Below are 109,390 nucleotides of genomic sequence, written 5' to 3'. Positions count from 1 at the left end.
CAAGACCCCAGTCCTCCCCAAATTTTCCCCTTTGAAAAATACACGATTAAGCGGTAGGGATGGAGATAAACTGCCCCCAAACCGGGCGAAGGAGCAGCCGGGCCGTTCTCCGGCCACAAGGGTTAACTTGGCTTTTTCTTTCTTTCTTTCTTTTTTTCTTTTTCACTGTTTCACAATCGATCGATAGGCAGGCCGGCCGGCCGGCCGGCCGGCCGGCCGGGGTGGTTCCTGAATTCGAGATTGAAAATAGAGAAATTGAAGACCGAAGGGTCTCAAGTGGTTCTGAACTGAGCAATTTAATAGCTAACCTATTACACTTTATTCTGGATTACACACTACGGCTGGGTTCGCACATTACGTTTTACCCCTGGTTAACTCCCACCCAAATTTCGGGTTTCCTGCCGTGCTGTGTATCAGAAGCATAACCACACAGGTTGGATTTACACAACCTCTTAGGCTACAGTATAGGCGGTGCTCCAGAGCATCACTCACCGTATGTCAGGAATATATGTGCGGATTTGAAATGGTCAATAGAACGCTCTTCCTGAACTGCACATTATTCATCTTGGTTCGGTACTAGTAATTTCTGGCTCAGATTAATTGTGGTTAATTGCAGCAGTTTTGTTGTGGTTAAGGATACTATAATCACCAAAGAACAACTGCAATGCAGTTCACCCATCACGCTGACAATGTCATTTGTCTGGATTTGGCTTAGAGTGTGACTGGTAAACCATGGTTTAAAGTTTGGCATGTGCAGACCTGGCCAATGGTGAACCATTTAATAAACCAATGTTAAAGGAACATGATTAAGCACACTGTGTGAATGCTGAAAAAGTAGCTGTTTTTTTTCCCCACTGGATTGAGTAGTAAGCACCTTTCCAGCAATTAACATATTCTTCCATGGTCTAAAAAGCCAGTAAACCACTATCAAATTTTGTTCCCAAGTTCCTTAAATATTGTGCCACACAGATCACCTATTCCTAACCCTTTTACCTGTCCTACTAGGAATTCCAGAAGTGGTTATTTAAGGTTAGGGATTTGTTGGTCTGTTAAGGCTAAACTAGTTTTAGATTAACCTAAGCTAAGGCTTGTGTAGCTGACATGAAAAGGGCTTATGTGATGTGACTGACATTTGTGACCACCATCTTGACGTTTTTGACTTCCCCCTCCCCATGGATGCTTCTGTGAGTTACATTCACATCCACAGTCTAGTGTTGCATCTGACGAATGGCTGGTGATCTACATAACATACTTGATAAAAAAAATTGTTTAGCCTTTCATATATTACGTTTTCACTGTGATTTTTTCTCTCTGGGAAAGATCTGCCATATATATTCATGTTTAAGTATGTGCTTCAGCCATTGTCTTGGGAAGTTAGCACATTTTCCCCAAATTCAGACTACAAGATTTTGTACTGCAAATAAAACAGAGTCAGCCGCACTGTAGCACCTAATTTGTGCTGCGGTGCGCTATGTGAAACGCCATGCCATAGGCAGGAACCTGTTGTAAAATGCCTGAGACATTACAACAACCAGCACCAACTTTCCACTTTGCCTGATGAGATTTTCTCTGTGTTCTGGTTTCATTTATTTACTTTATTGAGGCTCAGCACTTCCCAGTGGTGCCACTTAAATCTGCAGAGTTTTGCTTGTAACCATTAAAAAAAAAAACACGCACACAGTAAAAGCCTTTCCTGTGTAAATAGCAGTGTTCTGATCTTTGTGAGAAAAAAAATCTGTTTAAAAATATAATTTGAAGGCTTGTTTGAACAGTTTGTTTAAAACGATGAAGGTGAATAAACTAATGTTCTCGTTATAACAAGTGTCTATTCTCTCCATCTTTGCAGCATACTGTATAAATCCAAACATGAATGATGGCTTAGTGTGTTGTATGGATACCACCAAATGTAGTTCACTGAACATACTGTGGTTCCATAAACCATGGCTTAGCTTTATAGGTACACCCAGTCTACAATAATATATCTTCCGATTATAACCATTGTTACTAGTTCCCTTTCTATAAATCACTAGGCAGCTTTACTGGTGGTGACCCAGATTCATAGATTCATCTTTGACAGAAAGGAAGATATCCCTGAATTTAAGTTGATTCCCCCTCAAAAGAAGAGTTGCCACCACCAGCAGCCAAATATAAACACAGAAAAAATCCTGTGCAATGCTAATTTTCTCTCCCTCACCCACCTTAGGTTGCCAACTTATCTTAAACTAATCCCTACTATCAAAGTAATAAATATGCATGTGCATCACACCTTGCATCTGTGAACATCTGTGTGCATAAGTGTGTGTTTATATACATACCCATACACACTCCAAAAATTGGAGGGAAGGTAGAAAAAATATGCAGCAATCACTAATTACTATTAATTATCCATAAAACCAGTTACCCTTGTTGTAAAATTAATTGCTCTCCTGCTGCCTATGTCAATCACCCTCTAAACCACAGAAACGCACAGGGAGACATAAACCTTCCCCTCCTTTTTTCAGCAAAAACGGGGGGAGAAAACAATTGAAATGGATTGAGGGGAAGAAGTGGTTAGACTGAAAAAGAAAAAAGGAACAAAATGAGAAAGAGAAGGGAGGAGGCTGATGGGCAGTGAAGAAAGAAAACAGAATGTCTCTTTCAGTGGTTTAGAAAGGGTTAAATTCACCAGGCAAACATCAAGAGCGGATTTTCAGGCTAATCTGAAAGGCAGCCAAGCTTTTTAACAAGGGGCGGAGGTCTGTAACCACTGACATCTCATGCTGATTTCTTCGGTTTCAACATCTTCTTTTCAGGGACTATAAGATGTACTCCTGCCCCAATCACAGATAATTGTTTGAGATTTGCGTCTAAGGTTATGTAAAATGTATGTTTTCTATTGGAGAATGTGAATACCTTAGGACAGACCCCAATACACTGCGTTTTCGTATAAACCCAAAATACACACTTTTCTGTTTAATCAGCTCATATATTCAGCAAGGGTGGGCTGTATCTCACTGGGGCAGCCTACACTTTGTGCTGAAAAGATTTCGGGTACATTCCCAGGCACCAGTATGGATTGCCAAGGCTACCTGAAATCTCAAAAATTGCAGCTACTTGTGATAGACAAAACCAGACTGGATGGTTAATGGTCTCTTCTTCCTCCTCCTTGACTGCATTTGTTACATTTAGTTGCAGGCCCACTGGTTTTGCACTGCATTCCTGGGATATCAAGATGGCAGCCACGAAGGTGTGGTCAAAGCTCTGCCCACTTTCTAGGTGTGTCCCAAGTTGTAAAGAGGTGGGCAGCCCATGATATGCAAATCCACTGGACAACGGGAAACAGCAACAACCAGTCGTTGAAAGCAGCTTGGTCTTTATCAGGCATCTAAGCAATTCCAATCTAACTGGAATAAACCCTAAGACTTTAAGATACAGGTCAAACCCTCCTTGTTCCCTGTATTACATGACTGCAGCTAAACTGATTGTATGATTGGCTACTCATACATACTTACATCCAGGGATTTCTGGGGTGGGGGGAATCAAAATCTGCAAGATGTTGGGCATGATGTCATGATGGAAGCCTACCTCTTTTGCACGTTGGCGAAAGAAGTAGGGCTTCCATCAAGGCATTATGCCCAAATCTTGCAGATTTTGATTCCCCCTCTCCCCCTACCCCCACAGAGACCTCCTATGATTCAATAAATGTAGAGAGAGATGCAAAATTCAGAAAAGTGTATGTCCAAGCTGGTCCTCCTCAAGCAAGACACATAATCATGCTTTCTATAATAACAGCCTCTGCCTCTCTGCATTTGGAGGCACTGAAGCACAGTTTGAAGCTTGCCTTTCGTGACAGACTGTCCTAGTCCAGCCTCTGGCTGGAAATTCCTGATTATGCCCAGGACTGCTTTGTTATTCCCAAAGAAGCTGGCTGTGGCTCTAACAACACCACAGAGACCTTTCAAGTGCAAGAAGAATGGACCATGTTATAACATAGCAAAAAGAATAACATAATCATAGACACACTTTGTGGACTTCTGATGTCAAGCTGAGCATGGCTCCAGGTGGCTTCATGGCCAAACACTAATGGACATGGTTAGTCATTCATATCCTCCAGTCTCTCATCTCCCACACAGCTATGCAACAGCAAAATTCATCTTTGTACTTTACCTGTAAATTAACTTAAAAGAGGAGGAGAAACAGTCAAGGGTTTGTCCAGTCAGGACATAGGTCAGATCTGAAGCTGAGCAAACAGTAGAAGTACATCGTAAACCTGAACTAAGCTACAAGGAAGATTTAGCTGATGAAAAATGTTAATTCCCAGGAACCGGCTGCATATATTTGAAATATTCACACCTTGGTAAGAAAGCTTGAAGTTTGCTGCTTCCAGATTCATTATTTTCAAGATGTTCCACATTTCCTTTAGTTTTGACTGCAATTTGCATAACTGATGTTAGTAATCCCAGTTTCTGTATGAGAAAGTTGGGCTGTTCTGATTTTACAAGCTTTTTTGTACTGTACAGGAATGGTATTACTGGATAGGAAGTTCAGACAGACCTATGTTGTTAGCTAACACTGCCCTCTGGTGGTTTGCAACAATCTTTTTTAAAGGTGAATTCTGTTGCTGGGCTATTAATCAGAAGTGGATGATAAAAATAATATTGTTGTGCCTGCTATTAAAAGTAATTTGGCTATTAATATAATGCCCGGTTAATAACACTGCAGTATTAAATTGTAACTGGTATGAATGAATAAGGGTCTTTTGTTTGGCTTTATTGATTACAAGCTGCTCTAAGAACCATTGAGATAGGATGGGTTATAATAGTTCACTAATTAAGTGATGCCTTCACCCACCAGTGCTAAGATAGAGTAATTACAGCCCAAAGTGTCTCTGTGCAATTCCTGCATCAATTCCTGGCTTTAAACAGCTTTGCCTTCTGCATGTTTGAAGCTTTGTCCCTAGTTTATCTGTATCGCATGTGCAACACCCATTTAAAAAAAGGGCAGGGTTTTGATTGCTTGGTTGTGGCTGCCATCTTGACTTTTTTGACCCTGTTTTGTAGATACCCCTGGCACACAGAACTCCAGATGCAGACATACCATACAAGTGTATCATATTGGGACTTCTATTTTCAGTATCTTTTCTAATCAAGAAATACGTCACAGACTTGCTACAGCAGCTATGAAGGCTTTGGAAAAGATACTCAGATGCTGTGAGGTGTCCATACCTACAGAGATCAGAATAGTGCAAGCCATGGTGTTCCTGTGATACTCCATGGAACTAAAAGTTGGACTTGAAGAGCAGGATAGGAAGAGTATTGATTCCTTTGAACTTTGAGTTGGAGAAGACTCCTGAGAATACTACAGACAGCCAAGAAAACAAACCAATGGATCATTGAACAAATCAACCCAGAGTTCTCACTCAAGGCACAAATGTCCAGGCTCTAATTATCCTACTTCAGACACATGATGCGAAGACCCAGCTCTCTGGAAAAGGTTCAAGTGGTGGGAAAGGTAGCAGGAAGGAGAAGACAAGGATGACCAGCAGCAAGGTGGATGGACTCAGTTGCAGTGGCAATGGGGGCACCATTGGAAGACCTGAAAAACCAGGTTAGAGACAGATAGTCATGGAAAAAAATCTATGTGGTCACTAAGAGTTGACAACAATGACATAATCAATTAATCAATCAATCAATCAAGGTCCCATCTTCTCCTCTACAAGGTGATAAGCGGATTTCTGAAGCCTGCTTAGCCTCAGCAGGTGGAAAGTAGATCTTTCCTATAGATGTTCTCCAACTCTAATTGAGGGGTTTTAGCTTCTGCCTTTTGGGATCAACCATCAACAGTAAAGGGACAAGCAGTCAAGAAATACTGTATGCTGCAGACTAGCACTTGGTAGAGCAATCATGAAGGCCTTGGAAAAGATATTAAAATGATGTGTCTATACTTACAAAGACCAGAATTGTGAAGCTATAGTGTTCCCTGTGACACTCTAAGAAGCAGGATAGGAAGATTATTGATGCATTTGAACTTTGGTGTTGGAGAAGACTCCTGAGAATACCAAGGACAGCCAAGAAAACAAACAAATGGATCATTGAACAAATCAACCCAGAGTTCTCACTCAAGACAAAGGACCAGGCTCAGATTTCCTACTTCAGACCGTTATGCGAAGACCCAGCTCTCTGGAGAAGGCTCTAATGCTGGGAAAGGTGGAAGGAAAGAGAAGAAGAGAATGACCAGCAGCAAGTTGGGTGGATTCAGTTACAGTGTCAGAAAGAGAATAGCTATCCCCTAACTGTTATTATTCCACCTCCCAGTGTTCTCTTCTTCTGCTTTGGCCAAGAATTTGCCATGTTTGGAGCCCAGGATCACCCCAAGGCCTTATGAAGTACCAGTAATCATTGGGAAATGTTCTGTTTCACATCTGGAATTTAGATCTCTAGTGTCTGTGCAATGGCTACAGCTAGCTATATGAAGCTAATGCAAACCTGCTGGGGAGAAGAGTGGTGGGAATACTGCAAGTGCATCTGAACAGCCCCCAAAGTCACTGCCACAGAGAGGGACAGAAGACAGCTTTGTACCTCCACTTAGCCTTGAATGGAAGGACTGTAGGCATTGCACTAATGGCAATTTGGTGCTAACATAAACTGTATTTGAAAGAACAACGGATGTTAAGAACCTTTGGGGTCCATTAACACTTGGACAAAAAGTGCCGGGCACACTCTTGCCTGCAGCGTATCAGTGACACAGTGGAGGCTGACTGTTCCTTCTGAGTCACTACAGTCACTGTGAACTGGGCCCCCGGGGCTTAATCTGGGTTGATTGGCAAATCCAGCTGAGCTATTGTAGAGAATGAAACAGCCCAGAAAAGCAAGAGGTTTTGCTTAAATACACAGCCTTTGACCTGCCCGCCAGGCTGCCTGTACATAACTGTGTTTTATTTATCATACATGCTGTGGAAATTGTGAATATAACTTACAGAAGAAAAATTACAGGGAAAAACAAAAGGTTTCCAGAACCTTGCCAAATGCTACAGCAGAATGTGATGGAAGCAGGGTTATTCATCAGCCCTGCTGATAAACTAGCTTGATTAGGCTGCCCTGAACTCTTTATAGCTCATCTCCCTAATAACTACTATTTATTTTTTAAAAATCATTTCTGTTGCTGCATTTTTTTCCTTTTTCCTCTCCATCTTTTCTTCTTTGGGTCATTTTTTTTAGACTATTAGCTGGCTGGCAAGACTGGCCCATCTTGTATTGCTTATAAGTAAGCCACTCTGGGGGCTCTTTGTCTTTCAGTAAAAAATAAATAAATTACCTCTTATACAGCTGTAAACATCTGGGAGACCAAGGAGATATACAAAACTGACCCCTTGCTGCCATCTAATGGTCAAACAGAGTTTTGCAGGCCCAGATCTCCCAGATTAGGTTGGCTACAAATTGTCTCTCTAGACAGATCAAGGATAAGATTTATATACCCAAATTTCTAGCCTATGAGGAGGAAAAGAAGGATAATGCAGATATAATTGAGTTATAAATCAATGGATATCCTTAATGCCATGTTTTCTTTCCCACTTCTCTCTTGTCTGGAGTTATTTTCCCTTCTCCTCTATTTCCCTATATTAGAACTGTTCTGCTATCCATCTTTCTTTGCATTGTGCTTAATTTTATATACTTCTACATGTTCTTTCTATTGTTCCGAGTCCTAAATGGCCAAATCCTTTCTCATGGTGTCATTGCTCACTGCTTCACTCCTTCAATCACCTTGGGTGCTTTTCTCTGTACCTCTTCAGCTTCACAAAATTACAAGTTCTGCTCAGTACAGGTAGTCCTCACTTAACAACCATTTGTTTAGTGATGGTTCAAATTTATGACAGTGCTGAAAAAACTGACTTACAACTGGTCCTCACACTTACGTCCATCACAGCGTCCCCGTGGTCACGTGATCATGTTTTTGGTGCTTGGCAACCAGTTTGCATTTATGACCATCACAGTGTCCTGTGGTCACATGATTGCCATTTTCAACCTTCCCAGCCGGCTTCTGGCAAGCAAAATCAATGGGGAAACATGTGATTTGCTTAACAACCATGTGGTTCACTTAACAATTGCCACAAAAAAGGGCATAAAATCAGGCTGGATTCGCTTCATGACTGCTTTGCTTAGCAACCAAAATTCCAGTCCCAATTGTGGTCATTAAGCGAGGACTACCCATACTTGCATCTCACAGATCTGCCTAAGTGCACTGTGGTGTCCAGCCTTGTTCTTAGTTGCTCCTATCCCCAGCATGCAAATTGAGGCCTGCTAGACCCAGAGAAGACCTCACATGAACTACAGGCTGCTTTTGAGGACTTGCACCTTGGGCAACCTAGCAGTGCCATACTGCTAACAGCCAAAATGTGTTTCACTGCTGCCCAAAATGAGGTTCTTTCTCTCTTGACTGCCTCTGCATTGAGAAGAATGCATGTACAAGCTCACATCCCTTATCCTTTTCTTTTGGCTTGAGGGTCTGACTCCCTTAGGACCCTCAAGCCAAAAGAAAACATCAGTGTGGAGAATTGTGGTGGCTTGCAACGGCTTGCAAATTCAACAGGTTGTGCTATGGTAAGGCTCATTGGCAGCTTTCAGAAGGGGTAGCTGTGTCAGTTGTTGGCAACTAATGCAACAAGGAGTCTCATAAGATCATAAAGATGGCCAAGTGTTTATTATCACATCAGCTGATATATTCCATTTGCAAGCTGGGTGGAGTGTAGCCCATAAATAAATAAAGCTATCAGCCCAAATCATTTCACCACAGGATGAAAACCTCTTCATTGAAGGTTATGGACCCACTCAGTCACAGTGGTCCAATGCAGGTTGGTAGGAGGACATTTTTCCTCCAGGTCTGAAAGAGAATGACTGACTGGGCAAGAAATTTAGGTACCGGGAGTGACAAGCAAAGTGTTAGCTCTTGAATCTGTCACTTTGTAGCTTTACTGCTAGGGATGGACAATGGTACTGCAAGATTTTCTGCAGCCATATAAATAGCTGGCTTTGGGACTTCATTGGATGTTCTGCCTCAGGCAAGTTCCAGGAGCTTTCTGCTATCATTAGTAGGATGTTTTTCAAAAAGTCAAACTCAGCTCCAGGTGGCTTCATGGATGCATCCATATTGGCTTTTGGGTAACAATGCAGAGATGGTTGGCCACAGCCTTCTTAGCTCACAAAAATGGGTGGAGCTTCAATCCCACTGTTACGGTTGCCATCTTGACTATTTCTTCCATATCCCACTGTTTAGCAAGACGCAGAACTACATAGCAACACAAGGAGAGGTCAAGCACCCACACAAGGAAATAGCACTCCTTCAAACAGGTATTTCAGTGTTATAGATTTACAGCTGCCACTGGTACGTGGTGATATTTCTAGATCTAATGCTCATCCTGCAAAGAGGGCGTAATAAAAGTGGGTTTGGAGACAAAGCATGGTGCACCACCCATTTTACAGTCTAATTGCAGCTAAACCCAATATGGTTTTTCTGCTTCCAATTGGACAGACCATCACGGACATTACTCAGTTGAAAGCAATAATAAATCACAGGTGTGATATGAAACTAAGGGGCATTATCAAGACAAGGATACACCAGGAAAGCAATCCATTTGCTTGTGAACTAATCACTCTGCTTGTTGAAGCACAACTGTAGCTTCTTTGTATTGTGATTAATAACCCTCCCATACAGAATTTAAAATTCTAATTTCTGTTATCTCCCCATTTTCTTCCCCTCTGTGCTTGGCAAGCAGTTGACGGTGGTTTTTTCCCCCTCTTCTACCTGAGCTGAAATTAACTTGGCTTGGGCTTTTATTATCTCACATGAGCCATAATGTTGTTCAACAGCACAGAGGAAAGAAGGCATTTTAATTAAGCATCATAAACCTTTCAGTCCATGGAAGGACTATGGGATTATCAAGTTAGGAGAGCAAAATTGGCAAGCTTTGTAGGGATAGGGGGGAAAAGAAAACACTGCAAAGGGTGAGCCTGTATATTAACCCATTGTTTTGCATTTTCTTTATGTCTGTAAAGAAGTGGATTGTTCAGCAAACAATTCGGGCATGGATATCTTTGGGGAAAATCTTTGTGGGTAAGTGTTACAAGATTCAGCATGGCTGCCTAAGTCTTTGGTCCCTTAGTTGCTAAGCACAGTACAAAATATTGAAATGTTTCTGTGAATTGCATAAACCAACTTACTAGGGCTGGGCAGCATTTTGGATCGGAAGGGAGAAGGTGGTTTGGAATGCTTATAGACACTTTTCAGCAACTGCTCAAACCCAATAATTTTTTTCCCAGGGTTGTGCTGCTGCTGTGAAGGCAGCCATATGAGCTTGGGAAAATATGAAGCTGCTAATTGGTGCAATGTGCGCCGGTGTCCTATTTTTCCTTTGAATCTCGATTGTTGCACAGCCCTACAACTTTTAGCTGAAATGTTGCCCTGTTCTTTAGGGCACATCCAGTTGTCCTTTGCCTCAGGGTGCAAAACATCTTCAGCCAAGCTTGAGGGTCTTGGATGGGGAGAGGCGAGGCCCTGAATTGGCACTCAAGCAGAATCACAGTGAGGATGGCAACCATCAGTGTTCAAGACCTCATTGGAACCCATTTCATGGCACCATGTGAGTTTCGGCTGACAGCAGAACTAGGAAATGAATCCAGTAACTTGTGAAGAAGGAGAACAGCTCTCTTCTAGACTACAGAAACAGGCTGATAATTAGCTTGACAAAGACTTTGGCTACTGCCAGCTTCAATGTGTTTTTTTTAATTAATCACAGCTTCAGCCTCCAAAGCTTTAGTACTTGACTTTTAAAGACTCCAGCTGAAACACAAGATGACAATTTTAAAATGCTTGCCTCTACTTTCTAACCTGAATCACCCATGCTGCTTGGTTCCTGACCTTAAAGCCACCTTCTACTTTACTGAAGACAAAGTATGCTTTGTGAAATGTTAAGGAAAGCTCCAGGGTGAAGATGTTGAATCAGAATCAGCAAACTTGGAAGGAGTGAATTTTGATTCAAGTCACAATTTGAATGTAATTCCAAGTGTAGAGCATCATGTCTGCTTCTTAGAAATAAGAAAAACAGTGAATAGGGTTATCTTGAATTCTGCTAAAAATACATACCAGAATTCTTTCTACTCTTGGCATCGGTAAAGGTAAAGGTTTCCCTTGACATTAAGTCCAGTCGTGTCTGACTCTAGGGGGCGGTGCTCATCTCCATTTCAAAGCCGAAGAGCCGGTGTTTGTCCGAAGACACTTCCGTGGTCATGTGGCCGGCATGACTACACGGAACGCGGTTACCTGCCCGCCGAAGCGGTACCTATTAATCTACTCACATTGGCATGTGTTCGAACTGCTAGGTTGGCAGGAGCTGGGACTAGCAATGGGAGCTCACCCCATCATGCGGATTCGAACCGCCGACCTTCCGATCAGCAAGCTCAGCAGCTCAGCAGTTTAACTCACAGCCCCACCAGAAGCTCAATATTTAAAATTTTCAGTTTCTACAAGGTGAGTAAATACACTCACCTGCCAATGGATGGCATGGATTTGTGTTTTTGAGAGAGAAGCTGAATTCCAGTCTAGAGGTGAAATTGTATGCATTGCAATTGGTGAAGTTCTTAAGATGTCACAAGATTCATCCTTAGTTTTGCTACAATTTAGGCATCCATAAGTAAGCCTGAGGATGTACTATCTCTCCTAGTGCTTTGCCCCATCCAGAATTTTTTAATTATTATTAATTAGGAAGCTACCTGGGTGACTTTAGGCTAGTGACTTTCACTCAGCCCAACCCACCCCTTAGGGTTCTTGTGATGGGGGAACAAAGGAGCTGAAACACTACATGCATTACTTTGAACTTCTATTCAAAAGACGGGGTGTATATAATTCTTTATTTGTTACAGTTGTTCCTGTTTAAAGGACAGGTGAGGGAGGACATTTTGAAGCCTAGCCTAAAAATACGGCAGCTGGCTAGAGGTTTGCCTGGTGAGATTTGGAACCTGGTGGTAAGTAGGTATCTAAATATGCATTCAGCCTCACAGCATCTCTGAGGAACTCAGCACACCATCCTGGAATTCTTATGCTCCTTTATGCCACTTCAGTGTTCTTTGTTTGATAGCAAGCTTCCCAGAAAACAAGAGAAGGTTTTTCAGTTGAAGGCTCTATAATGGTACAATCATATTTATGTCTCTGTATTAACTGATTGATTGAATATGTACCATCACATTGTCAACTCTTAGTGACTACATAGCTAGTTTTTTTTCCATGACGATCTGTCTCTAACTTGGTGTTTCAGCTCCTCCAACAGTCCCCCCCATCACCACTGTGAGTCCATCCACCTTCCTGCTGGTTGTCCTCTTCTCTTTCCTTCCACCTTTCCCAGCATTAGAGCCTTCTCCAGAGAGCTAGGTCTTTGCATAATGTGTCCGAAGTAGGACAATTTGAGCCTGCTCATTTGTGCCTTGAGTGAGAACTCTGGGTTGATTTTTTTTGATGATCCATAGGTTTGTTCTATATTAATTAGCTCCAATGAATTCAGTGGGACTCATACCCAAGTAACTGTGCATACTATACCATGAATAAGATTGTAGAATATACAGGATATATGTCTCTCAAATTACAGTCCATTTTTATTTTCACTGTTATGATTGAACCACCATGTGTTCAGAGAAAAACAAGTTGTAAACTATACTAAGCCAGCAAATCAAAAGAATTTATTTTCCTCCATTGAAGTTTACTGTCTTTTACAATGGTTACCTTTTCACAAGAGAAAAGCTTCCTCAGAGAGAGCTCTAAGGAAGATGAGTTATCAATGGAACAACAGCTGCATAAGCAAACTATGCCTGGCCATAATTATATGGTGGCTTAGTCAGAACATGAGCCTTTCTGTCTTACATAATTCAGCCACATTATTCTAGTGTCGGAGAGCGCTGTAAATAAATATATGCATTACCATGTTTCCTTCATACACAAGGGACCATCAGGGTTCATTGAGGAGGTATCAGCCACAATAACATTTTAGCAAAATGAAATATCCAAAGGGAATGTTCTTTTTGCACTGCTGAATGTCCTTTCTGCTTATCAGTACATGACTGACACATGTTTTATGCCCCTGTTACCAAATGCTTAACTCTTAACCATTGACTGGATTCACTTAATAAACTCATAAGCCAAGGTTTGAAATCTGCAATGGCTGGGTTTGTACAACCTATTAAACTAAAGGCAGACAAGTTACATTATGGCTTTTTAGTTATATTCTCTATAAACCTTTTAGCTTGCTTTTTATTCGAAGTAATCCCAAAGCCAAGTCCAATAAAATAATCTGATAAAACATAGCATTTGAAAGTTAAAGTCATGCAAACTTGCAGAAGTTAAAACCATAAAACAGCCATGCCAATGATGACAGTGTGAGGTGTGAACACAGCCAACTGTCGCTTCAACAAACTGTTTAACAATAATCATGGTTTAGTATGATTTGTGAACTTAGCAGCTTTTCAAACTGAAGCAAAAAAACCCAAAGCAAGGTTTACTTCAGCTACTAAGCTGGGTTCATGCATCACATTAAGCCATAACATAGTTGGCTTAATTTTGACTTAGTGTGAACCCAGTCATTATGTGTTAACTGGTTTATAACAGCATAACATGTGAACTAGATCCCAGTGGCTTGCTCAGCAAACCACATTGAAATAAACCATGGTTTAGCCCAGGAAGGAGGAACCTTCATGTGGGTCCTGAGTCTCCTTTTCACCACTCAGGGCATTTTCTGACAATTATTGCTGAAAAACGTCAGCAGTTGCCTACCAGTTGGAGCCAGAAAACAATTAACAATGGTAGCATCAGCAATAAAACAGGCACATCACAGTCCCAAAATCTTTTCCTTAAACTTTAGTCCCCTCCAAAAATGTGATGTGGACTACCTACTTTGTACCTCTCAGCCACCTCCCAAAATGTTAAAGGTGGCCTTGATTCATCCATATCTGCAAAAAAAGATTCCCCTCATAATATGGAAACTTCACTCTGTGACAGCTTCTTTACTGTAGTGCTATCAAAATTATGGAACCTCAAAAGCTAAAACTGGTAACAGATGCAGGACTTACGGGGTTTGTACATGCTGAGGTGGCAAGGTGGGGGTGAACTGTAAGCTAGGAGCTCGGAAGGAACGGAAATGAAGAAAGTACAACCGATGATTAATTACCAATTAACACTTCTCTTCCAAGTAGGCTGGATCCTTGTTGGATGCAGGCCATGGTGTTTTGATGCTTATTGACTTAATAATTAATACTGCCTCCATAAATTGGTTTCATTTGTGGTGAGTTTGGCACCTAGAGTTGAGTTGAGTTTAGGAAGAAAGGGGGGTTCAAAAGTGCTTCATAATACAATCTCTATGAATTAAACTAAAAATAATGATGGAAGTTTGACAAGGTTGAAGGAAGTCAAAGAAAAGGAAGACAATAGAAAGAGGGATAGATGGGCATTTGGGGTGGAGGGTGCACCCCATGGATAATGCTGTCCTGTATCATAAGGTCTCTGTGCAAATCTTCTCAATTAGTAATTTGCATCTTCCCTTCCATGTTGAACTCAGGACACAGCACATAATTTAATTGTGTCTTCTACTAGATGGATGGCTAAGATCAAAAGAATGGGACTGTCCTTGGAAAAGCTCTCTATTATTATTAAAGTCAGATCAAAATGATATTTGTCCAAAATATCACCAGGAACTGAGCTCAACTCAATATTATCTAATAATCTAATCCTTGTGTATCATTAATACACTCAAATCTGTGCAAGATGGAAGCCTGGGCTGAGAGGAACAAGGCTTGGTGTGGTCATTGGTTTCAAGCCGAACATGAGCCAGCAACGTGAGAGAGTTTTTACGAGGGCCAAAAGAGTTCCGGACTGCATTAAAAGATGCACTGTATCAACAATGCATGAAGTCCTTGTTCCCCAGGACTCTGTGCTGTATCTTGAGTACTGTGTATGATCCTGGGCACCACATTTCCAAAAGGATTACTGACAGGTTAGAACCAGTTCAGAGGAAGGTGGCAAAGATGATGCAGGGACATGAGGACATGCATTATAAGGACAGACAGCCTGAAGGAATTTGGGATGCTCAGCCAGGAGAAAAGAGTGAGGGAAGACATAATAACCATGTTCAGGTACATACAAGAGTTCCATAAGGAAGGAACTATTTTCCACAGCCACAATCATTAGGCCAGAAATAACCAGCATAAATTGCAGTTACCTCAATTTCATTTAAGTACCAGGAAAAAAAACGTCATGGTGGTAAGATGCATACAGCAGTGGAATGTAATGTTGATTTGAGACTTTCCGTCTCTGGAGGTTTTTGGGAAAAGGCTGGACAGCCACTTCTCAAGGATGGTTTAAATGGTTTCCAGCACATTGCAAAGGGTTGGACTACATGATCCCTGTGGACATTTCCAATTCTACAATACTAGGAAAATACTGCAGTGTTTCTTTTACAGCAAGAAAGAGACCAAGACAGTTATTGCATCAAATTAATGAACCCAATAAAATTACATAAGTGCATAAAGTTAACAGAATGGTTGAAATTTATCTCCCTTCCAAAAACTTTAAAAAATGGGAGAAGAATTTTATCTTACAAGCAAAATAAATCCAAAAAATATAAGTTGTTTTTTTTTTTAAAAAAGCCCTCAAGAAATGAGGGGACCAAGAAATTTTTCAGCCTTCCGTTTTCAAATGAGATTTATTTAAAAATCCATGTAAATTAAGGGTTTGGTCCATGCAATGCATAAATTGCCTTTCAGTCATGATTAGGAAGGTAATAGATATAGGCAATGTTTCCCCAACCGGGTGCATTGAGATGACAATCCCCAGCCATCTGGAACTCACCAATTTGGGATAGGCAATATTTATCAAGCATAAATCAAGCACATCCAAAGAACTGAATCAGCTGAATAACCAGGATCAAGAACTGACAGGGTAAAGAATGAATTCGAGATGGACTGGGGTGTTAATTTTTCACTTGTGTGCTGGAAATTTCAATCAGAATGGACTCTGTCGATTCTTAGCAGAGCTTATGAAAGCTGTGCAAAGCAACACACTGTGATTCCTTTTGTTGTCGCGCTTCAGAGTGGCTGTGGGAGGAAACTTAACAGCCTTTTGTGTTCTGAGCTTTGCAAACAACAGCAGTAAAAAAACCCACACTTTCCTGTTTAGAAGTCTCTGTATCATAATCAACTTTGCTGCTATACAGGCCCCCACCAATTGTCTTTAATCCCCCAAAGATGCTGCCATTGCAAATACATGTTCAGGCCATAGCTGTGCTGATTTTTCATCATGTTTGTATCTCCATAATCCTTATTGGCCCACCATGCATGTTAAAAAAGGGGCAGGATTTGGCCATGTGGTTGTGGCTGATATCTTGACTTTTTTTTTACTCCCTTCCCCCATGCAGGGACACCCTTGATCTAGTCACTGACAAGTTTCTTCAGCAGATTTATTCCCATATGTCTCCGGGGTTTCTGGCCAAAACACACTGATGCAGTTTTCTGCCATTTTGTAATGGGAAGCATGCAAAACCTTGTGGGCTTTAAAAAACCCAAAGGCAATTCTCAAACCAAAGAAAAAGTGGGATGTCCTGATTCTGTCCACATATGTGATCCAGATCCCATATCCTTGGTCTCTGACTCTCCAAAACGTTGTGTGGCCTCAAATAAGTTTGTCCAGTGCATGTTCTCCATCAGAATCCTGGAGGTAACAGCCATAAATCAGCTCTCTACCTTTAACCATAATAGTCAGGTCTTGTTCCCTACCTGTGTTGGGATGGTGTGTGTGGTTCATCTCTACGAATCTAAATGAATGGAGCTTCATCTCAGTGCCATATTCATTATCATCAGTTAATCATGCATCAAGGAAGCAAGCAGCAGTATATTAGTACTGATGTATGTTATATATTTTGCTTCAGCCCTCCAGGTTCTCCTTCATATTCTTTTCAACCAAGTGAGATGCCGGGAAAAAAATGATAGAAAGGGGGTTGGGACTTGGTCCATCTCTCTACTTGTCTATCAGCACAATAATTCTCCAGAAACTTAACAGAACAGGACCAGATCTGATGTGGGGCAGGGAGAAAAGCTGGCAATGGAAAGACTGAAATAAAAAATGGGCCAGATTCAGCTGGGGGCTGCAGAAAAAGTATCACAAAGAACATCTCCAATGTACCCCAGGGGACAGGGGTGACTTGGAATGTTGGTGACCCCAGAATGGTAACTCCCAGGCACATAATCCAGAGCAGAGTGTATGCAGAATATCCCATACTTCCTAGTGCGTCTTTACATACAAAGACAGGCAGACACAATGCAAGGGAAAGCAGAAATGCAGTACTTCATCTTATTATACAGCAGTGTTTCTCAACCTTGGGAATTTTAAGATAGGTGGACTTCCACTCCCAGAATTCCACAGCCAGCTGGCTGGGGAATTCTGGGAGTGGAAGTCCACCCATCTTAAAGTTGCCAAGGTTGAGGAACACTGTTATACAGAATCTGTGTGAGTGAGTGAGTGAGTGTGTGTGTATCCTGTGGCCACTGACTGACAAAAGGGCTGAAAAGTATTCCAGAAGCCATGTTCTGCAGGCTTTTCCTAACTTCGTAAATCATAATATGAAGCATTTTTCCAGGATTGTTTTCTCTTGATCTTTTTTTGTTAAGTTGTTAAGAGAATGAAGGAAGTACATAACATGGGCTGTTCTGCATATTCAGGCCTCAATTAATGGTTTGTTCCATTTAGTTTTTGTTCTAAATGTTATACACAGATTATCAATATTCACCAACATATTGAATATCCTGGGATCTCAGCTCAGAGATTAAGGATAGCAATGGAGGTTCTGTAATCTTTCCTTAAAAAGAAAACTGAACTTCCAGTGCAATCATAGTAATTTGTACAGTGTGTATCTTTTGACAGAACTCATACATATAAAACACAGGAAATAAACATTTGACATTAAGTCTAAATGAGCCACTAGCGTCAGTGAACTGAAATGGACTGGAATGGGCCACTTCACATCAAATGACCACCAGATCTACTACTGTGGACAAGAGGACCACAGAAGAAATGGAGTAGCCTTCATAATTAATAGTGAAGTGGCTAAAGCAGTGCTTGGATACAATCCAAAAAAGGATAGAATGATCTCAATTCGAATTCAGGGCAAGCCATCTAACATCACAGTGATCCAAATATACGCCCCAACCACAGATGCTGAAAAAGCTGAAGTAGAGCATTTCTATGAGGATCTGCAGCACCTACTGGACAACACGCCTAAAAGAGATGTTATTTTCATCACAGGATACTGGAATGCTAAGGTGGGCAGTCAAATGACACCTGGAATTACAGGTAAGCATGGCCTGGGAGAACAAAACGAAGCAGGACATAGGCTGATAGAATTTTGCCAAGACAACTCACTCTGTATAACAAACACTCTCTTCCAACAACCTAAGAGACGGCTTTATACATGGACTTCACCAGATGGACAACACCGAAATCAGATTGACTACATCCTTTGCAGCCAAAGGTGGCGGACATCTATACAGTCAGTAAAAACAAGACCTGGAGCTGACTGTAGTTCCGATCATGAACTTCTTATTGCACAATTTAGGATCAGACTAAAGAGATTAGGGAAGACCCACAGATCAGCTAGATATGAGCTCACTAATATTCCTAAGGAATATGCAGTGGAGGTGAAGAATCGATTTAAGGGACTGGACTTAGTAGACAGGGTCCCGGAAGAACTCTGGACAGAAGTTTGCAACATTGTCCAGGAGGCGGCAACAAAATACATCCCAAAGAAAGAGAAAACCAAGAAGGCAAAGTGGCTGTCTGCTGAGACACTAGAAGTAGCCCAAGAAAGAAGGAAAGCAAAAGGCAACAGTGATAGGGGGAGATATGCCCAATTAAATGCAAAATTTCAGAGGTTAGCCAGAAGAGATAAGGAATTATTTTTAAACAAGCAATGCGTGGAAGTGGAAGAAGACAATAGAATAGGAAGGACAAGAGACCTCTTCCAGAAAATTAGAAACATTGGAGGTAAATTCCAGGCCAAAATGGGTATGATCGAAAACAAAGATGGCAGGACCTAACAGAAGAAGAAGAGATCAAGAAAAGGTGGCAAGAATACACGGAAGACCTGTACAGGAAGGATAACAATATCGGGGATAGCTTTGACGGTGTGGTCAGTGAGCTAGAGCCAGACATCCTGAAGAGTGAGGTTGAATGGGCCTTAAGAAGCATTGCTAACAACAAGAGAGCAGGAGACGATGGTATCCCAGCTGAATTGTTCAAAATCTTGCAAGATGATGCTGTCAAGGTAATGCATGCTATATGCCAGCAACTTTGGAAAACACAAGAATGGCCATCAGATTGGAAAAAATCAACTTATATCCCCATACCAAAAAAGGGAAACACTAAAGAATGCTCAAACTATCGAACAGTGGCACTCATTTCACATCCCAGTAAGGTAATGCTCAAGATCCTGCAAGGTAGACTTCAGCAATTCATGGAGCAAGAATTGCCAGATGCACAAACTGGGTTTAGAAAAGGCAGAGGAACTAGGGACCAAATTGCCAATATCCGCTGGATAATGGAAAAAGCCAGGGAGTTTCAGAAAAACATCTATTTCTGTTTTATTGACTATTCTAAAGCCTTTGCCTGTGTGGACCATAACAAATTGTGGCAAGTTCTTAGCGGTATGGGGATACCAAGTCATCTTGTCTGCCTCCTGAGGAATCTGTATAACGACCAAGTAGCAACAGTAAGAACAGACCATGGAACAATGGACTGGTTTAAGATTGGGAAAGGAGTACGGCAGGGCTGTATACTCTCACCCTACCTATTCAACTTGTACTCAGAACACATCATGCGACAAGCTGGGCTTGAGGAATCCAAGGCTGGGGTTAAAATCGCTGGAGGAAACATTAACCATCTCAGATATGCAGATTATACCACTTTGATGGCTGAAAGCAAAGAGGAACTGAGGAGCCTTATGATGAAGGTGGAAGAAGAAAGTGCAAAAGCTGGCTTGCAGCTAAACCTCAAAAAAACCAAGATTATGGCAACCAGCTTGATTGATAACTGGCAAATAGAGGGAGAAAATGTAGAGGCAGTGAAAGACTTTGTATTTCTTGGTTCAAAGATTACTCCAGATGCTGACTGCAGTCAGGAAATCAGAAGACGTTTAATCCTTGGAAGAAGAGCAATGACAAATCTCGATAAAATAGTTAAGAGCAGAGACATCACGCTGATAACAAAGGTCCGCATAGTTAAAGCAATGGTATTCTCAGTAGTAACATATGGCTGCGAGAGCTGGACCATAAGGAAGGCTGAGAGAAGGAAGATCGATGCTTTTGAACTGTGGTGTTGGAGGAAAATTCTGAGAGTGCCTTGGATTGCCAGAAGATCTAACCAGTCCACCCTCCAGGAAATAAAGCCAGACTGCTCACTTGAGGGAATGGTATTAAAGGCAAAACTGAAATACTTTGGCCACATAATGAGAGGACAGGACACCCTGGAGAAGATGCTGATGCTAGGGAGAGTGGAGGGCAAAAGGAAGAGGGGCCGACCAAGGGCAAGGTGGATGGATGACATTGTAGAGGTGACGGACGCGTCCCTGGGGGAGCTGGGGGTGTTGACGATTGACAGGAAGCTCTGGCGTGGGCTGGTCCATGAAGTCACGAAGAGTCAGAAGCGACTGAACGAATAAACAACAAAAGATCAAGGAAGTAAAGATTTTAAGATTTCAGTAGGATATTTTTAATACTAAGTCTGGGGTAAATATCAGGGACGCGGTGGCACTGTGGGTTAAACTGCTGAGCTTGCCAATTGGAAGGTCGGCGGTTCGAATCCGCGTGACAGGGTGAGCTCCCGTTGTTAGTCCTAGCTCCTGCCAACCTAGCAATTCGAAAACATGCCAATGTGAGTCGATTAATAGGTTCCACTTCGGTGGGCAGGTAATGGTGTTCCGTGTAGTCATGCCGGCCACATGACCACGGAAGTGTCTACGGACAAACACCGGCTCTTCGGCTTTGAAACGGAGATGAGCACCGCCCCCTAGAGTTGGACACAACTGGACTTAACGTCAAGGGAAACCTTTACCTTTACCTCCCTGGGGTAAATACAGAATCATGGAAACTAGAATTGCAGTTTTCCTGCTTCTTTTATAGCAGGTTAATTAAAGTGGAGTCTCTTCGAATATTTTGAAATCCTTCTTCCCAGATTTCTCTCCACCTGGACCGAGTTGCCGTGTATGAGATGAGCAGTCAACCAATCTGCTCTGTCTGTTGACTGTTTAGTCCTGTGTCCTCTTCCTTTCCTTTGCCAGCCTCCCCAGAATCTCTCACAGGAGGTTTCCGTTTGAATGAAAAAGTAAATAGATACCATCTATTGAATTTGTCAAAAGAGTATTAGCTTCCTGGCCAATTATGGTTTGTCCCAAAGTTTCTCTAGGAGAAAGAAAACAAAAGCTGCTTTCACAGGTTCAGGAGTGTTGCAGATGCCCCTCTTTAACATGTTGGCCTTGTCTCAACAGTCATTGATAGTGATCCTAATTTCTCTTTTGGACTAAATTCAAGCTATATTGCAAATGCTCTTCTGATCTCAGCACCAGTATCTGGAGGCCAGAGAAGCATTAAGAATGCAGAAACAATCAGTTCTGCGTTAGCTACGGAGCGTAAACTGCCCTGGGGGTAAATGGGTTTGGGGGACAGCATCAATATTTTTAAATAGCTACTTATGTAGCTAGAGAACAGATAACAGTCATGCTGCCCTTAAAGATATCACACATAGTTGCGATGATAATTGGTCACACAAGCTGCATTTAAGGAAGTTGCATCCTTCATTGGATCATGCATTAGGTGGGCTATCTTACTGACTGTGTTATTTCCAATAAATAGTATATGCTGCATTTTATGGTAGGTTTTAGATGAATGTAACTTCTATGGGTTGAACTACAGCTGCCATCTTCTCCAGCAAACAAAACAGCAAGTCACTAATTGTGCAAGTGTGTCTTAACCAGTTAGAAATACATGAACAATCCATGGAAAGGTCCAAAACTTACTGAAAGCCCCAATTATAGTCCCAGGCTACCTGAGGGACCGTCTCATCCCCATAACATCGACCCGCCCCACCCGGTCAGGCAGAGAGGGCATGCTATGGACCCCATCAACAAAGGAATTTCATCTAGCGGGGTCCAGGAGGCGGGCCTTCTCTCAACTTTAAGTTGAGCTTTGAAATACCTAAGCCAGAAATAAATGCAATATTCATCAGCTATGTATGACACAAATAAAGGATAATACAATGCAACTCATATTTTAACCCGGATTCTACCAATCACTTAGATGGTGTTCAGAAGATACCAAAATGATTCACAAGTTCGCAATACAAGAGACTCTGTTCTCAAACATTTCATTCTCTATTGACTGATTCTATTCATCCCCTTCTTTTTATTCTAGCAAGTACTTGACTCTTTTATTCTCTAATTCTTTCCACTGAACAATTCATATAACTGGCCTTGCTTTTCCAATCAAAGAACAGCAGAAATATCACTGAATGAGGGGAGGGGAGAGACGTAGATCACAGCCATGTGATTAATTTACAAAAATAACACAAAAATGGATTGAGTTGATCTTCTGTCTAAGTCAGTTCTTCCATGTGGTCAATACTGACCTCCAGGGCTGATGGGACTATCCATTGTTGATGTTGTTGTTCCTGGTACTATTAGTTAAAGTGACAGCCAGTCTGGTGTAGTGGTTAAGGCATCAGGCTAGAAACCAGGAGACCGTGAATTCTAATTCCTCCTTAGGCACAAAGCCAACTGGGTGACCTTGGGCCAGTCACCTTCTCTCAGCTGTAGGAAGGAGGCAATGGCAAACCACTTCTGAAAAACCTTGCCAAGAAAACTGCAGGGACTTGTCCAGGTAGTCTCTGAGAATCGGACACTATTGAACGGGGGGAAAAAAGTTAAAGTATTTATTAAATTATTTTCATATAATAAATGTTTGGGAGTCAATGAATAATCTGAAACTTCATGAAGAGGTCAATAAGCTGAAGAGTTTGGGGACCTCTGGTCTAAGTAATAGTGGATTGCTCAACCGAGGAGGAAAACCATGACAATAATCTTTGCTAATATTTCCCCATCAATCTCTTGGAACTTTTTGATATAGTGAAAAGCTGCATGTAACTGTTTAAATAAATAAATAAAAATCCCTGATGGCTTTAGCAGAACGCTTCCAAAACAGGCTGAAATTACTCTAAAGCTGGAAAACTGAGGCGTTTTCAAAATCAGTCTTCATACATTCATCCATCCCTACACAGCAGCACGTTCAGGTTGCATCCAGGGCCGTAAGAGTGAGTGAGTGAGTTTGTTACGATAAATAGCCCACTGATTTCAGAATGTCTGACTCTAACCCTATGGAATAACTGAAATCCTGATTTGAAAGGCTATTGTGACAAGAAATCCACGTGCTTTGGAGTAGTTCCCAGAATGTCTGACCACTGGTTCTGCTGATGGGGGTAAATGGAGATTGTAGTTCAACATATCTGGAAGGGTCTTAGGCTGCTGTTCCTGTCCTAAACCGAGAGACAGTGAAATTGAGGGTTCCGTCAGCCCTAACATCTACAACAGAGTTTCTCAATCTTGGCCACTTTAAGCTGTGTGGACTTCAATTCCAGAATTCCCCAGCCAGTCATGCAACCTGGCTATAAGATAGCTGCCCATCTTACGCAACATAACCCTGGGTGGCTCACAAACAATTAACTCGGAAACAGATAGCTAGATGCAGTATGGTAGTCGTTAACTTATTCCCAAGCTACAATTTGCCTTCTTAAAAATTTCCACAAGCATAATGTAATTATATCTCTCATCGTTCACTGTAGGCACCTTAGGAATACATCTCTTGTATACAGAGCAATACAGATGATAATGAAAAAAGTGTTTCACAGTTAATAATAAAGTAGACATCCCTGGGAGAAGAACTGGACTGACCATACAGACATTTGCCAGAGGCGATAATTAAGATTGGTTTGGATTTATGCTTCCTAGTATTCCTAATAACCGATTTTGCAAAAATTAAATGCAAAGTATAGAAAGAATCTGTTGATTGTAGTCATTCAGAAACATGTATTAAAGAGAGTCAGTATCAACCTAAATAAATTGCTGCAGGGGGAAATGTGCTTGGAATATTCATGTCTGTAGTAGAGGTATGTATGTAGCATGCGAGCTTTGGTTGCACTGCCATGGCTGCCATCTTGATTTGTTTGACCGCTCCCCATGGACACCTCTGGTGTGTAGTCAGTCTTTCCCTGCCTTTTAAAGTTGCCAAGGGCAGCTATGTTATCCGAGGAAAAGCCCCAACTGCTTTAAAAAAAGGTGCAGATAGATTCTGCCCTGGTATTCCCAGGTGTTCCAAAGCACTTTTTCCAAATTGTTCCAACTTCTTTCTCCTTTTCCTCCTAGATGAGGCCTTTTCTCTCTTGGAACAGTCTTTGGTGTTGAGGCATTCTGGCATATCTGAAGCAAACTGACTCAGGAAATAAGGTTGCTCATGTATATATTATCTTAGCTGGGAATAATGGTAATAATATCTTAGTTGTTTGCTTATTATCTAGGGCACGGATCTCTTTTTGGGCCTGGGGACACAGGTAGACTCCAGAGTGGCCACAGACACAATTCTCATAAGCTTGTGGGGTTGGCTATTCACAAAATAGTCCCCGTGTAAAAAAAAGATAACATTCTCCTTAATATCACATATATGTTCACACACCCAAGCTTTTTGTTGTGGTTTTTTTCTTTGTTCCCTATGCATGTGTTTCAATTTTAAAAAGGAAAAGTAATAATAAAGAAAGGATGGACATTTGAACTGAGCAGGAGCACCACCATCTCATCTGGATTAAGCATTTCTTCAGTCAGTGTTTAATATCAAACATTATTTTAGGGCCTGAACAGTTTCCTTGGAGTTCAGCTTTGGAAGGTTATAACCACAAGTAGAAAGGTACTGTGCAGAGCCCAGGTTTACTATTTGGCAAAGAACAGGTAGACCTAATTTACCAGTTTCTCCAGGTTAGGCTTATCTATCTTGGTAGACATACTCTCCAGATAGTATGTCACCAGACCGATTAGAAAAAGTAGCCTTGTCCTCTGACACTCTCAGGGCTTTTTGACACAAAATATGCAGTCCTAGGAACAAATATGCAGCTCTAAGAGAATTTGTGTGATATACAATTTAACTGACGCAAAACTGAAATAATCTGGATTCCAAACTTTGGCAAAGTATATCAATTTCTTCCCATTCTCACTGCATAGAACATTGGCCAGACTTCACTGCGATACTCTACTGAGTATTTCCCCATATTTCTTGAGCAGTGTCTCTCAACCTCAACCACTTTAAGATGTGTGGACTTCAACTCCCAGAAGTCCCCAGCCAGCATGTGGGAATTCTGAGAGTTGAAGTCCACACATCTTAAAGTGGTTGAGGTTGAGAAACACTATTCTAGAGGAAGGGAAGGGCTTAAACTCAATAGGAGCAGCTGTTTCTTGAATACAGGAAGTCACAGATTTAATCCTTGGGCTCTCAATGGAGGTCTGGGGAAAAGAAAATATGATCTGAAATTACAGAGAGTTGCTAATGAACCAGATGGACCAGTTAACTTCTCATGTCCTTATTCTACAACATGGAACCCACCCAGTGACAACTAATGGATTTAGGAAAACAGGTGCTGCCAAAAATAGCTAATGAGATGGCTGCACTGTGCTGGTTTCAGAGAATATGATATTAAGTAATTAAGCATGCAAGAACAATGGATGGGCATGTTATAACTCTACAGCTTCCCCTCCTCCCAAATTCCCATATGTGCTTATGAAAAACAGAAAGCAAAGCAGGCTGGAGTCCTGTCTCACCCCATCTTCCCTTGAAGGCCATGGAGTTCCGTGGCCATATTCAACATTTCAAGATGTTCTCCTTTGGAAGCTGCCACATTTCTCACCCACATGCCTTCCAGCATCAAATGATCATCAGATAATCCTGTTTGGTATCATGGGTTGTGTTCCTCTTAGGGCTTTCTGCTACAGGGAAAGAACTGCATGGTGTTGTGTACAGTGGTGGGGATCATCTTATCCCCCATAGATCACAGAGGCAAAACAAATGGTTGCTATGAGACCCTAATTGTTATTTGTGTCTCCAAGACTCTTTTAGGTACTTGATACTTAAGATTTGCTGTAGGGACTGAAGAAATATGAACCCCAGGACTTTTCACCGTGCCCTTACTTTACAGCACCCAGGAAGGCAATGATACATAAATTGGGTGCTTGAAAAGGGGCAAATGCTCAAATAACAGAAGATGGATAGACACTCTTCACCAAAACACAGGATGGTTCCACGTGCACCTTTTTTCATTTATGACTGCCCCTTCCAAGTCATGTCTTCCATGAGGCTGAGGAAGGGGAGAACATTCACTTTCTCCCTCCCATAAATGTCCCACATAGAAATGACAAGTTATGGAATCTAAGAACTGTGCTGGATCACCAAAATCCCAGAAGCATATTAACACTTTTCCATTCATGTCTTTCAGTAAATGAGAAGAGGGTATGTATTGCTTGCAATACTGCAGATAAAGCACAGCCATTGTGACTAATGGCTACTTACACTCCTAACCTCCATGTCATTCAAAGCATGACCTTCTTCCATACGTTGCAACCCCTGCCATAAGTTACTTATTGACTTTATCTGTCTTAAAAATGCCAATTTTTGTTCTGAGAAAAGGAGAAACATTTATCCCAATTTTTCTTTTGGCCAAAGGTACCTAAAAATTTCCGTATCACTATACAATAGTTACCAATCACCCTGAGACCATGCAAGATTTCCTGGGCATTTTGGTCAGGCCACAAATGGTATCCAACCATTACTAAATTATATCGGAGGCCTAGCATTGGGCCCATTTTGTGCACAATCTTGTTCCTTTGGTCACTTCTTTGCCTGATTCTATGTCCTTTCTGAAGTACAGAATAATAATATTATCACCCCACTACAGATACGAAAAAAGAGACAAAATGCCGTACACATTTAGTGGAGAAAGCAGAGTCCCAACAGCATAAAGGGTGATTTGCTATTTCCCAAGCAATTATTGGCTAGTTAGGTGAAAACATCTTTATTCCATTAAATATCGTGCACTCTTAGCATTGCCTTTCTTCAGTGACAAAAGGCAGCTCTTTCTCAGAACTGGCACAATTAAAATGCTATCTTTTGGTGGCCTTATTTCTGTTTTCCATTTTATCTTGCTCTTCATGGTTCCTCATCATCATGCTGATTTCTTTTCTGGTTAAAAAAAAAACAAGAAATGGAGTGTATTATTTATTCATAATAAGTGTACTAATTTATTATTCCAGCTTTCCTCTAAGGGCTATAGAAGGCCTACACAAAATTCCCTCCACCCATTTTCTCCATAACCACCACCACCACCCACCATGTGATGGGGGTGGACTAACAGAACGTAACTGTCCCACAATTGCCCAGGGACCCAGGGGCAGATTTGAACTTTCCTACTCTTAAGCCTATCTCCTGAACCATGACATCATATTAGCAGACTTGCAAGAAATTTAACAGATTTGTGGAGACATAATGAAAAAAATAATATACAAGCAAACAGTAAATTAAGAAATAATAACCACAGTAACCAGAATAATCATCAATTGGAAATAAAGTGATACTTTTGACCAAGCCATGTTTATGGGCCAATAAACTTACTGAGTCCCATGAGACCACAGGATGGCCTATCAGTTTTCATAAAGGGACATTTTCTATACTAGAAAGAATTTGTAATTTTCCTGACACGGTCCTTTTACCCCTCACTAGGAAGCCTCAGTGGGCAAGCTTACAGCTTTGTTGGATAACACCCCAGGCTACTTCTGCATATTTTAAACTGAAAGACCTATAGGCTAAATAGGTCCACCCTTTGTTCCACACTCAAGAGGCTGTTTGCAAAGCTTCTAAGTATTTGCCGTTCTTTGATCAGAAGAATGAAAGGGGTTGTATAAGTACATAAGTCACACTATGTGACCACAAGTAAATGGATGTTCTTTCGGAGTAACACTTCAGATTGGATTTGTGAAAGGTTTTATTACAGTCATCATCAACCAAACAACATAAAAGTATTCAATACAATATTTTCAGTGAGATTTCAATTTCTGCAGTTCCAAGCATCACTTAGCTGTTCCCTTGTGTTCTAGGAGCAAAATACCTTAGGAAGTCAGCCAGCCAATAGACTGAGGGAAAACTCTGCAGCTTTCTACTATACTTGATTTTCTGTGAACAAGTTTCTAGCCTCTTATCAGAGGGGACAGACATATAGGTATTTTGGGGAACTGAAAGGGATTTGAGAAAAGGTGTACACATCCACCCTTACTTTCTCTCTAGGTTGCCCATAAAAGGATAATTTTTGCAACTGTTTGAAAGATAGACTGTTCCCCTAGAGGAAGTAGTCAACTGACCATAAAGATAATCCAGAGATCTTCCTATGCTTTTCTAAAATTCCATTATGTAAATTACAAACTTTTAGAGTGGGACAGAAATCTTGCAAGAAAACTGACATGTACCTATTTCCATCATAATCTACAAATCTTATAAATTATATCAGTGTTTTTCACTTAAACATTAGGTCCACTATCCATTTGCAGCAAAGGAACAAGGCAGGTAGGGGATTGAGAAGTTTTAAAATGGTGGTGGTGGTGGGATAACAGCCAGTGTCTTCCATAGAAAGAAGCTGTTTCAAACTGGACACAAATGTCATTTTCAGTATCTTGGCCATATAAACTACTACTTAATCAGGTTTTAATCTAAGAATCTCAATAGGATATAGACAAGGGGAGGGAGTGGGGCTATTTTCCGTTCAAGAAATGACTAAATGAGGTTTCTAGTCTGGAAGAATATTACAGGCTACAGTTGTGTTATGAAAGGTGGGTTCCAATCACAAGCTATTATATACCAATGAATATATAAATTACCTCCCTCATTGTAAAGCTTTTTAAGACAACCTCTTTATATATTTTACTCAAATGTCTAGAACTTGGTAAGGAAAAATCTAGCGGTAGGTGACTCTGCATTTATGAATATCACTCTGAAAACAAGAGTACCAGTGTTTCAAGCTACAATAATTTCTGGCGCGATAATCCTACCCATTTCAAAATGTGCTTACCAGTTTGAGCAAGTCAATTAATTTGTGAACATCTTCTCCTGTGGAAAGGTCTACAAAATCTTTGGGCAACCTGTAGCTCAGATATGGACTTGGCTGGACAGTGAGGTTGCTGTTTGTGCAACGGAAAGATGGATAGTCCTGATTTGGAGGAGGGGAGCAAAATCAGGAAAGATTTAGTTAATATTTCCTTGTAATTTTTTGTATTAATTAATTGATTAAGTTTGTATTCATTGATTAATTAGCTAATCAAAGCAGTCTAAATACTCATTATTTATTACAACTTCTCTTAAACATACACTCTCAGTAAACAGGTTCAAAATATCTAATAGCACTTCAATGACCTGGGGGACAGTATAATGGGGATTCTATAAAACTTGGGTCAATATCAGGATTTTCTAGGAGACCATCTGGACATGAGAATCACTCAAGGGGCTGACAGGTTCCATCAGCACAAGCGTAACTTCCTCCACGCCCACTAACTGCTTGTTTGGCAAGTTGGGGAAAGGGGACTCCCAGAAGTGAATACCTTCTACCCCAGTGAGAAACTGCATTCCATATCTGCACTCATAAATGTTGATGTGAAATAGGACTGCAGAATACAGACATTTTAGATCAGTGTTTCTCAACCTTGGCAACTTTAAGGCGTGTGGACTTCAACTCCCAGAATTCCCCAGCCAGCTGTGCTGGCTGGGGAATTCTGGGAGTTGAAGTCCACACGCCTTAAAGTTGCCAAGGTTGAGAAACACTGCTTTAGATACATAATGGAAGACAACCCAATGGAATGAAAAAAGCAAATGCTAAAAAGAAACAAAACATAAATATACATAGAGAACATTTATGACCTAAGTCAGGGATTAAATTGTTCTGCAAGATATTAAGTTACATCAGTGTGAGAAAACAGAAATCTTTTTCAAACCTATCTTCCCTTTCATTTCCTACTCTCCCAGAATCTGTGACAGGGCAGGAGAGTCTCCACAAATCCTATTGCTCAAAAGCAGGAAAGAAAATCAAGGCCCGGTTTTTACTGGGCTTGCTGAATTTTAATCTTCAGCCTTTTCTGACGTTCTGGTCAGCTTCTCTTGCAACGACGTTTTAAAAGGTTTTTTAAAAGACAGACTGAGATTCTTCACTCTGATATGATGTCTTTTGTCGTGTACAATTTGTGAGGCCTTGCTCGTGCATGGACACGATGAAATGACACTTTTATTACTGAAGAAGCTCAGAACACCTTGTAAGGAGGTAAGAAAGCCCTGGCTAAAATCTGGATGACCCTGGTCACCCCTAGCTTGATGAATAAAATTGGAGCCATTGATAGGACAAGAAGTTAGGTTTCCGTGGAAACATGGGAGAACTCATGGCTCTTGTCATGAGTAAGGATGGCGAGCAGGGGGCTCTCACCCAGACTGTCAAGCGCATGCGTAGCACTGAGGAACTGTTCAGCCATTCAAAGAGACACAGATCGGGACCGCCTTAACCTTTGGGGTTTATATGGCTGGGTTTTCCCACGCTTTCTCAGTTTGTTAGGATTCTTGTTAAGTACTACTAATAAATATTAGAGACCAAGTCCTCGCCTCAGTGTGTTTCCTGGTAATCAGGACAGCTCTCAATCCAAAATTCTTACTGGCCATGATGTTTCCATCATCTTTGTGGTTGATGTTCACTTCCAACAAGACAAAATTACAGCAATGGGTATTTTAACAAAGCAAAACTTCAAAGCGCATATTTGCCTAGCAAACTCAAGAAAGTTGGCTTAATTATATGTATGCCTATATAGAGATTTATATTCTCCCTTTTTCTTTTAATCAATCTGTTCTGCTCTCTTACCTCTTCCATGGCTGCGCCTTCACTCTGGTCTTCTTTCAAACTATTTCCAGACCTTATTTCTTCCCATGTAAACAGCAAAGAATCAGTTACTTCACCAAATGGATTAAAATCAATTAACCACACTCTGCCCTGGAGAAGAATGGTAAGAGACAAAGTATAACTCTGTTCATATGGGACAACGTAAAAGAAAAGAAAAAGAAAAGAAAAAAGAACATAAAAGAAAATGTTTAAATGCAATATGGATGCAAATCTTTATTTCTAAAATCTAAGTTGTCCTTGATGTGTGTTCTCAATCTACTTTTTCACTTTATTCATTAGAAGTACCCAAGTTCAACAATCCTTCTTCTCGATGGACTTTTTTAAAGGCTTTGGAATGATGTTTCAAAATGCCAGAATTTTGTCATGATGAGCTGCTAAGTTTCCATCTACAGAGGTGTGTGGAGGTCAAGATTATGGCGAGATTAATGGCATTTAAAAACTTACTTATAACCAAGTGGCCTATGTCTTCTTAGACAATCTTCTTCGTCAAATTTAGAGGTGTGCAAAGTGGAGCTGTTTCAATGTGGAACAATTCTGGAATGTCAAACCAGCATCAGAATGCTTTTGGTAGAAGTACAGACTGATTTCTTCCACTCTAAACAGTTGAAATGCTTGACAGAGAAAGCTTTTTTGAAGTCCCATCTGCTGTGATTTTCCCTATTCCTACATCAACTCTAAAATGAGACAATGCCTTGAGTCATTGCCAAGAATTCCATGAAACCAAGATTAGCTCATCAATGTTTAGCAATATGAGCCAGAAATATACGTTACTCAGTAAGAGCAGAATGAAAAGTTAAAGCTGTTTAACAGCAGGTTGTCACTGCTACCATTCTCTAAACACCCATTAATGTATACAGAAAGTAGAACAAAATGTTAGGGTTCTAATACATTTAAGCAATTAAAGTACACGTTCTGCCTGCTTTTAAGAAAACGATGTTGCTAATAGCCAGACCATTCTGGAATAGCATATAGTATACATTATAGAATGTGTACAACTAATCACCAGGCGTATCATCAAATCAGTACCAACTTCGTATTTCAACCTGTAGTTGGCTGTTTCCTCTGAAAGCTCCATCAATATACTCTTAGACCTGTTTTCATAAGAGAGTTTAACTTCATTTTCAAAAGCCATTGGCATAAATCATAGCCACCACACCTCTGGATTAATGATTTGACTGTCCAACTGAAGATTAGCTTCTTCTAACCTTCCGTGAGAATCTGCCTTCCTGTAACCTCAAGCCATTATTCTGTGTCCTGCATGAGAGAACGTCTCCATCCTTCAATCTCTCATCATGAGATTTTTGAACCACCTATGTATTCTTTCAGTGTTCGTGCCATTCAGCTCATTTAACTAGTCTGCTAATCAGCATCTCATGTATCAAGGCATATGATGCCCACAGTATTCCCACAATCTCTTAATGAAGTTGTTTGATCTATAAATGAAATAAGGTCAAGATCAAAACCCATGCCAACTTCTGGTATTTACTACATTATTTTCAAAGTGTTTAAAAATTTACAGTCTGCTCCAGAATCTTCCCAGGTATTGTCAAACTGATTGGTCTGCAGTTTACCAGATGTCCTCCCTCCCCCCAAAGACAGCACCAATGTTTGCTCATCTCCAATCATCTGGCACATCATCACTTCTCCAAGATTTTTCAAAGATAATATACAAAGGTACAATCTTATCTCATGCCAGAAGTCCATCTTCTATAGAACTCTGATCATGGTCTTATAAGCCAAATCCTTCCCATCTATACCATCTGACATGGCTTGCAGTATTCCTCTTTCTTTTTCTAGTCCACTTCTGTGGACAGGAAGGATGGATGAGAATACCATCTGAGCCTTCACCATCATCACTTCTCAAGTTATTTTATTGGCCTGGGCACAAGCCCTGCTTATCGGACCACTGCCTTAATAGCAACACTTTCTCCTGCCTTCAAGGCCATTCCTTATTCCCTCTACAATATGGGCTTGCCATTGCCTTCTTCAGGGATGCGTTTTGATTACCTGATGTTTCTCCCCTCCACTCAGTGACCAAATAGTGACCTATGTAGTGTTTTGAAGATCAGCAGAGATTGGCTAGATGCTGCCAATATCATGGAGAAAACCATGGTCCTAATTATATTCCTTTCCAACTGTCAGCATGGGTATAGAACAGAAAGCTCACTTACCATACTGTCCCTGTAGACATCAAATACAACTAAAAAGGGGGGAAAAAAGCAGAAAGTGGGAGAGGTGAGTATCTTGATGATGGTTAGCCAAGTGAATGCAAAAACAGAACACCTCTTTATTTTTGGTTTATTAACCGGCCTTTCAAAATATTCCAATATTCCTTTTATTCTTTAATCATACTTGAGCAAATAATCAACAAACCATCTCTCTCTTGAAACAGGAAGTTTCCGAAGAGTTATTGATATTTTGCTGAGCTACAGGATAACATAGGGCCCAAAACATAGCATATTCTTGACCAAAGTTGATGGGTAGAGAAAAAGCTGGGTGATGAAATAATAACAGTGAATGCCCATTTTCTTTCTGACACTCTTTTTTTTGTCTCTCTCATTCTCTTTCTTCTTGTTGTGCCCTCTTTCTCTTCCTCTTAAACTGCAGGGAAGGGACAGTTACAGTATTTACTCTCAGAGGCCAAGGGATGGATGGCTGGGTAGATAAGTAACATTCTAAGAAAAAATATGCCAACTGAATATGAGTAAGAACAAAAAGAAAAAGATAAAAGGATCAAGTGAATTTAAGGTATTTAAAATAATTTAATTAAATTTATTTTAAAATTTAATTATCTTTAATTACAACTTAATTAAATCTTTAAGTAAAAATTAATTATTAATTTAAATTGTAATGATTTGAAATTAAAATTACTGTATCATAAAATATTGATTGATTTATCTGCTATCCTATCTTAATGGTGTAACTTATTCTGGTTCATTTTAACGATAAGAAATTCTGGGTGTAAAATTACCTTTCACTTACTAAAAATGGGCAGGTTTTTTTCCCCCCTGAATTAGGTGCAAGACCCATATAATGCTATGGCCACAGACCACCACACTTGGTATAGGACACATCTGCATGACCTCCTGAGTCTGCCGCTACACACAGATAGGTTTCTTACCTGGGGATTTGGTGTCCATCAAACATACCAAGAGCTGATCTGGCTACACTGGAGTTTATCCCCTCAAAAATCTGTGATGGTGCAATCAGGGTTGGATCCACTGTGGACAAAGCTTCAACTACTCCCACATCCCCCCTGGGGCCAAGAAGTGAATAGGAGAAAAGGAGCAGAGATGCTGCTGCTTTTGTTGTGATGATTTTAGCTTCCATCTTCAGCTATGTAAGTAGCTGCAGGTAAGCTTCAAAGATACTTCCAACTAAATGATCTAAATATGTGGTTCTCCTGCAGAAAACATGCAACAAAATCAGCAAGGGCGAGTGGATAGAATCACCAAGTATATGTCTTGAAAGAGAACCTTGTAATTATTAGAACATACCCATATCTTATTAAAATTAATACTTACAATCTTCATCCAAAAATTTATACTGTACGTGTTTCTTGAAAAACTCCTGTATGCATCTACAGATCTCTTCTTTCTGTTTAGAGATATGTTCGTAGTACTGAGTGTAGTCTCGCTGGGATATACCTGGTTGAAAAATTATAGCGATCATTCATAGCTATGCAAGATTTCCTTGGATTTAAAGTCTACCAGTAGAATAAGAGTCCAAATGATACTTGTTGCCTGGTTTTGAGGATAAACGAAAGACAGAACTTGCTTAGGTCTTATTCATTCCCATTATTTACATTCAGAAAGGCCCTGAACATCTCACTTACAAAATTGTAACAAATGGACTACTGCTAAGGCAAACTAAGTTTATGCATTATGCTAAACATAAAGTCAAAAGCAAAACAGCCAAATTATGGATTAGCATGACAGGCACAACTAGGTAGAATATATTTTGAGATCACCTATTTGAAACCTTGCATAACTAACAATATTTTAGCAGAGAAACTTCTGTAAGTCAGCAGTTCCAGTGTGCAAGCTCTACGGAGCTTTCTTAGCCAGATCCAGGAAAGTCAGGGAAGTTAAATGTATGTCTACTCAATCGATCGCAGACTACATGATGCTTTAAAACGATATTCTTTTTTATCAGAATTGCAAGGAAGGTTTTTTTGTACAGTATCCCACACTTACTCTAAAGCATTCAGCGTGGCATTTGATCTGAAAAGAAACCTCATACTGGTGAAGGGAAAAGGAATGGGAAATGTCTGCCCAAACAGCATCTTATCCAAATGCCCTCCAGTAAGGTAGTCTTAGACTACCACCTAGGCCAGTGTTCCTCAACCATGGCAACTTTAAGATGGGTGGACCAACTCCCAGAATTCCCCAGCCAGCATCTTAAACTTGCCAAGGTTGAGAAACACTGGCCTAGGCCATCTACCTCCCCACCACCAATTATGTCCACAGTTCATCTCTATCTCTTTTGAGGACATAGAGAGGTTCTGGGGTGGCCCCACTCTTCAGAGCATCAAGAACTGACATAGACATGGTGAAGAGACATAGCAACCACATTCCTCACCCTTGAAACAAACCTCTTGATAAGTGGGCTGCTGTGGCCCACTCACAGGCCACAGCAGCCACACAAGGTGCCTGAAAACTACAACAAATAATGCCACAAGCAACCTTGCAAGCTGCAGACTTCACAGCTGCATTACTGACAGCCATGAGCCAAGAGAGGAGGCAAGCTGTAGCTTAAGAAAAAGAAAAGACGGAGGAAGGGACATACATGAGGTCCTCAGATAATGCATCAATATTAAGGATGGTATTTCATGTTACTAGTTTTGTGAGCTATTTGGACCATTCTGGGAAAAACTGTACCGAAATATGACTAATTAACGGGAATGCTGACAAAAAGAATCATAGCCAGAACTTCGTATGGAAGTCTTACATGTGAAGTGCATGAGTGTTACAATGAAAATATCTAGAAAACCTTTAGATACAGCAGAGGATAAATGAGCTTTTATTAATAAACTCACCAATAAGTCTGTTTTCCTTCACAAAGCACCTGAACTCTGCCCCAGGAATCAATTCACACCATTTTCGGAGGACTAGCTAATGGAAGAAAAAAAAAAATCTAATTAACTGGAAGAAAAAAAAATCACTTTCAACGTAAGTGGCAATTAAGAAATTGCAAAATGCTGTTGAAAACAAGAAGAGCCTCTGTTAAGAACCTAAGACTGACCTTGTGGTCTTCAGCTTCTGAAGGAAGCTGTGATGAGACCACAGATGTAATCCAGTCACCATGCAAATGATATGAATTATGGAATGTATTTATTTTCAATTTATTTATTTTACTAGGCTTATATCCTAGTCTAATCGAGTAGTGACTCTGAGAGATTTACAATCCTATTATACATAAACAAGATTAAAACAATGAGGATAACAAAACCAGTAATAATAACATCAACATCAACAAGCCATAATGATAACCTAATCAAGCCACGGAACAATAGTTCAAGTAGTCCTCACTTAGCGACCACAATTGGGATCGACAATTCGGTTGTTAAGCAAAGCAGTCACCACAACTGTGCTTACAATCAGCTTTCCTTTGCTTTACAGCTTTTGTGCTGTGTTCAACATGCCGCCTAGGAAAAGTAGCTTTCACTTACTTCATAACTCAAACAAGGGTCAGGGGAATCATCCTTGCAATGGGTAAACCTAGAGGAAGAAACACATGTGATAGATTTGCATATTTGTCTTTAACAGCAAGAACTATGAGTAACCCATCATTACATGTTCTTCAGTGACTTTATTAACTTTATTCAGTGACTTAATCCTCAAAACCAGGCAAAAACTGACTTGAAGGCCCTAAAACAAAAGTAAATTTTTTAAAAATGCCCTGTGTGGTTACATCAAGGTGAAGAGACAGTAGTCCTTTTCTGACTCTTGATTTGGTGGCTTGCTAGTGTTAAGCAAGCCACCAAATCATGAGTCAGAAAGGGACTACTGTCTCTTCACCTTGATGTAACCACACAGGGCATTTTTTTAAAATTTACTTTTATTTTAGGGCCTTCGAGTCAGTTTTTGACTCCTGGTGATTGCCTGGACAAGTTCCTGCAGTTTTCTTGGCAAGGTTTTTCAGAGGTGGTTTGCCATTGCCTCCTTCCTAGGGCTGATAGAGAGTGACTGGCCCAAGATCACCCAGCTGGCTTTGTGCCTAAGGCAGGACTAGAACTCACAGTCTCCCGGTTTCTAGCCTGGTGCCTTAACCACTACACCAAACTGGCTCTCATACAGGGCATAGCTTGGACCTTCCTTTTTATAAGCAAGGGGTTCATTTCCAGACAAAACACCAGACTGCAGCCATCCTCTGATTTTTATTTGCAAAGGATGCCTACAGAACCTATGTGGCATTCTTATAAATAAAGATTATGCTAGAGGCCTCCACTTTGCTTAATCAGCTTCCTGTTTAATTCAGTTGAACCAAAAACGATCCTGAAAAAGGGACGCATTTGATGGGTGTTGGAGGACACGCAGATGGGCTCGCTACTACCTACCTCCCAGCCTGCCTTAAGAGATTCTCCAAAGAAGACGGTTCTTTTTTAAAAGCTCTGATAAAAATCCTGCATTGCAATAAGCTGCTCAGAATCTACCGCCCCTGAGAGAGATTTTCTGTGCCAGCTCAACACTACCATCTTCTGGAGGTTTGAGGGAAGTGCGTTCCAATTGCACTTGGTTTCAACAAGGTGTAGAAATACCAAAGAGCCTTCTTGCTTACATGCAGGTTCCTTAAGGTTTTCATTTTAAGAATAGTTCAGGTTTTGTATCTCCTTTTTCCAAATTCTAGATGGTGAGTTAAAAAAGGAGGAGGAAAATCACAGGAGAGCTAGGGGTGATCCTTGTTGCAGATCCTAATCTCCAAATGCTCTTGTAAAGTAGCAGGTCTTTGTAGCTCTACTGGAGGGGGTGTGTGTGTGGGTCATATGGATTTCTTGGGGCAGAATATTCCAAAGGCGTGGGGCACAAAGGCCTGTTTTTCTTGGTTCAGTTCCCCTCGATCTGCTGAGGAGGCAGGAAGGCAGAGGCAAAGTCCAACCCTTTGTGGACCAAGTAAATACTGAATATATTTTGAATAAATATCCTTGAAACAGTGAAAGAATAAGGATCTGTATTTCTCAGGTTCCAATCTTGTGCTTCTTAACTAGACAATGTTAAATAGAAAACTTAACCATTTTACACTGTACTGTAGGAGTATAACCCCCCTCAGTTTTCCATTTCCATCATATTTTATTGGAGCTGTTAAATTACTGATTTTTTACCACGCAGCTGAACCGAGCCTGTGGGGTTGTCCTTCCCTCTTTTTAATCTATAAACCTATTTGAGTAACTGAATAAATAATGAAGCCAATTTTCACCTGTTCAGCACTTTCCTTCCGTACGCCAATTACATTTGTAATTTTCTCTTCCTGGGGGTTATTAGCACTTAATCAATACTGAAATTAATTGATGGCTTAGTGGACCAGACTTTTACTAGATTCATTCATGTGAATCTGGATAGTCTTTAAGGAAAGAGAAAAAAGTAGTACTATTTTGCACAGAAATTAAAATGTAATTTGGATGCATAAAAACAATCTCTACAGAGGTCCCTTACTGGTACATCATTGAGATGTAGAAATCAATGAAAAATCATGTACAGTTTTTCTAAAGGATCCTAAAGCTGTGCTGATTGTCCTCATCTAAAGATCTGGAGAATTCACAGCAAGCACTTTTCTGCAAAGCTCAGAAGAACATATTAGTTGTTCTTTACACAGGTCAATTAATCTCCCATTGCCTAACTTTCCATTCATAGATAGTTTAACTTTCTGTAATCTCCCATTGTCTAACTTTCCATTCATAGATAGCTTAACTTTCTGTAATCCTGAGTTTTGCCATCAGAAATGATGCCATGATTTCCAATTTTTCAAAAACAGCATGTCTTCATAGTTTTCTTCAGGGAGCTTTATTTCATTCATGTTCCTATTTTGGAGTAGACCTTTACAAATAAATTCTCCTTTCAAGCAACCATGGTGTCATAGAGTACCTACATAATTATTTTCAGGTTTCTGGTTCATATACAATTTTGTTAATCAATCTGATAATCCCATGTACAATAATTTGTAGCCACCCAGTTGAACTCCAAAAATGTCATACTCAACACTAGAATGGCTGTGATAGATCAGGCCAAAAGACAACCTAGTTAGATCTAGTAATTGAATGATATCTTTCAAAGCAGGATGTCAGACTTATGTAAGAAGGGAGGATTCACGCCTTTTTGTTATCTTACTCCAACAGGTATCTGGTTCAACCTATTGTAAACATGTAGGGTTTAATCAACCTTATTTCTTGAAATTAGGGTTCAACTCAGGACTTCCGGTGGGAATGGCGTTTTGAACAGCGTCTCTTGCGAATTAGCTTCACAAGTAGACCTGGCAGCATGGCATTTTAGGGCTTGAGCAGGATCTCCTGGGTCCAAAAGTGTCCCCTGGATAAAGGAGAACCCTAGGAATTACCCCCTATGTCCTCTGAACAGCCGATCATAGCCATAAACAGAGTTTACAGATCGAGGAGTTTATAGATCGAGCAGTGAGTGATCAGCTGGGAGGTGGAGTATGATCCCTTCCCACGCCGCACTGCAGCCATTTAAATTGACTCTAAAACTGACCACCCCATTTCTTAATGCACCAATTTATTTGCCTTTTCTTTGCTTAAAATAGGCTTTTTCCAACACAGAGATGAGATTTCTCTTGGTAACTTTTACATTATTTTTGAAACTTAACTGTTGAGCCTTTGAACTTGGTTTGGTATTTTGGGCAAATAGAACTGAAAGCTGAACTGTAGATTTATTTTATAGAAGCAAAGGACTATATTTTTTTATTAATTGGCAGTATTTTTATTGTTTCCTTTTGGGATTATCGTGAGAAAGTGAGCATTGTTGCTCTTTTCTTAACAAGTTAATTGGACACTTCCTGTAAACACCTCTAGTGGCAAGACTTTTGCTTTTGAACGATCTCAGTCTCTAGTACTTTTCCACCGACTTTAAGATTTGGTTGTATTGGCTAATTTTAACCACCAGAGGGAAATAATCATGGCCTCTAGGACACCACCTCGTTGTGGTTCTGATGATGGGGAGATGATGAGAAATATGATCGATGAAATTTCTAATAAACAATCTTTTGATGCTTTTGAGAAGAAAATGGAAAATAGATAATCTGACTTTGAGAAAAAGATGGAAATTAAAAATGGAGACTTTGAGAAAATGATGGAAAATAAATATCCTGACTTTGAGAAAAAGATTGAACATCACATGGAAAATAATGCTGGAGAGGTGAAGCAAGTAATAGATCGAGTGGAGGTGTAAGAAACTAAGATGGATAATACTGAACAAGGGAGAGAGTAAAAGAGCTTGATAAGATGGCTCTGTTAGAACTTAGGGACATGGATTTTTGTCTGAGACTGAGGTGTTCCTGAGGTGAAAGGGGAGAATATTGTTGAAAAAATCCTACAGGCTTTGGCAAAATTATTGGATTGGGAGGAAGATAGAATGGAGGATGAATGAGATAAAGTTTTTCGAATCAGCTCAAGATATGCAGCTGTAAATAATAAACCAAGAGATGTTTTGGTTCATTTTGCAAGAAGGAAAACAAGAGGCCAGGTTTTGCAAACTCACTTTGAATCAAGATTAAATATTGACAATGTGGATATAATGCGTTTTGAAAGAGATTCCTGTAAGGATATTGAGGAAGAGAAAAGACTATGCTTTTTTAACAGAGATTTTGAGAAAGAATAAAATTGTTCTTCGATGGGCAAGATTGGAAGGTGTAAGTTTTATGTTCCAACAGCAAAGATTCAGATTGACCTCCATCCATAAGGCCAAGGACCTTCTTGCTAGATATGGATCTAGTTTGGATCGGGGTATAGATGAGAAACCTGCACCTGGAACTAAGCCCCAAGAACCTGCTGTACAAGGTGTACACATGGGTGCTACATCTATGGACTTCGATCAGATGTCTGCTTAATCATGGCTTGCAGTTACCTTACTTGGAATGTGAATGGGGCAAATGCCCCACACAAAAGAAATTTTGTTTTCATCATTTGAAGACATTAAGCCATGACATGCTTTCCTCATATAAGGAAAAAAGATATTAAATATTTGATGAATAAAAAATTTGGGAGAGGAATTTATTCCAGCAGGTTTGGACTTGTGATATATGTTAAACCACAGTTGAAACCGCATTTATTGCTTTCTGACAAACATGGCAGATATAGAGCAGCGGAAGTTGAGCTTAATGGACTTAAATCTATTGTTGTGGGGATATATGTACCAAATGAGGATAAAAGTAAAAATTTTTAGACATCTTCTGAATGGTCATCTTTTTCATATCAAAGCTGGTGTCTACTAGGAGATTGGAATGGTGTAACTTTCCCACGATTGAACAGGACATCTGAAAAGGAAATTAAGCTTAAACAAGGAAGACTCCCACAGTCTTTTTTTTTATATGATAGACAATTTGGCATTAGTAGATTCCCAGCGACACAAAATGGATTGGCAAGGGAATATACTTTTTACTCAGAAAGACATAAATCTTTTTCAAGAATTGACATAATATGGATTTCAAATAATTTAGCTAATAAAATTTGCAAGGTTGATATTTTACCGAAGACTTTCTCTGATCACAATCCAGTTAGTTTGAAAATAAAGAGATCTTCTATGGCTTTTCAATGGAGATTGAATGAAGCTATTTTACAAAGAGAAAATGTTTTGGTTGATTGCAAGAGGAGTTTAAAAGATTTTTTTGACATCAATTTGGACAAAGGGACTGACCTAAAAACTGTTTGGGACATCAGCAAGGCAGTTATGAGAGGTCACTTTATCTGCCATAACTGTAATGTAAAACAGAAGTGTCAACAAAAAGTGCAAACTATCTTGGATCAAATTAAAGTAAAAGAAATTGAGTTACAGAAAAACCCATTAGATACTGGTATTTACACCAACTTAAATTATTATACCAACAATTATCTATGTTTACTGTGAGGGAAATTGAGACAAAATTGAATTACGTTAAACAGAGACGTTCTTACATATGGTAACAGCAGCAAGACTCTTATATGCTCAAAGATGGAAGGATGCACAAATTCCCTCAGTGGAGGACTGGATGATTAAGTTAATGGAACTGGCACAAATGGCTAAACTGACAGCATTGATAAGAGAAAATACTGCAACTGGATTTGTTTCTATTTGGAAGCCGCTTTTGGACTATTTGCTTGTAACAGAAAAAAATGAAGTTCTGATTTTGGGTTTTGATGATTAAATGGTTTTATTTTAGAGAAATAATGTTACTAAATGTTTAATTAATAGCAAGAGATTAACTTTTATATCTTTTATATCTGTGTTGGGGAAAGTCAGAAGTCATCTGTCTTTATGTTTTTCTGTCTTCTTGCACTGTTTTAGTTTCTCTTGTTTCTTTTTTAGACTTGTATTCTATCTGTTCTATATTCTGTATTTTGTGTTTTAATTTTATCTTGAAAATTAATAAAGCTTTACCAAAAAAAGAAAGAAATTAGGGTTCAACTCTACACAAGGTTGAACTCCCTCACCTGAGCAAATTCAGCAGACAAGGGAGAAGAGAACAGAGGCCCTGATAAACCAGTCACTGAATACAGACCAGGAAACAGAGTGAAGGACAATTTTCAGATTGTGAAAAGGGGTAAGTGTTTCTTAATTTGTTCATAAATCATCTGTAGTTAGGGTTGAACAGAGAGATAGACATGTTTGCTGATAATACCATACAGCTCAGGGTAGCAGTGAGGCTTCGATCACACAGCAGCAGATAACCCCCTTCCCACAAGTTGCAATGGGATAAACAGGCAAATAATCTAATGGGCAAAAATTGATAACAACACGTTGAATTGGAATCGATTCTAATACACAACCCAATTTTTCAGAGCTGGCAACAATTATAAGGGAGTAAAAGCAAGCAACTCTTCAAGGGGCAGACCCAATACAATGATACTTACGGTTGAGTGAAATCGCGAGTAATGAAGTCCGAACTCTTGAAAAGTAGGAAAATATCACTGAGGCTGTTGCATTTCAGTGAACTATTCAGAGCTATCCAGTAGGCATCCTGAAGAAGACAGTTTTATTTCAGACATGCTTTAACTGCATATTCCACACTAGCATCATTTCCACAGGAAAAAACACTGTGAAATTGGGGCTACGCAGGGCTTTGATCCAAAGCTCCAAAAATACTTTAGAGGGCACAAGAGTACAAACATAGGCCGTGGGTGCAACAGATAAAGGAACTGTTACTTTTTTTCTTCATGGGGTTGTGTGATTACTCTCCAATTCTGGGGGGAAAATCAACTGCTTTAAGGGGTTGCAGACAGCATCTTTCACAGACTGAATCTAAGTGCTGCGCAGCTGTATGAGAAACTAGCCCAGACAAAGTATTCATATCAGACTGGGAATGCTGGAGTTCATATCTACGTTTGACCGCAATATAACATTAAGAAGCAGCTCAGGCAGATTTACTGAATTGTAAGAAAGGGAGGAGGCATAGTACAGTCAGACTTGCAAGACTGGGTTACTACAGCCAATCTCAGTAAAAGTAGTTAGCCATCCTGTGGAATTGATTTCCTGGTCTGGTCTACCTAGTGGGGCTGACAGCAAGCAAAAATACAAACCAGAAGAACAGATGTAACTTAGTATAATAAAACAATAACCCAAACTTGAAACACGGTAATTTACTTTAATCCAATCCCACTGAAGACACCACAATCCAGCAAATTCTTGCTAAAAAAACTTGCATATGTTATACTGGAGGCTCTATCATCCCCACAAGAATTAGTATAACATTCATCTGGACAGCATAGTAGATTTTTTAAATAAAGGGCTGAATAAATCTCAACTGAGAATCTGAACAGAACTTGCAATGCAAAATTTAATTCAGTCTTCCCCAATTCTCCAAGACACAAGGGATTGGATTCTTATTGTATCTAAAAATGCTGTGGGAAGGGAACTAAACCAGGCTCTAAAAATGCCCAGTAATGTTTAGAGTCATGAAGTGACCTCATAATTTGCAGGAAAGCGCTCTGAGAATCTTTATATAAATTTGCACTTTGAGGATTTAATTCAAATTACCCTTGGAGCACTCCAGTTAAGCTTCGGGAAAACACTGCCTCCGAGGGAATGAATTGCCTCTTCAACTTTAAGGGCAAATTCAGGAAATTCTGGTGCCTGGATGGTAAACAAGAGAGAAACTCTTTCTAGAAACAAAAGCTAACACAGATGGTACACCTGGAGAAACAACCTTATATAACATATATATATGTTGCATGCAAGCCAGTATTTACAATAACATCTCCAGGACAGGCTCAGCACAGATACATGTTAAACAGATTAGGATCTCAAGAAATATCCCCATAATACTTTATTTGCAATATTTGGATTTGAAAATTCTGAATTTCTGAAGTCCTGGCTAGCAGAATTAACATGGAACTGGTCTGACTGCCAGATACAGGTAGTCCTCACTTAACAATCATGTGTTTAGTGACAGTTCAGACTTACGACAGGGCTGAAAAAACTGACTTGCAACTGGTCTTCACACTTACGACTGTTGCAGCGTCCTCACAGTCACATGATCATGATTTGGGCGCTTGGCAACTAGTTCGCATTTATGACTGTTGCAGCGTCCCGTGGTCACATGATCACCATTTTCAACCTTCCCACTCAGCTTCTGGCAAGCAAAATCAATGTGGAACTGCATGATTCCCTTAAAAACCACATGGTTTGCTTAACATCCATGGTGATTCACTTAATGACCACCAAAAAAAGTCATAAAATCAGGTCGGATTCACTTAATGACCACTTCGCTTAGCGACCAAAATTCTGGTCCCAATTGTGGTTGTTAAGCAACGACTATCTGTAGTGCTTTTGGACAATGGATTCTGCACAAAGAGTGTAAATGAATGAATTGCTCACTATGTTCTAAACAGAGTATTATTCAATTTGATCAGTATGTGTGACATTTGTTTCAAATTTTGTCCTAAATACACTTGTCTGCTCTAGGAACAAGTTGGAGCTCAACTTTAATTTCTAACTTAGGAAAAAGGTCATTGTCAGATAAAACCCAAAGAAAATTAACTATTTGGCCTGTGCTTTCCTATAACTCAGACTTCGTAGGTTATTTATTTATTTATTTATTTATTATTCAAGTTTTGTAGATCTCTTGCAATGAAAAATTAAATGAATACAGAGGGCCTTACTGTAAGCGTTGCAGTATTTTCATCATCAGACCACTGAAAAAGAAGACCAGAAAAAAGCTTTTTTGATTGGGATGTGAATATTGACAGAGTTGCTTCATCATGGTTAATTGATTTAATCATAATTGATTAGGTTCAAATCATAGAACCCATAATTAATGGTTTACAAATCACAAGGGTTGAGTTCATGCTGATCCACCCCTTCTCAACAATCTTATTTTACACTGAGGAAGTTCTACCAAACTGGGAGCCCCTTCGTTCCATCCATCCCAAGACAACTGGAATCAAATTCGGCCTTTAGGTGGAAAGTCCTGATACAGAGAAAAAAGCCAACCTCCCTAGATTCCCCTAGTGAGGGAGTCTCTTCTCCTTTCTTGTGGATGCACTGGGTCTCCTTCGGCTTTGCTGACAAAGTTTGAAAGAGACGGCCAAAGGCCAGAATCGGCATATGTCAAAAACGTGAGCAACGGAAAAAGCAAGCTGAAGTCTTGCCTACTGTCACTGGTGAATGGTGTTGTTACGTTTCAACCAAGAAACTCATCCTGTGGTAGAAAGCAGGATTCCACATATCCTGCACAAGAGCTCAGTCAAATTGTCTTGGAGTCAAGCTTGATTCCTGGTAACCTACTGGGACTCATCCACGTAGTCTCATGGCACAATATCAGAGTGGCTTACCACTGTGTTCTTCTGGGACTTGTTATACTTCCTAGTCTAGACTACAGCCTTGAGATGTGCTGGTGATCTCCTCTCTAAGAACTACCCAGGGCTAACCTTGCTTAGCTCTCTAGATCCTCCAAGCCTGATCAGGTGCTGCCACTCAGGCAAGGGCAGATAGGGTGCCCACTTGAAAAAGAGCCTACCTTTTTTTCTAATTCAGGCTGTAACTTTAATAGGGAAAAGGTATGGAATTCTAGAATGGGGGTCGATACATCTGACAATCCAAGAGCCAGAGAATAGTTATCACAGTTTGTACAAACCACAGTTTCTTCTGTCTCATCATCATCTCCATCATCTTCTTGGGATATTGTTTGGGGATCTTCTCTAAATAAGAAACCAGAAGGTGAAACCTTTTGATAATCAAATCTAAAGGTTTTAACCTTTATTATGTTAGGCTTTATAACATTTAATGCCTGAAATATGTAAAACAAACAACTCATGGAAACTCTAAGACAAAAGTGATCTATCCTGGCCAATAAATAGCATTTCTCCAACAAAATCTATGATTCAACCTTATGCTAAACAGGTACTGTAGGAATAACCTGGAAGATACTTAGAAAGATCATCTAAGACACTGTTTTGTCAGTTTACAGTTTTTTTTTCCTTTTAAGCTACCCCCCATTAAATCTATCCAGTAGGGGCGTAGGAGCTACTAAATAATTTTAATCAATGTTGTGTCTTCAACAGTTGGGTATTTAAGTCTTCCAATATATGCAGAATGAATTGTAATCATGGAGACTAGGGATTCTGATCCCTTCCATTCTTAATCCATAATGCATTTTGCCTTTTGATTTGCAATAAGAAAAAGTGAATTGGATTGGAGGCTGTCTCATTCTATCCCAGGAACTGAACACTTCCTATCCATGCAGATATATAAATACACAAAATGACTAAGCAATAATCACATCAGGTATTACAGTAATATCTATCTATCTATCTATCTATCTATCTATCTATCTATCTAGGTGTCAGGAACCACAGCTAAAGGCTTGTTTGAAAAGCACTACTTTAGATCAGGTTTCATGCTAAATACATTTGTAACCTAAAATTGGTCAAACTGCATTTCACTATATCTCTAAGTGAACATCTACATGGTACACAGTTAAACATGACATCTTTCTGCAAATCTGAATGCAGAAATAACAGCTTCCAAACATTTCCCAGAGCCAGCAAAGAATCATTTTATTCTTGCTTTTGGAAATTTTTTTCTCACTCTTCCTTGCAGAATTCTTCTAGCTCAGAAATATTCTTAGGTTTTCTTGCATGCCTGGGGACTGCAAAGTCCATTCCAAAACCTTTAATTTGTAACTAATGCAAATGACTGCATAATTCATGGTTGACTTGGATGTATGTTTGAAATTGTTGCTTTGCTGAAACACCTGTTTAGAAGCTGTTCTTTTTTACCAACTGAGGTGTTTTAAAGTGCTGACTGAAATGGTTACAAACCTTTGCACTTGGCATATTCAAATCTGCATTCTAGGTTTGAGAAAGATGTAGTGTTTATCTTTGCACCATGTAGGGGTTATGTCAGCTTCCATTTACTTAGGGATTTATTGAGACATAGAATTTGACCAGCGATGCCTCTAAACAATTGTATACAGTATTATGAATATTTTACTCTGACATAAAAGCCACAATGATCAGCTGCTGCTCTTTTTAGAAAGATCACAAAAACCCATAGACAACTATTTTTAAAATACATCTAAATCCTTAACTGAATACTCTTACCTGCCGGAAACTACCAGAGTTCCATCATCTAGTAAGTAATCTTTTACATTCTGTGGTATTGGGAGAATGATACTAAAATGGAAAAGAAAAATCACTTTAGAGGGCCTATAAATCTGAAGAAACAGCAAGGAAGCCACTATTCTACACTTTATGCAAATGTCTGTTGCTAGTGTAGTTATATTAACAGCATTGATATGGTTAATAAATTCTTCTTCCAATCCAAGAAAAAAAAAGGCCAGGAATGTGAGAGGGAAAAATTGATAAAGACGTTCAAAAAGTAAAATGCTATTCTGTCATTAAGCACAGTTTCTCATTCTTTTTTTTAATACAAGCATTTCTTTTCTTAAACATACAAAGACCCAGACAACATATTACTGTAGAGGTTTGGAATGCATGCACTCAGTGGATGGACAACTCTTTTAAAAATCCATGTAATGGCTTCCTAGTCATCACCAGATCTAAAATCAATTAATATGTTCCTTGTTTGGGTGAATAACATTCACCTTTTCTATACATGCAGGAACAAAGAGACTGACTGCACATAACAGCAGCAACAATTTCTATCAACCCAGTGGCTGCTGTAAAACTCCCAGGTTTTTATTTTTACCCATATTAATGACTGGTCAAATCTCCATGATGTTTATTCATGCAGATAGCACCCACAGAAATCCAGAACTGCTCACAAGGACAAGAAATGCGTTCTAGGAACCTCCCTCCCTTAATTTTTGGAAACCACACAACACTGGAAGGCAAGAAGAAATTAGGCACAGTATGAAATGCACAACACTGAGCATGAATAGCAGTGTGGAGCTGCTTAATTTCAACCAGATCTTGGAACCTCCAGATGTTGGATTCCAACTTCTTGCAGCTCCAGTTAAAAAGATCGGGAGGAGCTCTTTGGTTCTTGTGTTCAGCTTAATTCTGGAAAGGCTTCATTTCTTCATGTTGTTTTAAACAAACAAATGAACAAACAAACAAAGCTGCTAATCTACCCTTAAAAAACTGGCTGATGCCACCTTGCATAAAGAAACCATACATATTAACTATTCGAAGTCTACAATAGGGAAGAAATTTGTATAAGGTATGTTTCAACAGTGAATGCTGTAGAAATAAGCCCCTATTTAACTCAAGGCAAAACTTGTCTGGGGTACCTGCGGATGGTCTGGCTCTTGAAATGAGGATACCAGGAAGAGAACTGGCAGTTGAGCACTTGTTCCTTCTTCATCTTTATATGCAAAACAGGACTGCCAGCTCTGTAGGAAAGAAAACAAGGCAACATAACATTTGAAGGAGGATGAGGACAAGCATTAACCCATTTGTTAAAGGCTGAGTATTCGCACTTTCTGTTTATTTAGCATTTTTAAAATATTACCTATCTGTATTGCACCTATCTATGGGATTATAGTCTGCTGGTGCGAGATGTGTGTTTTAAGAAGACCAGAGAGATAGAGTGAAGTAAATTACTCTTGGTTATTGAGATTCAATTCTCCGAACCAGGTGCCACCTCCCAGGCTTTCAGTTTTGAATGTGTGTATCTGAAACAGTGTATATTTCACTTTTGAGTGTCATGAATTCCAGCAATGTAGACTTAGGCTTATGACTTAGGCTGAGATTTCATTTAGCCTCTCTTTTATCTGTTAACAGCTTTCATATTCCTTCAGTGTCTCTGCCTCCTTCTACAGCCACAGATAGACCCTCCCCAAGTTGATCTGTCCCCAGTCTGGCCCTTCAGGTCTTCCAGTCCCTGCCACTGCAATCAAAGCCATCCTCTTCTTCACCTTCCTTCCATTCGTCCCAGCATTATGGACTTCTCAAAGGAGCTATGTCTTCACACAATGGGTTCAAAACACAATAATTTGAGCCCAGTCATTTCTGCCTCGAGTGAGAACTCTGGATTAATTTGTTCTATGGTACATTTGTTTGTTTTCTTGGCTATCCATGGTTTTCTCAGGAGTCTTCTCCAACATCAGGGTTCAAAAGTGTCAACGTTCCTCCTGTTCTCCTTCTTCAAAGTCCAACTTTTGCTTCCTTAGAGCGTCTCAGGGAAAAACCATTCTGATCAGAATTGTGCAGACAATGTATTACCCTCCCTGTTATCCAACCTCTTTTGGTACTAGCTGGGGTGATCTTAGGTATAATGCTGGACTCTTCTCTCCCCCTCCTCCCCACTACCACTTTACAATTGAGACCATCCTGTTGGGCCTTAAGATGCAGGTGATGTTGGTATAAGCTCCACACATTGAGCAGAAGACTGCCTACTTCTGCTGTCATAAATAGATCATTAATTGGTGCTGCCTGGTCTTAGTATGACTAGTTGCTTCTGACTTAGAAAGCTCATCAACCTTCATGGCCCACTGATGGCTCTTAGGGATTTTCTGATACCTTAACAGATGATTCTTCAGAGCCTCAGTTCATCTTTGGAATGGCTTACACTATTACTTTTCCAACCTGGAGAAACACCTGACAGGAACAGGGAGGACTTCCAGTGGGAACATGGCGGACTGAGTAGCTGTGTCTGCGGGTTCTGCGGGCAGAACTGACAACGCAGCAGTTTTTTGGGGACTCGGGCAGGTTTCTCTGCACATCACCAAAAGTACACCATACCCACAGTGAAGCCTGGTGGTGGCAGCGTTATGTTTTGGGGCTGCTTTTCTTCAGCTGGAACTGGGGCTTTGATCAAGGGAGGGAATTATGCACAGTTCCAAATATCAGGCAGTTTTGGCACAAAACCTTCAGGCCTCTGCTAAAATGCTGAAGATGAAGAGGAATGTCACCTTTCAACATGACAACAACCCAAAGCATACCTCCAAATCAACCAAAGAATGGCTTCACCAGAAGAAGATCAAAGTTTTGGAATGGCCCACCCAGAGCCCGGACCTGAATCCAATTGAAAATCTGTGGGGTGACCTGAAGAGGGCTGTGCCCAGGAGATGCCCTTGCAATCTGACAGGTTTGGAGCACTTCTGGGCAAAAATTCCCAAGGCAAGATGTGCCATGCTGAGAGACTCCTACCCCAAAAGACTGAATGCTGTCATAAAATCAAAAGATGCTTCAACAACGTATTAGTGTAAGGGTGTGCACACTTATGCAACCACGTTATTCTAGTTTATTTTTATTTTTCGCCCTAAAAGATTTCAGTTTGTTTTTCAATTGAATTGTACAGCTTGTATGTTATATTAAAGGTGGAAAAAATTCTGAAGTGATTTATCTTGGTCTGATTTTCTTACATCTCAAAAACCTGGTATTTTAACAGGGGCATGTAGACTTTTTATATCCACTGTACAGCTTGCCTCCTCTCTTGGCTCATGGCGGTCAGTAATGCAGCTGTGAAGTCTGCAGCTTGCAAGGTTGCTTGTGGCATTATTTGTTGTAGTTTTCAGGCACCTTGTGTGTGTGGCCTGTGAGTGGCAGCTGGGCCTCTTCTTATCAAGAGGTTTGTTTCAAGGGTGGAGGAATGTGTCTGCTATGTCTCTTCACCATGTCTATGTCAGTTCTTGATGCTCTGAAGAGTGGGGCCACCCCAGAACCTCTCTATGTCCTCAAAAGAGATAGAGATGAACTGTGGACATAATTGGTGGTGGGGAGGTAGATGGCCTAGGCCAGTGTTTCTCAACCTTGGCAAGTTTAAGATGGGTGAACTTCAACTCCCAGAATTCCCCAGCCAGAATGTTGAAGTCCACCCATCTTAAAGGTTGAGAAACAGTGCTCTAAGGTGATCTGCTGCTTAGGTCAATTTTAAACATATAGGTGTCACTTAGTTCTTTCTGATTGATAACTGATGCAAAGCCCCCAAATTCCACAGGACAGCAAAGGAAAAAACAAGATAAAGAGAACAGAAGTTAATAAACACCTTTTCCTTTGCCATTTTAATAAGACTCTCCCACATCACTCTTAAACTATTTTGAGAACTGCCAATAGAAATTGGCATGTTGATTTTTGACCCTAGAAATCAATGCAACATTTTCCTTCTTCTGCATGAATATTATTCCCCTGTTTATAAACAGAGATCATAACACTAACTTAAAAAGTATCAAAAGTAAAATGGTCCCATCCTTCATATTAAGTAAAAGAGTTGGAGGGCAATCCAATTTAGTTTAAATCCTAATGATGTGTATAGGGTTTCTTCCCAGATTTTTTTTTAATCCATTCAATCGTGTCCAATTCTCGGAGAGTGCCTGGACAAGTCCCTGCAGTTTTCTTGGCAAGTTTTTTTGGAAGTGGTTTGCCATTGCCTGCTTCCTAGGGCTGAAAGGGAGTGACTGGCCCAAGGTCACCCAGCCCAAGACAGGACTAGAACTCAGAGTCTCCCAGTTTTTAGCCCAGTGCCTTAACCACTACACCAAACTGGCTCTCTCTTCCCAGTTAAGCAGGGTCAAAACTGTGGCCTGAAAATAGTATTTGCTTCTTGTTTCTGAATCCACTACTTCACTAATAATTTGTTTACAAACAAATGAAATATGAGCACTATGTGTCAAGTCAAGTCTCCTTGAGTGGAGCTCAACTGTTGATGACTTCAACTACCTCCATGTAGTTTTCTTCACAGGATTATGGAAATAGTTTGCTACTGTCTTCTGAGACTTTTTTTAAATTTCTCAGCTTAGGCTATCTTACAATCCTGGAACTTCCTGGTTGTCTCAGATCCAAATCCCAGGTTTGATTCTGATTAGTTCTGAGCCCAAAGTCAGGCAGATAACTTAAAACCTACCAGCCAAAAACATCTCTTTTGTTGAACCAGCATGTGACTTGATTGAACTGAAAGGTATGACAACCTGTAAGAGGTGGACAATCTGGCCTGCAAGCTATAGATAACCTCTCCATCCATACTAGGGTGTCAAAAGATTCCCCAGATTGTATTCTGAAAAATAGACAGGAAAACCACCCATTTCTGTCTGATTTTCTCACCCATTTGGATTTAAGAACTAAAAATAAAGACGCTGTTGACTATCTGATGACTGCAATCATCCAGGTTTCATGGCTACAGTATGGAAGTGTTTGCTATTGCTTTCAAAGAGGGTTCTTTGACTATTTATTTATTTACTCAACTGATATCCCATCTTGCATTCAGGGGCTCCAGGTGGCATGCACACTACTTTCCCTTCCCACCTTCCCCGCAACAACAGCCCTGTGAAGTAGGCTGAGCTCAGAGGGAATGACTCACTCAAACAATCCCAGGGAAATTCTGTGGCTGAGGATGGGCTTCAACCTGAGTCTTCCCACACTGTTGCTTCTGCACCCCACTGGCTTCCTCCTCCTGGCCTATTCTAAAGAGCTGGGCTTTCCTAGTGGTCTCCCATCCAAGCAGTAACCAGCCCTGACCCCGCTTAACTTCCTGAGATTATCCAAGGCTGGCCAGGTGCTGCAAGGAGGAAAACAAAGGATAAGGCCCAGCAATGCTTCATCCTCTTTCTCATTTTATGGCTTAAAAGGTAGGCTGCAGAAGTCTCCCCTCCAAGGTCTTGTCAGATCTCCAAAGAGAAGATATGAAATGTTAAAATATTTAGCTAGAGAAAACCAAAGAGGATTCCATGTGTTATTTACATTTCTTTCCCTGTAAGTGTTCATATTGCACTTTTTTTCTTCCTGCATAAATGTTTATATTGCGCAACATATATAATATAACGCACCAAGGACTCCATAAATATAAATATAAATATAAAACTTTTAAGTCACCATCAGCTGCTTATTCACTATATGATTGGCAAACCTAGCACGCATCCAGCACCCAGCACCCAACAAGGAGCTCTGTAAGCCACACACTGTACGTGGGAATACACGCGTGTGTGTATTCGCACACTCCCAGCGACTTCCCCAACCCCGCACCCGGGTTTGCTCTTCCAGCTCCCTTATTCTACCTGCTACACCATCTTCCCAGCTGCTCCTGGAGGAACCGACCAATCAAAGAGCGCGGTGGGCGGGACATCAAACCTTCTTCTTCTTATTGGGCAAGGGGTTGTCCGTCGTCTAATGAAAGGCCCGCGGGGTCACCACTACCCGCAAGGGAAAGCCGGAAGGCTAGCTCTGTTTGGAGCTGGTATGTGACAGGCATCTCTGAATGCCAATCAGTGATAGAAAATGGTCTCTGTAGGCGGATCTCTCGCCTTCTGTTAAGAACGTAGAGATAAGCCTTGCAGAACCTACAGGAGGAACTTTCAGGTTGTTCTAAGACTGCTTTCTTCCTGCTCTCAAACGGAACAGAAAGCTCAGTTTCAAGTTTTTCTGCAAATGGATCGGGACACATTCGAGTTACGATAATAGAGAGAACGATGACTTTACTGAATAATCTCATAGAGATTTGAGGGTAACTCCACATTTCCTACCTCTAGGCGTCCCGCACTTCCAAACGAAAGAAGGAACAATAGGCGCCCGAAGTAGCCCGCAGTGCGCATGCGTGATAGCGTTTGCCACCTATGGGACACTACCATTGGATTTCCCTGAGAGGGTCAACGGCCTCCCCCATCGCTGGCTAGTGGAGCGCGCGAAGGTTCGGCGAGCTTCGTGCTCCTTTCAACCAATCAGCGGAACGGAACGGAGGGGCTCTTCGTCTCCTGCCTGGAAAAACGGTGAGCAGAAAATCTTAGAGGAGTCCGCCTGCTGCGAACTCGCGAGTATCGCAGGAGGACGTGGCGGCTATCGGGTTACCCAGCTGGGCTGATGGGAGAGCAGAGATGTGGGGCATGTGCAGAGCGCTTTTGCGTAATCTGCAGACTTCCACTCACTGCAAGTTGTCAGGCTGCAGAGTCTAAACCAGTGTTTCTCAACCTCAGCAACTTTAAGATAGGTGGACTTCAGCTCCCAGAATTCCTCAGCCAGCATGCATTCTGGGGAATTCTGGGAGCTGAAGTCCACCTATTTTAAAGTTGCTGAGGTTGAGAAACACTGGTTTAACCAGTAACCCGAATTTAGAGAAACAGCCATGAAAAGCATAGAAAGACCATTTTGCCTTAAAAAACTTCTTTAAAGTTCTGGAAAAGTAATACCTGAACAGCCGAAGGGACAAAATAATCTTGCTTTTCAGAAAAATAGGGGTCAGGCTTTCCTCTCTCTAGGACAGACCTGCCCCCAGTCTTCCCAAAGCAACGCAACATCGCTGTCCTGGCATCCGCTCTGCTGCGGCCAGTAAGGTCACCTAGGGCGAGCAGACCAGGTGATCCATCAGAAAACAGGTTTGAGTTCCCACAAAGCCAGGTTTGACCCTGACTGCTGTGGTTTTTTTTATCTAGCAGGCTGGAAGCAATTGTTCTGCTTATCAAGCCCCCCCAAAAAGGTGAGTTTGTAACTGGGGTAGGCTGCTGTTTTATTCAAACTTTGGTAAACTGTTGCGGGTGCAAACACAAAATGTGTTCATGCATTGAAGTGCTGCCTCAGGGGGGACAGCCAGTGACAAAACAGCCTTTTCTGTATGGAAAGAAACATGTCCAAGGTATTCTACAATGAGGATGCTGGAGGCTGACGCTGGCTTGTTAATATGCCAGTTTCCTATTCAATTCTTTTTTAAATTATTTTAAGCGGTTTTTTTACAAAGCAAAAAAAATGCCAATTTAAAGGAAAAAAGAAAAGTGAAAGATAAGTTAATAGAAAAGGAATGAAAGAAAAAGAAAAAAAGATACAAATCGGCAGCTTCCAATCTTTAGAGCAGTTATAAATGCATTTATATTTTACCCTCTCTCTCTGAGGTTACATCGTGGCTCCCTTCTTTCCATATTCTACCCTTTCTAATCATCAAACCCATAGATCACAAATTCATTTTTTCCCTTTTTCAGCAAAAAAATCATAAAGGGTTTCCAGTCACTGACAAATTGTCTTTTTTTTTGGTGATCTCTGCCAATTCTGTCTCCTTTACCAACCCTTCCTCCATTGTGAATATTTCAGTCTTTCTATCCTTGTGCTTATAATAACCTTGGCTGCAGTTACCAGTACAAAAACAACTGTCCATAGATTTTTCTAGTTGTCTGTCCAGCAGAAAAGTTCTGCTTTCAGTTGAATATTAATCTTTAAATTTCTTTGTATTACTGTGTGTATTGTAACTTCCTATCCTTTTTACAAGTCCATCAAGCATGATAAAATGACCCTTTCCCTGCATTTGGAAATTATTTTTTATCGGTTAATTAAGTTATATCCTAATAGTTAGGGTGAGGATTTCTATGACATGTCATGTTTCTTCTGGAACCTTTATTTGAATTTATAACTAGGTTAAAACATGTTTTAGAGTAATCTGGTGAGAGTTAGATGCTTTTTATTTTGCCTGAAAAGTCATATTTTGACTTTTTAAAGGTGTAATGTCATATTTCTGCTTAATTTTGTAACAGACATCATATTTTGGTCATATTTTGGTCATTGGCAACCCTCCTGATAAGCCAGCAAGTTCGAGCCAGCAAAGAAAGTGAGAATTTGCCTGATTTTTTTAAATTTTTCTTTTTCTTATTTGCTCCCCAACTCAGGGAGGGATGTGTGTGTGTGTGTGTGAGAGAGGTGGGAACAAAGGCTTCTCCCCTGACCAGGCCTGAAAAAAAAGAGTGAGAATTTGCCTTTTTTTTTCTTTTTCTCATTTGCTCCCCAACTCAGGTGTGTGTGTGTTCCAGGTGGTGAAGTCACATGAGAGCTGCAATCTGATTTCAGCATGCCTAAAAGTAGATATTCAGTGAGTGTGAAATTACAGTGTCTTGTTCAAGAATTTGGGGAGTGGATTTTTCAGTAGCGATGGTGATAATTCATTTTGTAAATTATGTGAAGTTACAGTATCAGCCCAAAAGCGTTTTAATATTCAACAACATTGTGACACCGTGAAACACAAGATTTGTTTAGCAAGATTTACCTTCACTGAGAACAGGCAACATCTCCTTTTTGAGAGAGCTTCTCTTCAACTGCCCAGTCCCCCAATGGGAGGATATGGGCGGGGATAAATCAGATAAATAAATAAAATAAATAAATAAACTGCAGGTTCATCAAATACCCAGTCAGAATTTTGTAAGGATCTCTGTACAATGATGGTTATTTCAAATATTCCCTTAAGGAAATTAGGTAGTGGTAGTCTCAGGCATTTTTTGGAGAAGTACACCAGTCACCTGATTTCAAATGAATCAACTGTAAGGAAAAATTACATCTCTGCCTGCTATGAAGATGTGTTAGAAAAGATAAGATCTGCTGTTGACAACAATAAAATATGGGTTTCAATAGATGAAACAAGTGATGTAAATGGAAGATATGTAGCCAGTGTTATTATTGGCACTCTGAAATGTGACAAGCCTGGTGAAGTATTTCTTCTAATATGTGAAACTCTACAAAAAGTAAACAATTCCACTATTGCTATGTTCTTTGACGATTCTATGAAACTACTCTGCCTGGATGGTGTAAAAAGGAAATATCCTTCTGTTTGTAACAGATGCCTCTCCATACATGACTAAAGCAGCCAAGGGACTTAAACTTCTTTATCCAAAAATGATCCATATCACATGCCTTGCACATGGTTTACACAGAGTGGCTGAAGAGATTCGAAGCAACTATCCTGATAAGATAATTTCAAATGAGAAAAAAATGTTCATTAAAGCTCCACTTTGAGTACAAAAGTTCAAAGAAATTGCTCCTACTTTTGCTTTCCTTCCCCAACCTGTCGTGACACGTTGGGGGACTTGGCTGGATGTGGCTATGTATTATTTCACAAATTATTCTTCCTTGCAGCAGATAGTTAAAGAATTTGACTGTTGTGAATCTTCCTCCATCAAGATTGTGCAAGATTCCTTCTCTGAAACCTTGGCTGGAAGCTTAGCAGATACAGGATCTAACTTCAGTGGATTATCAAGAGCAATCACCCGCCTTGAAACTGTAGGAATGGAACTTAGTGATGCACTGAACGTTGTAAACCAAACTGAGAGTGACTTAAAGCAAGGAAAGGGGAAAGTGGCTAAAAAAAATAGTGATAAACTGCGAAGAGTGCTGCAGTCTAATCTGGGTTATTCCACACTTTGCAAAATAAATAACGTTCTAAATGGGCTCGAAGCAAAATTTGAAGACTTCGAGCCAGAATTTTCTCCAGATGAGTTTGCTTTTTTCAAATTTGTTCCTATAACTTCTTGTGATGTCGAATGGAGTTTCTCCAGATACAAGAACATACTGGTGGACAACAGAAGGAGTTTTGAGTTTGATAACCTCAAGATGCACGTGGTCATCCAATGCAATTCTGCTGTTAATGAAAACTAATCTGGGGATGACCATTTTACTCTCAAAATGTTCATTTGATTACTTCAGTACTAGCACTTCTGCACTGGAAGTGAAAAAACTTTTTACTTTGTGTGTGTGTGTGTGTGTGTGTGTGTAAGCACAGATTTTTAAAAATTGGGTGCTAATTTCAGAAAACTTGTAAAGTCATATTTTTGCTTTAAAAGTCATATTTTTGGTTTAATTGGTCATATTTAAATGGTTTTAAGGTCATAAATGCTTGCATATTTCTAACATTTTTAGGTCATAGAAATCCTCACCCTACTAATTATATATAGTCACTTATACCCTAAGAAATGTAGGTTATCAGTTCTTCTTTCATAACATATCCCATTGATTTCAGTTGAAGTAAAGCATGGCTAACTTGGTCTAGTTCAAAGCTCCTAAAATTAATGGGGGTTGCAGTTCCTACTTGTAGAAAGTATCATTGCACTGTTAGTAGCATACCTGAAATGATAAACTATCTGGATGCTTGATTTAATCTGGTGATTTATTTCTAAATGGCTGCCCGTTCCAAAGCTTGCCTCTATCTATCTATCTATCTATCTATCTATCTATCTATCTATCTATCTATCAAATTTTTCACTGCCCATCTCCTCCGAACCGAGGGACTCTGGGTGGTTTACAGCATAAAACAATAATTATACAATAAAATTCCGGTATAAAATATAGACTAAAACAGTTTTAAAAACTACCAAATATAATAAAATCCCGGTGGCTATGGTCTCATTCAATCCTTGTGTAGGAGGGGCACTTCAAGGCACTAGCCAACCCCAAGTATGATTATTCTCCTCCCTGCCCCAAGCCCGATGGCAGAGCCAGGTCTTCAACTTCCTCCAGAAGACTAGGAGCGATGGGGCTAATCTCACCTCCAGGGGCAAGATGTTCCAAAGGGCGGGCGCCACTGCAGAGAAGGGCTGCCTCCTGGACCCCGCCAGATGGAATTCTCTTGCAGACGGGGTCCGCAGCATGCCCTCTCTGCATGACCGGGTGGGACAGGCTGATGAAGCAGGGAAAAGGCTGTCCCTTAGGTAACCCGGTCCCATGCCATGTAGGGCTTTAAAGGTGATAACCAACACCTTGAATTGGACCCGGAAGCACACTGGTATCCAGTGCAGCTTGCGAAGCAAAGGTATTATATGCGCCCTTCTAGGGGCACCAAAAATAGCCCACTGGGCTGCATTCTGGACCAGCTGAAGCTTCAGGATACTCTTCAAGGGTAGCCCCATGTAGAGCGCATTGCAGTAATCTATATGGGAGATAACAAGGGCATGAGTGACTGTCTGAAGGGCCTCCCGATCCAGGAAAGGGCGTAACTGGTGCACAACACGCAGCTGTGCAAAGGCCCTTCTGGCCACGGCTGCCACCTGCTCTTCGAGCAGGAGCCGTGAGTCCATGAGGACCCCCAAGTTAGGCATTGGGTCTGTCTGGGGCAGTGCAACCCCATCCAAAACCAAAGATGACAAAGTCCCGGAAACGGCAGAGCCCTTAACTCACAGCCACTCAGTCTTACCAGGGTTCAGCCAAAGCCTGTTGTTCCCCATCCAGATTGTAGGCTATATCTACAGTGACCATTCATCCTTTATTATAAAGGATAGTCCTTTATTTCAGAAAGCTGTCCTTTAGATGTATTTATTTTTCAAAAACCCACTTTTGTCCTTTATTTTGGTCATTTAACTTTTACCGTACAAGTGGTACCACTTAATTCACAGTCTGATTGCAGAAATCCTTTTTAATACTTGCTTCTTATAACTTCATAGTTTCTTATGCTTTTTAGATATTTTTATCAGAATATGCATTTTTGTAAAGTTTTTCTTGGTTTTGCTCTTGAATTTTCCTTTGTAAAATAAAGTGATAAACAATTAACAATTTTAATCCTTACAACCCTCTTTCTGATTTGCCCCTTTATTTTTTCCAAGAAAATATGGTCACTGTAGGTGTATGTGGACATGACCAGACTGTTTGACAGAAAAGATTACTTTGTAGCATTAATATGTGCTAAATGCGTATCATCATATACTAAACAATGGATGTGCAGATAACAGAGCCGAGGTTGTGGAGACCCTTGCTAAAATCAGAATGTTCTAACAAAATTGCAAGGTTTACATTGACCATAGGATATCTTTCACTAAGTGGATTTAGAGTTTTCAGAGGTCATAATCGGCTGGAAAAATTCTTCAGACGGACTTTGTCCTGATTGTATGTCATTACATTGTCAGTGATTGTCCAAGAGAGCAGGCTGTCCTCTGCAGACCTCAGTAGCTACCTTTAGCCTGCCTAGAGTTGCAATCCATTTTGTGTAGAGCCAAAATTTCTGATTAACCCTCTTTGGACAATCTCACGGGGAGGCATTTTACCAATATCCAAGACCTCTTTTAGTTCTAGGATCTCCCTGATTGCTAAAATCCGTCCTCCAGTGATGTCATTACAACACCACATGGCTCCTTGTGGATCTTGCTGAAATTAATTTAAGAACTGCTGCCCAAGCCATAAAAAGCTCCTCATCCCTAGTTAAGCATCAAGTAGAAATTTGAATTTTAGATAAATCAAGATTTTGCAACAGGCACCTTCTTGAAAGGACCATTTCCCCCTCATAACCAATGACAGAAGCCCTCTTCTAAGATTATATCTTGCACCTATTAACTTCTGCATATTTTTTCAAAAAATCTAATGGGAAACATCTCTTTTCAATCAATCAAAAGGTGTTTAAGTTCATTAACTCATCAAACTGACTGATTGCAGTCCTAACTTTCTCATGTGACTTCGATGTTACTTTGCTCTGATTTCTGTCTTTAGCAACATATTTGCTTGTATTGATCAACTTCTATTGAGATAATGACAGGAGTTCGCCAAATTGGGTGAAGATCTTCTCCTATTCAGCCAACCAGCATATTCCTCACTTGATTTGAGGGCTACAGTTTGTTAATATTTGCTGAAGAGATGATTTGTCAATTGAGCATGAAAAGGATGAATGGTCAGACTTGTTACTGACGACAAATATTGACTCTGGTTTGTAGAAAAGTGAACTTTGTCCTGAGAAGGAGAAATCAACATTCCTGAAAATGGAAAAAGAAGCATCTGTTGAAGCTCCAAAAACTGCCCAAGAGACCATCATTAAAGAAGAGGTATGTGGGGTTTAATTTGGGACATTTTACTCCAATGCAATATTAGGCTCAATAAGAGCAGAGCTGTTTGTTTGTTTGTTTGTTTGTTGCAAATGTAGTATTTCCCACTGTGAAAATGTGAAAGTGGCCCTTTCGGATGATTTAGCAAAAACACGTTCAGTTGCCATAAATCCTACTTTTTGTTAGAATATGAGTTTGGATATCAGAAGATACTTTGCAATGTATGAAGGGCCTGAAGGTTATGAGATGGGTGGGCTATGTTCCAGAAGTCCTAATGAAAGAAGGCCTGTGGCCTCAGTGGAGCAACACTGAACATTGATTAAGGCAGCATCCTAACCATGTTAGGGAGTAACTCTCATTGAATGTGCCACCTACTTCTGTGTAATCCAGTTTAGGAATCTTTTTAAAATCAATGGCCTGGATTACACTGAAGACATTGTAGTTACATTAGGTGAGATTTAGATGTTAGTAATCAAGTGTCTATTGACTTATAAGGGATATTGGAAAGTGCTGATAAAGGAGATTTCGTTTTGCTCTTTCTCCCCAATGCTCATAAGTCAGATTTGTTTTACATTTTATGGTGGACAAGAATTGCTGTGTCAGTCTGCAGCTGTCCAACGTTCCTCAGGGAAACTTGATCAGTGCAATAAAACACTGTGTGGTTCTTTCTCAGTAATAGGTCTTCCTTGAATTGTGATTTCTGGGGCTTTTTAAAAAAAATCTCACAGTAAGTAATTGAAAACACATGGATGCCAGGATAAACCTGCTCTGACTAGGAAGGCACTATTTACCGTTCATGTCACAACCAGTTTCTGATCCTTGATATCTTTGGTGAAACCTTTTAAATCTTTGTTCAAATTTCACACAACATTATAAATCCCAACCAAATTAACCATATTATGTTGAAGGTAACCGTATGTAGGTTTACCTTCAAGCACAAGGGTACAGTACAAGCCATGAGGACATCATGGGTATCGTGACCTCATCACACAAACAATGCTATTAATTCATTTGTGCTATGTTACTGGTGATAATTATGTAATTTGCATCCTTGGTGCAGTGACCTCATGTCATGTATGATGTCACTTGCTTCCCCAGATAATAGTTACCTGCAAGTCCTGTTGTGATCATAAGGCTTACTCTCATGTAAGTGAGCCTAAAGCTGCAGTTCTTTCTTTTTGACTCTTTTTCTGGTTTCTCCTTCTCTTTCTCTTGAGCTGGAGAAAGATCTCACCACTCATCTCGTGATCCTCAGTTCTTGCTCCTGGTTCTTCTCAATCAATGGTTTCACCTCTGTCTTCTTCTCCCTGTGTCCTTTCTCTCTCTCTCTCTCCTGGCTTACAAGAACGTAAAGATTTCCCTCAGGCATCCATTCAAAGTTCACAAGAAGGAAAAATATGAAGATGATAGCTATCCTTCTTTATTCTGGTATGTAAGACACCACAGCTATCATACTCATCATAATCATAATCTTGCAGGGATAGGAATAATTCTAGAACATGCTACTTTTGAAGCATCTGCTGCCATTTAAGATAGGATTAAAATAATCAGTCTGTTTCTCCTAAATATGCATTGCCTGTAAATGTTTGGAAAAAACAAACAAACATCAAAATGTTCAAGCCGTGTTGGTTTCCTCTTTTCAGCTGCTAACTGCAGAGCAAAATTTAGAGATCTATAAAAGAAAACTGCTTCCTGACGGGGAATGTAAAGCAGGCTGATTTTATTTTTTTAGCAGCATGAATCAAATCATTCCTCCCCCTTCTTTTGCGGTCACATATTTAAGTCTCGTCCCCAAGTAAATTAAGAAGATTCTTCTGCTGATGCCAATTTTCCTTCATTGTCATTATTTGGAAACAAAATGATTCTGTTGTGTTTTTGCATCCAAGTTCATTTGGCGGGAATCTGCGAGAACTCTTATCATTTTTTCATGCCTGATAATAAAATTCGTACGTTGTCCATAATCAAACAGGTAAAAGAAACTTTCTAATGGTGCTCAGTTCCTGGATACTGCACTCATGCAGTTTTCCTGGCTTGGTTACAGGCGTGGTTTGCCACAGCCTTCTCCAGCATGTTTTTTTTTTCAATTTCCTAGTTTGGTTAGCAGCTGTGGGATTCCCTGGCAGTTCTCTCCCATCCCAGAACTGACCAGGCCCAACCCTGCTCAACTTTTGAGATGGTGCCACCTGCCGAGACAACACAGCCTTCAAAAGCCCTTACAGTGACTGTCAAAAGATGTATTCTAAATACTGTAGATTAAAGGCATTTATTTGTTTGTTTGTTTGTTCATTGTTCACATTTATATGGCCACCAATCATCTGGAAAAGGAAGGCTCAAATAAATGTCGGGATAGTTCATTTTTTTGCGCTGAGTAGATCACGTGGCCTTTAATGAACATAAATGAACATAAATTATATGAACATAAATTATTAATGAGGTTTTGTTGTGTTTTGTTTTATTTGTTATGCCAGTTTGGTGTAAGTAGTTTTTCATTCACTTCATGGTTTGTGTGGCAGTGTCCTTTGGATGTGAGTGACACAATTGTCCTTGTTCTTCAGTGGCAGGGATGCATAATTTTTGAAAGACAAAGACTGTGTTAGAGCTTTGTGCTATCATGGCAGAGGCCATTATCTGAAAGGAAGTGGGGTAGAGTGAGGGCAAATTTGGTTTGATTCATATTTGATTGATAAATATTAAACAATAATAAATTTGATTCATATTTGGTTAATATTATTGCTCCCCAGTAATATAGTATTTAATATTTTGTCTGTTTATTACAGCATATTAAAAATTATGATGGGTTACACTTTTGGATATCTCTGGAGTCTGTTGCCTTCAATTTATAATGATGCTGCTGATATGCTTAGTTTTCCTCAGAATTGTTAGTCATATATTAACCATTTTTCATGGTCTAATTGATGGTTCTTTCTTTTCAGACCATTACTCAAAGAAAATGGGTGAAGCTTGACCAGACCACTTACGTTGATCCAACTGGTCAAACAAGGTTGCCCATCATTTCTTTTATTCAGTCTGTGAGCTAAGACCTACCGGCAAAATCAGTAATTATCAGACCATTTTGTAGAGTTACTCAGTGCCTGAGTTCCCGCACTGTGCTAAACCATGGTTTGTTTTAAACATAACTTATACTGTAAGCCATGGGGGTATAGTTCACATATAATGCTAGGTGAAATAATCTGCAGGATCCACATACACTACTTAGCTTGCAGCCCCAGACCACACCAAGGTCACCCATCAAAACTGAGTGGCAAAATGTGATTTTTGGCAGCACAATATTAGGTTTTTCTCCCCCAAAACCTAAAGGTTTAATCTTCTTGACTCCTTCACAAATAGAGTCTTAAAGTTTCATCCTGGTATTTCCCATGACTAGAAAAACTGAAGGAAACTTTACAAAGAAAGAAAAAAAGCATAATCAATTTGGCCAAAATGGCACACTTTTCTATATTTACTGCAACAACATTTCCAGTGAGCTTGTTGCATTTTTAATTTTGTCTTTTTAGTGCTGTTGTATACTTAGCCTTGCTTTTATAGTTAAGAGAATTTGCAATGAAGTAGAAAATATTTGAAAGAAACCCATACAAAAGGCATTCCAAGTGCCTTGGTGTTAAAAAGAAAGACTTAATTTCTATTTTATTTATAATATTTATTCTGCCCAACTTTCAGGGACTCTGGGCATTAGCAAACAGAGTTAAAACCAAAATAATAAAAAATGGACATAATTAAGAGTAACAAATAATTATATACACGAATATAACTCTGATTGCAATCCATAGTCAACCAGAAGCGATAGCTTAGTGTTGATTTTACTTGCTTTTTAAACCCAGATGGGCAGGAGCCATACACATCGGGGGAGGGGGGGAGTGTATTTCAGAGGGTGGGGCTACCACTGAAAAGGCCTGTCACTTAGTCTATGCCTCATGCACCCCTCAAATGTGGGAGGGTCTCAACATACTCAAGAGCAGTGTTTCTCAACCTCAGGAACTTTAAGATGTGTGGACTTCAATTCCCAGAATTCCCCAGCCAGCATGAAGTCCACACATCTTAAAGTTCCTGAGGTTGAGAAACACTACTCTAGAGGTCCTCAACCAGATTCCATGAGAGCAAGGCATTGCCAGATATAATTTTGAAAGTAATAATCTGGCTCTGATGTTTATCTTCTTTTCCACCCTTGTAATTTTAATAGAATATGGGAATCTGTAAAACGTACCACCAGAAAAGAAGGGGTTTCTGCTGATGGTAAGCCAGTTTTCTTATTATGCACGTCAAAAAATCTTAGTCGCCAATAACTGCTGAATGAGCAAATTCAACAAGGTATAGTACACATGTAAGAAAGAACAGATCCATGCAACTGTTGAAGATGATTGCGATGTTTACCTTCAGAAAATGTTGGCTGTAGACTATATCTCTTGAAATAATTCTAAATATAAAGATTTTTTCCATATTCCAACCATTGCCATGAAAGTTTGTAACAATGAATAACTGTGTGCTTCAACAAGCGTCTCCTTCCATGAAGCTGCACAGAAGTGAGAAAGGAAGTTAGGCTGTCCCACCTACATTTTTGACCTGAAATTTTTGTTCCTTTCGTTGCACTGCTGTAATTCCAGCTCTTTGGAAAATTATTGCTTTAGAAATCCAGCATCTGAGTTTGCTTCCCCCACTTTCCTTCTGGTTTTCCTTTTATGTCTTTTTTTTTTAGATCAAAACTTAATTTTATTATTAGGGTTCGGCGACCAGGGGTCCTCAGAGTTTTGAACTACAGTACAGCTCTTTCAGGTCTTTGCTATTTGCCATGATTAGGTTTAGGACAATTCACGATGGGAATTGGAGTTAAAAAAAAGACTATAGTTCAAAAATATAGATTGCCTATCCCTGCTTATTATTCCTTTTTGTAAGTTGCCCTGGGAGCATTTTTAGCTGAAAATTCATTCTTACATATATTTCAGTGCAAAAAACAAACTTAAATCCTTTTTTGCTACTACTGAAGGGATCTTCATCATTATAACAGAATATGCATCTGTGGGGGAAGTCAACAACGTCAAAGTGGTGGGCACAACTGGGTGCTTGAAGCCCTGCGCCTTTTAAACATAGGTCACAGGCATTGCATGCAAGTAAAAATGCTGGGGCTTCAATCATCCAGTTGCGTCCACCATTTTGACATTGTTGACAGTCTCTGTGGACACCCCTGTTTATTGCATAATGGTTAAATGTTAGGTTTGTTATAGACTCTATTCTTGGTTCATCTGGGAAGATTCTGTAAAAGTCTTCTCCGGCATTCCAGAACATGGAAATGGCTTCTTGAGGGTAGAAGCTTTAAAAACTGGTGCTCCAAACAAAAGAACCAATATGGGGTACTAATGGAGTGCTATACTAAGACTGTGGAGATTCTGGTTCAAATCTGCACTCCTTTTAGAAGTTTCTTGGGTGACCTTGGGCTAGCCACACACACTCTAAGCCGCACCTACCTCACATGACTGTGGGAAGGTTGGTAGTTGGAAAGAGGGAGAAGATTATAGATTGTCTTGAGTTCCTTCAAGGATGGGATAAAAGCCATTTTAAAAAATATGGATTTGTCTTCTATGGAGACAAACACATATTTATTATTCCATTGATTTCTCCCCTTTTCACTGGGAGCTCAAGAAAGCTAATTTTAGCTGTGAATTGGGTTAGATCAAAAGAGAACACAGCAGGTGACCTTTCCCAACCAAGGCCAATATTTTTTTTTATTGTATGGCATAGCAGTTCGGTGTTCATGCTGCTTTTTCTTGCTGAGAAATCCTTGTGAGGTCCAGCAGCCAGTTGTGTAGACTATTTAGCCGTGACAAGTCACGTTGCCCAGGGTGCACCATGAGGAGGCTAGTCTACATTGCACCGAGTTGGGCCGAGAGGGAGGGACTGGCCCAAGGTCACCCAGCCGGCTTTCATGCCTAAGTTGGGACTAGAACTCACAGACTCCTGGTTTCTAGCCCAGCACCTTAACCACTAGACCAAACTGGCTCTCTAAGACCAATAATGTAACTGCTATACTAAATAAGGTGTCTAGATCATCTCTGCCTTCTCTGGTGTGGATGAGTGATGAATCTTCAACTGTTTTTATGCTTGCAATCATGTTTTTGCCTGCTTCTCCTTTCGGTTGGTAGGCGTTGCGGTTATTCCCGTGCTACAACGAACTCTCCACTATGACTGTGTTGTCCTAGTGAAACAATTTAGGCCTCCCATAGGAGCCTGTTGCTTGGAATTCCCTGCAGGTAGGTGATTAGACTGATGCCTTTTGGGTTATTAATTTTAGTGGGGAGCCCTTAGCTGTTTTTATTCTGAGGAATGGATGTCCCTGATCCTTCTCAAAGGCAGGGCTCTACCTTGCTGCTTTTAATTTGAACAAAAATCATGTTCTGTAATTGGGAAGGGATTAGTGTGAGGCTGAGTATTTTCACTACTTGTACTGTGTATTCTGCAGTCCCAAGCCTCCATCTGAAAACTCTTCAGCAGGTATTTGGAGGAGAGGAGGGGTGGTAACTGCTATTATCAGTGTCTCTGCGGGCTCAGTGAAGTGCACACTGTTTTAGCTTTGAAAAACACGAGGAGAGGAAAACAACAGGGTTCTGAAAATAACAGTGATTTATTAAGATATTTATTATTACTAAGATTAGTTAGCAAATAGGACAGGCAATGCTGAATTTGCTTCTCAAATGAGGGTGTCTGCAGGGGAGGGTCAAGGCTTTCAAACATGACTGAGTAGATTTGTAACAGATTTTATGTGGTGCCTTCAACTGACTGAAGAGGAAAGACCATCTTGATTTTTGCAAGAAAGCCACTGAAGTATTGGGGATTGTGGAAAGGAGAATTGCCCTGTCCCATCTGATAATTTAGCTAGACTGATTTGGATGATAATTCAAACATCACAAATCATGGTTTATGAAACCAGCAATAAGGAACAGGGCCGAGCATTCCGTTTGCCCATCTTTCTAAGGCCCCTAACTTCTGAGAATAAATCAGGGCCAGAAAAATTTCCCATCAGACTTCCACCAGTGGATTGTCGCTTAAAATCAGTAGGACGACCAGGATAATAATCAGGAATCCCACTGCTTCCAGATAGGCAAGGGATGGCTACAAACTGGGTTTCCTGCTTGAAGGTTTTAAAATGTTTTGTTTTGAATCTAAGGTTCATAGATTCAAAAGAAGAAAAAATCGTTTAAAGTAGAGATTAGAAGCAGAGTGTCTGTAGGTGGAATAGCATCCGTGACACCATTTCATGATGCCATTTCTTGATTAAAAAAAAATAAATTAAATTAAGACATTTTTTGAGTAGCCAACCTTTTTTCAGGGTCTCTAGGTTCTAACATGTTAGCTTGCAAGATGTCTACCATATTTATTATTTTAAGTTTGCTAAGGCTACCCTGTCTCCTGACATTGTACAAAATTATTATTCTTCCTAGCATTTTCCCGTTTTCACAGGGTCTGCTTTTCAGTTCCTGAAACGCCACTTTGCCCGATTGTCCACATCCTCAGGGTGCAGACCCTCAGTTTGCATGTCCTTATTGACGGTGTCTCGCCATGTCTGTTTTGGTTGCCCACGTGGCCGCCAGCCATCAATTTTAAGATGGTAAACTGTTTTGGCGACAGTGGAAGGTTCTGCTCTAAGGACATGTCCATATCAACAAAGCCGGCTTGCTCTCATCTTCTCTGTAATTAATGACATGCCTAGTTGTTGTCAGATGGCATCATTTGTGACCTGATTGAGCAGGGAGATGCCTGATATCCAATGGAGCCTATGCATTTCCATAACATGGAGGTGCTCTCTATACCCTTTGTTGCTGCCCAACACTCGGTGCCATAGAATGCCACAGGGTGAACGATGGTCTTATAGATCTTAGATTTGAGAAGGGTTGGTATTTGTTTGTCACAAAGCACACCGGAGAGTTCTTGCCAGCGCAACCAGGCCACATTCACCCTCGCTCACACATCACCATTGATGCATTGTACAACATTGCACAGTAGAAATCATGCTGGGGCCAAAAAAACTTGCTGAGGACATCTGATTGGGGTATGAGTCTCCAGGTTTCCAAGAATGGTGTGTGCCTTCCCTTGAAAAATCTTGGGCTTTATTGTCTTTTGATGCCTAAAAGGCAATAAAGCTAGGCTTTAGCTTAGCTCCAGAAGCTAAGAAACCATCAGTTTTCTTTTAGCTCTGAGGATCCTATCATACCCCTAAGTCTTCTGAATAGAGCTGGCCGTAACTCAACTTCTGTATTTTCACCACAGGTCTAATTGATAGCAACGAAACCCCCGAGACTGCTGCTTTACGTGAACTGGAAGAAGAAACAGGTTATAAAGGGGACATCCTTGAATGTTCTCCAGGTAGTTTATTTATTTATCTAATTTATCCCTGCCCATCTCCTCCCGTCAGAGGCCTCTGGGCGGTTTACAACAAGTGATTAAAACCATCAGAATAATACAAAAAATAAAATACAGTAAAAATACTATAAATAGAAATAAAAAATAAAGAATAAAAAATCCAAGCGATGAAACATCTAAAACAAGTCCAAGTGTGGGAGGAGTGGTCTATAACAACCATCCCCATGTAACTCTATTCCCCTCTCCACCCCAAGCGAGGCGGCAGAACCAGGTCTTCAGACTCCGCCGAAAGGCCAGGAGCGGTGGGGCCAATCTCACCTCCGGGGGCAGCATGTTCCACAGGGTGGGAGCTACTGCGGAGAAGGCCCGCTTCCTGGACCTCACCAGATGAAATTCTTTTACAGACGGGGTCCGTAGCATGCCCTCTCTGCACGATCGGGTGGGACAGGTTGATGTAATGGGGAAGAGGCGATCCCTCAGGTAACCTGGCCCCATGCCATGTAGGGCTTTAAAGGTGATAACCAACACCTTGAATTGGACCCAGAAGCAAACTGGTACCCAATGCAGCTCGCACAGCAGTGGTGTTACATGTGCCCTTCTGGGGGCACCAAAAACAGCTCGCGCAGCCGCATTCTGGACCAGCTGAAGCTTCCAGATACTTTTCAAGGGTAGCCCCATGTAGAGCGCATTGCAATAGTCTATCTGAGAGATAACAAGGGTATGAGTGACTGTTTGAAGGGTCTCCTGGTCCAGGAAGGGGCGTAACTGGTGCACAGCACGTAGCTGCACAAAGGCTCTCCTGGCCATGGCTGCCACCTGCTCTTCGAGCAGGAGCCGTGAGTCCAGGAGGACCCCCAAGTTACGCACCGGGTCTGTCTGGGGCAGTGCAACCCCATCCAGAACCAGAGATGTTAATGTCCCGGATACAGAAGAACCATTAACCCACAGCCACTCGGTCTTACCAGGGTTCAGTTGAAGCCTGTTGTTCCCCATCCAGGCCCCCACAGCCCCCAGACACTTGGAGAGGGTGGTCACGGCATCACTTACTTCACCCGGGACGGATATATACAACTGAGTATCATCAGCATACTGATGATACCTCATCCCATGGTGACGGATGATCTCACCCAGCGGTTCCATGTAGATGTTAAAAAGGAGAGGGGAGAGTACTGATCCCTGTGGCACCCACAAAGAAGGGGCCGCGGGGCCGATCTCTCCTCCCCTATCAACACCGACTGGGATCGGCCCTGGAGGAAGGAGGTGAACGAGCGTAAGACTACGCCGCCCACCCCCAACTCCCTGAGCTGCCCCAAAAGGATACCATGGTCAATGGTATTGAAAGCCGCTGAGAGATCAAGGAGAGCGAGGATGGATGCACTGCCTCCATCCCGCTCCCGCCAGGAATCATCCATAAGTGCGACCAATGCCGTTTCCATCCCATAACCGGGCCTGAAACCTGACTGAAAGGGTCTAGATAATCCGTTTCCTCCAGGACCCTCTTGAGCTGCAAAGCTACCACTTTCTCAACCACCTTCCCCAGAAAGGGGAGGTGGGAGACTGGACGAAAATTGTCCAGAACAGTAGTGTCCAGCGATGGCTTCTTGAGGAGGGGGTGTACCAACGCCTCTTTAAAGGCCGCCGGAAACACCCCCTCTCCCAAGGATGTATTAACCATCGCATGGACCTAACCACATGTGACCTCCCGGCCTGCTTTTACTAGCCAGGAGGGACACGGGTCTAGATGGCATGTGGTGGCATTTACTGTCCGTAGGATCCTGTCCACTTCCTCAGGTCCAACAGGGTCAAACTGCTCCCAGATAACTGGGTAAGCCTGTTCCCCTTGTTAGCAGATGCTGGGAAAGCCTTTAGCCCAGGAGAGGTCAAAAAAATCACACACCAAGCATTTCTATAAAAATAATTTATTTACAGAAAGCAAAACAAAAGCAAAACATATTTAAAGGACTTAGCTCCCCTTTGGAGCAAGCCTTGCTTGGCTACATTGCCGGCAGAGAAAAAAGAGGAAGTAAGAAATAAGTCCAGCAGGTTTCCTCCCCCCAGGCAATTTGCATGAAGCACGTGCGAGGAGACAATCAAATACAACGTCTTCACCGGGCCAAAATGATTAGGTACAATAGCAGTCTTAATCGTTAGTAGGAAAAACTCAACACTCCCCTTTTTACACTATAGATTAAGATGCAAACCAATCTTCTCTGACAACTTTATATGTCTTTCCATTCACATTACTTTACCATTATCTCCCCTTTGGTTTAACAGAAAGCTACCATTCTTCTTCCTGTGTTTTTCCAAACCTAGGTTGTTATAATTCCAAGGCTTTTTAATGTGAAATGGCTTTTCATGCAGGCTTCAAAATCAAGCCTTTGTTTTTCTGTTGATGTGAACAGCAGCAAATCATCAACATAAATGCACAGATACATACAGCCTTGTTTGTCCTTCTTCATATATACACAGGGATCTGCTTTTCCTTTTTCAAAAACAAAATTCTGCAGTTTTTCATCTACTTTTTTTTTTTGGTTCCAGGATCTAGCACCCATAGATTGACTTCTGCAGTTCACAGACTAGATTCTCCCCTTTTTCATAGCCGGGGTTGCTGCATGTATAATCTGTGGTCTAAATCACCATAGAGAAATGCAGTTTGAATGTCATAGTGGTTAACTGACTTTCCTTTCAGTGCAGCAACTTTTAACAGTAATCTAATTGATTCACCTTTAGTAACTGGTGCAAAAGTCTTGTCAAAGTCTAAATCTTTCCTTTGAGTGAACCCTTTTGCAACCAACCTTGCTTTATATTTTTGGATTTTGCCATCAGCATCCCTTTTCAGTTTGAAAACCCACCTACAACCCAGACAGCGTTCATTGGGAGGTAGATTTACCAGTTTCCATGTTTTATTTTCTTTCAAGGATGCTAATTCCTGTTGCATGGCAGAATGCCAATTTTGTGCAATCTCAGGTGGTAAAGCATTCACTTGTTCTAAAGACTCAGGTTCTGTGAATATGTGAAAAGCCTTTACTGTTTCAGCCTGAAAACGTGATGGAGGAACTTTATTACTCCTCTGAGATCTGTGAGGTAATACAGGGCTTAAATTTTGACTCCTATCACTTTCCTGAGAAGCATCTGTCTCATCAGACAGATCTTCAGTTTGCTTTTCTGGTTTAATATCCTCATCAGGCAAAAGATCACCATCAGCAAGTCCTTGCTGTTCTCTTGTGGTGGTCAGTTCAACTGGAGAGCTAGAATTTAATCTCCCCCAGTTTTGTTCAGCAAAAGAAGCGCTTTTGCTAATTATTAATTTCTCTCCCATTATGAACCTGTAGCTCCTCTGGCTTTGTTCATAGCCAACAAAGATGGCTTTCTTTGTTGTGGGGCCTCCTTTCCTTCTCTGCTGTTTTGGAATGTGAACCCATGCAGTGCTACCAAACACTCTAAGATGGTTTACCTTTGGTTTCACACCATAAAACAAATGGAATGGAGTGTCCTGAATCACAGAGTTATACAACCTGTTCTGTACATAAGTGGCAGTAGATATGGCCTCTCCCCAGTACTTAAAACATAATCGTGAATCTTTTAACATGCATTCCATCGCATTTTGCAAGGTTCTGCCCTTTCTTTCAGCAACACCATTTTGCTGAGGGGTGTAAGGGTTAGAAAGAATTTGTTCTATCCCCTTTTCCACTAGGAACCTTCTGAATTTGTGAGAAAGGTATTCTCCTCCTCTATCACATTGGAGTGCAGATACAGGCCTAGGGAATTTTCCATTTGCCCATGTCACAAAACTTTTAAATTTCTCAAATGCCTCATCTTTATGTTTTAAGATGTAGATAAATGTGTATCTTGAGAAATCATCAATGATGGTCATTGCATACCTTGCTTGTCCAAGACTTGGAGCAAAAGGACCAATAATGTCAGAGTGTACAATTTCCAAAGGTCTAGTTGTAACTCTGTCACTGTGCTTACTCACAGGAGCTTTTAGTGTTTTGCATTCTTTGCAAACTACACAGTCTAAGTATTTATCACAGGGTTTTATCTTTAGGTCAGCACACAGCTGTGGCATTTGTGCTATATATTTGAAATTAGCATGACCAAATTTCCTGTGCATCAGGTGTACACATTGGTCATGATATGGAGTGTTGCCAACTGCAGCCTTGCAGCTTGGCTTCCTTGCATTTTGCACAATGTACAAGGAGTCTTTTAACATACCAGTAGCACACAATTTCCCATTTTTTCGTATCTCACAACCATTTTTCTTAAATGTTATGACATACCCTGTTGCAGCCAATTGTGCCACAGATAAAAGGTTTGATTGTAAATTTGGCACATACAACACACCTTTTACAGTTTCTCCTAAGCAGGATAAATACAAGTCACCTTGTCCCATAATTTTGGTCACAGACCCATCAGCCAAAGATACACTTTGTCTTTCAGTTTTAGACAGTGACACAAAAGAGCTTTTACAATTACATAAATGACAATTGGCCCCAGAATCTAACACCCATACATCAGAATTACCCTTCTCAGCAACCTGTGCAATTTGGGTTGTCTGAAGAGCCTTCTTCTGTGTTGCCCTTGTGTTCTTCTTCTCTGTCTTTCTACTCTTGGGTCTCATGGCACAGTCTCTTTGCAAATGTCCAGCTGAACCACAAGTGAAGCATCGCTGGCTTAGTGCTGTGGCCTCAGCTTCCTTTCCCTTCTTTTCCCTCATTTTCTGGTATTGCAGCTTTCCAGAAGAGATGGGGGGGGATCTTTCCTCTCTCTTCTCCCATTCAGCAAGTAAGCGCTGTGTAACATACGATGGGGTGAGGTCTGCTTCAGGCATAGCCTCCAGGGTACAAATCAGCGTGTCCCACGTTTCATTTAGTGAGGACAGGACGATATATGATTTTGTGAGAGGTGTAAATTCCATTCCTCTCTCCTGTAACTCAACAATATAATGCAGGTGCTCAGGAAGGCTATCTCCTTCTGCAAGGTAGGCTCTGTACAGCTTTTTTGTCAGAGTAACTTTACTCCCTGCTGTTGCCTTTACATATAAGTCTCTCAAAGCGTCCCAAAGTTGCTTTGCAGACTGCATGCCTCGCACGTGGACTAACTGATTGTCCTCAACTCCCAAGATAATGGTGGCTCTAGCCCGCTCATCCTGTCTCAGCCATTCAGCACTGGGATTTGGGGGGTTTTGCTAACCAATTGGCAGCCAAAGATTCTCTCTGCGAAGATACATCTCCATCTTCAGGGCCCAATTCAAATAGTTGGTCTCTGATAGGCGCTCCAGAGGCATCGCTGAGGGCTGGGAGGTAGCCATGGCTTCTTCCTTCTTTTGCAAGTCACCTCAGCTGGCTTCTTTGTCCTGTAGACCGGCAGTTGCTGGAAAATCTCCAGGTGGCTCCAAAGAAAATCTTCAGAGGTCTTTGCTACCTGCCTTTAAATTGTGCATGAGGTGTGGAGCTGATCTCTCTTTTCTCTCTGGGTTTTACTGGGCTGTTTACTGGGCACATAACCTGTTAGCAGATGCTGGGAAAGCCTTTAGCCCAGGAGAGGTCAAAAAAATCACACACCAAGCATTTCTATAAAAATAATTTATTTACAGAAAGCAAAACATATTTAAAGGACTTAGCTCCCCTTTCTTCAGCAAAGGATCGTTACCTTGTCGTGGTGCTGGAGCTTGAGCACCTCAATGATGCCATGAGCTAAACCGTGAAGGGCCACCCAAGACGGGAAGGTCATGACAGAGAGGTCAGACTAAATGCGATCCCTGGGGAAGGTAATGGCAACCCACCTCAGTATTCTTGCCGTGAAAACTAAATGGATCAGAACAACCAGAGATATGTCGGTATACCATCGGAAGATGAGACCCCCAGGTCGGAAGATGGTCAAAATGCTACTGGGGAGGAACAGAGGATGAGCTCAACTAGCCCCAGACGTGATGACGCAGCTAGCTCAAAGCCGAAAGGACGGCTAGCGGCCGACGGTGCTGGTGGTGAACGGCGAATCCGATGTTCTAAGGATCAACACACCATCGGAACCTGGAATGTAAGATCTATGAGCCAGGGCAAATTGGATGTGGTTATTGGTGAGATGTCAAGATTAAAGATAGACATTCTGGGTGTCAGTGAACTGAAATGGACTGGAATGGGCCACTTCACATCAAATGACCACCAGATCTACTACTGCGGACAAGAGGACCACAGAAGAAATGGAGTAGCCTTCATAATTAATAGTAAAGTGGCTAAAGCAGTGCTTGGATACAACCCCAAAAATGATAGAATGATCTCAATTCGAATTCAGGGCAAGCCATCTAACATCACAGTGATCCAAATATACGCCCCAACCACAAATGCTGAAGAAGCTGAAGTAGAGCAGTTCTATGAGGATCTGCAGCACCTACTGGACAACACGCCTAAAAGAGATGTTATTTTCATCACAGGAGACTGGAATGCTAAGGTGGGCAGTCAAATGACACCTCGAATTACAGGTAAGTATGGCCTGGGAGAACAAAACGAAGCAGGACACAGGCTGATAGAATTTTGCCAAGACAATTCACTCTGCATAACAAACACTCTCTTCCAACAACCTAAGAGATGGCTTTATACATGGACTTCACCAGATGGACAACACCGAAATCAGATTGATTACATCCTTTGCAGCCAAAGGTGGCGGACATCTGTACAGTCGGTAAAAACAAGGCCTGGAGCTGACTGTAGTTCAGATCACGAACTTCTTCTTGCACAATTTAGGATCAGACTCAAGACATTAGGGAAGACCCACAGATCAGCTAGATATGAGCTCACTAATATTCCTAAGGAATATGCAGTGGAGGTGAGGAATCGATTTAAGGGACTGGACTTAGTAGATAGGGTCCCGGAAGAACTCTGGACAGAAGTTGGCAGCATTGTTCAGGAGGCGGCAACAAAATACATCCCAAAGAAAGAGAAAACCAAGAAGGCAAAATGGCTGTCTGCTGAGACACTAGAAGTAGCCCAAGAAAGAAGGAAAGCAAAAGGCAACAGTGATAGGGGGAGATATGCCCAATTAAATGCAAAATTCCAGAGGTTAGCCAGAAGAGATAAGGAATTATTTTTAAACAAGCAATGCGCAGAAGTGGAAGAAGACAATAGAATAGGAAGGACAAGAGACCTCTTCCAGAAAATTAGAAACATCGGAGGTAAATTCCAGGCAAAAATGGGTATGATCAAAAACAAAGATGGCAAGGACCTAACAGAAGAAGAAGAGATCAAGAAAAGGTGGCAAGAATATACAGAAAACCTGTATAGGAAGGATAACAATATCGGGGATAGCTTTGACAGTGTGGTCGGTGAGCTAGAGCCAGACATCCTGAAGAGTGAGGTTGAGTGGGCCTTAAGAAGCATTGCTAATAACAAGGCAACAGGAGACGACGGCATCCCAGCTGAACTGTTCAAAATCTTGCAAGATGATGCTGTCAAGGTAATGCATGCTATATGCCAGCAAATTTGGAAAACACAAGAATGGCCATCAGACTGGAAAAAATCAACTTATATCCCCATACCAAAAAAGGGAAACACTAAAGAATGTTCAAACTATCGAACAGTGGCACTCATTTCACATGCCAGTAAGGTAATGCTCAAGATCCTGCAAGGTAGACTTCAGCAGTTCATGGAGCGAGAATTGCCAGACGTACAAGCTGGGTTTAGAAAAGGCAGAGGAACTAGAGACCAAATTGCCAATATCCGCTGGATAATGGAAAAAGCCAGGGAGTTTCAGAAAAACATCTATTTCTGTTTTATTGACTATTCTAAAGCCTTTGACTGTGTGGACCATAACAAATTGTGGCAAGTTCTTAGTGGTATGGGGATACCAAGTCATCTTGTATGCCTCCTGAAGAATCTGTATAACGACCAAGTAGCAACAGTAAGAACAGACCACGGAACAACAGACTGGTTTAAGATTGGGAAAGGAGTACGGCAGGGCTGTATACTCTCAGCCTACCTATTCAACTTGTATGCAGAACACATCATGCGACAAGCTGGCCTTGAGGAATCCAAGGCTGGAGTTAAAATCTCTGGAAGAAACATTAACAATCTCAGATATGCAGATGATACCACTTTGATGGCTGAAAGTGAAGAGGAACTGAGGAGCCTTATGATGAAGGTGAAAGAAGAAAGTGCAAAAGCTGGCTTGCAGCTAAACCTCAAAAAAACCAAGATTATGGCAACCAGCTTGATTGATAACTGGCAAATAGAGGGAGAAAATGTAGAAGCAGTGAAAGACTTTATATTCCTAGGTGCGAAGATTACTGCAGATGCTGACTGCAGTCAGGAAATCAGAAGACGCTTAATCCTTGGAAGAAGAGCAATGACAAATCTCGATAAAATAGTTAAGAGCAGAGACATCACACTGACAACAAAGGCCCGCATAGTTAAAGCAATGGTGTTCCCTGTAGTAACATATGGCTGCGAGAGCTGGACCATAAGGAAGGCTGAGCGAAGGAAGATCGATGCTTTTGAATTGTGGTGTTGGAGGAAAATTCTGAGAGTGCCTTGGACTGCAAGAAGATCCAACCAGTCCATCCTCCAGGAAATAAAGCCAGACTGCTCACTTGAGGGAATGATATTAAAGGCAAAACTGAAATACTTTGGCCACATCATGAGAAGACAGGACACCCTGGAGAAGATGCTGATGCTAGGGAGAGTGGAAGGCAAAAGGAAGAGGGGCCGACCAAGGGCAAGATGGATGGATGATATTCTAGAGGTGACGGACTCGTCCCTGGGGGAGCTGGGGGTGTTGACGACCGACAGGAAGCTCTGGCGTGGGCTGGTCCATGAAGTCACGAAGAGTCGGAAGCGACTAAACGAATAAACAACAACAACAAGCTCCCCTTTGGAGCAAGCCTTGCTTGGCTACATTGCCGGCAGAGAAAAAAGAGGAAGTAAGAAACAAGTCCGGCAGGTTTCCTCCCCCCAGGCAATTTGCATGAAGCACGTGCGAGGAGACAATCAAATACAACCTCTTCACCGGGCCAAAATGATTAGGTACAATAGCAGTCTTAATCGTTAGTAGGAAAACCTCAACACCCCTGGTATCTCTCCAGACCACGCCTCATGCCTGGAGTCCAACTTGGAGCAGATCTGAGCGATTTTGTCCTGCAGATGCTCAGCAAATTCCTCTGCACGGCCCTGTAGGTGGGTCGCTGAACCCACCTTCCCCAAAAGGGATCGAGTGATCTTAAACAGGGCCGTCGGGCGGCATTCTGCAGACGCAATAAGAGTGGAGAAATATTGACATTTCTGGTTTGGACCTTGGCTGTTGAAAAAGAAGGGGAAAGAATGACTTGTAGCCTTTTGCACAGCTTTTTTGAATATTCAGGGAGCTGTAACGATTGCCTAAACCCAAATACTCAGTCTCACAAGCTCGGGCTTAAAGATAACTGATTTATTAAAGGAATAGTATGCAAATACAGAGAAAGCTGAGAATGAGCAAAAGCGCGCCAAATACAAACTTAAAAGCCTTGCTTGTAAGCAGATCCCGCCCCATCGCCCGTCAGGACGCTCCCCCTCCCAGGTGCTAGAAGCCGTTAGACGCGCCTGGGAAAGTAACCTTGAACAGGAGCGCAAACCCAAACATGCATTCCAAGCCCTCCAAACAACGGAGGGCGAAGGAATGGAAAAACCCCGGGTGAAGGAACACGGAACAGAAAAAGACATGTGAAACGTTACAATGTTAACCAGACATTGGAATGAGAACATGACATATTGCCCCCCCAGAAGAAACTAAGGAGCCGGCTTGTCAGGATAGGCAGAGTGGAATTGGGTGACGAGATGAGGGGAATGTACGTCTGGAGCGGCAACCCATTCAGGATGAGGGAAATGTTTCCAGCGGACGAGGTACTGTAAACGGGAGCGCAGGCGGCGGGAGTCGAGGATGGATGCCACCTCGAAGTGTTGCTGGTTGTCAATCATGAGGGGAGGTGGAGGAACGGGTTGTGGATGCCAACGGTCCGACGACAGGCAGGGTTTGAGTAAACTACAATGGAAAACAGGGTGTAAACGTTTAAGGTTGTGGGGCAAATCAAGTTTAAACGTAACAGGGTTGAGCTGAGCAACAATTGGAAAAGGTCCGACAAATTTAGGGCCAAGTTTCTTAGACGGTTGTGGGGACTTGATAAATTTAGTTGATAAGTAGACTTTATCCCCGACCAGAAAGGATGGTTCCGGGGAACGCTTTGCATCGGCATGGCGTTTATAGGTAGCCTGGGCATGGTGAAGAGCCAGTAGAATATTAGACCATGAGTCTTTAAGAGAGTCTGCCCAGTCAGCAAGGGTGGCAGGTAGCGGTTGAGGATGAGGAAGTTCAGGAATGGGAACAAAGTCACGTCCAAAAACTGTTTTAAAGGGAACTTGGCCAGTGGTTTGATGAACGGAATTGTTGTAAGCGACCTCAGCAAATGGGAGTAAATCGACCCAGTTGTCTTGTTGGTAGTTAACAAAAGCTCTGAGATATTGTTCCAATGTAGAATTAACCGCCTCTGTAGATCCGTCCGTTTCCGGATGCCAGGCGGTAGAAAGCGACTGTTTTGTACCTAAAAGTTTTAAAAATGCCCGCCAAAATTGTGACGTAAATTGTGTACCTCTGTCACTCACCAAACGGGCGGGGATACCGTGGAGGCGGTACACGTGGATGAGGAAGAGGCGTGCCAGCTGTTGGGCGGTGGGGATAGACGCGCAGGGGATAAAGTGGGCTTGTTTGGAAAAAAAGTCTTTGACGACCCAAATGACAGTTTTGCGTTGACTAGGGGGTAGATCAACGATAAAGTCCATGGAGATGTCCTGCCAAGGGACAGATGGAGTGGCAACAGGTTGAAGGAGACCTTGGGGTTTGCCTGGTTTGCGCTTTATCGCCGCACATACAGGGCATGCAGTGACATACTCCTTTAAATCCTTGAGTAAAGTTGGCCACCAGAATTGCCGGCGAACAAGGTGCAAAGTTTTTACGTAGCCAAAGTGTCCAGCTAGCTTGTCATCGTGGCAGCGCTGGAGTATGGTTTTCCGCATTGCCTCGGGGACATAGAGACGATCGTTGCGCCAGGCAAAATTATCGGTGAAAGTTAAAAGGTGTCTATTGGTTTGCAACCAAGTATCTGTCTTAAGGTGGGAAAGCAACTGTTGTTGCAAATCGGAAGGAATTGACAAGTGCGGCGAGCGGCTGGAAGGCAAAGCGGCCGGAGGCTGATTTGATTGCGCTCGGGTCTGGCTGCGAGTTACTGCTGCCAAACTTAATTGTTTGTCGGTCCAGACGGTACCTTGGACCGTTGGCCCTGGGCCAGCATCTTGGGGTCTGCGCGAGAGTGCATCAGCTAAAAAGTTTTTCTTGCCTGGTATAAATTTAAGGGTGAAGTCGAAGCGGCTGAAAAACTCAGCCCAGCGGAGCTGTTTGGGACTGAGTTTTCGACTGGTGCTTAGAGCTTCCAGGTTTTTATGGTCAGTCCAGACTTCAAAAGGGATTGAAGTGCCTTCCAATAGGTGTCGCCATGTTTCCAAAGCCGTTTTTACAGCAAAAGCCTCTTTTTCCCAAACGTGCCATCTTCTCTCTGTTTCAGTGAATTTGCGAGAGAGGTAGGCACAGGGTTTTAAAGCGCCAGATTGGTCAGCTTGTAGCAGAATTGCTCCTATGGAAAAATCAGAAGCGTCGACTTGTAGAACGAAAGGTTTAGAGGGGTTTGGATGCTGTAAAATTGGTTCTGTGGTAAAGATTTGTTTGAGCGCTTCGAACGCTTGCTGACAGGCTGGAGTCCATTTAAGGAGTGCGCCTGGGTTCTTTGAACGTCGCGTATCCCCCTGTCCTTTAGTTTTTAACAGTTCAGTAAGGGGGAGGGCGATTTCTGCAAAATTTTGGGCGAATGCCCGATAGAAATTAGAGAATCCAAGGAAACTTTGTAATTGTCTCCTGGTACGGGGAGGCTCCCATGCCACAATAGCTTCTACTTTTGCAGGGTCCATTTCAATGCCCTGAGCTGAAATTCGGTACCCTAGGTAATCAATTTGCGACTGATGAAATGCACATTTTGACAATTTTGCGTACAACTCTGCCTTTTTCAACTTAGCCAGTACCTGACGCACCAAGTGGATATGTTCTGACATGGTTTCAGTATAAATCAATACATCATCCAAATATACCAGTACCCCCTTAAATAGGTGGTCATGCAAGACCTCATTGATTAGTTGCATAAAAACCCCAGGTGCCCCAGACAAACCGAATGGTAAGACTTTATATTGGAAAGCCCCAAGAGGACAGTTAAACGCTGTTTTCCACTCATCCCCTTTCCTTATGCGAATGCGAAAATAAGCTTCTCTCAAATCCAGTTTTGAGAAAATTTTGCCCCTGGCCAGATGTGATAACATATCTTTGATCAGGGGCAAAGGATATTTATTTAATATTGAGACCGCATTGAGCCCGCGGAAATCGGTACAAAGCCTTAATGACCCATCCTTTTTTGGCCGGAATAGGACAGGAGCTCCTACCGGGGAATTTGCCGGCTCAATGAAACCCCTAGCCAGGTTTTTGTCGATGAACTCCCTTAGCGTGGTAAGCTCTTTGGGAGACATGGGGTATATTTTTGGGTGAGGCAATTTTACATTTGGTAAAAATTCAATGGCACAGTCCGTTTTTCGGTGGGGTGGTAAGCGATCCGCTTCCTTTTCCCCAAATACTTCAGCAAAATCCTGATACTGATTGGGTAGTCCCTCAAGAGGTTGAAGCGTTTGCACAGTGGTATACGCTACCCCTCCACCCTCCATGTCCTCCAGTAGGTCCTTTTCGGGTACTTTGTAAAATCCATCTGCAAACGTCACAGTTCTATGCAGCCAGTTGATGAAAGGGTTTTGTTGCACAAACCAAGGCATCCCCAAGATTACCAGAGGACCCCCCACTGGAGCTACCACAAATGGCAGCTTTTCCTGATGGGAGCCCATCTGCAAGGCGACCAGTCCCGTGGAAAGATTGACTGCTTTCCCTCCCGCCATAGTTCCATCCAATTGGGTGAAAATCATGGGTCTTGGCAAAGGGAACGTGGGCAGTTCCAGAGCCGCTACTACATCAGGGTGCATTAGGGAACGGGAGCAACCCGAGTCTAGCATGGCCCACACTTCCACCGTTTTGGTTTTTGAGCTCAGTTTAACTTTAACAGTCAGTGTGGGGAAGTTTCCACTCACCGAATCATGGTTACGCCCGGTTTCTTCCACCTGCCCTAGGGCGCCCTTCAGGGCAGGTGGTAGGCTTTTCCCGCCGGCTGTTCGAACTGCAACTCTTCCTCCTCTTCTCCGAAGGGAAGGTCTGGGGGGTCCAGTTCCGCGAGGGCTGCCTTCAGTTTTCGCGGTGGAGCAGGAGCAGGCGTCTTTACCGTGGGTTTCGTCTGTCGTTCCTCTGGACGGCGTCTCGGGCACGACGTGGCTCGATGCCCTTCTTTCCCACATCGGAGGCACTGACCCTTGGAGAACCGTTGCTCCCTCTCTTCTTCCCAGGTTTTCGGTTTGGGGCGGCTGGCAAGTCCAGATGTGCGCGCCCCTCTAGCGAGACGTGTTTGTCTAAGCTCTTTGGTATGGGCATAGGTTCGTAGGGCATTTTCTGCGCTTCCTGCCAACTGAATCCACCCATATAGCGTTTTAGGGTCATCTCTGCCCAGAGCCCATCGAAGGATTTCGGGTTCAAGCCCCTGCTTGAACAATTCGATGATTGTTGGCTCAGACCAGTCTTCCACCTTTCCTGCCAAAGCTTTAAACTCCAACGCATATTTGGCAACTGAGAGGGACCCTTGGTAGAGTTTCCGCAGGTCATTTTTGGCCGTTTCTTGAGCTAGGGGGTCTTCGAAATGCTCTTTAAGTGCCCACAAAAAGTCATCGAAGTCCTCTAACTCAGTTGCCTCAGCTTGGCATAGTTGCACATACCAATCCGCTGCCTTTCCTCTCAGCTTGTTGGCAATGAAATTAACCTTGCCATGTTCAGACCGAAAGTTTCGACCCCAATCTTCTATATAGTGCTTGGCATTAGTAATAAAGAAGGAGAGCGTTGTGGGGTCCCCATCGAACTTCACTCCAAATGGTGGGAAGGTTCTTGCCGGCTCAGCTGGCTGTGGCGGTGCCGCGAATGTCAGCGTGCGCCGAGCCCCCATGGGTGGTCGATCCCTAGGAGGTCTTGCCTCTCGCTCCCCCCCTTGACGGTCTGATCGAATCTTGCTTCTCCCCCGGGTCGACATGGTACTATGCCTGGGGTACTGTGACGGCTCTTCTTCCCAATCCTCCGGGGTGGGCTCTGCCTCTCTGGGTAGATCCTCTTTGGGTAGATCCTTGAGGATCGTCACTATTAACTCCATTTTATCTTCTAATGCCCTCATACGGGCCGGAGTGACCGGCTCCTCCGAGGGTTGGTTGGTTACCACCACCCTCGGTGACAAGGGGACTTCATGCTCCCAGGTCAATTGTGGAGACCCCCTCCCCTGTGCTCTTTCCATGACAGTTCTATGTTCACTCCTGAGACTCTCCTGCATGGATATCAGCAGCTCGTCCAATTGGATATCTCGCAACTCCCGACGTGCTGCTCTTTGCGCTCTCGAAGTTAGCACTGGCCGGCTTTTGGCCGCCTCCCGCTCTTCTTCGCTTCCCTCACTTGCGCGAAGTTGAGGTTCTGTCATCGCTAGCGTTCCCTCTTATCCAATGATTGGATGGGGCTAGCGGACAATGGATAAAATGATTCTCAGCTTTATGTAACGATTGCCTAAACCCAAATACTCAGTCTCACAAGCTCGGGCTTAAAGATAACTGATTTATTAAAGGAATAGTATGCAAATACAGAGAAAGCTGAGAATGAGCAAAAGCGCGCCAAATACAAACTTAAAAGCCTTGCTTGTAAGCAGATCCCGCCCCATCGCCCGTCAGGACGCTCCCCCTCCCAGGTGCTAGAAGCCGTTAGACGCGCCTGGGAAAGTAACCTTGAACAGGAGCGCAAACCCAAACATGCATTCCAAGCCCTCCAAACAACGGAGGGCGAAGGAATGGAAAAACCCCGGGTGAAGGAACACGGAACAGAAAAAGACATGTGAAACGTTACAATGTTAACCAGACATTGGAATGAGAACATGACAGGAGCTTTGTGAAGTTCATGGATTTGTTTTTACAGCCCCAATCATAAGACTCTGAGTGACTTCCAGTTAAGAATTAGCATAACAAAAGGCATGAAGCAATCCACATACATGGAAAAAAACACCATAAAGCCATAAAACGATAACTTAAAAATAGCAGCAGTGTGCCCTAAGCTTGGCAGAAGAGTGTTTTTGCCTCTCTCCTGAAAGTTAAAAAAGGGGCCACCTTGCCTATCTTGCTGGACAAGCTATTCCATGAAACTGGAGCATACACCAAAAGTGCTTGATTCCTGCTCCCTGGCCCCTAACTTCCTGGACAGAGGGAATCTGCAACGTATCTTGAATGTATAGGACAGTGTTATGCTATGCTAGTCCTAAAGGTCGAAGGGACCTGAGCCATCCAGGGTTTTGTAGGCAATCCCAAGCACTTGGAACTCCATCTGGAAGCCCACTGGCAACCAGTACAGCACCCACATAGAAATGTTCCTTTCCTGAACTGTTTCTCAACCATCAACAGGCAAGTTGCCACATTCTGTGCTAATTGCAGTTTCAAAATAGTCTTCAGAAGTGGCCCCACGCAGAGCACTGGCAGTAATCTAAAGGCCAGCTAGGAAGAGCATGAATGACTTGTCAGGGCAGCTTGTCCCAAAAACAGGCTGTCCTGATGGCAAAGTCTTTTCTGCATGGCCTCCACCTGGGTTGTTCAAGCAGGAGCTGCAAGTCTAGGATTGCTGATGGCTCATGGACCTGTTCCTCCATGGGAGTACGACCCTGTTCAGAGCTAAAGTTGGAGCTAGAAGGTTTCTCAATCAACAGCCATTCTGTCTTCAGTAGAATCCACTGGAGGGGGTTAAAGCAGGCCAGATGCTGATTGTGGCATTGCAATCTAAGCTCTGCCTTATTTGTCCATGCATCAACGTAGCACACACATACAAGGGGTGAGGCTTCAATCACAATGTCACAACCAACACCTTGAATGTTTTGACCTCTCCTCAGGGACTCCACTGTCTGTCTTGCTGGGATTCAGCTTGATTTTGGTTTGTCCCATCCAATCCTTAAGAGGCTAGGTTAAGACATCCACTGCATTTCTTGTTTGACCCAGGGTGGAATTGCACAATTGGGTATCATCAGCATTCTGATGTACCTCACCCTGGAGCAGCAGATGACCTGCCCTGGATCCTTCGTATAGCTGCTACATAAGATGGGAGAGGTGGTGAATCTCTGAGACGCCCAACATAACAGCCAGGGACTTGATCTCACCTTCTTATTGAATGGAAGCAGCCACTAAAAGAAGTAGCAGAACAACTGTAATACAGGATCCCCAACCCTTGTAGACTAAGGATACTTATGGCTGACAGAATTGATGCCATTGAGAGGTCCAGCAGGATTAGGGGCAGATCCTCCTGGAGAAAATCTATCTATGTGGTCGCTAAGAGTCGACACCCACTTGATAGCACATAATTACTCCAATTAAATATGGGCGATTATGTTGTTAAATCAGGAAACAACATTGTTTACAAAATAAAGCTAATTCCTATCTGCTAGAAATGCTGAAGAGGCAGGAATAACACTTTGCTGACCTTCAGAATGTAGTTTAGGGGGGATGCCATATAACAGGGTATAAGGATCTCCACATGCGGTTGTAGATGTTGGCCTTAATTAGTAATAGATTCTGATATTTTTGCAATGTGCTGCAAGGAATATTGACAACTATTTTGATCAGGTCTTAGGAAAGGCAAGTTCATTCCCACTCATCCGTGAAACTCACGAGGTGACCTTGGGTCAGTCATATTCTTATAATTGAAGTCATCATGCAAACTAATATGTAGATAAAATAAGGGAGTGACTGTTTGTACCTTCTTAAGATCCTGGGAAGGACATGTACCAAAAATTGTGTAAAACCTTGTCTATGGGGTTCATAAATGGGGGCAGATACTTAGTTTCTTCTCTGGGTAACTGAATGTTAATGCTTTCCACAGCTTTATGCTTAGACCCTGGGTTGACAAACTGTGCTTCACACATTGCAACGGTCATCATCAATGGAGATCTCCCTGTCAATCTGAAGCCGAAGCAAAAGCCTGGTGAGTGCTTGGTTAACTTTTCTTTCCTTTTTCTTCTACCAAATCAACATTTTCAAGATTGAAGCTTCATGAGGGTCCGATGGATTTTTATTAATTTTGGTGGCATGTTTATTGGGGCTATCTAGGGCTTGGGATTCAGCCTCCAAAAGGTAGTTTGGAACATGGAGGTGCCCAAAGGGATGTCCGTTCACCTTGTGGAGTCCTTGGTGCTCTCTGAGCTTGGTTGCTTGCATGCAGACATTTCATGACCCAACTAGGTAACATCATCAGTGCCAGTGGGTGTGGTGTTTGCTCCCTGTTTATATACAGTCGCTTGCCCTGCCAGTGTTGGTGGGGGTGTGGGTTTCTCCTTTGTAGTTCCTTGATTAGGGCACAGTTTTCTGCTTGATTGTTTGTCTGGTGTTAATCCCTACTTATCTGGGTGTTGGCTGCTGGAGAGGATGTGCTCTGGTCTTTTTGTTTCCTTCTTAGCTCTTTTGTTGTCTCTTTTGAATGGTGTGTAAATGTAGTTTATCTCTATGTGTCAATCAATCAGAAAACAATATCCTAATCAAGGAACTACCAAGGAGAAAACCACACGCCCACCAACACTGGCAGGGCAAGCTACTGTATATAAACAGGGAGCAAACCTCACACTCACTACCACTGATGTTACCTAATTGGGTAATGAAACGTCTGCAAGCAAACAACCAAACTCAGAGAGCACCAAGGACTCCACAGTTCAACCTTGAGCTACAGATATTCTCTTCTATTGGATTCACCTTCTTATATGTTTCCAAGCACTTTTTGGAGATGGGATCCAAAGTGCTGTAGAGCTGTAATATTAATGCATTGACATCATTGGAAAAGACAGCAGCTTCCCTCCAAGAATCGGGTGATCCAGAATTCTGCCGCTTAAACATAGTAAAAACTGAAAGCCAAACAATAGTCCTTGAACATCAGTCACCAACGTTCACAAATGCATTCTCCTTTCCTTTGCTAGTCCAATGCTGATTGATGTATCTGGTAGGAGGGAAGAAAAATCCAGATAGTACAATGAAGAAGCAGCAGTCCAGTGTTTCTAAGGGGAACCTTGTGGGCTGAAAAGAAAGACCTTAGAATGGGTGGTTGCAGTTTCTCTTAGTCTGAGGGCCTGATCAGGCTTTGTATGGTATGATGAAGGAAGTAGGTAGGGCTAGAGGCCATTTTGATGGGGACTTCATATATTTGTTGAAGTAAAACGAGTCTTAAGCATATTCAAAGCTTGAGGAACCTCCAAATTTTGCCCATTAAAGCTCTCAAACCTCCAAATCTCATTCAAGAAATAAGGCCATGAGAGTGGATTCTCACACCAGTCCAGTTCTGAGCTAATTCCACATCCAGTTCTGCCTTCTCAAAAGAGAACGGTATCTTCCCACTGCGTTGTAAGCATGGAAGAAGCAAAAAACTGCTTTGAATTGCCTATTTTAGAAAATTCACATTAGAAAGCAAATGTATTGATTACAATTCTCGTGCTGTCACCTAACATTTTTTTCTAATAAATTGTACTAATCAGAGCTGAGAGAGATTGTTCCTTGGTGTGTTTCCAGTCCTGATTGCTGCTAGGAATCTTTGAGAAGGCCCATATTTTTGGCCCTACCCATTCAAGCGGGTCTTGTGGAGCACAAAAGGGATGCTGTGGGGCTGCATCTGACCCCCCTAGGCCACACTTTTCATAACTCTGCATTTGACAGCTAAGGAGTTGGAGGAGTGGAAGAAGATAATTTCTTTCAAGGGGCAGCAATCAAGAAGAACTCTTAGGGAAAAGCTGGACCTGAAATGCTTCTCAACATAGAAATGTGACTGCATCAATGAGTTCAGGATCTTGTAGAGCTCTCAGATCTGGCCCTAAAAATCCATAGGACCACTTGATGGCAGCAAAGAAACACAGAATAAGCTTAATCTGTACTAGCATCTAGTGGCTGATCAACTTTTTGCAGCCCGTGTTCAGAAGTCCTAATAGCTTGAACCCTTCAGGTACAGATATGCAACTTTGGGCTATGCTGCTGTTTAAGTAAAAATGAATACTGCCAAGTGCCTGTCAAATAATCAATATGCAAGGCTGATAAAGGAAAGGGATTTTACAGTACTGCACTCTGTCTAATCAACCACTTTCATGCACTCTTGATTAGTCAAGCTTTTTCTCTTGCTTTGATGGATTTCGGTGAACAAAGAAGCCAGAAGTAGCAACATCAGCTCTCTTTGGCTTCCAATGGTGGTAGTGGGCATGTCAGCTGATGGCATAACATCTGTGGAATGGTTGGGACCACAAATTTTGGGTGATGGTTAAGGGTTGACATAGTTACAACTGGAGAGGCTTAAGGCAGTGTTTCTCAACCTCAGCAACTTTAAGATGTGTGGATGCCAGCATGCTAGGGAAGTCTGGAAGTTGAAGTCCATGCATCTTAAAAGTTGCTGAGGTTGAAAAACACTGCCTTACTTTTATCCCTAACATCCTTCCCCATATAGCCCCCAAATTTTGGCTTCACTCATTCCTACAATTTGTGGGGGGGTGACCCTATGCTGCTTACATGCCATGGGTTACCCCGATAAAGGCAGTCATCCTTAAACATACAGCAGCAAAAATTGGGCCCAAAAAGGCATAAAACCATGCAAGGATGTGCTGAAAGCCACATTTGAGAGACGTCTACCACCATGCAAATAACACACAGCTCAGATCCATTGACATTTAATTTATGTTATGTTTATGTTTCTTACAGAGGAAGGAGGTACGTTATATGCTTAAGTTCCTTCTTGGCCGGGATCCCTGATGAACATTCTCAATATCCTTTGGAATGCCAATGTCTGGTTTGGACTTGCTCATCTTTTGAATTCACTCATATCCTTCATCGTCAGCAGCTCTATTTTTCTGGGTCATCCTACATGTTCTTTGTCAGTAACTGGGTACAGCATGTATATAAGGATCAGGGGAGCACAAGTTCTTTCTTAAAATGTGGGGTTGCTGATTGCATTTAGATAGATTTCTTTTCAGACTTAGAAGTCAGGTTCTCCCTGGTTCGGGAGATCCAGTTTCCTGCAGATGTTTTGCCCTCCACAGAAAACCTGAACAATACTGCCGTGGCCACCATCTTGACCTTTCTGACCACACCCTGTGGACACTGCTGTTGTTATTGATCTCCCAGACCCTGGAGAACCCATCCATTCAGCACGTATAGTAAACCTGGGCTACCTCTATTCCAAGAAATCCATAAGGTTTTTTTTCGTTTCAGGCAACAATTCCAAGACTTTCCGTTTCAATTTCAGCCATCCTCTACCAAACTACCACTACTAATTACTTATGAAGCATTGTCTTAAAAGATCTTTAAGCAAGACGGAAATAGTTGCTAGCAAAACCTGGGTCTGGGTTTTGCTGACCAATCTGCACATCTGTCATTGTTTCCCTTGAGGATTTCGCAATGATCTCTGCTGGCAGTTTGAGCAAGGAATGTTGTGGTTGTTAAGGCTGGGGAATAACACTCCCCTTATACCTTTGTTGTGGCTTTCCTCCAAACACCCCACAGATAGGGAGGGAGGAGAGTTGGTTAACCTCTGTTACACATGCTCTCCTTTTCCAGCCTAACCCGATTCACCGCCTTGTTGCTATCCAAAGGAGAGGAGCTGTGAGCAAGCATAAATTTATTTTGTTTTTTTTTATATCCCTTTATTATTTTTATAAATAACTCAAGGCGGAGAACATACCTGATACTCCTTCCTCCTCCTATTTTCCCCACAACAACAACCCTGTGAGGTGGGTTGGGCTGAGAGAGAGGGACTGGCCCAAGGTCACCCAGCCAGCTTTCATGGCTAAGGTGGGACTAGAATTCTCATACCGCACCTGATTGGCTCTTGGGCTGAGAGAGAGGGACTGGCCCAAGGTCACCCAGCCGGCTTTCGTGCCTAAGGCGGGACTAGAACTCTCCTACCACGCCTGACTGGCTCTTGGGCTGAGAGACAGCGACTGGCCCAAAGTCACCCAGCCGGCTTTCACGCCTAAGGCAGGACTAGAACTCACTGTCTCCTGGTTTCTAGCCCAGCACCTTAACCACTAGACCAAACTGGCTCTTTATTCATTACCCTTTGTTCTTTCAAACAAGGCACAGGGGCAGACAGCATCAGGTCATTTTAACCAAGACAATGTCATTTTAGAGCAATAACTAGACATCATTAGCAATAGGGAACATTCCGGGTGTCAGCTGGGCTAGACGGTGTCCCAAACTGACCAAACGTTGAAGTCTCCAACATGTGCACATTCCATCAAAGGAAGGGAACTTCCGTCCTGGTCTCTAGGGAAGCCCTGTGCATGGGTTGGGAAGAGGGATCAAACTCAGGCACTTTTCCAGTTGTGTGTTAAAAGAAAAAGGGTGTATTTGTGCAAATGGAATTATGTAGCAAAAAAACACTGTTAGAAAGGGATAGCAACATAATTATTCGTTTGCTAGTATAGGTGCTCCTTCTTCTGCCTGATCCCTTCCCTACAGCTACCCCTGAAGAGGGATTGGATCCAGCTGGTTTTAGAATTAGGTTGCATGGCTAGGATGGTCCAAGACTTAGGATTGTCCCTCTCCTGGCTCACATAGTGATGAAGGCATTAGCTGCAACCTCTCTCCAGCCCAGCATTGCCACTTCATAAAGGCAAAAGAAAGGCAGGCTGTTTGATGTCCTTCTAGAACAGTGTTTCTCAACCTTGCCAACTTTCAGTTGTGTGGACTTGCTGGCTGGGGAATTCTGGACATCGAAGTCCACACATTTCAAAGTTGCCAAGGTTGAGAAACACTGTTCTAGATGCTGAAACAGGTGAAACTGACATTTTAGACTAAAAGAGATGGATGTGGGGGACGATGGCACCAATTCCATAACCTCTTTTTGTTGCTCCTCCTCAGAATTCGTGGAAGTTGTTACACTACCAAAGAATGATTTAATGCAGAGAATCGAAGGTAAGGAAGCGCTGTTGGACAGCTTGTTTAAGATGTGGAACTGAAGCTTCCTTGCAAGAATCAACCTTTCCTTTAAGAGGGTATTGGCAGGGAAGAAAACATTTCACCATAAAAAGTTTAGCGGGATTTTGCAGGAGGCATGCAGAGCATTGCACTTTGCAGTGCCTCGCATCTGTATCACTTTCCTTGACAGCACAGCCTGCAAGTATTTGGGAGCTTGTGATTGTTGAAGCAAGTTTGCAATTTCCCGACTTCCCACAGAACAGGACGGAATAGCAAATTCTGAACAAGTATTCAGGCAATGGAGTATCTCTGCCATGTCCGGCTGGAGCTGAACCTTCTCAAAATATTTGAAATGCAGATCTGCAGGTGGCTAGCAGCAATTGCAAAGTTGTTGAAAGTTGCAGTTTAGGAAAAGGAGTGGCGAACTCTGCTTTTCATTTTGATGGCTGTCCCATGAAACCTAGATGTTTGGAAGCTCTAATTTCAAGGAACAGTTTGGCTAGATAATATAACAGCAAGTGAAAGGGAAGACATCAGAGTTGGCTCCATCTGGGTGATCTTCTCTTCTAACTCTACAGCATTATTACAATAACAAAATCTAATAGATTTTAGAACCAAACTAGGTGATCAGCAGAATTATAAGGCCCACTTCTTGCTAAATTGGAGCAAAACCAAATTGGAGGCACCATCATTTTTGTTTGAATGGAACTCTTAAAATTTGGAATGTTGCTTCAGCCCAGAACCTTTTGGCAACATTTTGGAATTTATAATTCTTCTGGTATTTTACAAGCACATCCTTCTGTTTGTAAATATCACCCTTGCTCCCAAATCCTGCATGTGCAGAGTACCCTTCAGATGTAAAAATATTTGCTTTTCCACCCGTGTGTGGTCTATCAGATATAGTGAAGTAGCCCCATCATTGGATCAGCAGATGTAGTCTGGGTTACAGCACTTCTCCCACATCTGGGACATGTGGGTGAAGAATCCAGATGTACTTTTGGGCAGGATCTTGCTGTAAGAGGCTCACTCTGAGACCAGTGTTAGGAGAAGTATGTTCAGTTACACCAATGATGAACAATTCTCATAATACAAGTGCATATATGAAAATTGCCATCCATGGCCCTTTGAATGAAAGACAGTTCCTGTACAGGTAGTCCTTGACTTATGACAGTTGGGACCAGAACTTTGATTGCCAAGTGGTGTGGTCATTAAGTGAGGCAGCACGTGATTGCACCTGATTTTAACTTTTTTTGCCACGGTTGTTAAGCAAATCACCACGATCGTTAAGCAAATCCAGCTTCCCCCATTGATTTTGCTTGATGGAAGCTGGCTGGGAAGGTTGCAAATGGTGATCACGTGACCCCAGGATGCTGCAGATGTCATAAATACACACCGGTTGCCAAGCATCTGAATTTTGATCACGTGACCGTGGGGATGCAGCAATGGTCCTAAGTGTGAGGACTGGTCATCACTTCCCAGCGCTCCAAGAACGGCTGTAAGTTGAGGACTATCTGTATGTTCTCTCTGAGGTGTGTGTTTTTTCTGCAGAACTTGTGGCAGACCAACACCTGATTGTGGATGCCAAGCTCTATGCTTATGCACTCGCACTGAGGCACGCAACAGATCAGCCGTTCCAAGTGCCGTTCATGAAATTCTAGGACTCTGCAGAACTTGGCGTGTTTGAGGGAGCTTCCGGAACGAAGGGCTCACCTATGCAGGAGTCAAGAAGAGGAATGTGACAGCTTCGTAAGGCATCAAGTGAATGCCTGGAATAATGTAATCATTTCCTGCAGAAAAAAAATAAATCACTTAATTCAAGTTCTATATGGAATTAAATGGAATGGTGGGCAGAAAAATAAATGCCTTCCTACCACATTTCAGGGTGTAGTTCTTACACTGCCCGATTGGTGTGTCGAACAATTAGCAGTAAAAATTGTGGGTTCTGTCTTGGTCCTGGCCCCACCTTTTTCATCAAAAGTGAAGCTCTTGATCTTTATCAGGTGAATGATTTCCTTTAGTGCAGAGAAACAGCCCTCTAGGTTCTAAGCTGTAGCCTAGTGTTTCTCAAACTTGGCAACCTTAAAACCTGTGGACCTGAACTCCCAGAATTCCCCAGCCAGCTTGCTGGCTGGAGAATTCTAAGAGTTCAGGTCCACATGCCTTAAAGTTGCCAAGTTTGAGAAACATTGGTGTAGCGGGCTGGAGATAGTTGGACTAAGAGTGGGGAGACCTGGTCTGCAGTTCCCCCTCAGCCACGGAACTTCCCGGGGTAGACTTTGGGCCCTCAGCCCAGCCTACTTCACAGGGTTGCTTTGTAGGGGGAATGGGAAGAGGGAGCCCTGTATATACCACCTTGAGTTCCATCATTTTACTTCAAAGAGTTACAGGGAAGTCATCTTATAAAAGCAGCAAGGGCGAGGTTTTAATTAAATAACTTTAATGTCTAATGTTTACACTGGCTACATTGCCGCAAAGAAGCACGACAAGATAAGGGCTTTGTTTCTTCCCAACACAAGCCATACCCCTTGAAGACCAACACCTTTGCTTGGCTGTGTGTGTGTTTTTAATCTACTTTGGAAAGAAAGGAGGTGAGGGTGAAGTTTCAAGCAGCTCATGGTCTCTTCCCCGTTCCCCCATCCTGAAAGAACTCACAGGCTGAAAGACACCCCAGGCCCACGATGTGATGGTGCCTGACGGGCTGGCAGAAATCTGGAATCGGCTTATCCTGGTCTGCCGGCCCTCAAGTTTCACTGGATCCAAATTCGCAAATGAGGCCATTGAAATGCTCTTCCACCATCGGCTTCATTTCAGAGTCTGGGGGCTGTGATGTATAGTTCAACAGGGCGCTAAGTTGCAAGGGAGAGTGTTTTCCTTTGAGCATGTAAAAGTAATTCAGGTAAAATATAGATTTCAAGGAAACAAACTGATATACTTTTTAAACAAGCTCAAGGGTCCCCATTTGGAGCAACAAGGAACTCTTTGCAACGGGTGTCAGGCCTGCAACGGGCACAGACACCTTTCACCCCCACTGTCAAGTGTGCAAAGCGTTTCCTAGTAACAAAATGGGCACCCGTCCGGCCATCTTTGCTCTAGTGTTGAAGAGGAGAGATGTGTTTTCCAATGTTACAGGCCACACGAGAGACTTTTGGATTTTAACCGAGACAATGTAAACTTTGATTGTTAAGGCAGCTGGCTCTGAAGCTGCACAGAAGCCCATTATGAGAACAATGGGGGACATAGCACTTGTTTCGGAAAAAAAAAATGGCATTATCGGACTTAAACGTTGTCAGAGGACAAATTCCCTCTCTTGCAAGCCACTTGATGTTGGCGTGTTTAGAAGAATAGAGCACCCACGCCTCCGACCTCTGCCTGTTCTTTGACAAAGATCTCAAAGTATTGATAAATAATGGTGACCGCAAGCAAAATGCCAGTGCCGGAGCCAATGGCGCCGAGGAAATCCGCCAAGACCGAGAGCGCCCCGATGCACAGCCCTCCAAAGGCAGCTGCTGTGGGGATGTACCTAAGCAGAGAACAGAAACAAAGCCCATTTTAATGGAAATCTGCTCACTTCGTGTCGTCGTGCCTTCAATTCCAGGGACCTCTTGATTTACCAGAGACTAAGCCTAGAAAGGACCCAGATCAGTAAAGTTAACAGTTGCATTTTTTCATCAGGCTCCTCCAAGTCCCAAATTTCCTAGTGCTATCCCCACCAGAGGATGAACCAATGGGTTCCCCCCTGCAAAAAACTGACTTAATGAGTCCTGTCCATTCCGTAGTGCAGGGTTTCCCAATCAGGGTTCCGTGGCATCCTAGAGTTCCACGAGAGGTCACTAGGGGTTTCCTGGCAGATCACGATTTATTTAAAAAACTATTTCAAATTCGGGCAACTTCACATAAAAGAGGTAAGTTTCATTCCTTAGTTTTAGTTTCAGAACACTGTTCATGCATATACACAGGCCTACTCATAAATCGAATATAATAATTTTGTAACTTCTGGCCTACATTTGAGCCTGAATGTGCAGGGGTTCCCCGAGGCCTGAAACGTATTTCAAGGGTTCCTCCAGGGTCAGAAGGCTGAGAAAGGCTGCCATAGTAAGTAAATGAAAAACTACAGTCTTCAGTACATCTCATTCCTGCTAATTTGTTAAGTATCAATAGTTATCCAAATGCCATGCATTGGTCAGTATTAAAATCAGGATGTTGATCCCTGGATGATCTAGTCAAGATTCCTCTATGCACCCTTAAGATGGCCAAGTTGTCCTTGCCAGTGTATTTTTGCTATAAAAATATCCTGCAAGCCTTTAATTTCCTTTTAAAACAAGAAATAAATCAACCGGTGTTGTCTAAGACTGCTTTTGATGAATTTCTATACAGTTCTTGTTGGAGGGAAGAGAACAGGAATGTAATCTGCCTTTTCTGGCACTCACTTGCTGGATGGACATGCTTTATTTATTTCAAGAGTTATTTGTTTTTATTAAGGATTGGTTTCAGCCATCCAAAACATTTCTGGAGGTGGTGGAACTAACCAATGGGTAGCATGAAAACAGACTACAGCACCACTCACCAAGGAAAGAACAAACTAAAACCCTAAAATGGCTTGGACAGAAAACCTAGTTGTGATACTCCTTTATACCCTTACCGATTTAATTCATGAACCATGGAAGTGTCTCTGTGGCCTCTCATTACCATTTGCTGCTCTTTCAGTTGCTTGGCAACCTGCAAAAATACCTGTGTGTCAGTGGATGCAAGGCATTGCATAAACAAATGAGAATCTAGAGCCCAGCTGCCAAAGAGGATAAAACAGATGCCGGGGGGGGGGGGGCACCTACGTCTTTTGCAGATGATCCGGACACTTCAATCCACGTTTTCGAGAAAAAGGCACAAGAGCCCAACATAAATATAATATACACAATCACGTGGACCGGATCCTCAAAGATAGCCCCCATGGATTCTGGTGGGGAGAGGTAATAGCAGAGACCTCCAACAGGATAGGAGCGCGCTGGGCCACCACCACTAACATCCTAGAAAGGAGACAGTGAAAACGTGACACCCTTTACGGACCCCAACATAAAACACTGCTACTTTGAAGGTGGTACTGTAGGAATAGCTGGATACTTACTGCCCACTGCCCAAGTAAATTTACCAAGAAGTTGCCACTAAACCGCACAGACAACATCTGGGAAATGACATAGAGGTTGGAAACTAAAGCGGACTGAAGAATGATGGGGATGTTGGAGGTATAAAAGAGCTTGATGGGATAGCTGCTGTATTGCCCGCGATAGCGAGCAGACTTGATTGGGAGATCAACTCGAAATCCCTGTGGGGAAGAGCAAAGGTGATCACCAGGCTTGCAGAACCCGAGCACCACATCTGTTTCAAAGCTGCAGAGAAGGCATTCAGAACTTTGGACCAGCTTGTTTGTTTTCCTGTTACAGTTAAACAGGATGGAGAGTGGATGACCCCGCAGCCAAGCTACAAATGCTTCCAGTCATGGTGGCACATCAAAATCTTGCAAGTGTAAGAATTAGAAGCCAGGAAAAAAAAAAAAAACACCTGAAATCTTGAGTAGTTCCACTCTTTCCCCAGTCACCTACCATTCCCCCTCAGTTATCCAGATGACTTGCAATTTCAACTGACAACTTTCCTTAAACCTTCCTGCTTCTTTTGGCTTCGTCCTCCATGTTTTGCTTTTCCAGATAGTAAAACTGGCAAGAGAGGTGGGCCGGTCTATGATCTAGAACAGGGTTTCTCAACCAGAGTTCCACGAGAGGTCACTAGGGGTTCTCTGGGAGATCACAATTCATTAAAAAAATTATTTCAAATTCAGACAACTTCACATTAAAGAGGTAAGTTTCATTCTTTAGTTTTAGTTTAAGAGCACTGTTAGTGCATATATACAGGCCTACCCATGAAACTAATATAATAATTTTGTAACTTCTGGCCTATATTTGAGCCTGAATGTGCAGGGGCTCCCCGAGGCCTGGAAAATACTTCAAGGGTTCCTCCAGGGTCAAAAGGTTGAGAAAGGCTGATCTAGAAGGTAACTAAGTCAGCCAACATTAAAGATTCCTGTTTATCCCATCTCTTTTCCCCCCTTTTACTAGAGAATGTCAGCAACCATTGTCCAAGGCTTCGCTGATAACCATCAAGACAAAAGGGCCGAGCTGGAAGAGACTCTGGCCTACTCAATCTCTTATAGAACTGACTTTAAGCTTTTTCTTCAAGGTACCAGGACTATCCTTTCCACAACATTTCTTACATTGCTTGAAACGAAGGCTAATTTAGAAATAAGTGCAGGTCTAAACCATTATAAAGCAGTTTCCCTCAACCTCTTTTTCCACCTCTCTTCCAAATTACTAATATGAGGACTAACCTTACTGGCTGGGGAATTCTGGGAGTTGAAGTCCACCCATCTTAACGTTGCCAAGGCTGAGAAACTCTGCTCTAAACTGATTGCATTCTCTGATCTTAGGCAGACGAAAGCATTTAATCGCACTTCCTCCTGTCATAAAACAACTTCTACAGCCAAACGCACGCTGCAGATTTCCCTTACCTGGAAGTATATGACGACAGCGAACACAAACACCGTGGCAATCAGATTCATGAGATTTGGCAAGTTCTGGCGGTAAAACGCCTCCCGCAGCGCACGGACTTTGTCAGTTCGTGTTGCCAAGAGGTGAAACAAGGCAATGACGGCGCCCTCAAATTCCGTACCTAGATGTGCCAAAAGCCACAGATAAGGTCACTTTGCAATGCGCTGCAGACAGGCACTGCGGTAACGGCCCAATGGAACGCATGCAGAATTCAAGAAGGCAAAAGGACTCACAGAAACAGGAACTGAGACAATTAATGGAGGGCTGTAAGGATTCAGTGACAAGGACTGTGCATGAACAACATGAATTGTGCTAAGCTTTTACAGGAACTACCATCTTTTCGAGACTTACCAAGCAAGGCTTCATGCTGTGGGGAAACCAAATGCTCATTCATAACGGGTAAACGAAGCTGTACATTCATCCACGTTCTCCCAGGATACCCAGATAAATTTTCAGGGTGAACACTGAGAAACCGAAGGGGTCCCCAAGACAGATCTCCAGAATTATTTCCTTGTGAATGTCCCAACTCTGCCCCCACTTCCTCAGCATCAAGAGGCACCCTCTACTCACAGGAAGTGGGCTCCCCCAGCACAGTCATGTTTTACTTGTACAATTGTCTCGGGGAATATCCTTGGGAGACTGGAGAAGAAAGAGCCCCAGTCTGGGCAATGGTCAGACAAGAGACATCTCAGCCCACAGAAGGAACGGGGGTGTGGAAAGCACCACAGAAGGGGCCCTCCCTAGTTCCCTGGAAAGTAAAGGCAAGTGGGGAGAGACGTCCTTTCAGACTCACAAGATTCCCTTGCTGTAATCTTACAATACACATAGTGTTAATACTCACAGTTTCGGTTTCTTGCCTGGACTACCTCAAACGGCTAACAACAATCCTAAAACTTTTGAAATAACAAAGGGTGCCTCCATTCTGCCAACAAAAAAAGTGCTCTGGCTATCAGAAGTTTTGGAAACAAACACGTGAAGAGAAAAACACAGAGAAGCAGAAGAGAAAATAGTGCGGCACCTAAGTGGAAACCGGAAACATATTATAAACCAGAGAAAGGGAAACTCACTCAGAGAGAGAAAGAATCAAGAGAATTTGGACGACAAGCTTATCCTGAGGTTTGCGGGGTTTCCACTGAGGTCATTGGGACTGATCTGTGCACAACTGGGAGCAGGTCTGCACCTCTGGATTTTTAAAAAAATGATCCTAATTTTGGCCCCAACTCTTCAGCTACAGTAAATAAAGTGAACATTTCTATACAGTACTGTTAAGATTTCAGACATGCTTTTGATCCAGCATCTGAGATGATTCACCTACAGAGGGGTTTTTGTTTGCTTTTTGTTAAAGCAGCAATTGTCCACTGTGCCACAGTATTTCCTTCTGCAGTAATAACAACAACATGACAAAGAGACGGACATTAATTCCAGGGACAGCCCCAGATTTCCTATCTGGATTCCCCTAGGCTTCTAGAATGTGCAATCTGAGATGCTCTGGAACTTTCACTCCAGCAATAATCTGCACTGAAGAGATGTATTGATGTGATTTATGTAGAACAGAGGTTCCCAAAACTTCTGGGTTCACAGCACCCTTAGTGCCTCAGTAAACCTTTCACGACACCCCTAGGTTTGTAGTTCATGCAATGTCTGACAGATGCCAAGTATCACTGTGTTATCTCATGGTGCCCCTGCGAGTTTACTGTGGTGCCCTGGGGCGCCACAGGACCACTCGGGAACTGCAGATGTAGAACCTACTGGAATGGGGAAGCCTCCTACACTGAAATCCTCCTGTACAGAAAAAGCGCTTGCCACATTCTGCCCAGATTCAGAGTAAAGATGGCCAACATGTCCTCCAGATTCCTGTTTTTTTTTTTTTTTGCAACACAGTGATCTAGACCAGGGGTTTTCAAACTTTTTCAGGCTGTGGAACTTGAGGGAAAAAAAATCCTCGCACTCCTGATTCAAGAGGCAAAGCTTTAGTGGTGGAAAATGGGTTGTGTCTGAGCAAACTTGGTTTTTTTGACCTTAGCCTCTCATGGAACCCTAATAAAGTTCTCCTGGAACTACAGGGTCCTCTAGAACAGAGTTTGAAAAACCCGATCTAGGGCATTTCATTGTGGCTGATTATGGAGAGACTTTCACTGTGTTAAGGAAACAAAAAAAAGAGCAACCATGTATTGTGACAATAGGCCAAGTCTTCCTAGCTCCTAGATCATGGTCGCTCTCTGCAAGAGGCTGATAAAGCATGCAACTGGTCAAAACATCAGCTGTGCAAACGTACTATACCTCTGCCAGTGTTAATGGTAGTAGGGCTAAAGGCCTTCCAGACAATGGTTTCACAGATGTTGGTAGCAATGAAGAGAGAAATGCCGGATCCCAAGCCATAACCTTTCTGCAGAAGCTCATCAAGCAGCAGTACTATCAAGCCAGCAACAAACAACTGTGGGGGGGAATTCCAAAAGGTCCATAACTCTGCGCTCAAAACCCCATCGTTTGCTCAAAAGTAAAGCATCATCACTATTTGTTCAGCAACGTTTGTAGGCTTTGCCTGCCTTTCTAACTTTTTTGGGTAGCTACTGAAGTCCTGTTGATGCTGCAGCCCTCAGCTAGGCATCCTTGAACAAACTGAGAAAGGTAAAGTCTCGACTTGGGCAGCAATATTTGTTTGTTTGTTTGTTTATTTATTTATATATATTTCAAATTTCTGTCACTGCCCATCTCCCCCAAAGGGGGACTCTGGGCAGTTTGCAACACAATAAACAAGTTAAAAACCATAAAACATAGATTACAATACAGACCATCATTATAAATAAATAAATAAATGTAAGATCCAATATGGACATGGTTTGCTTTTCTAAACTTCATTTTTTCAGTTTCCCAGCCCTTCCTATCGTCCCGGTGATCTCCCATCCAAGCACTAACCAGGCCTGATCTGCTTAGCTTCTGAGCCCAGACAAAATCAGCCAGCATGCCAGGTATTGATGGTCTGGTCAACTCTGAAAAGTTCATTACGAAAACCAAGTTTTGTTAATTCCTGAGGCTCCTTGGGGAAATAATCTTCTCGGGAGTGGCAAAAAACTGTTAACTACCTCTCTTTTCCTAGCTATTTTGCATTTTGTTTTTGTAAGAGGTCCAATCCTATTCCTTCAGTAGCATATAACAAATTATAACATAAAATACAGGGAACAATTTTAAACTACTCTTAATGACTCCTGTAGCACATGGTCATAAACAACATGCTGACGAATTTCTAGGTTTAGTGGACACGCTCAAAGGTTAGGTTGCTTTGAAACAATTTTTTTATCCCACTGGTCATTCGGCTGATACCTTCAACTGACTGATGAAATTGATTTTATTTGCCCCAATTAATTAATTCAAATTAACATTTTCCTTCTGTTATCCTGAAAATTACAAATTGGCAACAATTTTTAAGGGTTTCAGAGAAAACTCTGGCAACATGTACAACCGGACATCTTTGTTAAATTAAATTCATCCAGGATAAGTAATGCACATTTTAAGATGATCTGACAAACATATCTGTCTAGAAAGTATTTTGGGGAGCAATTGGCCAAAAAGAAAAAAATCATTCACATCTTTACAACAGGGTGGGCAATATTTTTACCTACATTTCGACCTTCCTTCCTTCAGTCTTACCAAGAAGTGACATTTGAGTCCTTTATTATTTTAAGGATTAAAAGGTAACACGAAGCACCCTAAAAGCTGACTTCTTCTATCAATAAATTCAGAAAAGAAGAAACGTTAGATCAGAAGTAGACATTACATGTGAGTTTGCTCATCTCCATCTCTGTAGCTGCTGTTGGTTGGGTAGGGGAACTCACCAAATTGAAACATTTTTCCTACTATGAAACACAACTGGTCAGAGAAAAACAGCCCATTGAAAATTTTTGCCTTCCAGAGTTTGGTATATACTCTAGTGCCAGTTCCTGCCTAAGCGACTGCAAATAGCATGCAGAATCAAATTTATTTTTTTGGTCAGCAAGGCAAGGACAGAATTGTCCAGTGATTTCCAACAGTGCTCCACCTTGTCCAGATCTCTTCTGGAAGGTGAGTGAGCCTCCTGAGAAGATTTTAGTGGGACCTGGGAAATTAGAGGGGAGTACTGCTCACCTTCTCCCCTGACACCACACCAATACAAGGCTTCCATCACTGCATGAAACGGTTTGAATTCATCCCAAAGAACAGAAGAACCCACAATGACTTAGTGAATTGGAGGCTTTTCGTGAAGAAGGATTGTCTCCTAAAGGACCATCATGCCACCCAAAACTAGCTAAGCCTTCCGTACATGACAGCACTGTAGGTCTTCTAATATATATTTGCAGCTTTCAAATCTTCCGACTAGTGTTAAACTCTCCCTGCTTCTTTGCCTCACAGATATACTGAAAGCCATACAAACACATCAAGAAGTGTTAGCAATAAAGAATTTAGTAGTACGCGTACAGTATTTAAAAACATACCTGGATTATAATCAGGAGACAGATTCCGGCCCCCATCTCAGAAGGATCCCCGTACATCCCCGTCATGACATATACAATTGCTTGCCCAATAGTAATAATCATTCCAAACACTGAAACAAGAAAACAAACAATCATGTCCTCTTCCCACAACCATATGGGCTTAAGTAGTTAGATGCTGCATTTACTAAGGAGAGAAAGAAGGTTCCATCAAGGCACAGAAATTAATGCTCACACTTCTGAGCGCCATTGAAAAGGGCTCGGTCTTTTGGCGTATCACCAACTTCAATGATCTTGGCTCCAGCCAGCAGCTGCATAATTAAGCCCGAAGTCACAATAGGAGAGATACCCAACTCCATTAAAGTGCCTGTAGAAGAAGGATGGAAGGAAAACAAACAAGCAAACAAATCTTTACTAGTGGTGTTCAACGTTAAAGAATTCTTAATCACGTTCTTAAATATTCCACAGGGCCAATTCATCATGTATTTTTCCAGTGAGGCGGTCTCTAGATTTTAGATCTTCTTGCTCATACATTTATTCATGGATATTAGACTTTAAAGATCACATTTCATGTATTTACAACAATTTCTGAGTAACTGCACATTTTCACGGAGTCTGGGAGCATCTTTTTCCGACTAACGCCTTTTATTAAAAGGCATTAGCTTTTGTGAGCTGCAGCTCATTTTATCAGTTGCATAGAATGGCTTGACTTTAAATTGGAATGAGGCAGGGAGGGAAAGACAGGCTGGTTGTGCAGAAGCAGGTTACATGTGAGACAGACTACAAGTATTTTATCAAGTAACAAGGGCAAAGTCTTAAAGACCCACTGTATTTGCTGAGACTGTCTGAGATGGATTCATGTTACATTTTCTGATTATGTATTATTTTATGGACGCTGCTCAGAGCCTTAGCAATGGGACAAGCTATAAATGTTACCAATTAAATTTTAAGTCTGGCCCCTGGCTGAAAAATATTGCCCTCCCCTAACTTAAAATCTAGGGCAGGCATCAGTACACCGGAGAACCTAAGGACAAATATTTTTTCAGAAATCTAAGCTACTTTCCTATCAAAACTGGTAACCCAAAGAGACAGTGGCAGATGAGCAAGCGAGTGAACCACTGACCTCTGTTTGATGCAAGAATGACCCTCATCCAATAGAAAGGATCCGCAGAGTCTGAGGACATTATTCCAAATAATGGTATCTACAAGATTCATAACAATACTAAGCATGAAAAAATAGAATACAACCAAAGGCGATTTTTGAGGAAGGTGCACACAATACTGAATCGTTTCAGACAAAAACATCAAAGCAATTTTTGATGGAGACTATCCAAAGGCTTGTATTGTCCGTATTTTATTTCATGCTTTTCTGGATCACACAGTATCGGGCAGGTGCTTGAAAACATGAGCGCTCAACACACTATAATATACCAAGAACCTCTAGGGCAGGAAGGGTTATATTCTAAAACACCCAAAGATTTTAAAAGCCCTACATTACTTTTGAGTCAATACAATAACCCTCAATACTTCATAATTCCTTTTCTCAAGCTAGCTTTCATTATAAAAGCTGTCGACAACTGCCAAATGTCTGGAGCTGTCAGTATCCATTACAGTTCCCAAAAATCCACATTAATACTTCATTTTAGCAACACCAATAATTTAGTTACTTAAGAACATTTATACTCAGTCCACTTTGTCAACATTTCAAGGCGACTTACAAAACTACAACGAAAACAGCAGTAATTATGGAGAAGAAATACGGTATGCAAAACTAACACTCTCAACCTCAAAACACTAAGCCATTAAAGGGAAGAAGGTATTTTTGCAGTCTCCCTTTCTAAACTGGAATAAGGTGGGGGCTTCCTTCAACACTGGGCCCAACTTTGTCTGTCTTGAAAACAACAGCAATAATTGTCAAAGGGCTTCTGCAGCAGGACCTGCAACAGGGGCCCTGTTTTTTACCTAAGAGCGCAGGGCAGACAGTAGGCTGGTCTGATAGGAGGTGAACATTTAAAGAAACTTGGCCCATAATGAGGTCAATTCTTACCTGGCAGCATACTAAAAAAATGAAGAGGGTGATGGCTGTCCACAAAACCTTTTCTCTGAACTGAATCTGTAAAGCACAACGAATAAAAGCAAGTTAACCAATACAGAATTTTTGGGACAGCAAGATAAAAAAACACAACCCAATATGATAACGGACACAAAATAAACTTACACTTAGTTATGTGGAATTATTACATGTGCATAGCAAGTAGGTCCAAAGACTAAAATCCAGGGATGGGTTGGGACCGTGGTGGACAAACAGTGTCATGCTAGATGTATAGTTTTTGTATTTTCATAAGTGCACAGGCTTGTGAGACAAAAAGAAGTATTAAGAGGTCCCCTATCTTGTTGCTGGATAAATCTAAGTCCATTTCCATGCATGACTAAAGGGAAATATTTCTTCCAGTGGGCTTAATGGAGGCTCAGTAAAACCTGATGCACGTGTACTCAGAAATAAGTCTCAGCAAAATCAGCAGAACTTGCTTTCAAGAGATATGTAAGACTGCAGCCTTAATAGCAATCTATGCTAGCTGAATTGTGACCAGCATGGCTAGATCAAAGAAGAAAAAAAAATCAACCTCACTAAACATCAATAATTCTCATTCTGATATTTGAAAATTACACACCCAAAGTTTCCCATAATTTCTTTTCATAAACCGATTTCACACTGTTCATGAAACTTACTTAGGACTTCAGACTTATTCAAAATGAATTCCACAAATCTTGCACAAGCAAGACAAAGCACTTACTTTTCTTTCAGGTTTCTGGATTTCAGGCAAAACAGCACAGAAGGGCTTAATGAGTTCTAGAAATTTTACTGTTGAAGAAAAAGACACACATGTATGAGACACATTACTGCGATAGTTGAAGTGAGGATAAAAGTACAGAACGCGCAAAGTATTAATCTGTCAAGAAAACCTGGGTTCTTAACTGCCTGTAAATATTTGCCTTGCTTTAATCTCTAAGGCAGTGCTTCTCAACCGTAGCAACATTAAGATGGGTAGACTTCAACTCCCTGAATTCCCCAGCCAGCCATGCTAAGGCTGAGAAACACTGCTCTAAGGGACAGAACAGAGCTGGGTTCATTTTGAATGTGATTTGGAAGAACGGTTTCAGATGTCAGCATATTGAGTATCTCTGCTATTCACTAAAGCAGCCCACATTTTCAGGCTTCTGGGCCAGCCGGAAAAAAAGGAGGCTGCCACTTTAAAAATCTCACTTGAAATATAACTTTTAAAGCAGCAACACCTTCCTTTTAGTCCTGTACAGAAGCTAGTAAATAATTGGGCTGCTTTAATGAATGGCAAAGAAGTGATGTGTTCATGCAGGGTCCAAAGCTCTCCTTCCCCACCATTGTCAAAGCAAAGTCAGCCCTAACCCGGATTACAGTTTATTTCGCTGTATACCCAGTTACTTAATCACTATGTGCTCCAATCAATGGACTATCTTCAGTCCATAAAGATACAGTAGGGGTCTCGTAGCAGGGAATATAAAATAACAATTATGGGCAGACTTTTGTTAGGTAAAAGGTAAAATCTCCTTTGACACGAGCTTGACTCGGGGTCCCTAGTTGGTTAAGTGGTATCATTTTCCGACCATTGGAGCTAAAAGTACAATGATGAGTACAATATGCTTGTGAGGGGGCATAATAAACAATTACAAATAACTGCATTTTTAATATCCCTTGATGTTTAGGTTGATTCTCATCAGCCCTAAGCTACATTAAAAATGTTTAAAGTGGCTTGCTTTCCTAATGGCCCACAAAAGCTTTGAATGACAATAGAGTGAGCCATTTAAAAGATCAGGAATCACTTGCCTAGTTAAATATGAGTGCTAAATAATCATTTTAGAATTTCCTTCTAGAAGTAGCACTCCTAATGGGATGTGTAATTTGTAGCTACTACATCTGAGGTGCTCTCTGACCATTGCACCATATGGAAATTTACTAATAAGTGTTCTAGAGTGGATTGCTTTAAATAGCAGCATTGCAATTATTTTTTAAAATGCCATTTTCAAAAGAAATGAATTAGCAATTTCTGCAACTGCTTGATTTACAACCAGACAGTAGGGAAATCTGTACAAAACAGACAGCTGACATATTTTTCACTGAACAAAGTTTAGTAAAACTTGGTACCATGTACTGTCATGTTTACCATCACCAACATCTGAGCAAATGAGAGAGCTCATTTTACTTATTTTCATATTTTGCATTCCTCTCAGAGCCTAGCAACAGCACTAATACCATGCAGGTATGAGAGGAGGAAAAGGCAAAAAGCATGCAGGTCTATTTTTTGAGAACAGGTGTTGGGGGCAAATAACCCCAATATTGAGCCTGGGCAGATTTGCAGCTGCACCAATCCAGGGGTGAGAATGTTCAATGAGCCCCAGTGGATGGATGGATGGATGGGTAAATAATAAGCAACTATATTCCCTTAACTACCTCGTAGCCTGCATGCCAATATCAGGGACATACACAACCACAAAAAGTCTATTTTGGAGCCCCCCAAGCGACTGTCCGACAAACCAGAAGCGGGGACAAATACTTGCAATGCATTTTGCATGGTGGTACAGGGTGGGGGGGTGGGGGGGTAAGGAGCAAAATGGGGGCCTTTAACTTTGCAAACCCTCAAGCAGCCCCTTATTTCTCTCTCACCCCGCCCCTCCATTCTAGAATGCCATTTCCTTCCCCGAGAGAAGGAGAATATCGCCTTCCACGACCTCAGCTGGAGACCAAGCACCCGGGGAGCTGCTTTGGGGAAAGGACATGGAGGAGGTATGTAACTGCAACCAGATTATTAATAAGGCTATGACGAGTAGTAATAGTAATAAGGAGGAGGAGGGCGACGTGATGCTGCGCTCTCAGCCCAGCCTCCTCCACGGAGCCCGCCGCCCAGCCCCGTCCCACCACTCACTCCCCATGCTGGCGGAGGCGGGATCCGCCCGGGCTCGGCGCCCTCCGGCTCGCAGGCAGGCGGCGGCGGCGGCGGCGGCTCCCCTTCCCCGCCTCCGGCCTCCTCGCCGCTGCGGAGGCTGCCGGCCACCGCCCACGTGACCAGTGACGCCTTAATCGGCGCGACCGCAGGGCCGGACAGAGCGGGAGAGGGTTGCGCCTCCGCTCCCGCCCGGGGGCGCCTGGGCCAAACCAACACTGCCCAAGCCCGGGGGGAGGCCTGGCTGTCCGTTTTCTCATCGCCCCGGCCTCCCCAGCAGTCGAGGGGGGCGGTGGATCAACAACCCCCCCCCGCTTTGGAAACGGATGGGCGGTTTCCTCTCCCGGGACTGGACGGGGCGCGTGGAGCCCTTTGCTGGCAGCGTGGGCTGTGCCCGGCTGGGGATGATGGGCGGGGAGGTCCCTTTGGAAGCTGCAAGGCGTCCGTCGTCTTTCCTAAGGCGGCAGGTGCACGGGAGGAAGAAGTGGGACTGGAAGGACGCTGCTGTTCTGGGTTCTGTGCAGCACCGAATGCATTTTTTGAAAAATGAAGATTTGCAAAGAGGGCGGGTCTTAGTCGGGGTCTTTCTGCACATCTCCAAATTCCTCATCCCATCCCATTTCTACAGTAATTTCATTTTCTCAGCGTTATAAAAATAATGAAGCCGAGATGAAGGAAGAAAGGAAGGAAAGAGAAAGGTGTCAGCTATAAATAAATAAATTCAGGTGTCAGCTATGATCCATTCATTCATTTGATATAGCCACCTATCTCACCTGTACGACTGGGTGGCTTTTTAAGTTAAAAACAAGGAACACATATAAATAAATAACAAAAAACAACAGTAACAAAACCCAGTGGGAACAAATTAAATCAATTAAAAAACAATTAACCATTAAGCATAAAATGTAAAAACAAGATACAAAAATTATCTCCAGAAAGGCCCTCTATTCTGCCCTCAGTTGCCCCTGAAATCCACTGTGATCTGGTGGCCCTGCCTTTATCCATAGCAGCCTTTCTCAACCCTTTGACCCTGGAGGAACCCTATATTTTCCAGGCCTCAGGGAACCCTTGCACATTCGGGCTCAAATATAGGCCAGAAGTTACAAAATTATTATATTTGTTTCATGGGTAGGCCTGTATATATGCATTCACAGTGTTCTTAAGCTAAAAATAAAGAATTAAACTTACCTCTTTAATGTGAAGCTGCCTGAATTTGAAATGATTTTTTAAATAAATTGTGATCTCCCAGGGAACCCCTAGTGACCTCTCGCAGAACCCAAGGGTGCCACGGAACCCTGGTTGAGATACCCTGCTCTATAGGATTAAGCTTCTCCTGTCAAACTTTTATCTATTCTGGAGTCTGAGAAAACAAAACCATCTAGTAGTTTAGCTTTTCTGGCATTGGCTGCAAACTCAGCGGGCAGAATGACATTGCTTTTACCTTCTTGGTATTTATGAATGTCCTGATATTTACGACCTGGTGCATAACGCGAGACCACAGTATCTGAAGCGATAAAAGACTGAGCCTTAATGTAAATCGGCAATAACGCAAAGGAAGGTTGCCTTCTGCTTGTTCTCTGTGCTTTGTGGGGCAAGGGAGGCAGTAAGTAAGTACATTAAGGAAGGGGAAGGGGACCATCAATCTGACTTTCTGCTTCAGAAGCAAACTTGTAATGCCAGCATTGCAAATCTTCCTG

The 109,390-nt window shown here is 41.9% G+C and overlaps 3 protein-coding genes across 3 annotated transcripts; 1 reads left to right on the top strand and 2 right to left on the bottom strand.

Annotated features, from left to right (window-relative positions):
- Positions 1 to 27,137: 27,137 nt before the first annotated feature.
- On the bottom strand, positions 27,138 to 53,817 carry CDC123 (cell division cycle 123). The gene is made up of 14 exons (XM_063308169.1): positions 53,656 to 53,817; positions 48,955 to 49,056; positions 47,804 to 47,875; positions 46,336 to 46,399; positions 45,362 to 45,394; positions 44,238 to 44,333; positions 43,115 to 43,221; positions 36,731 to 36,779; positions 36,098 to 36,173; positions 34,584 to 34,706; positions 33,231 to 33,259; positions 31,021 to 31,149; positions 29,197 to 29,334; positions 27,138 to 27,320 (listed from the first exon to the last, which is right to left on the bottom strand). Exons 1-14 carry the CDS (start codon positions 53,721 to 53,723, stop codon positions 27,288 to 27,290), a joined length of 1,119 nt encoding a protein of 372 aa, XP_063164239.1. The 5' UTR covers positions 53,724 to 53,817; the 3' UTR covers positions 27,138 to 27,287.
- A 482-nt stretch (positions 53,818 to 54,299) lies between these two features.
- On the top strand, positions 54,300 to 93,531 carry NUDT5 (nudix hydrolase 5). Its single transcript, XM_063308167.1, has 10 exons — positions 54,300 to 54,363; positions 61,033 to 61,140; positions 64,074 to 64,141; positions 65,339 to 65,391; positions 67,293 to 67,400; positions 69,415 to 69,510; positions 86,602 to 86,703; positions 89,442 to 89,450; positions 91,602 to 91,655; positions 93,207 to 93,531. The coding sequence occupies exons 2-10, from the start codon at positions 61,078 to 61,080 to the stop codon at positions 93,314 to 93,316; spliced, it is 663 nt and encodes a 220-aa protein (XP_063164237.1). The 5' UTR covers positions 54,300 to 54,363; positions 61,033 to 61,077; the 3' UTR covers positions 93,317 to 93,531.
- A 543-nt stretch (positions 93,532 to 94,074) lies between these two features.
- On the bottom strand, positions 94,075 to 107,810 carry SEC61A2 (SEC61 translocon subunit alpha 2). The gene is made up of 12 exons (XM_063308152.1): positions 107,676 to 107,810; positions 105,513 to 105,580; positions 104,765 to 104,830; positions 103,841 to 103,919; positions 102,953 to 103,084; positions 102,721 to 102,830; positions 100,532 to 100,685; positions 98,212 to 98,372; positions 96,778 to 96,975; positions 96,488 to 96,679; positions 96,298 to 96,374; positions 94,075 to 95,178 (listed from the first exon to the last, which is right to left on the bottom strand). Exons 1-12 carry the CDS (start codon positions 107,680 to 107,682, stop codon positions 94,992 to 94,994), a joined length of 1,431 nt encoding a protein of 476 aa, XP_063164222.1. The 5' UTR covers positions 107,683 to 107,810; the 3' UTR covers positions 94,075 to 94,991.
- Between the last annotated feature and the right edge of the window lie 1,580 nt (positions 107,811 to 109,390).

The sequence above is a fragment of the Candoia aspera genome, chromosome 7 (genome assembly GCF_035149785.1).
Source record: "Candoia aspera isolate rCanAsp1 chromosome 7, rCanAsp1.hap2, whole genome shotgun sequence".
NCBI lineage: Eukaryota > Metazoa > Chordata > Lepidosauria > Squamata > Boidae > Candoia > Candoia aspera.
Note: the sequence above shows the minus strand (reverse complement) of the source record. Positions and strands in the feature narration are given on the sequence as shown.

Excerpts from the sequence above, each read along its gene's own strand:
- SEC61A2 (XM_063308152.1), bottom strand. Across the intron at positions 98,373-100,531 it reads TACCATTAACACTGGCAGAG|GTACGGAATTTGAGGGCGCC; the intron begins GTATAGTACGTT and ends TGGCACATCTAG. Across the intron at positions 96,680-96,777 it reads ATTTACTTGGGCAGTGGGCA|GATGTTAGTGGTGGTGGCCC; the intron begins GTAAGTATCCAG and ends TCTCCTTTCTAG.
- CDC123 (XM_063308169.1), bottom strand. The coding sequence starts at position 53,723 with ATGTCCCGCCCACCGCGCTCTTTGATTGGTCGGTTCCTCCAGGAGCAG. Across the intron at positions 43,222-44,237 it reads TTAACTGGAGTGCTCCAAGG|GATGCCTACTGGATAGCTCT; the intron begins GTAATTTGAATT and ends TGTCTTCTTCAG. Across the intron at positions 36,780-43,114 it reads ACTCGCGATTTCACTCAACC|GTTTACCCATTGCAAGGATG; the intron begins GTAAGTATCATT and ends TTCTTCCTCTAG.
- NUDT5 (XM_063308167.1), top strand. The coding sequence starts at position 61,078 with ATGGAAAAAGAAGCATCTGTTGAAGCTCCAAAAACTGCCCAAGAGACC. Across the intron at positions 64,142-65,338 it reads GATCCAACTGGTCAAACAAG|AATATGGGAATCTGTAAAAC; the intron begins GTTGCCCATCAT and ends TAATTTTAATAG. Across the intron at positions 69,511-86,601 it reads CATCCTTGAATGTTCTCCAG|CTTTATGCTTAGACCCTGGG; the intron begins GTAGTTTATTTA and ends TGCTTTCCACAG.